At 40.4% G+C, this 144179-nt stretch overlaps 7 protein-coding genes and 2 long non-coding RNA genes across 10 annotated transcripts; 2 read left to right on the forward strand and 7 right to left on the reverse strand.

Annotated features, from left to right (window-relative positions):
- Nucleotides 1-528: 528 nt before the first annotated feature.
- LOC120558259 (mesothelin-like protein) lies at nt 529-11291 on the reverse strand. Its single transcript, XM_039799219.1, has 13 exons — nt 11184-11291; nt 10914-10999; nt 10699-10828; nt 9602-9786; nt 9306-9396; nt 9058-9193; nt 8783-8973; nt 3856-4017; nt 3564-3700; nt 3211-3350; nt 3022-3116; nt 1544-2681; nt 529-651 (listed from the first exon to the last, which is right to left on the reverse strand). The coding sequence occupies exons 2-13, from the start codon at nt 10988-10990 to the stop codon at nt 572-574; spliced, it is 2562 nt and encodes an 853-aa protein (XP_039655153.1). The 5' UTR covers nt 10991-10999; nt 11184-11291; the 3' UTR covers nt 529-571.
- A 163-nt stretch (nt 11292-11454) lies between these two features.
- On the reverse strand, nt 11455-35950 carry LOC120567316. The gene is made up of 51 exons (XM_039814266.1): nt 35886-35950; nt 34911-34929; nt 34706-34742; nt 33647-33769; nt 33141-33340; nt 32618-32721; nt 31524-31636; nt 31015-31374; nt 29952-30026; nt 29599-29840; nt 28914-29007; nt 28601-28744; nt 27986-28191; nt 27727-27824; nt 27133-27245; nt 26869-27045; nt 26749-26774; nt 26358-26458; nt 26033-26055; nt 25884-25905; nt 25742-25769; nt 25562-25640; nt 25291-25437; nt 25009-25118; nt 24908-24964; nt 24328-24428; nt 24094-24212; nt 23786-23959; nt 23673-23704; nt 23461-23558; nt 22630-22652; nt 22402-22529; nt 22117-22198; nt 21241-21387; nt 20948-21159; nt 20760-20860; nt 20251-20369; nt 19964-20119; nt 19507-19721; nt 15922-16007; nt 15298-15434; nt 15072-15197; nt 14800-14993; nt 14615-14703; nt 14189-14316; nt 13919-14046; nt 13617-13734; nt 13289-13507; nt 12989-13159; nt 11617-11766; nt 11455-11523 (listed from the first exon to the last, which is right to left on the reverse strand). Exons 1-51 carry the CDS (start codon nt 35935-35937, stop codon nt 11455-11457), a joined length of 6072 nt encoding a protein of 2023 aa, XP_039670200.1. The 5' UTR covers nt 35938-35950.
- Nucleotides 35951-46375: 10425 nt separating this feature from the next.
- On the forward strand, nt 46376-54567 carry ears2 (glutamyl-tRNA synthetase 2, mitochondrial). Its single transcript, XM_039799583.1, has 10 exons — nt 46376-46728; nt 48398-48553; nt 48907-49096; nt 49235-49385; nt 49664-49985; nt 50185-50293; nt 51492-51645; nt 52131-52261; nt 52348-52483; nt 54286-54567. Exons 1-10 carry the CDS (start codon nt 46584-46586, stop codon nt 54379-54381), a joined length of 1590 nt encoding a protein of 529 aa, XP_039655517.1. The 5' UTR covers nt 46376-46583; the 3' UTR covers nt 54382-54567.
- A 400-nt stretch (nt 54568-54967) lies between these two features.
- Nucleotides 54968-67871, forward strand: LOC120558534 (ADP-ribosylation factor-binding protein GGA2-like). Its single transcript, XM_039799573.1, has 16 exons — nt 54968-55354; nt 56532-56616; nt 57131-57206; nt 57807-57905; nt 58001-58124; nt 58857-58957; nt 59239-59319; nt 59421-59558; nt 60274-60481; nt 60609-60791; nt 60880-60947; nt 61038-61153; nt 61963-62123; nt 62264-62433; nt 63808-63918; nt 66706-67871. The coding sequence occupies exons 1-16, from the start codon at nt 55312-55314 to the stop codon at nt 66814-66816; spliced, it is 1875 nt and encodes a 624-aa protein (XP_039655507.1). The 5' UTR covers nt 54968-55311; the 3' UTR covers nt 66817-67871.
- A 3367-nt stretch (nt 67872-71238) lies between these two features.
- LOC120558548 (cAMP-specific 3',5'-cyclic phosphodiesterase 4C-like) lies at nt 71239-94830 on the reverse strand. The gene is made up of 18 exons (XM_039799596.1): nt 94677-94830; nt 92784-93613; nt 91682-91816; nt 90297-90424; nt 90000-90182; nt 89826-89865; nt 89519-89589; nt 88652-88814; nt 87964-88057; nt 87477-87634; nt 85620-85718; nt 85333-85497; nt 84541-84640; nt 84252-84406; nt 83437-83559; nt 82360-82542; nt 73808-74004; nt 71239-72969 (listed from the first exon to the last, which is right to left on the reverse strand). The coding sequence occupies exons 2-18, from the start codon at nt 92823-92825 to the stop codon at nt 72522-72524; spliced, it is 2484 nt and encodes an 827-aa protein (XP_039655530.1). The 5' UTR covers nt 92826-93613; nt 94677-94830; the 3' UTR covers nt 71239-72521.
- A 1811-nt stretch (nt 94831-96641) lies between these two features.
- Nucleotides 96642-104072, reverse strand: cdc37 (cell division cycle 37 homolog (S. cerevisiae)). 2 transcript variants are annotated; one of them, XM_039799607.1, is made up of 8 exons: nt 103947-104063; nt 101512-101808; nt 100623-100728; nt 100101-100216; nt 99879-100001; nt 99581-99763; nt 97282-97353; nt 96642-97122 (listed from the first exon to the last, which is right to left on the reverse strand). In XM_039799607.1, the coding sequence occupies exons 1-8, from the start codon at nt 104061-104063 to the stop codon at nt 97012-97014; spliced, it is 1125 nt and encodes a 374-aa protein (XP_039655541.1). In that variant the 3' UTR covers nt 96642-97011. The 2 variants fall into 2 exon arrangements, with proteins under 2 accessions (XP_039655541.1, XP_039655548.1); XM_039799614.1 differs by having other exon boundaries at nt 96644-97122; nt 103898-104072.
- Nucleotides 104073-108941: 4869 nt separating this feature from the next.
- Nucleotides 108942-112217, reverse strand: LOC120558573 (cell adhesion molecule 4-like). Its single transcript, XM_039799618.1, has 5 exons — nt 111578-112217; nt 110496-110771; nt 110034-110366; nt 109503-109748; nt 108942-109297 (listed from the first exon to the last, which is right to left on the reverse strand). The coding sequence occupies exons 1-5, from the start codon at nt 111648-111650 to the stop codon at nt 109182-109184; spliced, it is 1044 nt and encodes a 347-aa protein (XP_039655552.1). The 5' UTR covers nt 111651-112217; the 3' UTR covers nt 108942-109181.
- A 10949-nt stretch (nt 112218-123166) lies between these two features.
- LOC120558581 lies at nt 123167-123867 on the reverse strand. The gene is made up of 2 exons (XR_005639154.1): nt 123514-123867; nt 123167-123258 (listed from the first exon to the last, which is right to left on the reverse strand). It is a non-coding gene; the product is annotated as an uncharacterized LOC120558581 (long non-coding RNA).
- Nucleotides 123868-130636: 6769 nt separating this feature from the next.
- LOC120558586 lies at nt 130637-131319 on the reverse strand. The gene is made up of 2 exons (XR_005639155.1): nt 130984-131319; nt 130637-130728 (listed from the first exon to the last, which is right to left on the reverse strand). It is a non-coding gene; the product is annotated as an uncharacterized LOC120558586 (long non-coding RNA).
- Nucleotides 131320-144179: the final 12860 nt, after the last annotated feature.

The following is a 144179-nucleotide window of genomic DNA, read 5'->3' on the forward strand; positions in this document are numbered from 1 at the left end:
ATGGTTTATTTTTCAAATTGTTTTCCCGGGGGGGCATACCCCCGGACCACCCTAGGGAGAACCCCCCCCATATAACTCAATAATATCTCAATTTAACCCCTGGGCACATATTATAATTTCCCATAAACAGGGCTTTCAAAAACGTACTCCGGTCTTTTTCACAATAAAACATCTTTGGTGATACGTCACGTACGTCACGGTAAGTGCTGTTATCTGCCAACAATATAATTGTTTTCTCTAACGTTGCTAACATAACTGTTAACCGAAAACTAAAACTCAGTGCTAATACGGCCCAAATAGCAACGCGGATTTCGGTGCCACTATAATAAAGGGAAAAGCCCCAAAATAGAATCTAAAAAAAAAAAAAAAAAAATGCTGACAGCTAAACGGTGTAAAAGTTTGTCTGTATTTCACTGTAGAGGATTCAAAGATATATATATATATATATATATATATATACTGTATATATATATATATATATATATATTATATATATATAATGTGTCACCTTTTTCAGCCCTTCTGAGGTATATATATATGTATCCACTACAATAATCAGCCATGCGTTTCTTCATACAAGAGAAGCAATGAGGAACGCAAGAACAAGGAAGGAGAAGTCGCCATCTGCTCGGATGCGGGCACCATTGTTACCTGAAACACACACACACAAACTCACTTTAGCGATAACACTGTAATAATATATCCAATTTATATATATATATTTATATATATATATATATATATATATATATATATATATTAATCAAATGTTTAACTAAGATCACAAATTAGTGTCATTGGCGTTTCATGATGATATAAAAGGTGTTCTTCTGAAGCTTCTGCATAAAAGAATTTTATTAAGAAAACTTTTAAAAGTGCCTCCCCTGAATCAGCCATGGATGCATAACGAGAGCCATTAACGCCTGTTAAACATAGAAAAATCGTTGTGTGGTACAGATCCTTGCAAAAAGCACACCATGAAAGGTGCTCTAAATTATTTCATGCGTTTTTTTAGGCTACAACATTGTCACATACAGCAAACATCTCCTCACTATCCGCTAGCTTCCTGTCCCCTGAACACACTGTAAAAAATCGCGGTCTCTGTAGACAGCCCGGAAACAATCAAAACAGTTGTGTCAATCAACTACCGTAAGTGATTAATCGGCTATGATTTCAGCTGTACTTGTAGGCCGTTATATTGTTGGGGAATTTGATTTATAATAAAACATTGTATTTAATAAATGTGTGTTTTGTGCGCAAAAATCTTAATTTGTATAGTAATTAGTAACTAAAGCTGCTAGTGGAGTAGAAAGTATAACATTATGGCATGAAAAGAAAAGACTCAAGTAAAGTACAAGTACCTTAACATTTGTACTTAAGTACACTACTTGAGTAAATGTTGGCTACTTAGTTACATTCCACCACTGATATAATATATAGATATTAAAGCTAACTGGTCCCAGGCAATGTGTCAGCATTTTCTCCAGCTGATGATCCATGTAGAAGACATGGAAATAAATCAAACTTCTTTTTCAATGCTCACCTGTGGTGGTGTTGCTACTGGTGGTTTTAGTAGTGGAGCTGAAGGTTGAGGAGCTGGTTGTCTGAGAGTTGGTGATGGTTGGGGAGCTGGTGGTGGTTGTCTGAGAGTTGGTGGCGGTTGGGGAGCTGGTGGTGGTTGTCTGAGAGTTGGTGGCAGTTGCGGAGCCGGTGGTGGTTGTCTGAGAGTTGGTGGAGGTTGGGGAGCCGGTGGTGGTTGTCTGAGAGTCGGTGGCAGTTGTGGAGCCGGTGGTGGTTGTCTGAGAGTTGGTGATGGTTGGGGAGCCGGTGGTGGTTGTCTGAGAGTTGGTGACGGTTGGGGAGCTGGTGGTGGTTGTCTGAGAGTTGGTGACGGTTGGGGAGCTGGTGGTGGTTGTCTGAGAGTTGTTGATGGTTGGGGAGCTGGTGGTGGTTGTCTGAGAGTTGGTGACGGTTGGGGAGCTGGTGGTGGTTGTCTGAGAGTTGTTGATGGTTGGGGAGCTGGTGGTGGTTGTCTGAGAGTTGGTGGAGGTTGGGGAGCTGGTGGTGGTTGTCTGAGAGTTGGTGGCGGTTGGGGAGCTGGTGGTGGTTGTCTGAGAGTTGGTGGCAGTTGCGGAGCCGGTGGTGGTTGTCTGAGAGTTGGTGGCGGTTGCGGAGCCGGTGGTGGTTGTCTGAGAGTTGGTGATGGTTGCGAGGCCGGTGGTGGTTGTCTGAGAGTTGGTGATGGTTGCGGAGCCGGTGGTGGTTGTCGGAGAGTTGGTGATGGTTGGGGAGCCGGTGGTGGTTGTCTGAGAGTTGGTGATGGTTGGGGAGCTGGTGGTGGTTGTCTGAGAGTTGGTGGCGGTTGCGGAGCCGGTGGTGGTTGTCTGAGAGTTGGTGGCGGTTGCGGAGCCGGTGGTGGTTGTCTGAGAGTTGGTGATGGTTGCGAGGCCGGTGGTGGTTGTCTGAGAGTTGGTGATGGTTGCGGAGCCGGTGGTGGTTGTCGGAGAGATGGTGGTGGCTGTAGAGGCAGCTCTGCCTCCCACAAGCCCCACTCCCAGTGTGTTGAGCTCTGTCTGGGACTGCCTGGTGATCCAGTTCTGTACCAGCGTTTGGTTTTCATAGGACTTTAAATCAGCCACGTTGGAGCCAAGCAGACCTTGGATGTCACTAACAGTCAGGTTCTAGGTACAACAGAGCAGAGAAATGATTTGTTTGTTTTTTAATCCAGCGGAACATTAAAACTAATAAATACCAGTTATGTTGGACACAGCCACAACTAAGAGTCCAGGTAACAGCATTTGTCCAAGTGTAGTCGACCTTCTATGATAGCTTTGACAAGGTGAGTAATAAACACATGAATAAATGCAGAACTTGCAACACTGCTAAAATGGAAAAATTACGGCTGCCAAACACACACACACACACACACACACACACACACACACACACACACACACACACACACACACACACACACACACACACACACACACACACACACACACACACAAAGTAACTGACCAGTACAACGTTTGGATCCAGACTGGTGAAGGTAGCCACATCCATGTTGATGTTGGAGGGCACCAAACTTCGGACATAGTCTAGAGATGCACCCCCTGCAGGCCAGGAAAGAAATAAATAGCGTCAACTGTTTTCAAATCTAGTTTCTCTGCATACAGTATAGATGTGTGTGTGGGTCTGTTTGCCTACCGATGAAAGGTTGTGTGAGCTGGTAGGAGGAAACGGGGACAGTTGAGCGGGTCATTGTGGCAAATGCTTGTGTGGCGATGGTGAACAGTACTTCCTTTTTCTCCGTGGTGCAGTTGGACACCATCAGGGCGTCAGCCTCTCTGCAGACACAAACACACAGAGTAAAAAATGAGTAGGCATTCATCATAATTAGTTATTTGCTGGATTGATATAAAGGCAGGATTTAGCATTTACAAAGTTGCAATTACCTTAACCTCCACTATCAAACAAAAACTTTTTATGAACGTTCAATTAAACTGGGAACTCATTGTAAACACTGTCATGTCATAATAAGCTCACCCCTGATTTCTTACTTAAGGCTTTGTTGGGAAATGTTCTTCAAAACTTCAACGTCCAGGGAGCAAAGGTTGGCTCCTCCGATGGCGTTGAGCTCAGCACTGCCCAGTGTGTTCCCTTCGTTACTCAGATACTTAGAGATGATGGCCTTAGCCTGGACGATGAGAAGAAACATTCATTCATGAGAACACACAAGCACATTGGCGTACACACACACACACACACACACACACACACACACACACACACACACACACACACACACACACACACACACACATAACACACTTGTTTACTTGGTTTGCTCACCATACTTGGGTCCCACGGCCCGTTGGATGGGTCCATCAAACCAGAGAGTGTGTCGATCTGAGTGATAGTCCACAGGTTGATTTCACTAATGGACGCCACACGGGACGCTGGGCCTAGGACCTGAACCTGATCTTCTGGGATAGTGGAGTTGGCAGCGTAAGCCTAAAAATATTTGAGAATCATTATCATGCAGCAGAGAATCAGTCAGTTATTTGTTTAAAGTTCTCTGTGGAGTTTATCTGTAAATATATGGAGTTATATTCCTATCATTTCTCACTGATATTACGTTCAGATTTTGTAATAATTTCCCTCAAAACCTTGCTCTCACACTCAAATAGTCACTGCTCGCGCTTGGATTTGCTCTGCTTGTGCTCAAAGTTTGTGCTTGCGCTTGGATTTGCTCTGCTTGCACTCAAACTTTCTGCTTGGACTCAGATATGTTGTTTGGACAGATTTCCTGCTCTCAGCTTTGAACCTTCTCCTCGCACTCAGGCTGATTCTGCTCACTTGCAAAGTTTCTGCTCTCGGATTTCTCCTGCGCGCTTGGATTTTTTGTGTGTTATAACCCTATCAAAAGTCAACAACCAATAGAATGCCAGCTGTAGTGTTGACCAATGAAATGATCCCAACCCCGTTGAAGGGTGCGTTCACTTTACTTTAGAACGTCTGTTGAGGGCGGCTGCACTGTAACCTGACTGTAACCAAGTTTATATATCCCCGCGCCGTTTATAGCTTTATTATAAGTATATGTCAACAATGTGCACAGAATGGTCGACGCACTTTCACCTGCACCCGTCAGGAAACGGGAGAAAGCTTTGAAGTGGGACGTATGAAGTTATGTCCACAACTACGAGGGTGAGTAACATAACTTAAGCACCTAGCTAGCTAGCTAGCATATGGCGCTAGCATATAGCCTAGCTTGATGTCCAGAAACAAATATATGTTCTTTATTGTATAGCTAGCTAGATTGAACGACATATGACGGACAGTGTGTGTATATGTGATGACCCTACTTTGTATTTTTTCCTCGTTTGGTTAACCATGTTCCTGGGATTTGGCTAATTTCATGTTAGAGCCAGTAGTAAAACATAAACTGTAATATAACTGAAAGAACACAAGAAACTGGATTGTTTGTGTCAGTTTTTGCATCACTGTTGTGTGTTGTTCATCAGAATTTAGTCTTCATTCCTTCATATAACATTAGTTTAAAAATAGATTCATAGCAATCTGTATAAAACGTAATGTTAAGTTCAATGTTATCACTATAATAAAAACAGATCTAGAAATGATATGGTTTCTTATTTGCTCCTTAAATAGCAGTTATTTGTTTAATTAATACAAAGCAAACTGAACTGAAAAAACAAGTATTTTGTTTTACTTTCTTTTCATCCAGGTGGGGCTGAGGGGTTTGACCCCTGTTGATCTGTGTGTCATATCACCAACCCATGATAGCTAGAATTCACCCTGCTACTCCAGATCTACCTGCTGTATGTCTGGCTACAGACTACAACCATCTGCTCCAGATCTACCTACTGTACGGCTGGCTACAGACTACAACGATCTGCTCCTGATCTACCTGCTGTATGGCTGGCTACAGACTACAACCATCTGCTCCAGATCTACCTACTGTATGGCTGGCTACAGACTACAACCATCTGCTCCTGATCTACCTGCTGTATGGCTGGCTACAGACTACAACCATCTGCTCCTGATCTACCTGCTGTATGACTGGCTACAGACTACAACCATCTGCTCCAGATCTACCTACTGTATGACTGGCTACAGACTACAACCATCTGCAAGTTTTGTTTGTAGTGAACATCATCAACAGCTGCACTTAAAGTCTCTTGGGTTCATATGGGACTTGGTTGTTCTCCATACTGCATCAAACACTGTATTATTTTTTTGTGTTATATTAGTACAGACAAGTATCATTACTTAATCACAGTATATATTATTCTGGTGTACACTGTTGACTTGACTCCATGCTATTGACTATACTTTAGCTTGCCACCTCATAACTTTACCTTAATTGCTCTTGTATAGTTAATTTATCTTCTACTAGTTGTACATACCTCCTATTTAATTGAATTATTCTTAATTTGTGTTGCCATACCTGAATCATCCCTCTTGTGAACACTAGGCCTATCTTATCTTTATTCATAACCCTGCTCACAAACTCACCTGAACCTGGGTCATCTGTTTGCCAATATCAATGTTCCTGCTACAGTAAATCCTATAGGCACATTGTACTGCTTCACCGTAGTATGAACCATACACTTTTAAGGTTTCGTGTCAAATATTGTGCAATTTGTTATGAATTACTCATTGTTTTGACAAGGTAAATTAAATCTATTTACCAAGTGTCAGCTCTGGTAAATTTAATTGTACTGTTTTTTTTTTTATAAATGTTATGGAACATGAAAAAACAATTTGCCTTGATCAGGGTTTTAATTTGTTGCAAATGTGAACATCGTTTTAATAATCTTAATCTTATTGCTCTGAAAAACTACAATGATTTAAGAAATAGCAGTGATACTTATCAACATTTATTGAATTGATTGAATATATGGACAGACATTACAGGCACCTATTCATGTCAACAGAGAAAACAATAATTTGTTCTCTCTTTTATCACTTTGATTATACGCTGATGGTGCAGAAAAGGATGAAGTCCTTGTAGATCTCTGGCACTTTGAGGACAGACCGATCCAGGAACTCTCCACTGTTGTCTTTGTATAGTATGCTCCTATTAAAGACAGATTCATAGACATCAACACATAATATATTAGGTGTACATAGCTTGCTTTAACATCATTACTATCTTACCTTACCTTCTCTGATTTGGTTTTGTGGACATCAGTAATTTTCTCTCCCAGGCCTGGTTGTGCACCCTGTGAATTTAAGCAAGAAACATAAGTGTATGTAACATGATTTTACTATTATATTATTATTATTATCAGACTTGCCAACCTTCTTGGTTTGTGCTACTGCTGCCTGTCCTCTGCACACAGGTGAGTGATGTGCTGACTGGCACAGGTCCATGCACATAGTGCAGCTGTGATGCAGCTCAACGGGTACTTAAGTCACACCTGGAAGAAGAGAAACAAACCAACAAAATACTTGTTCTTTCTGCTCAGTTTGCTTTGTATTAATTAAAAAAATTACATTTAAGTTGCAAATAAAGCATATCATCTCTAGATCTGTTTTATTAGTGGTGAAATTGTACTTAACAGACTGGGTCTGTGTACTTTTTCGTTCATTTGATTTTCATTTCATAAACAGGTATTAAAAAACAAATGGTTATTTGATTTTCGTTTTAAATCATGGGGATCAGACCTCTGGTGCTGGGTCTAATATTCTAATATTAGCTGCTGCAGCTAGCTAGCAGCTAGCTACCAGCCCTGTGAGCTTGGTCCCCGCAGTTCGCTCCCCAGTGCTGACTGACTCTGGTCCGTCTGCAGAGCTGCGTTATCCGCTCTAGCTGACCTGGGAATCTACCGCGCTCGTGATTTATTCATATTTTATTTACTTTGCAGTATGCTATGCACTGATGTCAGGCAGGCTTGCTGCTGCTTTTAGTCTGAGCCTGTGAGATAACTAAACTTCCTTTGAATATAACGTGCATATAAATAGACGGAATAAATAAAAGTCCCCGGAAATAAATATAAGTAAAACATATGTATTTAGGCTATTGAACTATAATGACTAATGCCTATATATGTATTGCCTCATTTATGTATTTCATGTTCCATTTCATAGCCATATTTATTATGTAAAGGGGGGAAAAAATGGACGTCAGTCGCCGCCAGGAAGTTATAGACTACAGTTTCCCTCAACAGCAGCCGGAACATTCTAACGCTTAACGGAAAAAAGCTTAACGTGGTAACTTTACGTACCTAAACAATGATCAATCAGATATCAATCAGTTATCAGTCACATAACGTCCATAATAATTGGACTTTGGGTTAGATTCTTTTGACAGTTTTCAGTGGTTATGAGGAGCAATATGAGAGAGAAATTTGGTAATCATTGATCATTGTTTAGGTACATTAAACCACCTCTATTTGTTTCTGGACATCAAGGCTAGCCATATGCTAGCTAGCTAGCTAGGTGCTTAAGTTATGTTACTCACCCTCGTAGTTGTGGACATAACTTCATACGTCCCACTTCAAAGCTTTCTCCGCTTTCCTGACCGGGTGCAGGTGAAAGTGCGTCGACCATTCTGTGCACATTGTTGACATATACTTATAATAAAGCTATAAACGGGCGGGGATATATAAACTTGGTTACAGTCAGGTTACAGTGCAGCCGCCCTCAACAGACGTTCTAAAGTAAAGTGAACGCACCCTCAACGGGGTTGGGATCATTTAATTGGTCAACACTACAGCTGGCATTCTATTGGTTGTTGACTTTTGATAGGGTTATAACACACAAAAAATCCAAGCGCGCAGGAGAAATCCGAGAGCAGAAACTTTGCAAGTGAGCAGAATCAGCCTGAGTGCGAGGAGAAGGTTCAAAGCTGAGAGCAGGAAATCTGTCCAAACAACATATCTGAGTCCAAGCAGAAAGTTTGAGTGCAAGCAGAGCAAATCCAAGCGCAAGCACAAACTTTGAGCACAAGCAGAGCAAATCCAAGCGCGAGCAGTGACTATTTGAGTGTGAGAGCAAGGTTTTGAGGGAAATTATTACAAAATCTGAACGTAATATCAGTGAGAAATGCTCTCAAATTGAAAGAATGCGCTCTTGATTAAAGATAGGAATATAACTCCATATAAATAGACAAAATGACCTGCTGAGTTTAATGTATATTCTTTTTAGGGGGAACTATTAATAAAATTGACTCAACCATCAACAACAAGCCTCAACTTGTTTTGCTCTGTTTAAAAAGCAATTTACAAACCAATCATATCTTCCCATCACCTACCTCTCGCAACTTGCTGAGAACAATCTGGAGGTATTCCACCTGGTCCACCTTCATAGTGATGGCTGCCAAGTTGTCCTTCACAGTCGAGACGCTGAGGCAGCAGTTGAACTGAGTTATGTCGTCATAGTTGAAGGGGAACGTCTCATCGCTGATGGTCACCTGGGTAATCGTTCCAACAGTGCACCCGTTTACTAAAAACACAGGAGGAAAAAAAAAAGTTGTTAAAATAATCAATTCATGAAGACAAAAATACCAGCTCAAGGAAAGAGACTCACCGATAGATCGCTTTGACTTGACTTGTTTTCTATTGGACTTTCTTATTTCTTCCATCATTCTCGCCTTCTTCTGTCTGTCCACTCCGTTGCTCGCGATAACTTTAAGGAAGTACTCCAAGAACATCTGCTTTGTTTTCTGCTCGCGGAAGACAAAAACAAACATCACCGACCTCATTCCAACACCAAACAGGTGACGTAATGGCGCTGACCTTTTCTGCTAAATGCATTTATTCATGTTTGTTACTCACTTTGTCAAAGTTACTGTAGAAGGTTGAGGTCAAGTACAGCGGTAACATCCCGAGGTTCTTCAGAGTCTGGTAGTCCCATGTTGATGGAGCTCTGGTTATTGAAAAACAAAGAGGGTCAAAAGAGTGAATCAAACTGAAATTCACATTTATTTTTTTTGTTTGAATTGTTTTCTGTTTTGATCGATTTTGGAAAGAAACAAAGGAAACTAAGGGGATATTTTAAGAAATCTGCTGATACTACAAGGACATACAATAAAGTTATAATAGACGTATTGCTGCTGTTGACGTACACGTACTGTGTTTTCCCGCTCTGCAGTAGAGCTTCAACAGCAGCCGCCTGAGCGTTGGTGAGGTCCGGGCAGTTCTTGAGTTTTTCCAAGATGGACGGGTCAGAGTTCTCGATGTAGGTACCATCCAGAGTGCAGCACATGTTTCCCAACACCGATATAGTATCTGCAGTCAATGTCGTGTTTGTTATACCCTTGGAAAAGGAAACGAGTAATAACAGAAATTAATAACATATTGATATATTATATTAAAAGAACAGAAGTACTGCACATCTGGATTTGGTTACCTGTAGATTGACATTTAGACTTTTGCTTTTACACTGTGACGTACACTCTGACATTTATTTTTAATAATTTATAATGCTCAGGGTACAATTTAAATCAGGAGTTTAGTCGAACATATTAATAGAATAATAATGTCTTCAAAAGTGGCTTTCTGAAACACATCTTGAATTCTTATCAGTCACTTCTTAACTATGGAGTCCTGGACAATAAGTATTTATTTCTTTAGGCATTTTTCACCTTATTGGACAGACGAAAGTGTAGAAATGGAAATAGAAGAGAGAGAGGTATGACATGTAACAAAGGTCCCACGGCTGGAATCAAACCAGGGTTGTTGCAGTTACGTGGCATGCACTGTAACCATTCAGCTACCCAGGCGCTCCATGTCCTAGACTGATTTAAGAGTAATGGTAGTCCCCGTACGTTAAATTAAAGATCAGATTGGAGCACAAAAAGAAAAAGAAAAAGTTGAAACAGATGGTAAAAGTCATTGGAAAAAATGTCCTTGCCATTTTATAAAAAATTATTAGTTGCTCTTTGGTGGCGCTCTTGTTGCTGCTCTTTAGTCTTCATTCTTATTCTTCAAATAATTCATGTGTTTCGACAGACAGACAGCAACAATCAAAAGTAAATCGGCCTCCTGGGAGTTTTAATTAATTCAAACCTTTATTTAGTCCCAAGCTTCCTTCAATAAATGGGTTCAGTTTATTCAGCACTAGGCGATTTCTGATAAAGCCAGCTTAAAATTAGCTCAATGGGCTCTTTTAGTACCTAACTTGGGAACATTTGAGATGTATGTGTTCTTCTGTCGTTTGGGGACTCACCAGGCAGCTCCTGGCATTAGCAAACAGAGCGGTCAGTTTGTAGCTGAGGACGGAGGAGAAGACGGAGAAGTCTGCTTCTGCCAGCTGTTGAAAATAGAACCTGCAGCTGGCCTGTGGCACCAGGGAGTAACTGTAGAGAGACAGAGAGATATTAAAACTGTTCTGACAGCCATGCTTTTATAACAAACCTGTTTTTAACTTTGGTCTAAACTCACTCATAGTACAGCAGCACGTCAGGAGGATAGAGGTCGAAGCTGGTGGCATCTGAGTCATTTTTTATGTAGTTATACATGCAGGTCAGCTGTTGGTGAGACAAGCAGAAACTTTGAATTGTTTAGTATATATCTCCTTTATTTTTACACTAAGCTGTGATTTGTATGTGAAAAGATGCTGAGGTGAAAAAACAGCATATTTGTTTAAAAAATGAAAAAAAAATTATGTCTACACCACATACAGTATACATACACACTGTCCCGCCCTCTCACCTGAGTCTCGACCAATGGGACCTTCTTCCTGCCTTTCCTCCGGCAGGCTTTAATCAGCTTCTTGATCTGCACCTTTTCAACATTCCTCACCCGGGTGCACGTGAACCCTTGCAGCAAAGAGGATGACAAACACACACACACACACACACACACACACACACACACACACACACACACACACACACACACACACACACACATACACACAGTATGTTAGTTCCATACTGAAATTTTGTGAAAACTCTTGCTTTATAAAAAATTTCTGAAGCACTCACTTGTTTGGACTTCCCAGCACTGCGGTGGCAGATTCCACAGCAATTATTTCAAAGAACAACTCAACCTAAAAAAACAAAAATACATACAGTAGTTTGTAACATCAGCAGAAGTGCTCAGTACAAACATGTGTGTTTCAGTGTAGCGTCCCCCCCCCTACCTGCTGCGGTTTCCATGTCTTCTGGTTGAGTGTGGTGATAACGCTGCCGTTATTTGAGAAGCCCAGCAGCTGAGCACGAGGGATCTGAGTGGCCATTTCATCTGGAACGTTCTGTATGATCGTGTCACTGTTGCTGTTCACTGATACAATCTGAGTGAGGATGTGGGAGGTAAGTTAAATGTTTTCTTTTTTTTTTATCTCAACCAGTTTACCCTTAGTTCATTTGATATTTGATACTTTATTTTTGCCCTAATGTAACAAAAGTGGGGGACTGAAGTGATCCAAGTGCCCTGATAGTGTGTCTTTTGGACTTAAATTAACAATCTGGGTGAGGATGTGGGAGGTAAGTTAAATGTTTTTTTTTTTATCTCAACCAGTTGTAATCTTTACCGATTTACATTGATTTTTAACCGATTCATGATACATTACATCCCTGCTTAATAAGGTACGTTAGCATGTGTCTTTGTCTTTGTTTATCTACATCCAGCCCATTTTATTTAGTCTTTTCGTTACTTTACTATATTGTTTTTTTACGCTAGGAGGGCAAGGTGAACACAATTTCAAATAATTATAATGCTCCTTACATATTAACTTAGTTTATTTGATATTTGAGTAAATAAATAATGAACAAATACAAATCTTAAAGTCAAGTTCATAAAGTAACTTTCTTTGCATTCATTTGATTCCCAATCAAGATACCCTGGTAAGAATTGCTTTCCATTGTTAATATGTACTTAAAAACAGTTCTAAAATGCAAAATAATAGGATTTTAATCACGTGATAAAACATGCGATTAATCACGATTAACTATAGAAATTCAGCGATTAATCGCGATTAAAATAATTTAATCATTTGACAGTCCTAATTTTAATACTTTATTTTTGCCCTAATGTATTGTAGTGGGGGACTGAAGTGATCCAAGTGCCCTGATAGTGTGTCTTTTGGACATAAATTAACCATAACTCTGCAGGTTTTTCATTTTACAGTCTGTGAGTCTTTAATCCATATTCTTTGTTTATGCTTGCAGTTATATTACCACATATCGTCATTCTGTTTCTCCAGGTTGTATTTTTGCAATTGTTAGTTTAGTCTACTCAGTATCTATGACGTATACTGCATGTCTGTCTTTTTAGAAGAGGGATTCCTCCTCTGTTGCTTTCTTTCACCCTTTTATTCTCAATTGACGTTTGTTTTTATTTGTGAAGTTTTTTTCCATTATCTGAATCAAGGGTCTAAGGATAGAGGATGTCAAATATTGTACAAATTGGGTCAAATTTGTGATCTTGGACTATATCAATAAAATTGACTCGACTTGAAAGGCTTTTAATTACTTTATCATACAAATCCTGTCACAGAAGTGAAGCCGTCATACCTGAGTAACAAAGATCTGCTGGACGATCTGTGGAGCGGACAGCATGTATCCCAGGAATGAAGGATTTTTGGATGAAGTAAGCAGCTGGGAGCCACTGATGCTGCCGAAAATTTTCGCAGGAACACCGACAACAAGAGAGCCCAGCATGAACAACGTTGACGAGCTGTTGATCTGGTGGAATGAAAAAAGGATGAAAGACACAGATGAGACAGACTTATTCTGATACAGTGACAGACAGACAGACAGACAGACAGACAGACAGACAGACAGACAGACAGACAGACAGACAGACGCAGCTACCTTCATAAGCCCTGAAGACATCAGAGACAGGATGATGACCCTGGCCTGGCCTTCATTCCAGTCTGTAACACTGCTGAGAGTGAAGAGGGCGGCATATAGATCCTCAGGCTTTATCATGTTGATCTGACCGGTGGACAGGCCGCTGCTTTGGCTGCCGAGGGCAGTAATGGCCGCAGCATTGATGTTGTCACCAAAGTTACCTGCCAAAGCTGCAGCAACCTACAGAGAAAAAAATCAAAAACGTTCTCAGTGGCAATATGTGAAAAATGTATGTCTCAGCAGAAAACTAAACTGCTAATGTACGTGTGTTTTTGTGTGTGTTTATCACCTGTGGGTTCAGGGCTGTACAGAGAGTGGTCAGGTTCTGTAGAACTGTTATACTTTCTTCTGATGTTAGCTGGTTGAATGCTGGACCAGGAGCGACACACCGCCACAACAGAGGAAGTCTGGAGAGAGAGAGAGAGAGAGTGAGAGAGAGAGAGAGAGAGAGAGAGAGAGAGAGAGAGAGAGAGAGAGAGAGAGAGAGAGAGAGAGAGAAAATGTTTGGTTTACACAGGTAAAGGTTTACACACAGATAGTATATCACATATGTATTTGATGTGTGAGGGGTTTGTGGTTGTGTAGACTCACAGTAAGGGGTCGAAGTTGCTGTCCTGTTGATAAATGAGCTGGGTGTAGTAGTTGGTGAGGTTGAGAGGTAAACTGGAGTATTGGAGGAGAGCGATGTTCAGAGGGTTCACCGTGAACACCTGGATAACCTGCAGAGAGGAGAGAGAGGGGGTTTAAACACTAAAAAAGAGGTCTGTACATTATGAATCCATCTATTTTATAATAATTTCAATCCCAAAAGTGAAAAAAAGCTGAGCTGTAGTTTAAGATTTAACAAATAAGGTTCAGTACCTGTGCAGATCCAAACGTCTGAAGATCCTCCAGAGTGAGGAAAGGTATGAAAGGGCCGATGTACTCAACAAACCAGGCTGTGGAGTTTAGTTCTGGATCGCTGGGGTCGTAACACCTTGGCACCGTCGCTACAAGGACAAATTACGAATAATTACTTGGAGGATTTTACTGAGGGAAGACAGGGAGATAAATAAAGAATGAATAAAAATGAAGAAATAAAGTGAGGCTAATTGAACATTTTGTTCTCCTTCTGAAACTAGCAACTTGGCATCAATAAAACATTACCACATTCATTTTGAGATACTGATCTTGGCACTTTTTTGTAAAACAAGTCCCTAAGGGGGTCATTTAAGTCGCCAAATCTAGCAAGAAAGTTGAGTTGGCAACACTGTCAAAGACAAGCTCTGTTTTATTCTGGAGACTGACCTGAGGTGAGGTATGCGCTGATGGTGTTGAACACATCTTGTCTCGTAAAGTCTGCACCAGTGTAGTTGTATTCCCCAAGGACTGACACGCTGAAACCAAAACACAAGATTTAAAAACATCTAAATTGACAAGATATAAAAAACATTTGCAAAATGAGCATAAAGTCTTGTGAAAACCACACATACAGCTTTTGGAAGGCCAGGCAGGAGGAGTTGTGTGTTATATTGGGGCTGATCAGACTCTTGGTGAGGAAGCCCAAATAGCTTTGGAGGCGTTGGTCAAACCAGGCGTTGACCTCTGACTTGTCGGAGCTGCTAAGCGCCATGGGCCAGACGCAAGGCAGGGTGGGCCGCCGCACCCCCTCCGGGAGAGACTCCTGCTGCAAATGTATACAGTAATGTTATCATATCATCAGTGTGTGTTTTAATTTCTTTGTGTTTGTGTGTGTGGTACATACGGTCTCTAGGAACATCGGTGTCTGGACGTAGTTGCTGTAGATCACACAGAGCTCTGCATCGTTGTCGACAACATCAGGGCGACGGAGAAAATCTGCAAGATCTGATGGAGGTATGGAGTTCACCAGCTAGAGGAGCAGCAGACAATAAATAAGTCCTCCTCACATCCTTCAACCCAACCACTGAAACTGTCCTTTTAATCCTCTGTATTATTGTTTGGACACACACCTGATGCACCCTGTCAAGAGGCATGAGGGACAGGAAGGTGGTGACGTTGGGAAACTGGAATCCCATGAATGAGCTCTCCAGGAAACTGTTGAAACTGCGGTTGTAGTTGTCACCGTAGCACTGCAGAGGTATCGGTTCTAGAATGAGGTAGAGTGAAAGAGTTCGGCTGTCAAACTATTTGAAATGTTGAAAATAAAATAAAAAGCACTACAGTATATCAGTTGGCTAAAACTGTTAATGTTTAGATGAGTTACACCCTTCTCTGACATAACAGAGGAGATTGTAATCAAACAAATAAATAATTAAACTATAGACATAACCAGTCCCCACTAGTATGTATAGAGAAATAAAACTTACATAAATCTAAGCCTATCGTTACAATGATTAACAGGTACATTATTCTCCCATTATTCAGTCTACAAAATAATAAACTCCTTAATAGTTCATGAGTGAAATGATTAGCTGTACTGCGACCTAAAACGATTGCACTACTTGGAACTTAGAAGAGGTGCAATTTAAATTATATTTTACAATTTTAAACCACTTTTATGACTTTTGATACAGGAAAAAGTGATGTGATTACAGTAGGCCTATTGCGTGTTACTTTCATTGTGCTTTCTTCACCTGTGAGAGTCTGAACGATGTTGTTGTAGATTTCTTTCTGTGTAACATCACTGAGAGAGGAGATTGTTGAATTCAGGTCTTCAACTCTGAAATAAAAGAAATAAAATAAAATAAAAAATAATGCAATCAATAACGTATTTAAGCTGTTAGGCTAAAATCATTGACATTGTATGGAATCCTATAGAGATGAGGTCTTAAAATGTTTTTCTCATACCAAGAAGGATGCAATTTACTCGAAGCCCCGCCTCCCCCACGTGTCATAGCGCGTCAATTAATGTTTACAACATCCATGACAAAATGAAGCGAAACTATCCTTCTGGTCACAAAAAGAGGGGGGAAAAAAACACCATGAGAGTGAATTGCGGGAACAACAATCAGGTAAACTTGTGTTCTCTCCTTTCCAAGTTTGATGTCAGCAAAGTAAAGTTATGTTTATGTGCATTTCTATTGTGTTTTTTTTTGTCTTGCTAACCTAGCTGGGCAGGCAGGCAGTGCATCTCTTGGTCTGTGTCTAGCTGCTAATGCTAGTCACTTCCAGGGCCGTGTTTTGTGACTTTGTGCCTGACAAAAGTGAGAGTAAAATACAATTATTTATTACGTTTGATAAACGACAAAGTGCAGCGGTGTTTGTTTACTGCAGCTCGGAAAAGATAACCGCGCCAGGTGTGTTATCTTGCGTTAGGTGCGTGCACGAAATGAAACGCACATTTTTCAAGCAGAAATATATGTGAAGACCAGACAGACTGTAGGCTACAATATATGGGCGTGAATGATGGCACTCCTCATCTAAGTACACATTAGACATACTTTTAAGATACTGATTATCTAGTCTCAGAAAATGTGTAGTTAAAAACTCTAAACAACTGCACTAATTATGCAAGATGGAAAGCAATGTATTGACAATTTGACATTGATTTATAGGCTATATTGAATTTAAAATGTTGATTTGCTGGACATACTGGTCAATATGGATGCACATCCCTCAGTAAATAATAACCATAAATCAAGAATTGCTTCAACATGCATAGCCTAATAATAAATAAATAAAAACTTTAACATGCTATGGTAAGCCATTTTAGCTTTTATTCATTCAAAGTTTATACATTTTTGATATCAAGAATTCGATTTTTTTTACTATTTGCAATGTGAATTCTTGATTATTTTTACTAGTAGGGCACCTTAGTTAATTTTACCTACCAATGTATATTTTTTATATCAGGAATTACATGTTCACTTGTACAAAAGTTAATTCTTGATATCACTCACAGGGATTATTGATATCTGCATCACTAGTTCACTATTTAAATATTACAAGAGCCAAGCCATAGTATAAATAGTATTTTATATTTGAAAATGTATAAAAGGAAATAGGGAGCCAGTTTAATTGGGTCTGATGCAGCTTATAAAAAATGAGTTATCTATAATTTGCAGGTGCTATGCTTAAGTTTGTCAGTAGAGGAGATGCTGGATCATCAGCCAGTACAAGCACAGACTCAGTTGTTACACATCCAGCCTCCACAGCAGGGGCGGATCTACAGGGGGGCAAGGGGGGGCAGCTGCCCCCCCACTGTAGGGCCTTGCCCCCCCAGCTGCCCCCCTAACTTTGGCATTCAAAAAACTTTGCTTGTAAAAACAAACTGCCACTATGTGCACAGGCTTCTTAAAACATTTAAACAAACAATTAATTTATATTAATTCATAATAAATAATAATTGTAGATGTAATCTTAGCCCCCTGCCCCTCAAATACTTAGCTACGTCCCTGCATCAAACGTGCAGAGCGCCGTTCGCACATTCAGGCTCGCACACAGCGAAGTCTGCTGGCGTGGGGCCCTGCATCCCGGCAAAGACTGGAGCGAATGAGCTGCCCCCCCCCGAGCCTCTCAAAGTGAAGTCTGTTTCCCCAGGTGAAGTTAAAACACCCGCGTTTCATCTAAAGTTAAATTTGTAATAATTATAATGTCTGCTAAAGGCGAAGTCAGTATCAACAACAGCGCGCGCTGTTAGCCAAAAGTCAAATTGCTCCCTCGTGGGTTGTAAGCGCATTCTGCTGTTTGATTAGTTTGATTTCAGTAAAGACAAGAAGAGCATAATACAGAATATTACAAACTGGCATGTTTGAATTCATAACGTTTACAGAGGGTCGCCGTTTCGGTGGCGTTACGTTACAACACACTACACAGAGCTTGCTGAGACCGATCATTTGTATATGATTAGTTAAGGAGTAGGCTACTATAAAATCCACTTCCTCTCACATATCACGGCAATACGGCTGCACAAATTAAACCAGGCAACATACTTTACTGTCAAACTGGGAAAACAACAAATACAACGGGATTAAGAAGGCTAGTCTAAACATAACTGATGTGTGCATGTAATAAATCTCGTCTGATGTTATGTTTTTTAGGCTACTTATTAGCTACAGGGCCATACAGTGTAATGTAATACAATAATAACAAGAGCTTTTCACATCTTGACTTTTGCAGGCCAGAGTAGCTGGAGATATTAGCTGAAGCCTAAAAGTGGGGATATTGCCAGCCAAGAAAATCCTGAGTAGTGCACAGGAGGAAGAGGAGGAGGGAAATGAAGAAGGAGAAGGCAGTAAACTGGAGAGACCAGGCAGGTCAGAGCAGGAGAAGACCACAGAAGGAGATGCAGAAATGAGTGAAGAGGGAAAGGAAGAATTGACAGTGAGGGATGAAGAGGAGGCTGCAGGTTCAGAGAGAGGGACAGAGGCAGAGAGTGATCAGGAGGATGAAGATGACAGAGAGGAAGAGGAGGCTGCAGTAACCCCTGGACCATATGGTTGGTTTATATTCTCCTTACATATAAATTGCAGTACAGTAACATAGCATGTCCTGTGACATGATGTGTTTTCAGTTTTTGGCTATTTCCATTCTGTTGTATATGTTATAGGGTTAGATATGTAAATATTTACATATACAACAACAGTTCACTCTTCTCAAGACACTTTACAGATAGAGTAGGTCTAGACCACACTCTTTAAGTTACAATGACCCAACAATTCTCCCAAGAGCAAGCATTTGGTGCAACAGAAACATCAGACATATCCAGGGTCTTGGTGGTCGCTGGTTACATACAGATGGATACAGATATAGAGAATTATGATTCATAATAATGGTAATTATAGTAACAAAAAAGATAATGGAACTATGAATAGAAATAATAGTTGTAGCAGTTTAGGGCGTAGCAGTTTAGGGCATAGCAGGGCGTTACGGGGCGTAGTAGGGCATATCAGTTTATGTATGAGGGTTTCCATGTACCGTCTTCCCCTGCCACCCTACCAAGATCTCTTGCTACCCCTTTGCCCCCCCATGTAAAATTTTCTAGATCCGCCACTGCTCCACAGCCAGTACTAGCACAGACCCAGTACAGCCAGCTTCAGCAAAAACAGCACAGCCGTTGTCAGCAAGTACTAGCAACACAGACCCAGGTGAACTGTGTGGCAATGGCAAATGGTTTACATAGCTCACGGCATCACGGTCATATAGAGGGCCCCTTAGCAGAATTTTGCTTAGGGCCCCAGGGAGGTCAGGATCAGCACTGCTCGTGGCTCTAGACTTACCCCTGCTGCTCGATGCTGCAGTTTCTTCCCGCCAGTATTCTGAAGAACGGTGCGACATTCTCCAGTGACAGGTCAACCAGCAGGGGGGGCAGTCGTTTTTGGAGCCACAGCGACACAACTGAGTCACTCACCGCGGGATCTGAGAGGTTTGCCCGATCAAACACAACTTGCAACATGGCTGACCTCACCACAATGGGCAACATGTCTTCATGACCCTGCAGGAAAAAAGAAACGACAAAATATGTCAACCCCAGAGAGAAAGTTTTAAGAGTAAAAATCTGTTTTTCTGCAAAGCAATTTATTTTCACTGTAAGAAGTGTAATTTTGTTGAAGGTGTGGAGCTTCTCCTATGTCAAGTCAACATTCAAATGTATGAGTTGTGATATCTTCTACCTAAGATAGGTAGATATTAACAATATTCACATTAGCATATGTCACTTCATTTATGCACACTCACCAGGATAGCAGGTGAGAAGTCATCAAAGAAGTCAGCGAGGAATTGGCTGGGTATATACTGCATCACCATGGCAACCTGGTCAGGAGAGGTGAGCTGGTTGGGTGTGGCCGACACGTCAGCCAGCTGTCTGATGGTCAGCTGCGGTAAGGCTTCCATCTGTTACACACACACACACACACACACACACACACACACACACACCAGCATAGATGGTCAAACACAGATAAAAATAAATATATAATCACATATAATGACAGCAAGACACAATGTAACCATAAGTAGCCTACCGCTATGAAGTTGGGATAAATCATCTGCAGGTCCTGGAAGGACGCGAAGACAGAGAAACCTCCGAAGTTCTTCTGCAGCCACTCTCCACTGTTGCTAGTGTTTGAGCTGCAGCTGGGGTCTGAACAAAAAAACACACACACACACACACACACACACAAAATTCAGCTTCACTGTATGCTTTGGATTATGGTTCATCCATAGCATCAGGTATTTATTTTTGTCTTGGGTTAGGGGTTAGGTTAGGGTCTGCAACAAAGGTTTCCAGCATGTATCAAACTGTGGATGTTGTGATAACACGATAGGCATCTTAGACCACTAGGCCACCGGGATGCCTGTATTAATGCCATGTATTACAAAGAAAAAGCCATTCAAGTAAGAGTCCTAGTAGTAATTACGAGTGGGAGACACATTTCTGACAGCCACGATGTCTCCCACTTGATGGAAGGCAAGGCAATATACGCATATACTGACTTTGACACGCCATCTTTATGGAAATGTGAGAACATACCTGTGTTATTTGAGGTCAGGTAAGCCTTGATGAAGTGTGTGTAGACAGAAATCTGCCTGGTGAGTGTCATGCGTGGCTGGACACTGCTCAAAATCTGCACGCTGAAATTAAATGAGGGTTCATTTGGTTAATGACAATATCTTAAAAAACGACACCGGTTCATGTTGTAGAGGCTTTCTGCTGCTCACATGTGCTGATAGGCGCTACAGTCCAACCCCTTCGTGCTGAGACATGAGAGGAAATCGGGGGAAACGGCGGGCAGGAATGGGCGAAGCCGCAGATTGAACCACAGCTGGATGAGGGCGGGATCATTGAGGCTGGCCGTGCTGAATGTGTCCAATCGGATTTCAAGTATAGAGTCTAAAATCACTGAAACTGCAGGATTACAGGGGTCCAGAGTCTAAAAGACAAAACAAATCAACATCCAGTGTCTCGATCTTATGAGGAAAAGGGTAAAGTGAGGAGTAGTGCTGATTCATACCGTGTTGGTTAGAAGATCCAGAGCTGCATCCAGCACATTTGAGGCTTTGGAGAGGAGAAGCTTCCAGGCTGGTCTCGAGCCGCTGGAGTTGGAGGAGCGATTACACGCCAACACCGCCGCCAGATCTGCTGCTTGCAGCGTTGACAGCTGTGTGATGTTGAAGCAGAATGACAACAGGTGAACATAAGTTTCAGGAGAGGTGTCGTCCGAGATCCTTTACTTAAGTAAAAGTAGAAATAACACAATCTAAAAATACTCCAACATTAAAAGTCCTGAATTCTAAATGTTACTGAAGTAAAAGTACAGAAGTAGTACTGACAAAATGCACTTAAAGTATTAAAAGTACTTATTATGCAGAACATCTCCATTAAAAGTGTAATATTATTATAGAATATTATATTATTCTGTTTATAGATAGATAGATAGATAGATAGATAGATAGATAGATAGATAGATAGATAGATAGATAGTTAGATACATAGATAGATAGATACTTTATTGATCCCCAAGGGGAAATTCAAGATTGAAGATTGTATCACTAACAAATACATGTAAGAGCATTTAAATGTTTCCGTTTCTCAACATGGAGCAAATTTTAGATATGTTCTATACTACTGGGTAGATTAGGAGTAGCTATGTTACTGCATATCGTATGAACATATATGTTTTTAACTAGTAATATTAAGTTTTAAATAAATGTAGTGGGGTAAAAAGTATATTTCCTTCTGAAATGTAGTGGAGTGGAAGTATGAAGTATCATAAAATGTAAATACTCACGTAAAGCATGAGTACCTTTCAAACTACTGTACTTAAGTACAGTACTTGAGTAAAAGTACTTAGTTACATTACACCCCTGGAGATGTTTAGGTGACTTACTGAGGCACAGGCAAATTCCTCAGCAGCAAAGTCACAGACACGTTCGGTCATCCCTCCGCTGAGGTCGAGCTGCAGCACTGTGCTGTAGTTTCAAAATAACAGGACATTAAAGTATTTATGGACAGTTAATACTGAAAGATTAAAAAGCTCAAAGTAAGAGAGATACAGAGAGAGAGAGAGAGAGAGAGAGAATGTTTGGTTTACACACAGATAGTATGGTATATCACATATGTATTTAAGAGAGAGAGAGGGGGGTTTATAAATCACACCTGTTCACTCCAACACAAATGTCTGTTTCTGTGAAAAATAGCAATAAATGAATTCATGGCCATTATTAACATTAAAATATTGAATCGTGTTGTAGATTTTTTTAAGCTGTGAGACAACTTACCATTTGTCATGGTAACATTGCACTTGAGGGAGAAACAAATTAAGATGGTTATGAGTCTTTTTATTATTAAACAAATAGGAGACTAACAATATAAAAAAAAAGAGAAAATCCTGTTTAATTACCTCTGAAGTGTATATGAGACAACCTATAATAAAAGCAAAGGCAAATTAGTTTACGGTATAGTTTGGAATTTGCATATTGAAATGCTCATTTCAATGATAAGAATACATAATGACGTAATAACATTGAAATAAAGACAGGTTCATGTTGAAGTACTGTATGATAATAAACCTGGATACAAAAATCTTGATTATAGCTGCTTCAAGGAATTGCTGCCTCTTCTATGTGTGTCGACTGGTTTTACCACTACCACTTTTCATGTAGTAATTTTCAATCTCTGTATGGGATTCCTGATCCTCACTACTTGTTGGGAATCCAGAGGAATCAGCTTTCACCTGATTTTATTCTCAGTGCAAATGCTTTTCACCTGGTGGTTTTAATTTGCAGTGCTTTTCCAAAAAAAACTAAATTAGGTGCTCGTTATGCAGCTGCAGACAGGTGATCTATAGGAAATCATAATGTATACTGTACAGTAAGTTACTTTTAATGTACCGACTGTCACAGACAGTTCCAAAATTTGATAAAACCATCATGGAGCTTAATTTTTTTTTCCAACATCAACGTAATGTTTTCATTTTACTCTGTCAGTAAAGCCACTAAGACAATCAGAACCAAGTAAACAATGCTAAATATATCAAGGTGAAATTTGGAGAAATGTGTCTAAAATGATCCTGAATGTTTTCATTTGATTGAATGGTGTATCAAATCGTGGGTATTTATTTTCAGATGATTTTTCCAGCCTTAAAGCTAGTCAATGTAAATTTCTTAAATTATTGTTATAATATCACATCATAAATATTTCTACAAAATTCTACCGACAATGTGCTTCTCACCTGGTGGTGTGTACAAGGATAACTGCATCTTGGTGATCGCGATGTCTGAAGCTGCAGCAAGAGAAACTGTAGGAATGGCCAAGTCCATTCTGGCAAACCTAAAACAGCAACATGTGGAAATAACATCACAATTTTACATTTTATATAATTATGTACAGTTTAAATAATCAATATACAATATATCAAACAACATAAATATATATATAACTCACAGTAGTTTGTATGATGAACAGGGTATTTTTCCCTTCAAATACAGAAAACAAAGATTATTACCTTCATCAAGCAGTGCAAAGTTTACATTTTGAATAAAGGGATATCTTTTTACCTGGAAATGGTAATAGACAAGGTAGCGAAGGAACAAGCGAAAGTTTGTCTCATCAGGAGACTTAGTCAGGTAATCAAAAACCATATTTATGACGACGGATTTCTCTACAGAAGTAGGAAAAGTCAACACCAGCTCTGCATCCTGTACCGGAGTAAGGAGTTGTAGGGCCTCTAGCTACATGGAAGGGAGGAGACAAAAAAAGTTCACCCGACACTGAAAATAACAAGGTAATAATGACAATGCTGGCCTTTTTTTTCTTTTCTTTTTTTTTTTATAAATCCTTGATCTTATCAGAAACTAAATCTTACAGGGTTGAAGTATGGGTTGAGATCAAGCAGCTGTTGAAGGGACAAAAACTCAGAAAATGGACCCAGATTCTGCATTAGCCACTCTGCACTGCCATTGGAAACAGAACCACAGCCTGAACCTGGACAAAGTCATGAGGATAAAGGGATATCTGTAAATGCTAACATATTTTTCAACTTATTACTTTTGAAAATAGTCACAGTATTATGTTCAAGTTCAGATCATGCAGCAAGTACCTGAGTTTGGCTGTGACAGGAAACGGAGGACGAAATCATGGAAGACCCCAAGCCGTTGATTTCCGGTGAAGGTATTAAAATTGCGGATCAGTTCCTGCAGTCTGACAAACAAATCAGGGACATAATGAGAAATATTTCTATCTCTCTGAAGGCAATTTAATAATAAAAAATGTTCGAACAATCATGAGGTTGACTAAAAAATAAATAATTGTTTGATGTTTGAATGTTGCAAATCTCAGACTAAGCTTGTCATGCTCAGATTTACATGATTTTATATTCATCTGTTTCACTTTCATCAGCCTAAGCTGAAGACCGGTTACTGTAATGCTAACATTAGCCTGTTAGCATATGAACTTTAAAAGTCCCATGAAATTATATCATTACTCCCTTAAACATGCAATAATCTTTTTTGCTCAAGCTGTAAACAACACAATTTTTAAGTTTATGTGACCAACATGTTAGCAAACAGTTGCACACATTTAGACATCCAGCAGATACAAAGCAGGTATGGAGATAAAGACAGTTTCAAATGCAGTAACATGCATGTTGTGGATCTGTAAGTCTGTGGAAAATCTCTTACATTTGCTGGTATGAAGCACAGCTGAGGTTTCTGCCGCCAGACAGCGCAGGAAGCTTCCTGATTCAGGTGGCAGGAACTTTCTCAGACGGCCGGAGAACCACTTTGCGATGACACTGCTGTTCATCAGCTGCTCATCAGTCAGCAGTGACACTCTCATCTCCCAAATCACATCCAAAATCTGAGACGCCGATGGACCAACCGTGGCCATGGGCTGTAGGAGAGATCAATTGATTGAATCAATATAGATAATATTATATATGAAGATATATCCATCTCTTTTAAACTGATTTACACGTTTTTAGTTTATTACATTTCACTTTAACAATCCTAAAAAGAAGTAGAGGATGTTCTTTAAAGATTTAAAAAGATAAAAAGATACTGACCATGTTAGCCAGCACGTCCAGAGCTGGGTCCAAGACAAATGATAGCTTCGTCAGCAGCATCTTCCACAGCACTTTGGAGTACTTGCTGTTTCCAGGCAGGTTACACTCTATAAGAGACACCAGCTGATTGGCTGTGAAGTTCTCCAGCTGTATGTGTGAAACAAAAAGTTGTCATTTAGCAATTATGCCTGCATACTGCATGGAAGTTATTATCAGAAATAAAACTTTGTATTTCCAATGTGACTTTGACTCTTTTAAATTAGACAGTCACCTGTGCACATGCATATGTCTCCAAGGCAAAATTGCAGGGAACTTCCATATGTGTGTTTAGGTAAGAGTTCAGGTCAGAGCTGTGAATACATGTCAAAAGGTAAATACATGTCATGTCAACGCAGGGACTATTAAAGCATTTAATTGCAATTTTGGTTACAAATCATAGCAAATATGATACCTGTTAACTCCTCTGCAGACTTCAGAACCTGTCAAACAGCAAAGAAAAGATTATCTCCAATTATTTCAGCTCTAACAGCACTAACAGTAATGTAATGAGTAATAAAATGAAACTTTCAAGTGAGGTGTCAAAGAGCTCTTACCATTGTACTGGGTAATTGGGCACTGTGAATGACAGATTGAATACATTTAAAATGACCAGTAAAATATTTTTTCAGTAAAATTGAGCTACAAAATCAAATCAAATAGATTAATTGGAAATATAAGTTGAGCAGATTTAAAGAAATCTCACCTTGACATTGTCTGGCACGCACGCTGTCAAAATCAAAAACATAAAAAATAATACAATTCAGTCAACTATTGTGTGCACATGATAATGCTTGTAATACACATTACATACAATCTAACGAATAAGAACTTGGCTCCTAGGCAGAAGGTAAAAGGGAGGTAATAGTTAAGTTGTGTTTATGGTCATGCTGTATCTTTTTCTGTGTGTCTGTGTGTGTGTGTGTGTGTGTGTGTGTGTGTGTGTGTGTGTGTGTGTGTGTGTGTGTGTGTGTGTGTGTGTGTGTGTGTGTGTGTGTGTGTGTGTGTGTGTGTGTGTGTAAGAGACTGACCTGGATCTGGTGCCTGGTTTATCAGCATATTTATATTATCCCAGATGACTGGTTCCAAATCTGGTGGCAGAAGTGGTATGGCTCCGTATAATCTCTCAAAGCTGACAGATGGAAGAAAAAAAAACATTAAACATGTGTACCTCAAATGTGTACTTAAATGGATAGTTTGGATCTTTTGAAGTAAGTACGTCATACAACCCCACTTTAAAATCTATCTACCAGCCCTTTAAGAACATTACTTGAGTAAATGTACTAAGTGTAGTTACGTTCCCCCTCTGGTTATAACTGTGTTCGACATATTAAAATGTCCACTGTTAAAAAGGTCTTCTGGGCTAAAAACTAAATAACATTTGGCTGGAATTAAGTTATAAATGCATCTGAAAGTACTCACATGTGTTTGAAGACATCACAGGGTATCTGACAAATTGAATATTTTACAATGATTAATGATGCAGGACAGTTAAAAGTTTTCCAAAAGCATTAAACTTACATATGATTACAAAGCTGTTACCTTATCGATGTGTTGGAGGAGGCTGCTCAGGACCTCTGGAAGTTTCATGTATTCAGGGGACTCCAATAGGAAGTCAAATACTCGGTCAATAACAACGTCTTTCTCAGGTGGAGTAGGAAGAGGTAAAATCAGCAAGTCTGCTATCTGACTTGGAGACAAGAGTGGAAGAACCTCCAGCTGGACAGGAGACAAAAGAAAAGAAATTATTAACAATTATCAAAGAGAGTTACAGCATTTCAGCCTGTCAGTGTTTTCCAGACTTACTCCAGAGAAGTTAGAGTTGAGCTTGTAGAAGTCAGTGATGCGGATGATACTTGAGTAGACACCAAAGTTGTTTAGCAGCCATTCACTTTGATTGGAGGAGAAACACCGGGGTACTGAAACATACATCAATTAATTAACTAATGTAAAGTTATTGAAATTAACTGCATGTATTATAACTTTATCTAGACACTATTTTTTATTCAAGCAAAAACTCAGATACACAGTGGTGGAAAGTAACTAAGTATTGTACCGAGGGACTTTGCATGAGTATTTCATGCTACTGTACTTTGACTTTTACTCCACGACATTTTTTCACAGTTAAAGTTAGTTACTTCAAAAAAAAAATTGTATACAGACCATATTATCAGTTTTTAAAATACAATGCGTTGTTACAGAAAATATCACATAAAATAGTTAAAATTGGCTTCAGCTCGAACAACTAAAACAGTAAAATGTTGCTTACCCAAAACTGATAATCTATTAATATAAAAGACTTAGTTAAAGGAGCCATTTTCCAAAATTCAAAACTTTTACATTTGTTTGTTTAAGTACATTTTGCGGCTAATATTTCCTTTCTGCTAAGGGTTTACTTACCTGGGGATAGGTCATGCAGCAGGAAGGGACGGATGAACAGCTGATAGATTTGATAATTAGGATACACTGAAGGCTCATGTTTGCCAAATTCTGCCACACTGTGCATATTGAAAAAGAAGAGAAAGAAATGACAATTAATACTCCATACAGTGTGTGTGTGTGTGTGTGTGTGTGTGTGTGTGTGTGTGTGTGTGTGTGTGTGTGTGTGTGTGTGTGTGTGTGTGTGTGTGTGTGTGTGTGTGTGTGTGTGAGAACTCACAGGGTTTGGAAAACTGGGCAGGAGAAGTCCTTGGTGCTGAGGCAGGACAGAATGTCTATGGGGACGTAAGGCAGAAGAGGAACCAGTTTGATCTGAAACCAGAGCTTGATGAGCTTGTCTGGGTCATTCAGATGTTCTTGGGTCAGAGACAGAGACTCTGCCTTGCCAAAGATCTGCTGAAAGTCGGACGCCACCTCGTGGAAGTTCTACAGGAGGAAAAGGAAGCACTAATTTTTTACTAAGTTTTTCTTTTCAAAAGTGTAGTAGAATGAGAAGGTAAGAAGTTAGAGTGTGTGTGTGTGTGTGTGTGTGTGTGTGTGTGTGTGTGTGTGTGTGTGTGTGTGTGTGTGTGTGTGTGTGTGTGTGTGTGTGTGTGTGTGTATGTGTGTGTTTGGTTTGGCTTGGTTTGTAACATCTCTCTCATCAACATTACAATTTTGATTGATTGGTTATTTTCAAGTTACTAGCCTGTTTAAAAGATAGGTCGTGATATGCATTTTATGCAAGAATTACCCCACCACCAAAATATCTGGAGCACTAGATTGGGATTTGGCATCATGCCAAATTTACAGTAATACAGCCACTTAACAAACTTTAAAAGGTCTATATACTCACTGTTGTTGACAACTCTTTGATCAGTGAGTTCGGACGTTCTGTCAGCTCTACAATCAATCTCATGACCGTCTCCTCGGATACTGTCAGGTTGCTACGAGCAGCGCAGTGCAAAACATGGGCCACATTTTCCACCGCATCAGTCAGCTGATAGGATGAAAAGAAAAAAATGGGAAGACAAGAAGCTATTTAAGATAACTTTTTAGGTAAACTTTTGACAACAAGGAAATGTTAATCAAAGTTTAAATAAAAAATTCAAGACAAACTTGGTTAACTATTTAAAAAAAAAATATGAAAGAATAGAATGAAGCCTCACCCCGCAAGGATTCTTATCGAGCGTGATGCTACAGACATCCTGCACTTCACTGACAGTTTCAGAGGTGTTGTTGTCCATACTATTATTTAGATAGCTGCACACAAACAAGACATAAACTTACATTTAAAAGTCGTTTTAATACCTCATCTTAAAACACAGAAAGATATCGACTAACCTGAGGTGGATTGGGATAGCTTTTGGCAACTAGTGGGCAGAGGAACTTTACATAATATGTTATTTTCAACAACTTACAATAAGTGCATTTGGCCACGAAGTTACCACCCAAACAATCACCCATCAAAACAAACTGATTCACCTGGATTGGATTTCTTCACTAACTAGTCGCAAACTTGTCTTTGTGCAGTTTGGAGCTTGCCAAGTAGCACATAATGGGTTTATCAGAGCTTTTTTTGCTCCTTGCTGCTGCTGGAGACTTAACAGTAAAAGTCAAACGATGAGCTAAAAGAGCTAAAAAAACTACATAAATGTAAAGTTAGAAGATAGGCGAATTGCTGCATTATTGCCTTGCTCCTGGGACTGAACATTATTTAGATTATAGGAGTTTTAAATGTGTATTTGACTCATCTAATGCTGCAGTTTTCTACTTAGTCCATTCTTTACTGACGCACATGGAAAAAATAAACTCAGGGAATGAATACTAATTTAAAATGTTAGTTTGACATACAATACTTGGTGGAAGGCGAGTATGATGTTTTGATGCATGAGGGCCCTGTCGTTCGGTAGGAAGCTTTGTAACACCGGCATCACGACATACTGGTACCAATCCTCCACATTTGTCACATCAAACGTTGGCGTTTCTGGAACTACAGATGGTTCTTGTTGCTTGTACGTGTCTGCCAGCTCAGCCAGAGTCCAGTTAAGTAGGAACTGGGTCAGAGTGGTGCTTCTTATTTCTGACACGTTCCTCTGGACAAACAAAAACCAGCAGGTCAGGAGTCATTTCACTTGGCAGGTGTACCGTGTGTGCATTTTTCTCCATGTCGATTTATGTTTGTGTGCATGTGTGAGAGCTTGTACCTGTTGTGTGAAGGACACAAAGTTATGAACGAAGCTCCCAATGGGTTTAAAAGCCATCATGAAACCATTCACAACCTGTTAGCGTGACAAAAGAGCAGAGGTGTTCTAAACTGAGATGCAAGACTGGGAATTATAACATCTTGTTTCTGTCCATCTGATGAATATAATTCCAATATTCACTCTCCTTTAAGCTCGTGTTTGTTTTACACCAACTAAATGCACCACTATGTTCACCAATATAGTCACCAACTATTTCAGCTGTTTGGTGCTGAGCAGTTAGAGTGCATTCATCAGAGGCATCAATGTTTTTGTCTTACCCTCAGCAAGGCAGCCAATACGTGTATTTCTGATAATGTCAAACTATTTCTTTCAGGAGAACTGTGAGAGTGAAACAAAACAGTAATATTGCCAGGCAGAAACCCATGAATGAAAACATGTTAAAACGCTCAGTAGAGCTGAGAAGAACTGCGGACTTGGTGATAATGCTCTGTGGGTTCATCACTATGAGCGCCCACTTTGGCATTACACACAGAAGTTTGATGCATTGTGATATATAAAAATATTGGGTAAAGCAGCTTTACATAAAAAAAAAATTCTAAAAGTGTATTAAAGCTGTTTGGAATACAATTTGAAATTTTCAAACCCCAAATATTGTGTTTTGTATGGCTGTACCATTACCTGTAAAATACATGATATGCTAATATGATATATCCCAAAATGCCTGACATATTTGGAAACTTTTGGATTTCCCCTTGAAATTTGAAAAAAATCTAAATCTTGATATGTGATCAATACTGAGATTGCCACCACACGGCTCCCAAAATCCGTTCCCCTTAACGTGAAATATGTCTTTTTACGGCCACAAGCACTAACATGCAAACAAAAGAACAGAAAAGCTCGGATTACAACACAATGGGAGTGTACTTTCATTCTCTGCTCAGGACGCTATTACTCCACTATATCTTTACATAAATATTTGTTTGCTGCTATATTATTCTGAATATCGTGTACAGCCCTGTTAAAGACATGGCAGGATCCATACATCCATGCTACTTTACAGTACCTGTCTGAGGCTGTTCTTTGGGGATGGTGGTGGGTATGGGTCATATGTGGGATATGGAGGATAGGTAGAAGGGTATCCAGGGCTTGTCCAGTTTTGGTCACCACCAGGATAGGTCCAGTTTTGGTCACCACCAGGAAAGGTCCAGTTTTGGTTACCACCAGGATAGGTCAAGTTTTGGTCAGCTCCAGGGCTCGTCCAGTAGGAGGCACCTCCAGGGCTGGGTGTGGGTGGAGGGCCAGAGCCCCCTGTCAACAAACTGTGGAAGACCAGGCTTAGGGTGTCGTTGTCTAAACCTGCAACCTCAGGCATCAGCAGCAGCTCAGCTTTCTGCGCTGGAGACAGCAGGTTCAGAACCTCCAACTGTGGGGGAGAAAAAAAGAAAGGGAGGAAAGAGGCAGAGGATAAGATGTAGAGGTAGAACTTAATGAAAACTTTCCCCACTATGTCTCTATGAGGTTGACTGCTGTTGTAAATCCGATAAATCTTGAAGAAAACACAAGTGGACTCACTCCGCTGAAGACCATGTTAAGTGTTGAAAAATCCTTCATTCGGGCCATGGCTCTGAAGGCACCAAAATTCTTCAGCAACCACTCCTCACTGCTCTCCTGTGGACTCACACAACCTATACAGAGATTACACACACTGGGTCAACACAAATACAGAAGAGATAAGCAATATTGTATGTTAACAAATCTAAAAATATGATTATGTCAGTTAAAGATTGTGTATATTGTACTGAACATAGGCTTCTGGAAGTCAACTAAGGAGGTTTTAGGTTTTTATGGAAACCGAATATTGGGGGTGTCACGATTTCAATGTGTAATCTAAAATCAACAGAAATTACCTGTCAATTTCAGTTATCAAATTCAAAAGCAGTATCGGGATTCTCCTAGTATTTATTTTCTCTCCATCTCTGCCTATTTTCATGTGTCTGAAGAAAACAACAACAGACTGACCTGACCAGAGCTAGCATGCAGCTAAAGACACAGGGTAACATTAGCTTACTTGTAGCCTACAGCTGCACTTGTTGAGACAGCATGGCCACTGCCAGAGTCAGAGATGATAGAGAAACAACAGAACTGGAAAATCCTCCTGCTTCTCTGAATATGACATGAACATTTTGCCTTCCCGTGAGTTATGTAAACAAACAATGAATGGTAAAGCCTGTTGGTGCCACTGGACTTCATGGTACATTCATTGTTATTGTGAGGGTCAGCGCTGAAAAAATATATCTTTAAATTGAAAATTGAATCGAATTGTGACCTTAAAATCAAAACACAAATTGAATCATGACAACACTACCGAATCCTCGCACGAAGATATAGACCCTGATATCCCTGGGCAGGATTAAGCGGTTCATTATTTAGCAACACTTGTAGTATAAAGAACAACTTCATTGTGAGTCGTTATTGTGGGTCATTAATGAGGCCACAAGCCTTGATCGAAACACATCGTCTTCACAATAAAGTTGTTTATACTACAAGTGTTGCTGGAACTATTGCAAAATAAATTAAGTGAAATCTGCAGCTTTAGTGGCAATATGTGCTATAGTAAGTCATTTCTAGTTAATCATAAAGTCAAAGTTAACACACAAAAGCTTTACCAGCTACTCTGTCTCCAGACAGAAAGGGGTACATAAAGAATGTGTAGATCCACTTTTGTCTGACTGGATTCATCTCAGAATAATGGTGGCTGAGCTCCCTCACCCTGCAAGAAGAGATTGGAAGGTGAGATAAATTGTTGTAACAAAGCAGCGGTGTAGTCTAATGTATTGTAGTGGGTATACTGTACTGTATATTGGCCAGAATCTGTCTTTGGGGGAGGGGGGGACATACCATAGTGGGGAGGTCTGGGTGTCCTCCCCCAAGGAAGTTTTGAGCATCAACGACTTCATTTCCTGTATTCTGATACAACTTTATGCACCAATTTACAGTGGAAATACCTTTATTTAGCCTATGTGAAGAAGATAAACACAGATGGCAATTCAAAATATAATGGGCATTTTTAAGTGGGTATATGGAAATCCTGGAGCTTTCTTAGTGGGTATACTGCGTATACCTGCGTATCATGCAGACTACACCACTGTAACAAAGGTAACATGCAGACAGACAGAGACTCAAACGTACACAGTCTGGTAGGTGGAGCAGCTGAAGGTCTTCGTGCTGAGGCAGGACAGGAAGTGTTTGTTGATAGATTTCAGCAGCGGTTTTATCGTGACCTCCATCCACATCTGGACCAGGGCTTCGTTCTGAAGGGGGTCTGCTCCGGGGTCTAATTCCAGGGCCCCCTGCAGGCTGAGAAGTGGCACTCCTGTCATGCTGGACCTCTGTGGTTATGGTGATGGATTGGGAAAAAAAAGGGTGAGATAAAGGAAAGGTTAGGAATATAGTCAGTTGAAATGGGCTTATGTTGTGTTTTACCACAAAAGCTACGTGTAAGTATGCATACACATGTGATATTAAACATTCAGCAACAGTCACCACACTGCTAATCTGTCACAGTCTGCAAAGTAAGAATGCTGCCCATGAGAGAAAGATAAAGCATTACACCAACTGGTCAGACTGGTATCTGTGACGGCATTCCTTCCATTGCGCAACTAAGAAATATTCCTGTCCAGGTGTGAACTCCATACCATGAAGGTGTACACATCCATCGTCGCTTCAAGCATTCCTTTCAGCCTCTGCATGTGATCTCTCCCTGTGTCATTCGAAGGCAATCCCACACACTGGAGGAAGTGAGAGGTCGGATCTGGCACCTTGGAATGAAGGACAAAAAAACTCAACTTGAGCAATGAGGAAACAATTTGATATAATATTAAACAGTAGTGGAAAAAGTATTCACATCTTCTACTTACTATAAGGTAATGTCACAATACCACTGAGTAGAAATACTCTGTTACAAGTAAAAATCCTGCATTTGAAGTCTAACTACTGTTTAACATTCAGGTTCATTGGCATGATTAAATGAACAGAGCCGTCGTTTGTGGTATTACTTACACCTTCTCTGACAAGTAAAAGTACCTGCTGTGAAAATTAAATATATATAATTTCAGTGTCTAGCCTCTTTGTTCCTCTATACTGTAAGTCCAACCATACTGTTCAGAATGTTGGCTGACATTTCTTTACGCTAACACACCCCTAAGTGCCTGATCGTACTGCATGATAATGGTATTCACTGCAGGCTAATCTATTGTTTGGTGTTTCTGTTATGCAGTCCATGCCAGACCAGATGTTTTGATAGACTTTGTTCAGAATTACATTTATCAAGCTCAGTCAGACAATTGTGGATGACAGGAAAACATGTTTTGATCCTGCTGGAATGTGGTTTGGGTGGTTTTGTATATTCAAGTCATTCCAAGAATCCTGAGACAGTACCATATCAACATTGAATCACCCCGCTACTTTTAACTTGGTCAGTTTTCTTATCATTTGTAGTTTAGAAAACAATCTGAGAAATAGTTTTCAAAGAACAGATCAAATCAGAACATGACGATTGTACCTGCAGCTTTGAGAGGGATTTGGTTATGATTGGTTATTATAAATCCAAATGTATCAATATAATCAGAAAAAATAAATGCAGAACTTTTGATTTTGAGCAGTTTTGGGGTTGATTTTCTACCTAGCCTTTAGGTTTTGTGAACAATTAGGTAAACACGTTTTGTATAAGTACAGCATGAGACAGCTTCACTCACCTGGCCACACGTTTCGACAGTAGTGCAGGTTGCATTGCTGTAGATTTCCACAAGTGAAGAACACAAGGCCAGAGTTTAGAGACAAGAGATGACATAGTTCATTACAACTAGAACAGCGAGAACACTTTACAGGTGAAAAAGTTATGTTATGCTCCACTGGCTTAGTAATAAAATGCTGTTTGTTATTTCAATTTTCTGATCTTACCTTTGTGGACTTGCTGCCCCTGTTGGGAGAAGACAAAGTTAATTGTTAGAGCTGATACTAGAATTTAAAGGACTGAAGCTAGTTTTGGACACATTTAGGACATTTTAATGAATTAAGAAAATGTATAAATCTTAAATTTTAAAATGGTGAATCGTAAAAGAGACTCCAAAACTGTTCTTGAACAATTAACAAATATTTCTAAGCTAGTAAATTCAACTGTGTCTGCACCGAAAGTATTCAGATGTCGGTATTTGCCCACATATCAGATCAAAAACTAAATATATACGTAGTTTTACTTTAAAGGTCCCATGGCATGAAAATTTCACTTCATGAGGTTTTATAACATTAATATGAGTTAGCCCAGCCTGCCTATGGTCCCCCAGTGGCTAGAAATGGCGATAGGTGTAAACCGAGCCCTGGGTATCCTGCTCTGCCTTTGAGAAAATGAAAGCTCAGATGCGCCGATCTGGAATCTTCTCCTTATGAGGTCATAAGGAGCAAGGTTACCTCCCCTTTCTCTGCTTTGCCCACACAAAGAATTTGGCCCACCCATGAGAGAGAGACATCATGGCTTTCAAACGAGCTAAGTGGCAGTTGGTCAAGGCCACACCCTCACCCTGCACCCTCCCCTCTCCTCCTCAATAGCTACAGACACATAAATGGCACATCCTAAGGAAAGCTCATTGTGGGACTGGCTCTAGTGGCTGTAATTCTGCACCAAGGCTTTTGGGAAAGAGACTTCAGATACAGTATTAGGGGACCACTAAGGTCTATATAAAAGCATCCAAAGAGCACCATGTCATGGGACCTTTAAAAAAAGACAAAATAATTTCCCAAAACAGCTGAACAGTGTAGTTTTTTAGCAAACATAACTCAAACTGGGAAAGTTTTGTTGGACTAATCTCAGATGCGGATTAGTACACATTTGGTAACCTGACACTTTCTTTATTAGAGAAAAGATAATAAATCTGTTACCAAAGCAGCTCCCCAGTAGGTAAACCAGTAGGAATCGGCTGCATGATCTCATGATGTGACAAGTCTCATGGGGTGAGACGGCTTTGTGGTGAAATTCCCTGGGGAGGGAATCAGACAAAGCAGGTTACACAGTGGGCCACGACACCAACAAGCACCAAAAGACCAAATGCTGGATCAGAAGTCTGAATTATAAATATTTATTGCAAATTAGAATTTTAAAAATCATCTATAGTGATTATAAATCGGTTTTAAATAATGTTATGTAATCAGTATCAAAGAGGCAGCCCACTTTTTGCTACTTTGAAATTGTCAAAGCTTAATATATCACATAAGTAGGCCTATATTTGACATATTTTTAGCCAGAACATTGTTGCAGTTGCTGTCATCGCTTTATGTGTTTAACAGAAATGGACTTGGAAATTCAGAAATGTGGAAATTCAGCTTGGTGGGTTTAGTTGCAGACAGGAATCAGGGAGTGGCTGTCAGATAGTTTGTGCTCAATAGCATAGTAATCTTTAACTTAGCAGTATAAAGTGGAAAGAATGCTGAATCTCTACACCATTCACATCCATCATTGAAAGTAAAGACAACAAGGGCGTGATCCTGGTCTAAAAATATATTCTGTAAAATGTTACAAGAACAAACAATATACCTTGCTACAGTATTCATTGCTACAATATTACCCTTATGGTATTATAATATGGCTGATTTTCTATTGATCTGTCAATAATATCTAAAAGCAGTGTGTGTTTTTTTTGACAAATTATGTCAGAAGAAAAAGTTTTTGGTTCAAAAGTAAACATATTTCATTGTATAGCAATAGTTAAGTGTAGTCTTGTGATTGTGGAGCTGATGAAGTGTGAAGAACAGTAAAGTGCTGCTTAAGAAAGTCTCAGTTATCTTTTATCAGTTAGCAGTCTCCATCCAGCTGTTTCTTCTCTTTAAGAGTGATACCACCAGATATCGAACCCTCACGTTACACTAACTTTAGCTGCTGAGGTTATCTGTGTGTATTGCTAGTTAGCTAATAGTGTTTCTAGTTCTATCAATTTACTGAATCTACATTGTTTACTTTAGATTAATGGTAGACTGCACGGCAATGGACCGTAACGGAAGTAACACAGACCTACACTGAAGGAATGTAGACCAGGTAAAGCCTGATACATTTTCCTACAATCCTGGTTAAAATAACAGCCAGCCTAAATTGTGTCTTTTTACACTGGCTGCAGAATGGGACAGAAACGTGAGTTCTCTTTTCCTCTTGCTGCATCTTTTCACTCCTAAACTAATGGCTTATATGGAGACATTTTTATTTGTGTTTCAGTCTTGCCACAGCCTTGAAGATCACCTCTTGACCACTGAAGGAAACCCCCAGCCATATCTGCTGGCCACAGGGACTTCACTTCGTTTTCAGTGTGAAATATGACCATGCTCTGTCCAGCTTGTACACATTTTTAGCAGACTACTCTGTACAATATTGATATAGGCACAGGTGTGATTTACAATGTTATGTTTGTTTATGTTAACGAAAAGAAAACTTCTGGCTAAAAACATTACGAGAACAGTGCATGACAACATTCTCAGAATGATCTTGGAACAAAAAAATTCTAGCTGGGTTTGTTATGTGTGCAGCGTAGGTGGCTGAGAAACTTTGTCAGGTCATGAGAGATAAACAAGAGGGAGGTTGTTTAGCTCAGCACTCGTCACAAATGTAGTAAATTGATTTTGTAAACATCTGTAATAAATATGTTAACTTTTTGAAATGCCACTAAAGAAGTGTAACCATGTTATACATTTTATAGTCCTGAATTGGTCATATAACATGGAATAATGCACTCTAGCTGCCACCCTTTGGCTGCTGTGTCTGAGGCAAATGTTACCATTGTAACTAACTGGTAATAAGTAAGTTACAATGACACAAACACACACACACACATACACACTTAAATAAAATGAGGTTACACAGTCCCTCAATAGAAGTTGACAGTCAAAACACTTATAATTTAAATGTTGGATTACACATGTATTGATTTAGAAGATTATCATGAATGTTAATTTTCTTGTGATGAACGAAAACAGTTCTTTTCCCTAGATGGTCACTTTTAGTTTACTATAAGAATAACACAAATTTATTACAAACATACATTTATTTCCATGTGGTGACACAATTTGGCAGTAATAACAAAAACTAAGGGAAGTACTATAGCCAAGTACAGTTTTGTGTATACGTTACTCAAATATTTCTTAAACTTCTACTTTACTGCATTTGGCTATCCACTGGTTAAATGCAGAGATATAATTTCACTACATTGTACTGCATGATTTCATGTGATGATTTTTATTTCTAAAACAAAATAAATCACTTGAAACTTGGAAAGCTCAGGTATACCTTGAAAGGATCAGTTAATCAATTTCAAGTATGGCAACCATTCCTGGACTATTATAACAATGGTTATACTTTACGCAATGTCACTTGATGCCTACCTGTGCCTATTCTAATATGGATATCAAACACTGCCTTTTTTTTCTTTCTTTTTTCTTCCATATCATTATTAATATAAGCACGGCATTTTATGCTTTCTTTATATTTATATTTACATGGTGGTACTTTTTTTTCTCTCTGTGCTTGCCAGTGTGTTGTGGATGTTGTGGGATGATTGTTTGTGTTTCTTGTTTGTTCTGAAGAAACCAATAAAAACAATTTGATAATAAATAAAATAAACACGCAACATGCATGGTCATACTAAAAACTATGATGATATGATATGATAATATAGCTCAAATTTACTCCACAATAATATAATTTGTATAATAATTTAGACAGGAGGACCGTAGAGCTGTGCAATTACATCGATATTATATCGATATCGTGATATGAGACTAGATATCGTCTTAGATTTTGGATATCGTAATATCGTAATATGGCATAAGTACTGGTTTTAAAGGCTGCATTACAGTAGAGTGATGTCATTTCAGAATTTACTAGACTGTTGTAACTGTTGTAAATTGTTCTATTATTTGCCTATACCCACTTAGTCATTATATCCACATTACTGATGATTATTTATCACAAATCTCATTGTGTAAATATTTTGTGAAAACACCAATAGTCAACACTACAATATCGTTGCGGTATCGATATTGAGGTATTTGGTCAAAAATATTGTGATATTTGATTTTCTCCATATTGCCCAGCCATAGAGGACACCAAATGCAGAGAGCAGGTGGACGTTTGTTGCTTGAAGATTTATTTCACAAACAAAAACGAAGTACATACCAAAAGAGTCGAGAATGCAACAGGCAAAAACTAATTCCAGAACAACAGAACAGGATCTCAAAAACTGGAACTCAGAGACAAAAGGTAGACTCCATGCATGAACACACTAACAGAAACGCAATGATCTGACAACAGACAAGGGGAACACAGAGACTAAGGGAGTTTCTCAATCTCAAGAATGCAAAGAACGGACTTGTGTTCTTGGGGAGAACGTTCTCGCTGGTTGTTCTTGGAAGAATGAACTCGCGAGTTCACAAGCACAGAAAACTCTGTTAACAGTTTGAGACGATGCGTTCTTGCTGATATTATACAACACCCCCAGCACAGAGGCTACCTGCACTGCTCCAAAATAACAACTAGAAATAAAAACCACAACAATATAACCACTTTGTGTTTGAACAATCTCCGGACAAGAAAATCTCACAATGTTACAGCTATTGCAATAATATTGAAAAATAAAAGTTATTGAGCTTTAATTTGATTGTTTATGGTTTAGCTCAAACACCCCTTACTTATTCAAAAGAGTGGAACGCAATCCCTACTATTATTAGTGTATTAGTTTAAGTCAGTTTAAATAAAAAAAAGAAGTAGGCCTATGCATTGGCGTGTCCTAGGTGTCCCTATTAGCGTTATGTGGAATTATCATTTCTATATTATTGTAGTGCACTTATCATTTCTATATTATTGTAGTGCACTGTATATGCCCAGGGAAAGCAGATGGAAATTAGCAATTAAAATTATAAAGGTTGGTGTCTCCCCTTTAGTCGGGTATCTCTCTCTCCCCCGCCTCTGCCTGCTGTGGTGTGTGTGTGTGTGTGTGTGTGTGTGTGTGTGTGTGTGTGTGTGTGTGTGTGTGTGTGTGTGTGCGTGCGTGTGTGTGTGTGTGTGTGTGTGTGTGTGTGTGTGTGTGCGTGCCACAGGTTCCCGTTAATCTTATAATGGACGTGTTGTGATATTTACAAAAACGATCCGTCAAAGGCGAAATAAAAGCCTCTTATTTACGAGACCAGTCTGAGAGACCTCCAGCTTACGGCCGGGGTCTCCGAGCGTGCCTGTCCGGGTGACGAGCTAGCGGCCCCGGCAGGTGCTAGCTGGCTGTCGGGTCACTTTATGAAGATTCTCAACTCTGAAAACTTTGAAGCAAATTGTCAATTCGGTACCGATTTACCCAGGACTGCCTATATTCAAAATCTAAACAGTTCATTTCTCACCTAAAACGTTCTCAGAAGTGAATATTGTGATGAATAAGATGGTGAAAATTGTTTAAATTGTCCCGTTGTTGGTCTGTCTACGTACCGGAAACCCGACCCTCGTTGAATGCCAAAATAAATGTTGGGATACGGGTACTGCCAAGTTCATACAAGTTACCAACCAATGCATCCTCGATAAAATGGGGGTGTCAAGAACTTTTCCGGGAATCTTAACTGTTCTTGGTGAAATGCGAATTTGTTTATTGGGACAGTACAAGCAACACGAGATGACGTTTCACAGGGACACAAGAACACAAGTCAATAGAAGAACACAGATTGAGAAACGGCCTAAATACACAGAGGTAAATGAGAAAACAAGGAACAGGTGCCAACAGGCTGGGGAACAGGTGAAACACATTAGGGCTGGGAGAACAATCAAAAAAGGCAGGAAAACATAAGGCAGGAAGTAAAACAAGACCAGACAAGACAGAAAAACCAGACTACCAAAATAAAACAGGAAACAAACATACAACAGAAACATACAACCATGACAGATTAAGGTTATCTAGAGGTTAAGGACTATGTTGACATTATGGTGTTGCTACTTCTAAGGTCTGAATGTTACTCCACTTTTTTTCCTCACTGAGAACTTCATTTATTTCATTAATTGCAGTTACAAGCCAAGTCATCAGAATTGATTATTCTTAGGTTATTAAGAAAGTCACATTTTTATGAGACGCATGTGAGAAATAAATATTTTAGATTATAGATTGTAGTTTATGACATTAGTCTGAGGGATTTCAGCTGAGAGACAGAAGATCGAACTGCCCTATCATGAGTCACTCATCAGAGTCATGCTTTCCATACAAATGGACAGGAGACAGTGTCGGGGGGGGCAGTTTCAGTTGGCTCAAATATCTCCTGTCTGAGGACAAAGACTGTTGTCCTTTTGGTGGATTCAAGATTGTACATGAGACAGACACTCTAGATGGACGGCAGAGAAACTGGCTTTCCTCCCGTGTGCACGTAATAAAGTACACTACACTTTTTAAGAGAACAAGAAGGAGAATTACTACTACACACATACAGGTTTTAGCACACCCTAACCCAGTTTAATGAGGCAGAACTTATTATTCCCTCCGCTCAAATCCCCAAACGGTGTGTTGTTGTTGCCAGCACACACTTAAAAAAGGGACCAGATTCTGGTACTTTAAGTGATTAGGTCACTGATTTTAAACCCTGTCTGCATTTTTCTATCATTGTATGACATGCTAGTATACACAATGACTATAGCAAAGCCCTATTGATTAGTCAATAGGGACAGATCCATCTACACTGTAAAAAGGAAAACATGGCTATTGTTCATTTGATTTGTATTTTCTCATTACGGTAGCCTGAAAATATTAGATTTTTTACTTGAATTAAACTTTCTAATTTATGTGTATAATGAACCTATTTAGGCTTAACAACACCATATGTACACACTCAAGGTCTTTTATTGCCCTTCACACTTGTGTAATAAAATCACATTCGCAGCATTTAGAGGCATGACCAATGCAGTGATTTTTTTGGGTCTGACCTAATTTGACTGAGTCGGTCGGGTTATGTTTACGGCAAACAAAAATATGGCCTAATGTTTAAATTTGTCAATGAGGAAATTGGTTTGTGTTAGTTTCTGATGACAATTTCATATTGGACTGGGAATAACTAGGCCTAATTGATTATGTGCTGGTGAATTGGGCCATTTACTACCACATCCTAACAGATTTGAAATTTGAGTTGTGCTCTAATCCGCAAACTAAAGATACCTCTTGCATTTCTGTATCATGTTTCCTCAGTTATCCATTTATGTGGAAATGCAAAGACTGTGCGGACTGTTTTATAAGAAGAAATGAAGTGCTGAAGCACATCAGCACATGGTACATCAGCTGAGCTCTCCCTGAATTCTTGATGAGACTCCACTGGCACTGCTGAAGTGTTATGGATGCCCATGTTGCTTTAATAGCAGCTTTTAGCTCATCTGCATTTTCGTATCTCATGCCTCTCATCTTCCTCTTGACAATACCACATAGATTCCCAATGGGTTTCAGTTCAGGCAAGTCTGCTAGCCAGTCAAGCACAGTAGTTCCATAGTCATGAAACCAGCTATTGGCAATTGGGCAGGTGCCAAGCCCTGGTGGATGAATGACCTCAGTATCTCCATAAAATTTGTTATTAGAGGGAAGCATGCAGATTGCCTTCATGCCACGCCAAACTGATGCAGCACTTCATGCAAAAGGAAGACCAACCATGTAGTTAGTGTATATACCTTTTCTTAAGGCATACATGTCTGTATTACAAATCTTTGTTTTTTATTGGTTCTATGTGATATTCTAATTTTTTGAGATACTGAATAATTACTTGAAATATTTCACTTTTATGTGTAATGAATCTATGCAATATACAAGTTTTCACTTTTTACCTTGAATTAGTGAAATTAATGAACTTTTTGACGATATTCTATAGTTTAGCCCGTAAACACACACACACACACACACACACACAACTTAAGACACACGCATCAGCATGTCAAAGTTGATTCATGACAAGATAAGTCTGAGGTTTTAGGGAGGACATTGGTATTCGGCTACATGCTTGGTTCAGGACAAGCTGCACAAGCAGTAGTCTCTCACACACAAGCAGGCACGCACACAACTGGGGTCTCACACATACACATGCAATGAGCAGGGGTGTCATATACAGTTGAAACCAGATATTTACATACACTTCAGAAAAAGACAAAAACTTTTTTTCTTTACTGTCGAACATTAAATTTGACAGTAAGCTTTTTCTGCTTCAGGTCAGGCCATACTTAGAAATATGTTCACTGCCCTTGGATGCAATTTGATTCATTATGTGTCTCTGTGTTATGTTGTTACAAAGAAATCATGTATTTTGTATAATAAATTACCTTTCAGTTTAGATATACATGACTATGCAACTACATGCCACAAGAGGTAACTTTACTTTACCAAAAGCAAAGACTAATACTGTTAAACGCATGGTCATGTATAGAGCAATGCAAGAATGGAATGTGTTACCTGAACAAATAACACAAGAAAGCAGTAAAAGGAGATTTAAAAGTTTAGTTTAAACATATCTATTGTTTAAAGAAGTTGAGTAGACATAGAAACAAAATTGGTTGAAGTTTAATAATATATGTATGTTTGTGCAATTGTGAGATGTCTCAAGAGAGGATGAAAGACATGTTATAGTACGATAGTATGTGGATACACCTGTCTTAAAAATGTGTTCAACCTAAAAGTAAGGAATGCCCAATGACTGCACTGGTGGAGCTGTCTATGTGTCTGCCCTTGTCTTATGTGTGTGTATTTTGTTATTTTTGTTATGAAATTATAGTGTATGTTTAGTTTTTGTTTTACAATTTTTATTTGTTATTGTTTATGATGTCATGTGTATTTATTATTGCATTGCCACATTTTCAATTGAGTTGTAAGGACCTCAGGAAGAATAGCACCTGCAATGCAGGAGCTAATGAGGATCCTAAATAAACAAACAAACCTTTGAGTTTTTTCAGAAAGTCTTAATGGAACTTCATACAAGAAAGATGACCCCCAAAGTAAGTCGCCTCTGCACTCTGCTGCACAGTCAATGACTGACCTCCATTGATTGTTTCAGTGCTTTGCAGAACACACACACACACAACCACACACACACACACACTCAGGATGGCAGAAAGAGGGCCCACCACTCTGACTTCATCTCACATGAGAAGTTCCTTCACCCCAGTCTCCACTACATCTTTCATATGTAATAGTTCAGTAGTTGTTTGTTGTTCACTGGATGTGGCGATGTTGTAACGGATGTTTCAGTGAGCCTATTGGTTTTAATTGTTATTGCAAACAATATATCTACTTAAACTGTCTGAACAGATTTTACTCAAGACCTATTTAAATACTTGTTAGTAGGTCATTTTTGAAGAGGACTGAACATGTTTTAAATTTCATGTTGAACTCATGTTTTAATGAGCTTATCGGTTTTTATGGTCATTGTGCAAACAATACATGTACATGAACATGTCTTAACAGAATTTACAGTGTCACTTATTTTACACACAAATGTATTTGTCTTGCAAAAAAAAAGTTAATGTCTGTAATCTTTAAAACAGTGCTTTTCATACAGCTTTAAAAATATTTAAAAGAACATTTGGTCTGACTCATTAAAAAAAAATTGTGAAGCCTTTAATATTACTTTAATATTACTTGCAAAAAATACATATTTCAGATTGAAGAAAACTGTTAATTTAGATCAAGTCAGTTAAAAAGCTTTTTTTTTTTTAATTTAAGACAGTTTAAAATATTGATTTACACCAAATTAAGAAAAGAGTTTGTATGAAATGCAGAAAATGTATTTGAACTGAATGGAAAACAGTATAAGTACACATAGAGATAAGATTGATAATGGGATCCTTTAGGTTGCAGCAACAGACTTGGCAAGGGAATAAAAAATCAAAGCCAAATCTCTTACCAAATCGTGTCTGTAGCTGGAGTCCTTCAGGTGCTGTAAAGTGTTTAACTCTTTCTCTCTTTCTGGACACCTGAGACACAGGTGCACCGGTAAACTGTCAGACATCAGATTCTAGACACAAGCTACCCTGAGAACTGTTTTTTTATGTTTACAGTGTACAGACACACACACACACACACACACACACACACACACACACACACGCACACACACACACACACACACACACACACACACACACACACACATGCAATGCACACACACATGCAATGCAATGTGCACACACAAAGAGATCAAGTTAAACTGGTTTGTTGGTCAAAGAAGGTATACAAGTGAAATCAGTATTATTAGATATAGTGATTCATTCAGTTTAAAGGTTAACATTCTTACTTTACAGTGAAATGTGAAAAGATCACCAGGAACTTTAGTCAGAGACCAACTTTATTATAAAATGTTCAGATTGTGTCAGATTCTTACAGCAGATATATTGTATTTGAAAGAATATTGAACAAATGTACACCAACTTATGTGTTTAATCTTTTTTTAAGCTGCACTCAAGTGTCAAATGGTGTGTTTACAGATTGAAGCTAGAAAAAAAGTTAACAGTACTATCTAGTTGTATACCAAAAATCTTTTTTTTGTGTCGAAAGAGCAGAAATACAAGAAATATTTGTCTAACGAAATAAATAAAATCAGTGATTGATGGGGGGTACTATCATTTGACAGTAAATTGACCATGCCTAACAATAAAATCTCAGCAGAACGGTAATGTTTGGGCTATAGAACAATAACTCTTTAGGTTGAACATTGGTTATTTAAGCATGTTTTTCAGTTGTTTCCTCAGTGGCTTCTCAGTTCTCTGCATCATATGACAGCTCCCTCTGCCTCCACTCTGCATCCCCATGATGTTATTCCCTGGCTGCTTGTCATTGCTCCAGAGTCAAAAGACTACTTAAAGTGGTGTCTCCTGCCACCTATTGTCAGATTATGTTTTACTTACCCTGAGTCTTCTGTGGCATGTCAATCTGTTCACCAGTTTTGCTCTTTAGTTGCCAGTCTTTTTCAGCATATATGCTCCTTTAGGTTTATTCTTCATCTTTTACTCACTGCCAAACGTCACCTGCTTCACTTCTTCAATTAAAGCAAAAAAAAAAACATAACGATTTTTCCCCTTGCTTTGTTGTTGTACTACTACTACTACTCTGGTTGCTCGTTTCATTTTGTCATCGGCTAACACTCTGCAGGAATATTAATCGGTCATTATTGAGTCTCCTTTTTCCAAAGACATACCCTAATGGTTGCAGAATGAGTAGCCTATTATACCCTGAGATGTAGTGAAGTAGAAGTATAAAGTAGCATTTAAGGGGAATATTAAAGTAAAGTACAAGTACCTAAATTGTACCAAGTAGTGGACAAAAAAAAACTCGCCTCCGCCGGGTGGCAGTATGCGCTTTGAAGATGCCCAAGTCGTCTTCCGGTACTGTTACGAGGAAGAACAAAATTGGCTCAAATATGGATTGACCCAAAGGAACGCCTTTTATCACGTGTGAGGGACACATTTTTATCGTTTTTTGTTATTGTCTTGCTGCAGTTTTTCGAAAATGCACTTTCAGTAACTGTCGTAGACATTTACGAAGCTAGACTGCTAACGTTAAGTTACACAGCTAACTAATGTTAGCTAGCTAAGCGAATGTAAAACTTAATATGATGCCGTTGACTCAGAGATGTTTTCAGTGTCTGACAGCGGTCAGAAACAGACGGGTTAAACTCCTGCTGAACCCCGCCGTTACAAGATGCTGCTCCACCGTTCAGGGTGACGTGAGGGTCAGGTTTGCACCCAGTCCGACAGGTAAGGTCCTCAACCTAAATGCCTAGAGTGTTAAAATGTCCTGTAAGGTTATCTAGAGGTAAAGCTAGCAACTCTGGACTCTGTCTAACGCTATATATCCCCCTTGCATTGTCCTCTGTTTACAACAGCACCATTTTCCATCAGACATCAATAAAGCACACACACACACCGCTTCAGCATGTCAAAGTTGATTCATGACGATTAAGTCTGAGGTTTTAGGAAGGACATTGGTATTCGGCTACATGCTTGGTTCAGGACAAGCTGCACAAGCAGTAGTCTCTCACACACAAGCAGGCACGCACACAACTGGGGTCTCACACATACACATGCAATGAGCAGGGGTGTCATACACAGTTGAAACCAGATATTTACATACACTTCAGAAAAAGACAAAAACTTTTCACACACACACACAAGATGACACAGGATTTATGGACAGTATATTTCATAATTCTGCCAGAAATCTATGTACCATAACTGTAACTGCATTTACTATGTTTATTATCAAACAGGTAACGTTAGATGTAATACACTTTTGTGTTTGTCCACTTGGTGGCGCTGTGTGTTTATTTTCAGTTCAGAGCAAAAACGGAAACATGGGAGGATTTTTAGGCTGATTATTTACATCTGTTATATATCCCCTGCAGTGTCCTTTATTAACACAGCACCATTTTTCCATCCGAGATCAACAAATCAAACACACTTTATTTTCTTTTTCTTTTTTTTCTGACTAATAATTATAGGGCTAGGATTGAAAATATAGGTTTGGGAGCTTCTCTGACACAGTGCAGCACACAGTGATCCAGTTTATATTTTACTAAGTTATATTTCAAGCAAGATTAGACCAATTGACCATTACCTACATGCTGAATTCATTTGTTGCCAGTTACGGGTTTACAACTGGGCCAACTTCCCCTGTCTTCCCCTGTTTACAACTGGACCAACAGTCCCCTGTCTAAAGTCTGTCTTTGGTTGACCGTTATAAAGCTTTAGTTTGCTCAGCCAACTTCCAGTCAAATTGCTGTGTCCCTTCCTGCTTGCTGAAGTTTGTCCTCTATATCACACACCAGTCCATGTCCATTTAAAAAAAAAAACTTATTTTATTGCAGTTGTTGATTTCTGTAGATTTCTTCAGATTTAATTTAATTTCACACCTTTTGTTTCACAAGCCTTGTGTACAACATGGACTTTATATATTGGCATTATGAATATACAGGAGGATTTAAAAAAATAAGTTTAGTCCACACAAAGAGACCCTTTCAACATGCAGCCTTAAAGTCAGTGCCTGGATTGTAAAGCACATTGAGTTGATGTAGCTGCAGGATTTATAAAACATAGCTTTTTTATGAAAGGCATTTTGACTCGTCACAGGAGGAAAAGCACAGGTATAAACAATCAAGTTCATGATGGCTGAATTCCATTTAGTTGCTTCAGTTTAAGGGTCCTGGTATTGTTCATGCTGGCTCACTGTCACACAGTTGTGACTTACTGTGGTAACACTTGCTTTTCCTAAGACAAGTCAATATGTCTGCTGTGAAAAAGGGGCCTTTTCAGTTCATGTTAAAGTGTTTTTCTTTATTGATATTCTCTGTCCTGCATCTAAGAAACTGTGTCTTTTGATTTTTTTCGTCAGTCTGATGTTCAAATGACATATTATTCTGTGCTGCAGGATTCTTACACCTCGGAGGCCTCCGAACCGCTCTCTACAATTACATCTTTGCCAAGAAGTATGGAGGCTCGTTCGTCCTGCGACTGGAGGACACTGATCAGAGCAGGCTGGTACCAGGAGCTGCAGAGTCCATAGAAGACATGCTGGAGTGGGCTGGTAGGATACACTGTTCATGTTAAAGTCATGTAATCCATCACGGTTATGGACCTTTTTACACAGCCGACATTTTAACTTGTCGTAGTAGGATCATATCAAGTGTCCCAGTAAGCTATTTCAGTGAGTCACCATGCACAATACCAGGGCCTGGTGGACCAAGTGGAATGCGGGCATCATTAATGGTTTTGAATACACCTGTGCTTTTGCTACTATGACATGTCACCATGTCTGCCGTGAAAAAGGTCTGTTGGGTTCATGGATCAATCTTGTCAGCACAAAGTTACTGAATAAAATCTTATGTCCCCATTTACATACATTATTGGAATTGTACCTGTGCGCACTTTCACCTCCAGGTGTACCCCCAGATGAGAGTCCTCGTCGAGGTGGCTCGGTGGGTCCATACTTGCAGTCTCAGAGACTGGACCTCTACAATCAGACAGCCCAGCAGCTTCTCGAGAGTAATCATGCCTACTACTGTTTCTGCAGCTCTCAGAGACTCAGCCTCCTCAAAAAAGAGGCCTTAAGGACCGGACAGACACCGAGGTGAGATAACATGAATGCACACACGATTTACAGTTTCCCCTAATCACATTCTCACAGACTTAGATGGCATACAACCAGACTTCAGGATGTTTTTGGTGGATTCAAGACATAGGCTGTCCTTCTCTCTCTTTCGCCCAGGTATGATAACAGGTGTCGTCACCTTCGGGCCGAGCAGGTCCAGGAGAAACTGGCTCAGGGAGTACCACGTGTGATCAGGTTTCGTCTGGAAGCAGGTGTCGAACCTTTTCAGGATCTGATCTTTGGACGGAATCATCACGAGGTGGCCCAGGTCAGATTTGTGGTGCTTCAGTGGGGTTTACACTAAATGGTCTAGATGATGATGATAGAGTCACACATAGTTTTAGTTGTAAGGACCATCAATTCTCCCCATTCTCAGAGAGCTAAACGTTGTTGTTATGCATTTCTGCTTTAAATGTACTCATTTTATTTCATTTGATTTGGCTGAACAACAAATACTAACTAAAAAAGCTAAAACTCAAATATCTGTGGGGATTGACAGAGTAACTTTTGCACTTTAATTTCATACCCTGTGTTCTCTTTTTATAGGTGGAGGGGGACCCTGTAGTGATAAAAGCGGATGGTTTTCCCACCTATCACCTTGCTAACATAGTAGATGATCATTACATGAGGATCAGCCATGTGCTGCGGGGGTCTGAGTGGCTCATCTCCACCTCCAAACATCTCCTCATGTACCGTGCTCTCGGGTGGCAGCCGCCCACCTTCGGACATCTGCCGCTCCTGATGAACAAAGATGGCAGTAAACTGTCCAAGAGGCAGGGGGATATATTCATTCAGAGCTACAAGAGAGACGGAGTCCTACCGGAGGCTCTGCTGGATATCACAACCAACTGTGGGTCTGGATTCAACAGTAAGTAATGGAGGTGTTATTAGAGAGGGAAGAAAGATTAAAAAAGGAACTGCATTTAATTGCACCCATTAATTGCATTTAAAATTACATCTGGAAACTGATTTTGCAAATAAGAAAAAAAACGTTAAAATCATGTTGCTCAAAAAGGATTAATATAATGATGATTACATGCTTTTAGATTACTTGTGTTGCTTTACAGCCAATCGAATTGGGCGGAGGATAGATGAACTGATCTCTGAGTTTAATCCCTCAAAGATCACAACACATTCTGCTCTGTTAGACCTGGAAAAACTACCAGAGTTCAACAGGTAAGTCCGAGCGCTCCGTGTCTTTGTCTCATTGTCTGTCTCTCTTGTTCTATATTGCCATGCTTCTCATAATAACAGAACACACTGCTCCCCTATTTCTAAGCATTTCAGTGGCTTTGAAAGGATAAATTGGACTTTTCAGCCAACGTAGTTGTGTTGCTCTGGGGGTATGGGGGTGTCTGTCAGTCTGTTGGGCCAGCAGTGAAATATTATGGTCAATGAATTCCAATTAAATATAGACATTCTTCTCATAGGATGAGTTGTTATGATTATTGATCCCCTGGACTCTTCCCATGAATCTCAGCTCTACATTGAACTTAAAGGAACAGTTTGACATTTTGGGGAATAGGCTTATTCACTTTATTGCTGAAAGTTAGATGTAAGGTAAATATGATTCTACAGTCTAGCTTGGCTTTGTCCAAAAGGGACAACATCTGCCTACCAGCAGCTTTTAGAGCTCTCTAACTAACATGTTATGTGTTGTTTGTTTAATCAGTAAAAATTGTAAAAACAACACATTTTGGATGTACAGGGGGTTACTGTATGTGGTGAACCTTTTTTTTTGTTGTTGTTTTTTTTTGGCCAGCAGAGTGACTTCCTGGAGTCTTGTAATCTTCTTGATGTTGTCACCAACAGACTTCAGGAAGTTATTGCGCCAGCCAAGAAATACTCCAGAACAGCACATAACCCCCCACAACCACACATTGTCATTCTTCTTTTTGCTATGGACCCTTTTTGTGAGTCTGAAATAAAGTTAGAATTAAATTAATCAGCTGCTGGCTGTAGCTTTATAATTGCCAAAACAAATAGAAGAGTGGTATCAATTTTCTTATCTAACTCTCTGCAAAAAAGCATATAAGTGAATTTCCCAAGATGTTTCCTTTTAAATAATAATAACGTAATAATGTATACTTTATTAATCCTGCAAGGGGAAATTGCAGTGTTTATCCTTTGTACAGACGATAAACCCTTCAGTATCATTATGGCCTTCCTCTGCTTCCACCCTTGGGCCAAACTTTACATTTCTTACTTGATTGTGGCACTAAACTAAAACAGCAATGTTGTCTCTTCTTTTTTCATCCTTCTTACAATGGTTTATTCTGGTATGTAATGTACAGCCTCATAGGGCTGCTACCATGGCTATTCTTTTCCTTTTTCTTCATAGTTGATATATCAGTAATCTCTCTGGTTGTGGCAGAATTCACCTGCAACACCGTATTGAAGATGAGGAGCAGTGTCATTTGCTTATAAAAGATCTTCAGGCACAGATCCAGCAGGCCTGTACAGCAAAGATCCAGGACGAAGAAGTACTACATGAGGATTATATCAGGCGGGTGCTACATCTTCGTAAGGTAACCATACCAGCATACTTACCAACATGTTACCATGTGTTTGTTCATATTTTCAACATGTTAAATGTTAGATGCTTAAAGTCTGTTGGCAAGTGTTATCTATGTTTATATATTGTCTGTTTATATAAGGGTGTTTATTGTGTAAATGTTTGTTTTATTACTATTATTACTAATAACGAATTCTATTTTTTCTATTTCTTGTACTTTATGTATATATTTTTTTCACATACTTAATGTGTATTTGTGTTATTCTGATGTGTGTAAACATTTTTCTTTTGAGCTGCTATAGCACAGGAATTTCCCCAGTGTTGGATTAATAAAGTCCATCTTATCTTATCTTATTTGGTAACTGTAAGCATTGTGAGCCTAAACTGAAAAGTTGAGCAAAGGCTGTTGCAGAGCCTGTGGCTTCTAGTCTGTATTTCTCAATACTGCTCCTGTGTCTCTCCAGTAATACTGAAACTATTCTCTTCCCCACTCTACAGGGTCACGTATCGTCCCTTACGGAGCTTTTAAGTCCTGCTTACTCTTACCTGTGGGTTCGTCCTTCCGTCTCCAGCCAGCAGGTGGCAGCACTCACTGCAGAGGCCCAGCACATTGCTTCATTAGTACTCAAGTATGTAGTTTTGAGAACTCTCCAACTGCATGTTTCATTTTTCCTTACAATACAGGAATATGAAAATTTTTGTCTGTGCATTGCAGATTAATAGCTGAGCGAGGTGAGGAGCTGGCTGTGGATCAACTCAGTAAAGATCTGAAGACTCTGGCTAAGCAAACTAAAGCCACCAAACACAGGGAAGTGATGAAGCTGCTACGTCTGGCTCTCAGTGGTCTGCAGGTACCTGACGACATACTGTTTCATTGTATTTACTGATATTAATACATATATACTGTTGAACTTAACTTCAAACTAACTTTAACCCAGTGCGTTGAGTCATTCCTCACACATCACCAGCTATGTGCGACTGACTGAGCCATTTGCCTTCAACATTTCCTGGTAAAAAACACTCAAAAGGCTTTTTTTCTACATGCTTTGATAACTTTCAAAATAAACGAATGTGTGATGTGTAAACCTGCTAAGCTACGTCTGACAAATGCTGTTGGCATCTGAGCTTTTGTGAATATTTTAGATGGTCCTAGCAATGGCCTCACTCAAACATAAAATAGCACTTTTGCCTTTTTTCTTTCCCAGGTTTTTATTTTAAGGGGAACTCCAGCATATGTGGAGGAAAAAAAAGTTGTTGTGGCTTCAGAGGGAGCTGCACCAAATCTAATAATTGACCAAGTGATGTCACTTGAGTCAATGTCTGTTGCTAAAGACTGTAAGCAAGCTTGAGTGAGGATTCTGTGCCGGAATAGGGAGTTATGCCTAATGTTTGGTACAGACTATTCATAGCAACAATCATGTAATCTGCTCTGCAATGGGCTTTAGCAATGAAAAGCTACAAGAAAATCTACCTCAACTGTATTTCTATAAAATGCATCCAGTCCCAATATTAATCACAAGAGCTGAAAGTTATGTCCGCATTATCTTCATATGAATGTCAGGATTAAAGAACACGTGTGAAATTAGTCACTCATACTTTTCCAGCATTAGATAGATGGACACTTCAATCCAGAACTACTGTAAGGACCCAAATCAAATCACAATAAAAAAAAATCAAAGACATGTTTGTTTTTCTGAGCCTTATGTTTGCATATACACTAACCTGCCACTTTATTAGGTACACCTCTATAGGTGATGCAATCCAATACAACAGCTCTGCCATGAATTCTATTTTTACAAAGCTTATCATTTTTCAGTTTTTGTTGACAACGTCAGAAAGGTAATTCTACTTTGTTTTTATTATTGAGGTCGTAGTGGGCGGTGTTGAACTGGAGTGTCTAGTGTAATATTCTGCCCCTCTCATGTATGTAAATGGTGTCTCCAAAAAATTAAGAACCACCTCTCAATATAAGGCAGCCCAGTTCAACACCGTTGCAAACTACAACCTCAATAACAAACGTGTAGTTTGATTAATACCTCGCTGACAGCCTCAGTCAAAACTGAACTTTGTAAAGGCAGAATTTATAGCAGAGCTGTTGTTTTGGATCCCAATAGATTGTACAAGTGTGATTAATGAATTGGCCAGTGAGTGTATATTGTTTTTTCTACCGTCAAGAACACCACCTGTATTGTAATATTTTAAGATAATTTTAACTCTCAGAGGAACTGATAACATCCTTAAATCATTTTTTATAGCTTATTTACCATTTTCATTTCTGCAATTGTTTTTTCAAACTCACCCTCAGCAAATCCAATCATTGTGGCTGTAATAATCAAGAAAAAGACTCGGTAATCATTGCTGGACTGTTACAGTTGCATGAGTCCCTTTTTTTTTGTTTTGTTTTTTTTTTAGTCCATGGCATGACTAAGCAAAGCTTTAAAATGGCACATTTAAGATGATAGTAATGACTTAAGCTTCAGCTATCCTACAGTGACTCACTAACCACAGTAACCCTGCAGATATTTAGAGGGAATATGGAAAGAGGAAGTAGATTCTGATTGCGTTCCTCAGAAGTTAGTCTGTCTTCATACTGTGTGATGTGATTGCATTACTTCACTGACCCCTGATCCATTGTTCTCCTCTGAATCTGCAGCAAGGGCCCAGTGTAGCTGAGATGATGGTGTCTTTGGGGCCCGCAGAGATCAGCCATCGATTCCAGAAACTTCTGCTGCTTTCAGAGACTAGTTAAAGACTGGACAGCCTGTAACCTCACAGACACCTGATGATGTGCTGCTGTTAAAGACATGGCCTGTATGTTGAGAGTTGCGTGCAACCACCCAGTGATTCTGCCAAAGCTAACTGGGACACATTTAAAATGAACTGCAACTCACTGATATAAGTTATCTTAATATTTTATAAAATAATGAAAACTGAATTTTCTCACGTTGTCTGTTTTTAGTTTTGTGAGACTTTCATAACCAGGTGACAAGGATGGGAAGTACCGCGGTATTTTTTTATGCAAATGTTGTGCTTTCTCCTGGAATTTTTTTTAACGAACTTCAACAGACAGATGTGTTGTACATTCAGAAGAAGTATTTAATATTACTGGTTGAGAGAAGATAATTAACTGTAGTTAGATTTGTATGTTAAGATTTCCTTGTCAAAGACGGCATGTAATCAAATGTAAACCATTACCTAAATGTATTATTTTTGTCTGCTATTTTTTTACTTTGTTTGATTTCTTCCCCATTCTACAAAATCACCCCACAAATTGATTATAAATTAATCTCTCTTTTTTTATTTTCTTTTTTTTTTGTAAAATCTTAATCTGTAATCTCCAGCTGTCAGATAAATGTAGTAGAGTAAAAGTAGAAAGTAACATAACATTGAAATACTTCAAGAAAGTGAAAGTTGCAAAAATTGCAAATAGCACGTACATTAGTTGAGTAAATGTTCTTAGTTACCTTCCACCACTGTTATCTAGTGTAGTGCTGATATGTGGAGTGAGGGGAGGGGGTGTGTGGTATAATTTGGCTGGTGTGTCAGGAGGAGTGTGACTGACTGGGCGTGTGTGTCACATGCCACCGCAGACAGCAGTTTGACAACTCGGCGCTTCCACAGGAAAGACGCACAAAAACCAGCTATTAAACATCTCTGGACCTGCAGGAGACGGACGGCAATGGCGACCAGTGACAGGCAGGCAACTCTAGAATCGTGGCTTAGTAAGTAAACGGAGATAGAAACGTGCGTTGTGTTGTTTTAGCTGCATACTTTTAGATCCGACGTAACGCTAACGGAGCTAGGTATCTCCTCATCACATGAACCATAGATCTGAACTATAACAGGCGCTGCGTTGTTTGCTAACGTCACATTAACGGTCGGCTCGTACCGTCAGTTGGACTTCATTACACGAATAACGCGTTATATTTGCGTTTAATTTCTGAATGGGTCAAATTATCTTAACTTTAATAAAACGTGTTTGGTATTGTGCAGAAAGTATCAGTTGGTTGGAACAGGAAGTTGATCAGGCCGTGCGCGTGCCTGGCCAGCGGTGTGTTGTGTCTGCGGTCCTGCTGTGCACGCGCGCCGTGGTAGAACATTTTGTATATTTTCTTTAGTTGCTGGATAAAGTTTTCAGATGTTAAAGTAGCAATATTACGATGGAAATACACCGTTAAATTAAAGACCTGCATTTGAACATGTACTGAAAAGTAAACGAGCAGCAAAATGTACCTAAAATATGAAAAGCATTATGAATACTAGTCTGTTTTAGTTTCACCTACCAGTGCTACGGTTATTGACTTTCTTGTGAAGGCCTCATATCCAAATTTCATACTTGTTGGAAGGATGAAAAATCATCAGGCGCTTTGCCTCTATAAATTATGTCAAAATGCTTGTTTTCAAAGTGGCACACCCCACAACAGCAATATTAAATTAGTTTATCATGTTCAATGCAACATCTAAACCTTCAGTAATTAACATAGCAGTAAAAGTATACTGCCTCACTGCTAAAGTGATTGGTTGATTAATCAATTGGTAGATTGACAGAAATGAATCAACAACAATTTTCATAATCCACTATCATTTAAGTTGTTAATTAAGCAAAAATGCAAACATTTCTGGTGTTTTGGACCATTGGCTTGAACAAAACAAGTTAGGATTGGCATTTCCCACATTTTCTTGATTAATCAATTACTCAGAAATACTCCACATATTCCACATCTTGCAAGTATACTCAGTACAACACAGGAAGTGTTTACCTGTTTTTCTGTGTGGGTCTATCTTTTATTTCTACTTCATTAAGTTGTTTAGTTTCTTACATGTATTTGATCCAATTGTGGCACATTATGAAAATATTTTTCGGATGTTTAACGCATTTCTCTGGTGTACTTGTTTCAGACCAGGCCACAGACCCAAACAATCTGGAGGACAGATGGGACTGCATCCAGAACTTCTACCAGCTTGTCAACCAAGAGACTGATGGGTAAACTGAACAGAGCACCTCATCAAAATGTTTCCCTTTTTTTAATCTTCTTTACGTGCCCGCACACAACCCTGCGTGGGGTCTCAGTCAGACTCCGATCGCCCTCAAGCTTTAAACATGAGCTGAAGTTTTTAGGGGAGGCTGCATGCTTCTCGAGGTTATTTTAACGCAATTGTGGTGTTTGAGAAAGAGAGTTGCTTCAGATCCATGTTGTGGTCAGAGCTTCTCCGTTTCACGATCATGCAAGACGGAAGAAGAACTCTGCAGCCCCCTTTCCCTTTTGACCTTTTTCTTCTTTTCAGTATTAACATGTGTTTTAATGTCTAAAACGTAATGTAAATTCAAAGCAAGTATGGATGGGAACGTAAAATTGTTACGTTTTCATCCATTTCTATCAGCTTTACTCGAGCGTGTGTGTGAATAGTACTTCTTTAAATGTTGGCATAACCTGTCCTTTGCTCACGGTCTACTCAGGCATTTTAATGTGACTTAAATCTTAATTTTCTGCTTTCAGCCCACAGGTAGCCATTCGCCTTCTTGCCCATAAAATCCAGTCGCCACAGGAGAAACAGGCTCTGCAGGCTCTCACTGTAAGTATTTAGGGTTTTTCATCTCTACATATAATACAAAGATGACGCACAGTTTATTTTTTATCTGCTGTGAAAAATTTCTTCCTTTTAACAAGTCAGTTGTGAGAAGAAGCAGTATCTCCTTATCTTGGTGTGTGTGCCCGTTTATTTTTATTCATTGCCTTTTCTCATGCATTATACTCCGCATTTATCATAACATGATAACGGTACAGACTATTCATTTAAAAAACTAAAGTCTACATTTTTTAACCCCAGGGGGAGGGCGGCCCTGTGAAGAATATCTGGGACTAACTTTCATCACATGACCCAAGTTACATGAGGGGTTTAATCTTCATTTGACTAACTGTATGTTGTGACAGCACACGGTTTCACACAGTTTCTCGTCCATACGGTTAGGGTTATGTATTTTAGGGAATCTTCTTGAAGGTTCACGTGCCTGATGGCGTGACATTTAAAGCTGGTTAACCTCGAAACATGCAGTGACAAATCTGTTCTCTCTCTCTTTTGGGCTGTGAAAGAACAAAGTACTTTTTTCTTTCATTTTCACTTGTTAAACATTTATTTGTTGATAATCATTTATACTGACTTGGTGCTTTCCAGGTTCTCGAGGCATGTATGAACAACTGTGGAAAGAGTTTCCACAGCGAGGCAGCCAAGTTTCGCTTTCTCAATGAGCTCATCAAACTTTTAACACCAAAGGTAATCAAAGAGACCGGTGTCCTAAGTTCCCTATTTTTGCATGTACCAGTCCCGTTTTATTGCTGTCTTTCTAAAATCTGATCTTTTCTGAGCAGTACTTTGGCGCGTGGACTCCACAGAAAGTTAAGGACCGAGTGACGGAGGTCCTCTACGGCTGGACTCTTTGGCTTAAAGAAGAACCTAAGATTCAGGAAGCTTACTGCATGCTCAAGAAACAAGGTCTGGATGCAGCATACACTCATAAAGTCTTGATACTCGCCTGAGCAACACTTTAATTATTCACGATATATTAGGAGTTTACAGATATATAAAATAGGGGTGTCACGATTCAGTTACTAAACTTTTTTTTTCCAATAGTAATGACAATGCCACAATAAGAGCCACTAAATGCAAGAAGGGTACTTTGCAACAACAGTTTCAGAGTTTATCAGAGTTTACAAGTGCAGTTGAATGCACCATAGTTTAACAAAAGGTGCACATGAATGCACCATGTAGTCCCGTGGGAGCCCACATGCTTTCCCTTCGTTGTTTGTTTACATAACTCACTCTGGGAAGGCACAATGTTGCCACACCAGTGTTTTCAGAGAAGCAGGAGGGTTTTCCAGTGCTGTTGTTTCTCAGTCATCTCCGACTCCGGCAGTGGTCATGGTGTCTGGGAAAGTCAATCTGCAGGTTTCCGCTAATCTAATTTTATCCTGTGTCTTTAGCTCCATGCTACCAGCCGGTAAGCTAAGCTGTGTCTGTTGTTATTTTCTTCTGACGTGCGCAGGTAGGCGTGGATGGAGAGAGATAAAAACACTGGTGGATTCACTGATCCTGCTTTTGTTTTAAAAATCGAAAGCTCATTACGATACATTTTTCGATTTAAAATCAAAACAGTGACACCCCTAATATAAAAGTGTGATTTATATATTGTAATTTGTCCCCTTCCCTTTCTTTTTGTTTTTTTAGGTATTGTGAAGAAAGATCCCAAACTACCAGACACAGTTATAATGGCACCTCCAACGCAAAGAACCACAGAATCTGTTTTTGACCAGGAGGACAAGGCCAAGGTGTGTGTATGTGTGTGTAATTAATATCTGCTATATAACATTTAAACAATACTTGAGGCAATAGTTTCATGGGGTTTTACTGGGGGATGTAGGAAATATGTGTTACTACAATATGTTTTTACCACAGCATGTGTGCAATAGGCCTACTTTTTTGTGTAACGCTAACCGTTAAGGCATTATTTATGTGTGCAGTTTGAGTCCAAAGCAAATTTCCCTAAGGAGACAATAAAGTATAACGTAACATATTTCATCCCGCTAAAGATGCATTTCTGTATCATCAGCTTTTAGCCAGATTATTAAAAAGTGCTCGCCCTGAAGACCTGGAAGCTGCCAACAGACTCATTAAAAGCACCATCAAAGAGGTGAGCAGTGCTGCTGGTGGTGATGGTGGTCATGTTTTCGATGCATGCATTTGTAATTGTGTGAGTTTGATGTTCATTTGTTTATGTTTTTTTGATTTTAGGAGCAGGAGAAGGCAGAGAAAGTGTCAAAGCGCGAATCTACTCTGGAGGAAGTAGAGAGCAGCACCAAACAGCTCCGAGAGCTACTGCGCCAGCACACCATCACTGGAAACTCGTTACAGCCCAGTGATGACATAAAGGTACGTTTTGACATTATTAAAACAATCAAGGACTTTCTCTGGGCCAGTCTATATCGACAATGTTTCATACACGGGGTTGTTCCGGTGCCGCTGGAGGTTCCGCTGGATGTCATTCGAAACTCTGGTCGATTCGGGAAATATCCTCCAAGCTAGAACCGACAATCAAATAAAATGTATCTTCTTTTCTTTCTTTTTTTTGACTAAAATTCTCATCACACACACACACACACACACACACACACACACACACACACACACACACAGCCATTTTAATTCCAGAGCTCGCAAATGTTCCCCCAAAACAAGTTCCTTCCCGAGGCTATTTTGCAGAGACACCGTTGCTGCGTTTGGTGCTTAGCGCCACCCGAGACGAAGAATGTTGTGTGGACTAGCCAGACCTTCCTCCGCAGTGCCGTGGAGATAGGTCTGGCAATGCGAGACTAGTTCAGGGCTGACCACGAAAAGCAAAACGGTGTCGAAGTCCTGGGATTGTTGTCCATCTATTGCCTCTACTGGCTAATTGTTTCACTCACTGTCCAATTTCTCTGTGAAAATGTAGTCAACAAACAGTAATTTGTTGACTTTCAGGTCAAAAAGTGCAGCTGGGACCTGCTTCACATTTAAATATAATAAATGCAGTCATATGTAACCTACATGTTTTAATAAGAAATATAGTATAACTCAACATTTGGTCTTTCCCTCTTCCCTGCTGCAGGCCCTGTACGAGCGCTGTGATCGGCTGAGGCCCAGCTTGTTCCGCCTGGCCAGCGACACGATGGACGACGACGTAGCTCTGACGCAGATCCTGGCGGCTAACGACGAGCTAACGCTTGTAGTAAACGCCTATAAAGACCGAGTGGGGAAGAGAGAGTGTAACGGGGGAAGGGAAAGAAGTAGAAGCAGCGAGGAGAATAAAAATAATGGTAGTCCTCATTTGTTTTAACCTTTTTTTTCCATGAAGTAGCCCCTGTGGAAAACGCCTTGACTTTGCGTTTGACTCTACTCTGTTCTGCTTGTATTTGATCCTGTTTCTTCTTCTTGTTCCTCCAGCTCCAGAGAGTCCCAGAGAGATTAAAAGCTACCACCTCATCGACCTGTCGGCACTGGACTCTCCACAGACGCGCAGAAAAAATGCGGATTCTCCACCATCCTTTGAATCCTTTTCACCCATGTTTTCCTCTCTTCTGGAAAGTACCTTCCACTCAGTGGCTGAGCAGGACTTAAATGAACTGGGTAGGCCCTGCATTTGTGCCTATTTCTAGTTTGTTCTTTCTGAGTGTGATGAGTCATTGTGCGATGATGTTGTTTCCTGTGATTGCAGAGTTAGATAATCTGGTCTCAAAACAGACTCAAGAGACTTCAAGGTCCTACTATGAAGAACTGCTGCAGGTGAGGCTCGGATGTAAAGTTAAAGATTTGAATGCCATTTTTATTTACATTTTGTATCAATATTTTAACACAGTTTATCCTTTCCGTCAGCTTAATGGAGAGGTTCAGACGAAGAAGAATGCTGAGCAGAATGGAGGGAGAGGTGTTGTGTTGAGAGCCCGTGGATGTGGAGGGAGCAGTACTACATCAGATGGGACTAACATCTGGTAAGGACAGAGAAAAGAAAGAAACCACTGTAGAGAATGCTTTGGATGTGGTGCATGTATATGTTTAGTAATAACAAAAAGCACTGGTTTAAAAAGGCTTTTTATATTGGTTATAATGTGTAGAATGTGCCGGTGAATAATCACTATTTCTAATATTTCTAATGATTTTGTTAGAAGGAAGATAAATAGTGATCATCCTCTGGGTGTAAATGCTTACACATACAAAATTTAACATAACATAAATCCTTGACATAGATAAATGTGAAAGGAGAAGAACTCACACCAGTCTTATCGGCCTGCTGATGTGTGTTAGCAGATATATAATTTTTTTTGCAGAGCCGTGAACTGTGACAAAACAAAATTGATACCTTTTTATTCATAAATAATACCCACAATTCACTTTTCATTTAGTTTTGTGTTTATATTGATAGTTATTTTTTTATTTAGTTTTAAATTATGTTTACTGTTCAAAATGTACTTGGACTGTTCTCTAAGATAGTAATGTTTATTGTAGATACTCAGATATATCATTATCAGGTTATTTTTGTTTGTGTCGTTTGTTAATGTTAAAAGAATATATATATATATTTTTCTTTTCCAACTTATCAAGTCATTTTGTCCTTATCAAGTCCAGGGTATGTTGTGGAATTCTGGGAACATGCAAAAGACATTTTTGCAAGATATACAATATATTTTGTGAAAACAAAAATGTTGAAGTAGATTATCACTGTGCGGAGATGTTCGTTGGCTTCATTTACTGTCCTTATTACTTCTAGAAATGACTGTTTGATGACCATTTCTTCTATCAGGTCGCTTCCTTACCATCAACAGTTTACAGAGTCAGGATCAACGTCCCAGTCGCAGAAACAACTCACTGAAGTGTCGGGATCTCCAGTGAAATTAGAGGAGCGCTTGTTTACCCCACAACTCTTGAAAAACATCTCTGTTCCAGTGGAGACCATCAGACCCAGTATGTTTGTATGGAGAAACAGCTGGGTTATCTTTGGTTTTCCTAGTACTGTTTTGCTACAGTCAATCCTCTGTTATGTGTTTATAAACCATCCACTGGATATCCTGTCTAAATGGCTGTTGTTTGCGTGTTCTTGGTAGGTAATCTTGAGCCGATCACTTTGTACGATCAGGGCGGCGTCCGCGTCTCCCTCCATTTTGCCAAAGACTCCCCGCCGGGTTATCCAGGTGTCGCTGTGGTCGTCATCTCCACAGTGAACACGTCTGCCCTCGATGTGAAAGACTTCCTGTTTCAAGCTGCTGTTCCAAAGGTAAAAAGAAAATCCAAAGATATATTCAAAATCTTGTATCAAAATGAAAAAAAAAATGTTTTAAGTGTGAATGAGTATCATTTAAACCAGGCAGCGGGGGAGATTTTGAACGTAGATTTAAACACACCCAAGTGCACACATGTACACTGATGTTCCCGATTCAAAGCCTTGTCAAAATAAGAGACATGGATGGAAGAAAAACACTAAATGCACCAACTCACCAAGGCAGCCATCTGCAGCACCATCTTGGGCTACTGATTAATGTTTAAGTTGAACAACCAAAAAAGTCAAACATCTTCTGGTTCCTGCTTCTTAAATGTGATAATGTGCTGCTTTTCTGCGTTTTATATCATTATTAATTCAATACCTTTTGGCTTTTGAACTGTTGGTCAGACAAAACAAGCAATTTAACATGTAGCAGAATCACAATATCAGTTTTCACATGCAAGTAGAATGGCTCTAAACAGCTCCCCTCCGGAAGTGTCTCTGTGTTAAAGCTTATCACGTAGACATCGGTGTTTCTAGCAGCTGCTCAGATGGGTCGACGTTCCTTTATCCCTGTCTTCCCTCTCTTCCCTCTCTTCCCTCTCTTCCCTATCTCCCTGTCTGTTGTCTTCCCATCGACCATGCAACTTTTGTTTATTTCTGGGTCAAAATTTCATCACTTTTTTCAAAAGATGTCGGCACTTTTGATGCTTTCCTCGATGTTTTTGTCACTTTTTTCCAATTTTTTTTGTCACAAATTTTCACTGTTATTGTTGTTTTTGTTGATTTTTCTGCACTTTTTTTTTGACGTTTTTGTTGTTTTTTCCAACATTTTTTGTCACTTTTATCCAACCTTTATTTTTTTCCAAACACTATAAAATTAAATAACACCCAAATTCAAGAAAGTAATGAAATGATTATTTATTTTACTTGTAAAGAGTAACGGTTGTATGGAACCATCCACATTATGTTTTTTTTGGTTTGGTTTTGGTTGAAAGAAACCCAAATTTCTGATATAGTAACTTTTTGAAAATGGGTCAAATTTGCTCCGAGGACAACATGAAGGGTTAAACAGAGAATGTGAATGAGTACATTCAGAGTATATATATACATACATACATACATACATACATACATACACACATACACACATACACACACACACACACACACACACACACGGCTCTGAGTTGATTGTGTTACCGGCGCCCCCTCCTGGAGCCACTTCAGATTGGTCAGACTCCCTCTGTAAATATTGTATAATATATTTCTTTTTTTGACATTTTATGCCCATTCCCCTTCATCGTTCAGCAGTTTGACCTGTGCCCACCTACTTTCCATTAGGATGATTAGCATGAGTTAATTTTCAGTTTTTTACCTCTCCTTCAGACCATGTTGGTGAAACTTCAGTCTGCCTCAGTGACACACCTACCTCCTTACAACCCTCTCCTGCCCCCGCCCGCTGTCTCCCAGGTCCTCCTATTGGTTAATCCTCACAAGGTGAGTTTGAGGAGCGCTATTGATTTACATTGATCAGTCACGAACACATTTTAAATTCCCAAAAACCCATTACTTATAGTACCTCAAACCAAATAACTTAAGTTCTATATATATATATATATACAGTGCCTTGCGAAAGTATTCGGCCCCCTTGAACGTTTCGACCTTTTGCCACATTTCAGGCCTCAAACATAAAGATATAAAACTGTAATTTTTTGTGAAGAATCAACAACAAGTGGGTCCCAATTATGAAGTGGAACGAAATTCCATTGGCTATTTCAAACTTTTTTAACAAATAAAAAACTGAAAAAGTGGGCGTGCAAAATTATTCAGCCCCTTTACTTTCAGTGCAGCAAACTCTCTCCAGAAGTTCAGTGAGGATCTCTGAATGATCCAATGTTGACCTAAATGACTAATGATGATAAATAGAATCCAGCTGTTGTGTAATCAAGTCTGTATAAATGCACCTGCTCTGTGATAGTCTCAGAGGTCCGTGTAAAGCGCAGAGAGCATCATGAAGAACAAGGAACACACCAGGCTGGTCCGAGATACTGTTGTGGAGAAGTTTAAAGCCGGATTTGGATACAAAAAGATTTCCCAAGCTTTAAACATCCCAAGGAGCACTGTGCAAGCGATAATATTGAAATGGAAGGAGTATCAGACCACTACAAATCTACGAAGACCCGGCCGTCCCTCTAAACTTTCAGCTCATACAATGAGAAGACTGATCAGAGATACAGCCAAGAGGCCCATGATCACTCTGGATGAACTGCAGAGATCTACAGCTGAGGTGGGAGACTCTGTCCATAGGACAACAATCAGTCGTATACTGCACAAATCTGGCCTTTATGGAAGAGTGGCAAGAAGAAAGCCATTTCTTAAAGATATCCATAAAAAGTGTCGTTTAAAGTTTGCCAAAAGCCACCTGGGAGACACACCAAACATGTGGAAGAAGGTGCTGTGGTCAGATGAAACCAAAATCGAACGTTTTGGCAACAATGCAAAACGTTATGTTTGGCGTAAAAGCAACACAGCTCATCACCCTGAACACACCATCCCCACTGTCAAACATGGTGGTGGCAGCATCATGGTTTGGGCCTGCTTTTCTTCAGCAGGGACAGGGAAGATGGTTAAAATTGATGGGAAGATGGATGGAGCCAAATACAGGACCATTCTGGAAGAAAACCTGATGGAGTCTGCAAAAGACCTGAGACTGGGACGGAGATTTGTCTTCCAACAAGACAATGATCCAAAACATAAAGCAAAATCTACAATGGAATGGTTCACAAATAAACATATCCAGGTGTTAGAATGGCCAAGTCAAAGTCCAGACCTGAATCCAATCGAGAATCTGTGGAAAGAACTGAAAACTGCTGTTCACAAACGCTCTCCATCCAACCTCACTGAACTCGAGCTGTTTTGCAAGGAGGAATGGGCAAAAATGTCAGTCTCTCGATGTGCAAAACTGATAGAGACATACCCCAAGCGACTTACAGCTGTAATCGCAGCAAAAGGTGGCGCCACAAAGTATTAACTTAAGGGGGCTGAATAATTTTGCAGCCCAATATTTCAGTTTTTATTTGTTTAAAAGGTTTGAAATATCCAATAAATTTCGTTCCACTTCATGATTGTGTCCCACTTGTTGTTGATTCTTCACAAAAAATTACAGTTTTATATCTTTATGTTTGAGGCCTGAAATGTGGCAAAAGTGTCCGAAAAGTTCAAGGGGCCGAATACTTTCGCAAGGCACTGTATATATATATATATATATATATATATATATATATATATATATATATATATATATATATATATATATATATATAATGATAATAATGTAAATATAATAACAATCATTACATTTCAGTGTGTTTGTGTTTATAATTATTATTTCAGTTTGATTTAGCGTGTTGCAGTGTTGTTTTACTCTGCTGCTTCGTATCAGTGGTGGAAAAAGTACTCCGATCTTTGACTTGTAACAGAGTATTAGTGTGGTACAGTGTGGTATTGCTACTTTTTAATATTAAAATGTTGATGCATTATTGTGTTCATCACTTTAATGTTGCAGCTGATACAGGTGGGGCTAATTTTATGTAACATAATGGACAATTCCACTTCCAACCTGTAGGGGGACCGAAGCTGGAAAAGTTACATAGTGTTGCTTTAACTGGTAATAAGACATAATAATGTGTTTTCTGTAACTTAAATCTAAATCTGTAATGTTATTAAATAGATGTAGTGGAAGAAAAAACAATACATTCCTCTGAAATGTAGCAGAGCGGAAAGTAAAGTACTTCAAAATTGTACTTAGGTACAGTGCTTGAGTAAATGTACTTAGTTACTTTCCACTACTGCTTAGTATACAGTCGCCTGTGCAAACAGTCTTATCCTGATGTAAAACCTGAATATATGACACTGTAACTTGGGTATTTTTAATATAAAGTATTACATTCTTTTCCTGGTTTTGACACATTGATTCCAATCATTCCCATTATTTATTGGGTATTAAAATGTAACGTAAATGTTATATAGACAAGAGATTTCCTATGAATGATAGATAAACAGCTTATTAAATACTGTCCAAAATAAAGTTAACTGTGAGTTAGTGGATGTCAACCTTTGCATAAAATAAAAAGACCGTTGAGATGAATTACTGGGATAAAACCAGAGTTATTGATAAATTGGATAACCCAGAGCACTGAAGTATTCATTTGCATTTCCATTATTCATTCATTTGCTTTCTCCATCTTTGTACATCTGACATATTTCCTTCCTTTCTTTCTCTAGCGAAAGGTGCGTCTACGCTACAAGTTGACACTGACACATGGAGACCAAAAGCTGAACGAGACCGGAGAGATTGATAACTTTCCTGACTGGACCGCTTTGATCTGCCACTAAAAAACTTCTGAAACTTTGAATAAAAAACAAACAAACTCTGGACCTAAGATATAGAGAGAATAAAATAAACCCAGTGAGAAAGGAAAAACTCAACAAAAAGGTGGGAAACTTGTGACAAGTGACGAGGTAAACGAGGAAACATCAATATCAAAAAGTCTGTATTTTCAGAAATATAAGATTTTGAGTTTCCCGTTCCTGTATTATAACATCGCAAGTGTGATACAATAATGATGAAACAATCTCAGAAAGATGTAGATTACTCTGAAAAAGGTGAGTAAACTCTATTTCACTCATGAAAGTGTTAACAGTTCCGGTGGGTTCGGTACATCCCAGATTGTACCTGATTCAGGTTTTTTAATATTCTGCTGTTTGTGCGACTGCGGCCTCCTGCCTGTTGTTAAAGCGCAGTTTGATAATACAGTTCATCGCAGTACCCATATATGCTGACACGTAGCTGGTTACAACACAATTGGTATTTATTTGATTTTGTGCATTTGTGACATTCAAAATACCAAAAGTGCCTTAAGATGGAAGATGGGTTTTAAAATGTATTTCTTTTAAGAAATCAGGTTGTCTTAAGGAATAAAAGTGTTAGAAACCTTCAAAGATTTGTATTTGCAGGTCATTTTCTGTACTTGACTGCAACGTCCATTAAAAACATGATACTATAGTTTTGACGTTGCATTTTATGCAAGTTGTGTTTTAAGAACTGTAACTTCAAACACAAGCAAATTAAGGAAAGATCTTCATTGAGACAAAACATAGGCAGCATTGGTCCTAACCTGACCACATGTGGCACAAAGAAACGGTCGACAAATGCAGAAATAAAACAAACTCACAAATGCTGCAATTTCAGCACTTGATTGTCAACGTTAATTTCCTCGGGACAGTAGAAACGGATGGATTACATCGACTTCTCAGTAATGTTCAAAAACTGGTCGCGTTCTATTCAGTTGGCCATAAAACGTCCTGTGAGTTTACTTGTTATGCATTGGGAAGAAGTGGGGAGCTCTTATTGTAAAAAAACAAAAAGGGATTGCTGTTGCTGGCATAAAGCGTGTTGTGAACATGGCCGTCACCGTTGTCGAATAACTTTTTAAAAGGTTATCTTGTTGATAGTCTCCCTTTTGACAGAACCTCCTCCAAAGCTTTCTGAATGAGGGTCTGTCTACTCCACATAGCATTCGGGGATGGGAGGAAAACATGCTCTGATTTAATGGCATTTCTTTAAACCAATCAGAATCGTCATGGGCGGTGCTAAGCTCCGCACAGAGCCACTGCAAAATAATCGTGGGAGAGAAAACTCAGAATGGACAGATAGTCTAGCTAGCTGTCTCAATTTACCCTGCAGAGATCTGAGGAGCAGTCAACAATAGTCCTCATAAATAAACCGAATTTAAAATTCCAACACAAAGAAAGCGGAAGGGAAACAGAAAATGCATCCGGCGGAATCTCCTGCAGCACCGGAAGCAATCCCGGAAGTGGAACGCGAAGGATATAGACCATCTTGTTGAATAACATTTTCTTTTCACAATAAAAGCCCTCACTTCCTCAAATACAGGTTATTTTACCAACTGAATATAATGCAACCAGAAAGAAAACATTATAAGCACATTAACATTAATTTGCTTGTGAATAGGATTTCTGTTTTGTCAAAAGTGGTGAAGATCATTTCTTAATCTGTTTTCTGAAGTTTCAGGGTGTTCAGCTCTCTTAGCCACCGGAGATTAGAGACTGATGTTTACTCTTTCTAAGTCACCGTTAATGTAATAAGATCTGTGTTACCTGATATACTGTGAAACTTTATACTGTCGAGCCCAGAGCAACACCTTCAGTGCCACTGAACCTGCTTAGTCATCTATTACTGTCAGATTTACAAAAGCTCAAAACGTAGTTTGTCAGACGATTTTTGGACGGCTTAAAGCCAATGTGAATGCTTCTTTGAATGCTTGTCTGCCTATTGTCTGTCAGTCCAACAGTGTGTTGCTCTACCATGTGGTATCAATAAATACAATGTAAACAGTGCACCACAAAGCTCAAATTCTCTGTCTCACCAAATAGTTCGTTATATCAAGTTCAATCTGAAGGAACTCTGTTACAGTCTCTGACAGAGAGAAACCCTTCAGATTACAACAAAGTCTTGAGATCTACATTTTATTTATTTTATATACATGTTTTAGATGCTGGCATTCGGAGAAATTTGCAGACAAAATACTTTATGATTAAGACAACTATGGCTTTACGGTATAATCCATTGATTTTCTCCATTAATTGATGAACGTTGTCCAAAAATATTATCATATATATATACAGTGCCTTGCGAAAGTATTCGGCCCCCTTGAACTTTTCGACCTTTTGCCACATTTCAGGCCTCAAACATAAAGATATAAAACTGTAATTTTTTGTGAAGAATCAACAAGTGGGACACAATCATGAAGTGGAACGAAATTTATTGGATATTTCAAACCTTTTAAACAAATAAAAAACTGAAATATTGGGCGTGCAAAATTATTCAGCCCCCTTAAGTTAATACTTTGTAGCGCCACCTTTTGCTGCGATTACAGCTGTAAGTGGCTTGGGGTATGTCTCTATCAGTTTTGCACATCGAGAGACTGACATTTTTGCCCATTCCTCCTTGCAAAACAGCTCGAGCTCAGTGAGGTTGGATGGAGAGCGTTTGTGAACAGCAGTTTTCAGTTCTTTCCACAGATTCTCGATTGGATTCAGGTCTGGACTTTGACTTGGCCATTCTAACACCTGGATATGTTTATTTGTGAACCATTCCATTGTAGATTTTGCTTTATGTTTTGGATCATTGTCTTGTTGGAAGACAAATCTCCGTCCCAGTCTCAGGTCTTTTGCAGACTCCATCAGGTTTTCTTCCAGAATGGTCCTGTATTTGGCTCCATCCATCTTCCCATCAATTTTAACCATCTTCCCTGTCCCTGCTGAAGAAAGCAGGCCCAAACCATGATGCTGCCACCACCATGTTTGACAGTGGGGATGGTGTGTTCAGGGTGATGAGCTGTGTTGCTTTTACGCCAAACATAACGTTTTGCATTGTTGCCAAAAAGTTCGATTTTGGTTTCATCTGACCACAGCACCTTCTTCCACATGTTTGGTGTGTCTCCCAGGTGGCTTTTGGCAAACTTTAAACGACACTTTTTATGGATATCTTTAAGAAATGGCTTTCTTCTTGCCACTCTTCCATAAAGGCCAGATTTGTGCAGTATACGACTGATTGTTGTCCTATGGACAGAGTCTCCCACCTCAGCTGTAGATCTCTGCAGTTCATCCAGAGTGATCATGGGCCTCTTGGCTGCATCTCTGATCAGTCTTCTCATTTCGTTCCACTTCATAACTGGGACCCACTTGTTGTTGATTCTTCACAAAAAATTACAGTTTTATATCTTTATGTTTGAGGCCTGAAATGTGGCAAAAGGTCGAAACGTTCAAGGGGGCCGAATACTTTCGCAAGGCACTGTATATCCTAAAGCCCAAGTTGACTAAATTTAAATAGCTTGTTTAATCAGTCAGTTTTACCATCAAGAAAAACAGCAGATGTCCACATGAACTATTGCCAATTCATTTTCTGTTGATCAACTAATCTGCAACATACTCCTTTTTATTGTATTGCATTCCTATTTATTGATGTGTGTATGTTATGTGTTAGATAAATAGTGCTGTAGATGTCTGGTTCAATCTTTGTGTTGTGGATTATGTGTCAATATGCCTGTAATGTACAACAAATTGCCTCTCGGGGACTAAATCTAAACAATTAATTGACTCATTGTTTCAGCTCTGAGGAAAACACATTTGGTAACAATGACCTCACCGCGGTGATCAGCTGACTAAGTGAATGAGGGAGTAAAACAAGCTTCAGCTAGTTTTCTAGTCAGCCCACGGACTTCTATTTAAAAAGTAGATGACCGTTAGTCATACTTCAATGACAAAAAGTGAAGCACTATATTGAGTACAAAGTTACAAATTTATTTTCAGTAGCACATGAAACAATTATTTTTTTTAATTATCAATATTTTTTTTTAATACTGTAAATCCATCCAGTCTATAAAATGATTTTTTTTTTTTTAAATATTTAATTCAAAGAAGTTTAATTTAAAACTATAAAAGACAAAAACCTAGACTTTGATTTGAGAGTATAACTGAAAATTCTCCGTTTGAGAAGCTGGCACTTCTGCTCAAACGACAAAATTGCTGCCAATCTTCTGTCGTTTGATTAGTCAACTATTTCCGCTCTACTTAAAAAACAAACCCGAAATGATTTGGAAATTAGGGACCCATAAAATAAAGCGTTATCAAATGTTTTACTTATCTCGGTGGATAAATCCTTTTCCAGCATTTTTTTTCAGGAGAGAAAGGAGAAAGATGTCAAGAGACCTGCAACTAAAAGACAACAATCAATCAACTTTATTGATCATATTTATTATGACATCAGCAGATTAAAATACATGTTTATTATGTACATATATGTAACAGGGGTGTTAGATAAAGTGCCAAATACCATTTTTACAAAAACAAAACAAAGAAAAAAGGGATTTGTGGAAGACCGTCACACCCGTTAACCTGGTCCCACAGTTCATTGCTTCATGGACAAGTAGCCATCTTGTTTGAAGGAAGGCTTAATTGCTCAGTGCTGGTCGTGGGTCAGTTTGGCACGATTCACCCGGGAATCAAACTCACAGTCTGGGAGTGGTGAAACTGTCGTGAAGGGATGAATACTGGGTGTTTTTTTTTTCTTTTAAACATGAACTGACATCGACACGTACAACAGGTCAGCCTTTTGAGCCGGACTGCGAAAGTTTCTACTTTGACACAACGGTCCGGATATTATTCAGAAATCCAGCATTTTGTTGCTTTAAGGTTAGTATGTGAGGAGGTTAAACTGTTCCTAGACCAGAGCCCAAATCTGTTCTCAGCATCCTGTTCACAAGTGGAAAGATGTAGTAAATATAAGACGACAGACACTTTCCAGACTTATTTTTTTTTTTCTCTTTTCTGACAAAAGAAGAGGAAGTTGACATTCTTTGAACAGTTGTTGGTCTGTGTGTGTGTGTGTGTGTGTGTGTGTGTGTGTGTGTGTGTTATGTGTGTGTGGTGGGTATCTTCCTCATAAACGAGACAGTGACAGAGAGATGATGGGTAGTATAGTCCATGAGATCGGGAGAACGGACGCGCACTTATTTGCATGTGCGCATTTCATTTTCATTTTAATTTCAGGAGCTACAAAAAAGGAAGGTAGAACAGGTTTCACCCCCTTTTGACGTCCCCCCGTTTGTATTCCCTACGGCAGTGATGGATGTACAGACACTGGGTGACGAAGACGTGAAGTCTTTCTCGCACTACCAGTCGATCAAGACGCCGCAACGATCTGGCTGTTCGGGAAGGCTTGTGCTCCGGCGGAGGTTTGGGATTTGTGTCCGGTGCTCTTGCTGTCCGCCTGTGAGCTGGGACGTTTTTGTTGAAGACGTCTGTAGTCGAGCCTTCAGCTGATCAAGTGGTCGGAGCACGTTATCTGGAAAGAAGTGCATCTTCAGCTCTTCGTCGTCCTCCCTGACAGTCTCAATGCCATGTGTCGAAGCCCTTTTTCCGGCTCCATTTCCGTTCTTTTTTTTTTTTTTTTTTTTTTTTTAATCTCTCGTTAACCTTTCTTCGCTGAGCCTGTTAATTTATGTTTTTGCACCCAACTAACTTTCGTCTTCATCTTCTTCCTCTTTTCCAGCTCCATCCTCAACTGGCGCCTCCTCCTCTTCTGCTTCTTCCAGCTCTCCTTTCTCCTCTTCCTCTTCGACATCTGCTGTTTCTCCGACCTCAACTTTGTCCTCCGTTTCTGCCGCCTCCTCTTCTTTCTCCTCTGTCTCGCCCTCTTCTTCTACATTTCCCTCCAGCTCTGCTGCCTCCTCTTCTTCTTTCTCCTCCATCTCTCCCTCCTCTTTTTCCTCCACTTCACCCTCCTCGTTTTCCTTTTCCTCTTCCCCCTCACTTTCTTTTTCCCTCTCTTCATTTTCTTCCTCTAACTCCCCTTCTATGTCTTCATTTTCTGCACCATTCTCACCTTCCCCTTCGTCTTCCTCCTCTTCTCCTTCCTGATGTTGCTCATTCTCTTCCTCCTCTTCTTTAGTCTCCTCCTCCTCCACCACCGCATCATTCCCTTCATCGGTCTGCCCTCCGTCTTCTTCTACTTGGTCCTCTCCATGCTCCCCCTCTTCCTCTCCATTCTCCTTCGCCTCCTCCTCTTCTTCTCCATCTCTTTCTCCAGTCTCCTCCCCCTCTCCCTCTCCGTTCTCCTTCGCCTCCTCCTCTTCTTCTTCCTCTCTTTCTCCAGTCTCCTCCCCCTCTTCCTCTCCGTTCTCCTTCGCCTCCTCCTCTTCTTCTCCCTCTCTTTCTCCAGTCTCCTCCCCCTCTTCCTCTCCATTCTCTTTCACCTCCTCCTCTTCTTCTCCCTCTCTTTCTCCAGTCTCCTCCCCCTCTTCCTCTCCATTCTCTTTCACCTCCTCCTCTTCTTCTCCCTCTCTTTTCTCCAGTCCTCCTCCCCTCTTCCTCTCCATTTGCTCTCTTCCTCTTCTCCACTCTCTTTCTCCTCCCCCTCTTCTTCTCCATTCTCTTTCCTCCTCTTCTTCTCCCTCTCTTTCCCTATCTCCCTCCCTCTTCCTCTCCGTTCTCCTTCGCATCCTCCTCTTCTTCTCCCTCTCTTTCTCCATTCTCCTCCCCCTCTTCCTCTCCGTTCTCCTTCGCCTCCTCCTCTTCTTCTCCCTCTCTTTCTCCAGTCTCCTCCCCCTCTTCCTCTCCGTTCTCCTTCGCCTCCTCCTCATCTTCACCCTGGACTCCGTTGTGCTTGCTGTTGTGATTCTGCTCGTCTTCTTTCTCCGTTTCTACGCCGCCGTGCGTTCGGTCCGAGTCGCCGATGTCATCGCAGATGTCTCTCCCGCCGTTGCTCCTCAGGTGTACGTGGTTGTGGTTGTTGTGCTCCAGGTCCTCCAGGGTGAGTTCGAACTGGAAGCGGTCGTGCTGTAGGTGTCTGTCCGGGGGAGGCGAGGGAGACTGGGGCATGGTGCTCACATACCACTCCCTGTTCTCCTCCAGCGTGTCCAGCAGCTCCTGGGCGTCCGGGTGCACCAAGTCAGCCCACGTCTCCCACAGCGGGTGGACGATGTAGTCGATGAAACCCACCTGGAAAAGAAAAAGAATCACACCTGAGTCCATGATAGAAAGTGGAATTAAAGAAATAACTAGACATTTTGGTAAATATGCATGTATGCTTTCTTGCCAAAAGTTGGCAATCACTCGGATATCACTCTCAGACGTGGGAATGGTGTCAATCTTTTCATCTCGGCAAGAAAGCGAATAAGCATCTTTTCTGAATAAAGTATAGAGAAATCTCTAGGGTGAATGGTTACGGTAGGACAACAGTAAATGCACTGAATGTAAATCTAAATCTGAATGTAACATATTGTGTATATTAAAATATATCTTAAGTTAAAGTTGTCCTCCGAAAAGGGGGGTGGTGGTGGGCCAAAAAAAGAGAAAAAAAAAAAGTATAGAGAAATCAAAAAAAAAAAAAAAACTACTCAGTACAGAATCAGTGACCAGAAATTTGATACAGAATGAACAAATGTCACTGTTTAACATTATGGATATCAAAAGAAGCATATGACTGAAGCTGCTGCTGCCAGCTGGACGTTGACACAGAAATACATTTGTCATCTAAAATAAAATAACAAACAATGTAATCATAGCCAGAGTTTAAGTTATTCCAGGCTTCATTACTCTGCCAGTTTTATGAAAAGAAAAGTTTTTTTCATGTGGGGGGGACAAAGGAATAACTGCACAACTAGTTTGTCTCTTCCTGCCAAAATGCAAAACTAAATAAAATGAAACATGGATTTTTAGCCATGATAGCAACGAGGCTCTATGGATGGCAATGTCGGATTTTGTCACCTTTTTGGTACAGACTAAAATATCTCAACAATGATTCCATTGATTGTCATAAAATTTAGTATGGATATTCCCATCCTCCTTGGATTGATGTTAAATTATTTTGGTGATCCTTTGACCTATATTCTAGCGCCATCATCAGGTAAAAAAAAAAGTGTCCAATCTTTTGGTTTATGACCATCAGCCTCAGCTGTACTTGTAAATGTAAAAGCATGCTAACATGCTAAACTATGATGGTGAGCATGGTAAACATTATACCTGCTAAACATCAGCATTGTCAGTGTGAGCATGATAGCATGCCAATGTTAGCATTTAGCTTCACAGAGCCGTAAGCATTGCTGTCCACTCTGTCGCTGTCTTGTTAACTTACAAATTGCTTTGTTTAGGGCCCAATCAATCAATGACCATATAAAATAAAAGTACAATTATGAGTGTTACTAGTGTGTTTACAAAGATTAGTTATGTAAAGATTAAGAAACGATTTTGGAAGAATCATATATTATAATAGTTTCTACAGTCTACAGTCTTGAGATCAATTTGTGAGTGATAAAAACAATTTTAGTGATATTCAACATGTTTTTATTAGCTGCTAGGGGTGTTGATTAAACTTAAATTATAATTTTTATAGATGCAGTTTGTGTCATCTTCAGCAAATATCTCAGTGTGTATCTCTAAGTTACTGTTGGAGAGGATCTATATGTGACCACTGTTCCTCTTGCCAATGCAGTCTTCCTGTGTGTTGTCATTTTATCACTATAAAATCTGCTTTTTTCCACCCCACGCGTAGCTTCTGTACATTACGAAACTTTGTTTGTGAATGACACCAACAATGGCCTCAAAAATTACCCTTTGCATTTCTGATAGTCTCATCATAAGCTAAAGAATTTAAGCTGCAAACAGTTTCCAATTCATCATTTGGATTAACAATGACACATTTAACCCTCATGTTATCCTTGGGTCACATTTGACCCGTTTTCAAAGTTTCTGCTTCAGAAATTTAGGTTTCTTTCAAGCAAATTGCCCAAAAATAACATGGATGTCTCATGCAGTGCTCTTCGCAAATACAATTAAGGATTAGATCACTACCATCATTGAAATTTTGATTACATTTCATAGCATTTGAACAAAAAAAATGAAATGGTTCCTAAACAGTATCCTGACTAAACTTCGACAGTCTGTGGTTATTCACTCACAATTGTAACTATTTGTGGAAATAATTCATAATTGCAGCTTTTTTTTTTTAAAGTGACTATATGTAACTTTTTAATGTTTCTGAAGCTCTGTCATTTTTTTATACAATGGTCTTAATGACCTGTAACAGCAAACGAGACTAACAGTGAAAAGAACGCTATTTTACTATAGTTTTTAGTAAGGCCTCTGCCCGGGTTTGTTTTTTTCCCGCGAAGTCACAGAATGATTCACAGCAGGTAGATGGCGCTACAGTAACACATTCTGATGGGTCACAGATTTCTTTGTAACACCAGAAAAGCCTGTGTTAGCGTATGCCAGCGGAGCCAGGTAAAAAGGAAGCAGGAGATTTCTTTATATAGGCATAATGTTATTTTAGAAGTTATCTGTTGTAGTTATGGCTGATACTGGAGCTGGACCATCACAGAAAAGAAGGAAATTAAACGAAGAACAACTAAAAGCTAAAAGGGAAAGTGAAAAACAACGGGCAATAACGTGAGTCAACTTCAGTCGGCCTTTTAACAGATGGAGACAATTACGGGATTGTAAATTATTCAAAAACGACCCTGAATTGGCCCTCAGGTATGTAATATGTCTATTTCATTCATAAAATAAATTTACAATGCACGATGTGGTTGTATGTCAGTAGCCGACATTAAATTACGTCCTCATTCCATTTAGCTTGCCCCGCGACGCGACCAGCTCACCGGCTGTCGTCGCGGGAGGAGACTGCTGCACGGCCGGATCGCTGGGTGTCGTCGTGGGAGGGGACCGCTGCACGGCAGGCTCGCCGACTGTCATCGCGGGAAGGGACTGCTGCCACGCATCGGGGATTTCTGCGGGATGCGGGTGAGAAATCTTCTTTTACTTGTCCATCTGAGGCCGTTGCTGACTGCTGTCTTCCTGATGCTGGCCATCTATACTCCCCCATTCCTCATCCTCTCTTCCTCCCAACCACAGTAATTATTGGTGACTCCATCACCCGGGGTTTACGGTTTTTCAATGCCGTCACACATTGTTTTCCAGGAGCCAAGTTTCTAGACATCCTCGCAAAAGTTAAGGCCCTGTTACCCGAGCTACATTAAAAAAAATCGTGGTCCATTGTGGACATAATGACATGTCCAATCAGGAGAGTGAACAAACAAAGCTGGACTTCAACCTTCTTATCGACACTTTAAAGAGCACTGGGAAGTTGGTTTTTATTTTGGGCCCACTTCCATCTCTAGGTTGCGGAGCATGCCTTTTTAGCAGACTATTCTACCTTAACACCTGGCTCCAGTTTACATGCAGCATTCACGAGATAGGTTTTATGGACAATTTTAATCTATTTTGGGAACATAGCACTCTGTTTATCAGGGATGGTATTCATCCAAATAGAGGAGGCAGCAAAATGCTCTGTGGAAATTTGCAGCACGCCCTGCAGACTCAGCTATGATTGACTGTTTGCATTCCGTAAACACATGCACATGCCACTTCACAGTCACACTCTCCCATAAGCTCTTCATCCTCTAGAAATAACTGTTAGCCCACAGACCAGCTATTAGATCCCAGTTAGAATCAATAATAGACCACACAAAGTGGTGAATCCGCAAAACAATAAGAAGCACTCGACTGCAAACATAGTCAATTTAACACCCATTCCTCATCAGCCACAGTCTGTCCCAACAAATGAGGCAGATAATTCCACTAACACACCAACAATAGCCCTACTGAACGTCAGGTCTTTAGCAAGGAAATCATTTTTAATCAATGATTTTATTATCAAACACAATCTTGATTTTATGTTTTTAACTGAAACCTGGTTAGACCAGAATAACAGTGCTGCTGTTCTCATCGAGTCAGCTCCCCCTAACTTCAGCTTTATGAGCGAGAATAGAGTGAATAAGAAAGGAGGTGGAGTCGCCATTTTGTTCAAAGACTCATTCCAATGTACACAAATATCTTATGGAAATTTTGCTTCTTTTGAATATGTGGTTCTTCAGCTAAGGTCCTCCCCTCGAGCTATATTTCTAAATATCCACAGACTACCTAGATACTGTGCAGCTTTCTTCGATGACTTTACTGAACTGCTGTCTATGATCTGTATTGACTTTGACTGTGTAATTATTGCTGGTGATTTCAACACTCATGTTGACAACCCTCAGGATAGAGGAACCAAGGAACTGTTGTGTTTTTGACTATGGACTGACTCAGGATGTGACAGAGCCCACACACAATAAGGGGCACTGATTATCTCTAAAGGTCTGAACATTTCCAAGGTTGTGGTGACAGATGTTGCTCTCTCTGATCATTCCTGATCATTAATGGCTTTATCTCTGTGCACAAAAGTGTTCAAACAAAGATAATAAGAAAACGATACATCACTAAAAACACCAGTGAATCATTCAGTCAGCTTTTCTCCTCCACACCCGCCATTTCTGGGGCCTCAGTCACTGAGCTTGTAGATAATTTCAATTGTAAAATTACAAATGTTACTGATGCCATTGCTCCCACTAGGGTGAAAGCTGTCTCTAGTAAGAAAAGATCTCCATGGAGAAATGTCACACTTGTAAGATCTGAAAAAAGAGTGTGTCAAAAAGCTGACCGAAGGTGGCGAAAAACTAATCTCCAGGTGCATTATGACGCCTATGAAGAGAGACTTCGCATTAATAAGGAATGCAAGGCGGTCCTTCTTCTCCGACATTATTGCTAAAAACAATAATAATTCACGTGCTTTGTTTGCTACTGTCGATAGGTTAACAAACCCTCCCGTACCAGTAGCATCAGAACTTTTATCCACCAAGGCCTGCAATGACTTTGCCATCTTCTTCAGTGAAAAAATTCAGAAAATCAGACAAACAGTCAGTGCCTCCATAACAGGTACAGGGTATGCGTTGTCACAGTGTTCAAGCAAAACAAATTCCAATATGACACAATTTCAAACGATTAACCAGAATAACCTAGAGGACATTATACAACATCTGAAAACCTCCTCCTGTTGCCTTGATATTTTACCAACCGGCTTTTTCAAAAATGTTTCAAATTGTTTGGCTTTAGATCTTTTACAGATTGTAAACACGTCTCTTCGCTCAGGTATCTTCCCACAGGCACTGAAAACTGCAGTCATCAAGCCACTCTTAAAAAAGAAAAATCTACATACGTCACTAATGGACAACTATAGGCCAATATCAAACCTTCCATTTTTAAGTAAAATCATTGAACAAGCGTTTTTTCTAAAACTCAACCTTCTTTTGTCACTAAACAATATTTTTGATGCCTTCCAGTCGGGTTTTCAACCACACCACAGCACTGAGAAGGCTCTTGTTAAAGTATTTAATGACTATAGTGTCTATAGCAGGGCTGCCCAATTTGGGGCCCCAACAATCTAACTCTGGTGCGCACCAAAAGCGGACCAAACAAGCGTACCGAGACCTGCTTGAAGAGGTGGTCTCGGTACGCTTTCAATCGAACTCTGAAGCGGTTCGTTTGTGGTGAGAACGTGATCCGTACTCGAACCGCACCAACTATACATACTCCGCAAGTCTGAGCTAATGTCTCCTGTAGTCAGGTGCGTTTAGCATTCTGCGATGAAGCAGAGCAGCAAACTGTAGCAGCAATGTTTCTATTAGACAAACAGACTGCGGTCAAGCTGCCGTCCGTCACTCATATCTCCATGGTCAAACCAGTTGCCGGTAAAGTTGGAGACAGACGCCGGCAGAGCAGAGCGAAGTCTCTGTGACCAGAGCAGACGTAACGTCTCTCGCGAAACAATGTCTGATAATTTAAATGAAATGTGCTGGTTTGATCATGAAGATGCAAGATATATACATTAGTCCAGAGCACAGGACCTTCTTTCTGTTTAATTTCTTGCTTCCGCCCCCAGACACATCCAACCAATAAGAGGAGTTGACGTTCTTGCGTGATTTGTTATGGTGCATTTTGGTACGCTTGGATTTTTCCAGGTGTGAAACCAAACCAAACCGACCGAGGGCAAATCGCTCCGAGTTTACTATCCCCAACTGATCCGGACCAAAACAAACGAACTACAGGTGTGAAAACGCTCACCTCCATGACATTCTCACTCGGTCAGTAAGTTGGCTGGAACCTGATATTGAGCGACTTTTGAAAAGCAAAGACAGGCTTCATTTCTCCCACTGATATTCCAACTGATAAACAGTTGTAATGTATGTCGAGGGGCATGTTCTGCCCTGAATTGTTGTAATGATTAATCAAATCTATTTGTATTAATAAATAGTGTTTATTTATAACTTATGAATATGTATTTTGTTATTCCTTAATATGTGTTCAACTTTATGATTCATGATATGCAAATATGCAAAACATTTCAATTTAAAGGCCCATGACTTGAACGTTTAGTTTTGGCCCGCGGCCCTCCAGCCCGATTCATTTTTGGCCCTTGAAGGGGAAGAATTTGGGCACCCCTGGTCTATTGGTAATTATGCATCTGAGCACACAAATATGACGTGTGGAGTTCCCCAAGGCTCTCTCCCAGGGCCTCTTCTGTTTAATATCTACATGCTTCCACTGGCTCAGATTATGGAAAACAACAACATACATTATCATAGTTATGCAGACGACACACAAATTTACATAAACTTGTTGCCCAGGGACTACAGTCCAATACAAAAACTGGCTAGGTGCATTGAACAAACTAACGACTGGATTTGCCAGAACTTTCTTAAATTAAATGAACAAAAAACTGAGGTGATTATTTCTGGAGCAAAAGAGGAACGATTAAAACTCAGCACTCAGCTTCAAACGACAATGTTAAAAACAATAAAGCCAAAAATCTTGGTGTAATTATGGACTCCAACCTGAATTTTAACAGCCACATTAAGACAATAACAAAGTCTGCCTATTACCACCTTAAGAATATATCAAGGGTTAAAGGACTTATGTGTCAACAGGATTTGGAAAAACTTGTCCATGCTTTTATCTACTGTAATGGTGTCTTTACAGGTCTCCCTAAAAGATCAATCAGACAGTTGCAGCTGATTCAAAATGCCGCTGCTTGAGTCCTCACTAACACCAAGAAAATGAATCATATCACTCCAGTTCTTATGTCTTTACACTGGTTTCCTGTGCCTTAAAGAATAGATTTCAAAATACTTCTGCTGATTTATAAATACACGGTTTAGGGCCAAAATATATTTCAGATCTGCTTGTAAACTATGAACCACCCAGACCTCTCAGATCATCTGGGACATCATCTGTTTTTAATTTTGTATTCATTTCTAACTGCTTTTAATGTTTTATGTAAAGCACTTTGAATTGCACTGTTGCTGAGATGTGCTATATAAATAAAATTGCCTTGCCTTGCGCAGACGTTTTATTCCTTTTAGTCGATTGCGTTGGCTTACTATTTTCTTTTCCCTTGGAGCACAGATAGACGGGCAGGACAGCGGAGCTGGAGCCGGAGGACAGCTGTGGATGTTTGGCGGATCGCGTTGGCGCCGGGAAAAGCAGAGTGGACGTTGCGTGCTGCTGGCCCTCTTCCTCCCTCCCTCAAACAGAAAAGGGTAAAGACTGTAGTCCCTTTCTCTATAGACTGGTTGAAATCAGATTTTCTATTTTTGCCCAAATCGCACTCGCACAACGCCAATGCGCCGATCCGCCAAACATCCACAGCTGTCCTCCGGCTCCGCTGTCCTGCCCGTCTATCTGTGCTCTGTCCTGCAATCCTGTAGCATCCCCAACGTTTCTTTTTCGCTCTCTATCCGCTCCTCTTTCCTCCTTGTGTCTCAGCCATTCATTATCAAAATGCGCTCCCGGTGTGTTGTATGGAAAGCGCGTTCCGTGTTGCTCCAGCATCTCTCCTGATGAGATCTGCCTCAGGTGCGCTGGGAGGAGTCTTCCGTTCTGTGCCAGGCAAACCACAACACCACACTATATACAACATAAGAAAACTCTGTCTGCCTGGCTCCACTTTGTGACATATATACATGTAAAAAGTATAAATATAGGCTATAAAATATGAAGAAGAATTATCTCGAGGCCTCGAGATACGATCTCGTGGCCACGAGATAGTTATAATTAATTTTTTTTGACAAAGTGGGACCAGGGGGGCTCCTTAAGTCGGCAATACAGCACCGTAAAGAAAAGACCTTTACAACAGCAGGTGTGGTAAAAACACTACCGCTTTTGTCCAAAGCGGCCGCTAGAATTGACACAAACTGAAAGTTATATATAGCCACTTTAACAAAAAAATTAGGTAGGCTAAAATTTTATATAAATAAGGTTTGTTAGTGGTGAATCCGGTGGTAGTGGAAAAAAAGCACAGAAAAAAGCATCTTAAAAAAGGGTTCGTTTTTGAATTTTCACCCAGGAGAACAACAAGTTGCATGGTCGACAGGAAGACAACACAAGAGTTAAAATGGATGGGAGAGAGAGATCGAGCTTTACCTGACTCTTCTCCACGATGGCGGTGTGTTTGTCACACATGGCGCTGATCTCCATCCCTCTCTCTCGCTCCTTGTCACCCTGTCGGAAGAACTCCTCCATGATCCTCTCCGTCCACTGTCTGTATAACGGCAACGCCTTGGTGGGGTTGCTCAGGTCAGCACAGTGCACCATGTTCCTCAGCACCTAAACACATACACATCGTACAGTATGTTGTTACGAGAGGTCTTTTGAGTGGTTACCTGTGGCAAGTGCTGACGTGATATGAGGGGGTGTGTTTGTGTGACGCTGATTATTCCATTCCGAAGAGGTACGCTGACGGCTGCAACCCACACGTTTTTCCACACAGAGAACACTTTTGACAAAGACACTGAAAGACTATTCTTGTTTTCCAACAACACAACTTTTGTAAATACACCTTTTAAAACCTGAACTACAACAACAAGGAAGAGCGGGGCTGGCCCGGCGAAGATGCTGACAGAGCACGCGGAGCGACGGTGTGGTCACCGAAGCAAGCAGCCATCTTCAGACACAAAACCATGCAGCGTCTGGGTGAGTCAGTTTAACACAGCACAACCCCTCTGGACGTAAGAAAGACATACACTCATCAAGGCAAGTTTAGTCTCACTCTCATGTTAAACGCGACACGCAGGGAAAAACAGACAGGGGGATTAAGGTTACGAGCTAAGTTAGCTTAGCTTTGTAAGTGTAACAGAACTCTCAGCTGCATCATGTACACCATCTTCCAGGTATACAAAAGGAGTGTGAATGTGTGTTTTTCTGTAGGATCACTTTCACCTGAAGTGTCTGTTGGGTTTGCTGACATACATGGTGTGTGTGTGTGTGTGTGTGTGTGTGTGTGTGTGTGTGTGTGTGTGTGTGTGTGTGTGTGTGTGTGTGTGTGTGTGTGTGTGTGTGTGTGTATGTGAGAGAAGTTGTGGCTCCTGTCCTCCCTCCTCAGGAGCGAGAGCTGGTGAAGACGTTTCGTATCCCACTAAATTCACACAGTACAGTAGACCTTCAGATTTCATACAACATTATTGCACTAGTGACCATGGTCTGTGTGAACAGACAAGTTACCTGGGTCCGTTCTGTGTAGTGGTCCAGGAGCAGCACACCAGAGCTGGTCACCTTCTTGGTCTCCACCATGGTCTTCAGATCAGCCAGTAGGGTCATGTGTTTGGACATGTCTGTGGCCAACACCTGCAGACAGAGACAGGAAGACAAAACTAGAAAAGAAGCACAAAGATTCAACCTAATCTCTGTACTTTATTTGCCAAATAAAAAACTAAAACCAAAGATGAGTGATGTAAGAGATTGGAATCAGGGCTGAGGACAGATAACTTTTAGTTTTAAACAGGTTTAAACAGGTACTGCCTGACAAAGATCTCTTTTTAAAAGACTGGATATTGCAATCAAAGTATTCTATATTGCCCTTTTGGAAGAAATCCAGTTCTTAAACTGAGGAAGCCAGAAGCTGGGAGTTTTGGCTGTTAAATTGAAAAAGCTGCTAACCAGTTTAGATTAGATTGATTGGATAAAAAAGAAAAAAAAAAAGAGTGCACTGGTCAAGTTAGGCAGAAATAACGAGTTATAGACAGACAGCATAAAAAAGATGATAAAATATTCCAAAGGATCAGAACTAAACAAAATTAATTTGTATTGTCTTAAATAAATAAAATTGCCAATAACAGGCATATACACAGTGAGAGCTGTCTATAATCACCAATAGGAAATAAATAAGACAAATCTAAAACTATCAAATGATAAATAATGAGATTAAAGCTAAAAAAGAAGGAGAAAAATAACTAAAACTAAGTAAGCAAAGCTGAAGGAGAAGTTATTAAGTTGTTTTAACTGGTACGGTGTGAGGTGTGGTAAAAAAATGTCCTGACCATATCAATAACGAGCTTGCGGAGGCTCTGTCGCTGTCGCTTGGTGAGGTTTTGGAAGATGTCACAGTTTTCCTGGTGCAGAAGCTTGAAGCCCACAGCGAGGTGGTGGTTCTCCAAAACGGACTCATCGTTATACATGAGGGCCAGCTCCGAGTCTGAGCAAAGGGGAAGACATATTTTACCATTTGTCTGTGTGTGTGTGTGTGTGTGTGTGTGTGTGTGTGTGTGTGTGTGTGTGTGTGTGTGTGTGTGTGTGTGTGTGTGTGTGTGTGTGTGTGTGTGTATTTACTGGTGTTGATGAGGAACTGATTGGAAACTCCGGGGTGGTCTACATCATGGATAGCTGCAGCGAACAGAGCGGCGAGGATCTCCAGGTCAGTGAAGACGGCCTGAAAGAAACAAGAAGGGCAGAGAAAATTAAATTTTTCCACCCATAATTTTAATATAACATAAGTTTTTATGCAACAAAAAAAACTGTGAATTTGTCTGGTTTTTTTTAGAATATTAGGAATATGGTTAAAACGTGATTTTATAATAAAATAATATATCATGAATAAATATAATTTGCAATACAATCACTGTAGTTGAATCATGTTTTTACTTTCTTAGAGGGACTTTGATGAAGAATTAGCAGCTTGTGTTTCTTTTCACTTTTTATTATTACGAGCTGTTCTTTATGTATTTCTGTTATGTGTCTTCATTTTATTACAAGAGGAAATTATGTCGGACAGCTTTACTTTTCACTTTAAACAACAACTTTTGGGTCCATGTTGACCTTGAATCCAGGTGAAAAACACGATCAAACAACCAATCTAATTTTTTTGGAAAACATATGTAAAAATGAACAGCCCTAAAAAAAAAAAAAAAGGCATAAGAAAGAGATAGAACTGCAATTGAAGGTGTGTGCAAAGGCTGGTCTAACACTTATGTCTCATGATCATGGAATAAAATGTCAGTTTTTATGAATGTTATCGTTTAATGTCATTCAGTTAATTATTACACTTTGAATGCAAGCCAATACTGCTCTAAAGCTGAAGGGGACATAACATAATGAAATGGAAAGTTTTATATAATAACATACATCAAGAGCAGGTGTGGACAGGAGGACATGTGTGGACTGGGTGACATCTGCAGCATGGAGGCTGTTGTGGTACGCTACGTTTCCATGGTAATGGTCCTCTAGGGTCATCACATAAGTGACAAAGGTGTCGACTGGGATACGAAACGTCTTTAACAGCTCTCGCTCCTGAGGAGGGAGGACAGGAGCCACAACTTCACACACACATGGTGTAAATCAGCAAACCCAACAGACACTTCAGGTGAGAACGATCCAACAGAAAAACACACATTCACACTCCTTTTGTTTACCTGGAAGATGGTGTACATGATGCAGCTGAGAGGTCTGTTGTTGGAGAACTCTGCTACTCTGAATATGTTAAAACCCCACTTGTCCATATCCTCCAACTCCTGGTTACACACACACACACACACACACACACACACACACACACATTATATGAATTTTTTTATCAGAAATGTGTCAACATTTTAAAACATCACAAGCAGAGCTGATCAGGGTGCTCAGAAGGTGTCAAGAGACCATTTAAATGTGCAGCAGAATTTAACAATTCACCAAAGTTATCAAGTTTCCAACATTATGGATCACTCACTGCCAATTTCATAAATTGTCCAAATCCCATATGATTAATCTGAGAAAAGCAACAACAACCAATCACATCTATCCAGAAATGGAATCAGACAATCAGTAATTACTTAAAAGATATCTAATTGACAGAAAAGAAATATTAAAATAAAATCACTGGTTCCAGCTCTTGCAATCATGAATATTTACTGGGCTTCTTAGTCTTCTGTGATAGTAAACTGAATGCCTTTGGGATTCAGACTGTTTTAGGACAAAGCAATCAGTTCTCTCTCACTTTGGGATTAAGTAAACTGGTATGGGCATTTTTCAATATTTTTTGACATTTTTTACACCAAACGATTAATCAATTAATCGGAAAATAATCAGAGAATTCAATAATGAACATAATTGTGAGTCACGCCTCCAAATTACTGATAAAGTTCAACTTTATGGTTATAAAAAATGTAGGTCATATCGTCCATCCCTAGTTTAACAGACACTTGAACAATGATCACTCAGCAGACATCCCTCTCATGTCACTCAGAATAACCCTGATCCTTGAGTCTATTTGTCCAGAGTTGTACTGGGAATATCTACGACCTCTTTGACAGACAGACTGACTGACTGACTGACTGACTGGTACAGCTGTTATTAATGATGACAGGCCACAAAACATTGTAAGCCATGCTAAAGGAGTGGCTGTATGGATGGAGATGTCAGTGGATTTGCAATGGAATTTGGTACAGACATTCATGTTCCCCTCAGGATCAATGATCATTGTGGTGATTCCTTAACTGTTCATTTAGCCCCACAATGAGGTCATTTAATTTGCCTGTGGATGTTATGTAGCATTAAGCCTACAGCCTTGCAGAACTGGTAGTGTGGCTGCAAACTCTTTGTCTTGTTATTTATATGTAGCATAGTTACATCTGATTTATGTTCTGCTAAATACAGATGCAAAACCAGGGACAGTTTCCATCCTACTGCGGGGTTTTCCAAACATTTGGTGCTACAGATCATTGAATTAAACAATGAGGCGCCAAGCACAAAAAAACAAACAAAAGGAATAACAAGAGATTCCATCTTTATGTGACACAGACATGGAGCGAAAACGCTGTACAACAATGCAATACTATGAGCCCATCAGCCTGGAAGTGGTTTGGTGTTTGGTAGAAAAAGACTTGAAGTCTTAAAAAAAAACTTAATTCTTTTCCTGTAATGACCTAGTATAATATTATATTTCATTATGTTTTTTTATCAAATGCATGTCCCACAGGAAACCTCCCACTTCAGTCTTAACCCTGAAAGAGCCTCAGCAGTAAATCACTAAAAGAAGAAAAGTGCAGGGAACACACTCTTTCTCCGTACTACTAGAAGGGTCAAATAAGCCAAGATTGAAATAAAACTATGTACAAGAAAAGACTAAAAAACTACGGAGCACCTGAAGTCCTGAATGATGATTTTTTTTTTGTGCGCACAAAATAAAGAAATATTATCAGTGTTCACAGTCCAAGTCTGAACAGGGATTGATTCGTGCAGCTTGTTTTGAAGTGAGTCAGAGAAAAAAAGACAGACAACGAGACCTTGGCAAGCTCATCCTCGTGGTCTGTGTTGACACCGAAGCGAGGCATTGAAGAACTGGAGAGGCTGGAGCTGTGAGACAGCTTCCTCACTCCGCTGATGTGACTCATAGGTTTGTCTTTCAGAGTAGGAGACGGGGGTTCCACCTCGTTCTGTTTGTCTGCAGATTGATGGACAACACACAAAAAAAACACACATAGATTTATTGTCTTTATTTGACAAAGGTGATGAATGTGATGTGGACAGAAATCCGATTCTGGTCTCACAGCTGTGGCTCAGGTGGTTGAGCGGTCGCCTACCAATAGGAAGGTTGGTGGTTCGATCCCTGGCCCTGCAATCCTGTGTCGAAGTGTCCTTGGACAAGACACTGAACCCCGAATTGTGTAAATGTGTGGGAAAATGCTTCCTGTACTATGTGAAAGTGCTTTGAGTAGTCAATAAGACTAGAAAAGCGCTATATAAATACAGCCCATTTACATTCTCACTCACCCATGAAGGTGCTGGAGATGTATTCAGACACCTGGTTACCAGAGCGACTCATCTCTGACAGGTGGGACAGCTCTCTGTTCAGCATCCTCTTGAACTTTAGCAGAATGAGAGCAAAAAAAGAGATATGAGTTCAATGATGTGCTGGTTCTCTAGGTTTTGGGGATGACTAAGAGGTACTTTCAGTACAGTACTCTTTTCGGATTTGGGGTTGTAATTAAGTCCCAAGTGTTAAGGTTGCAGTGAAGGCAAAGTTGTTACATTTCCCTGTTCAACATGCATTAGTTTTTATTTACAGTATTTGAGCATAAAATATCTGACAACTGAAGATCAGCCAATCATTACAAAACGGATATTTTTGGCAATGACACCTTAGATGTTGTTATTCAAATGTTGTGACAAAGAAATGTTCTGTGGAAGGATATTTTACAGTTAAACTATGAATTTTATTATTTTGTAAATTACATTAACAATAAACATAAGATGACAATAAATCATTATAAATAATAACTATGAATAAATACAAAAATACAGCAACATATTTTAAACTTATTTAAAGAGAAAAAGGGGCAAAATGTATTAAAAAAAAAAAGAATTTCTATTTGCAACATAAACTGTGCGCTGATAGTGATATATTTATTAGCCTGCTGATATGTTGGTTGGACTGGTTGGTTCAGTGATGTTTGCATACCTTGTTGGAGGCCATTTCGCTGACAGAGCGGTGTGTCTGGATGGTCTCCAGCTGGTCCAAGCACCAGTCCAGCTCCTCCAGTGTGTCCAGGGCGAGCTGCTGGTACTGCTGGTCTGATAGTAACGCCCTGGGACTGACACACACTCCGCCCAGCGGAGACCTTCTGAGGACACAACAGTTAGTTAAACCTACTCGAGAACGCAAGTTAGCAACAAGTTAGCAATGGCCCCCTCACCGTGTGCATCTTTTTTCTTTTTTTTTAAAGATATTCATAGTTATTTATTAAGCTAATTCCCTTTGATTGTTTTTAGTGTTGTGATTAACTGTGTTGTTCTTTTTTTTTTTCCTTTCTACTGTGTGTGTATCTGTTGATCCAGCTCACAAGCTGCTGCATACAATTGCTCTTAAAGGGATAAATGCAGCTGTAATGAATTGAACATTAGGAGTATAGAAGATACAACATAAAAGTGTCTCTCTCTCTCTCTTTCTATTAAGAAATATAATTTCTTTTTGCTTCATCCGATATGACATGTAACAAAGTTTGAAAAGGGAAAATAATCTGCATTTCAGTTCAAAGTCTGCCATTCTGCAGCTGCAGAGAACTGACGATTGCAGGCATTGCTTTGGGTTTGGTGCTAAAAACGTTAAGAAACAGTACTCAAGTACTGTGTGACTACTGTACCAGATCATACGAGTTACCAAATGTGTGTATGAGTAGGAGATGAGCTAGTATTTCAAGTTCTTATACACTGTAGAAAAATAGATTGCTGTTAATTTGATTTGTGAAGTCTGAACTAACTCTTTGTCTGGTTACAAGATCATAATGTGCACAATTGGTACATTTCAGGACAATGAGTTGGTACTGACTTGACTGGTGGTGTGGAGAGGTTGGCAAGAATGGTGAAGTTGCTCCGTACTGATCGCAGACTGGCCAATACCTAAATAATCACACAGTATCAGAGGATGTATACAGAATAACCTTAGAGAAATATACATTTAGAAGTTTTAGAAAGGGGATAAAGTGTAGGGGAAGAATGCACACACTGCTTTAAATTCTTCAACATGCTAATTTAAATGTTTTTCTAGAGGTCAAAATTATGTAAAATGGCTGATAAAAACTATTTCGGGGAACAGGAGGCATTATGACTCATTTTACCTATTAAGTGAGACTCACTTGAGCAAAAGGTGTGACAATGAAATCCTCTCCTGTGTGCCTGAGAAAGGTTGGGACAGAGGGAGTTGACAATTAGAGAGCAAGCAGAGATCATTTCTCCTTAAAAAAAAATACACACATACATGCTCTCTCCCCCTCTCACTCATTCATTTTGTCTTTCTTCCTGAGTCTCACCCTTCACTGGCGAGGGAGGAGTTACGTGAGACCGTCTTGGGCGACATGTCGTAGTCCGAGTCTGAACGGTAGAGGAAGGACTCTCTTCTCTGGCCGTGGGGAAAGGGGGTGTGCAGGGTGAGGCCTGGACTCTGCGAACCCAGAGGTGTGTGACCTGGTGACACGCCATTTTCTGCTTCGTAACTGCAGCACGAGGAAGAGGGAAAGTTTGATGATTAGAGAGGACAGAAATACATCTACATCTAGAAAAGCTTCCTGCAAGGTGAAGATAAGAATGTGTTTAAATTGTGTATAAACCCGTCAGTGTCTGCTTGTGTGATGGAGATGCGTGGCGGGATGCGGAGGGGAAGAGTTGTTGGACGTGTCACGTTGCTCAGGACCTCAGGTGAACGAGTGCGGTCTCGAGGGCGGAGCCAGCAGGGTACCTGCAGAGTTAGAAGGAAGGCTTTGTAGATGATACTAGTCGCCAGTTGCTTTGCAGGTGTACAGCACAAGTTATACATTCCATCTCTCTTATGTTAAAGGCTGGGGAAACTGCCTAATGGTCCAAGACACACAGGAGCCCCAAAATCCCCAGATTCACCATCAGCTGGTCTCAGGTCATTTGATTAATTGCAAATTTGTGCATGAAGGGTTTCTACAAATCATTCAATACTTTTCAGGGCAGTCAATACTTTACAATTTTGCTGACCAATTTCAAATGTATGCAATGGAGTATTTTATTGGTATGTATGTTTCCTGTCATCCCAGGCAGCTGTAGGGTTTCCATTCATTTAAGTGCAGTATGAAATTCAATTACCTTAGTTATTCAGATTTTTTTGGTCATTTGGGGTAGCAGAAACAAACTGTAAACATCTCATATCACATTTTAAGTTGATGTGGCAAACTTGTTAGCAAATAGTTGCCCATTCACACATCCAGCAGACACAAAGGAACATTTATTTGGGGTTATGTTGTGTCCACCTGGTGAATGCAAGTCCAACAATTACTTGTTTAGCTCTGTTTTGCTCTTCAACATCTCCTGAGAAAAAAATAAATGACTATTTAGTTGCTAAATGTTCCACTATGATCAACAGCCAGTTGCTAACTTTCTCTGTTTGCCATTTGGTACTTGGCAGTCAGTTTACAGTGTATTTATTATCAGTATTTCTCTTAAAACAGCTGCCTGCTGCTGCTTAAACAAAGCAAAACAGTAAAGTTGCAGTCCGTAAAACCAAAACAATGAGCTGAAGAATTGGGAGATAATTTCTTTGTGGCTTGACAAGAGACCCCTTTCACATTACGCATAGTCATACAATCTATTGTTCATGTAAAAATATTGATTATTGCAGCTTTAATCTATCACAGTGAACAATAGTAGTGAAAATGCATAAAATGTTCTCAGTATGATTGTTGGATGGCAATGCATTTTAAGCACAGATTGATTTGGAAAGTGTGCACTGCATTCAAGCAAGTCTTCATATTGTATCGCAATTAATGGAAGCCAGAAAAACGCAGCATTGTGGTTTGTAAAATGGCTAGCTTGTGTATATAATTTGTCGTAAAACGAGCCAAAACATGCTAAATCAAACGGTCCTTTAATGTTATGTTCACATGATGGAGGGGGGGTTAATGGGGACCCATAGCTCCTTTTTACCCAAAGACCCCATGCAGGTTAATGCACCCATGCTTCCTTTCAATACCTGGAGACTAGACGAGAGTCTTCTGCTCCTCCCTCTGCGTAGCTCAGCCCCCAATGTGGCCCCAGACGTATAAGATCGGCTGTATCGAGATGACTCCGCCTTCTCCCCAGAACCTGTTATATCTGTGTCATTACCCTGTGGACAGGCATGTGAGGGAAACAGTTACATGGGGCAAGAAAGAAATTTTTTCTTTGTGCAGTAAATAAAAACCATGCAGTTGTCATTTTGGCACATTTACTAAGCCATGTGCCATAAGAAACTACACAAACTATAAATTATTACTGTATGTGTGTGTGTGTGTGTGTGTGTGTGTGTGTGTGTGTGTGTGTGTGTGTGTGTGTGTGTGTGTGTGTGTGTCTGGGATAAGGCCTCTACAGACTGAGCTCTTAGAGGCTGATCTGCACTGCAGTACCGTAGCAACAAAACACTGGGGGAATGGTAGCAGTTGCTAGGCAACAGTGCCGTGTTGCTTCCATGCTGCGTTTGATGTTGTCCAGACCCAGATGTGGAAAGATGCCCACATCCACACACACACACACACACACACACACACACACACACACACACACACACACACAAACATACACAAATGTATGAGCACCCGCTCCTCAGCAAAATCAATAAAAGAGCGCTTGAATAACGCATGGTACTGTATTATGTCCTTCAGCCAAGACGTTGCCTGTAATGAAAATAGCTCATTTACATAGAGCACTCATTTAGCTGGGGCTCATTTACATTTTGGACTATGACTAACTGAGTGGTTCACACTGTGTGAGTGGCTGGAGAGGACAAACTGTCCACTCTGACTTCTGAGTGCGTCCACAGACCTTAACAACAAGAACAAAGGGAGCCTTGGATGTGTGAAAGTCACAAGGTTTGTGTATCATCGTAATCATGCAACACACACACGCACACGCACACGCACGCGCACGCACGCACGCACGCACGCGCACACACACACACACACACACACACACACACAGACACACACACACACACACCACAGTCCAGTGTCTACTCTGCCTTATATCTACTCTCATGGAAACAAGTGACAAAGTGAGTTGATTTTCTCGAGAATAATCCTGGTTGTTTATATTCTCACCTCTTCTCCAGTCACAGACAGCACGCTGCGGCTCTTCTTCATCCTGATTGGCTCGTTCTGGGCCCCAGGGCGGAGCGTTCCGGAACCCAGGCAGCAGAGCAGGTGGAGAGCCAGGACCGGAGAGGTCAAAGGTCACTGCAAGGTCAAACCGGGGTCAGACCGGGTCACAACCGGCCCCCATCAGAGCTGACTCAGCCAGCCAACCGCCTCACTCGCCCTCTGTCCACAACACAGTCTTCAGATAGCTGACACAGGGCGCCCAACCTGCCGTTAAATGCTAAAGGTGCATTTAAGTGCCCCTTTGAGGCTCCAGGTTCAGTCTGAGTTGGATGCCTTTGTTTTGATCTGTTGTTTTTTTTTAAACAAGCCAAAGGTGGAACAAAAGAAAATTCTCACTCCATTTTAGTGTAAGCTATGAGTTTCTGGGAAAAAATAAGTCTGCTTGTATGTTGTCTTGCTTTGGACAGACGAGCCAATGGTATATCCCGGTCAGAGTTCATGATGTTACTGCTGATGAAAACATTTTCCCAAGTTTTCTAAAATGTTTATCCAACTTGAAGTATTGTTCGCATGACATTTCCCAGTTGTAAACCTGATCCCACATGAATGCAACAACCACTAATCCAGATCCAGCTCGTGGGAGACTTTACACCAAGTCTCAGATCAGTTTTCCATAGTCTGATTGGTTAGTCGGGTCCAAATTCTGCATAGGGAGAAGTGTTGAAAATGATCGGCTCATCTAAGAAGTCCAGATGTCAAAATTCCAGGTTTGATATGCCACGATCCATCCACGAATCTGTGTCAGTGTGTCCTCTTCGGTGTAGATTCCCCTGTGAAAAAACAGAAATGAAGAGTTAGCACGACCAAACTAATTTTCTCTTGAGTCATTGTTTCTTCTTTCAGAACTCTCTGTCCTGCTTTCATTTAACAAATTAATCTGATGCATCATCAAACATGACAAAATCATTGTCCTACATATAACATACTCTTTTAGGAAGGTGGAGATATATTGGGGAACATACGACTATTGTTTTCCACAATACAAGGCTCACGCATGAAAACACTATGTAATGCTAATAAAAATCCCCATTTGTTGACTAATATCCAAACAAACAGTTGGTCGACTAGAAATATTTTGGCTATTGTGGCATTGCAAGACCTGTACCTACAGTGTGGCTAATTGTGAGCAGATACTGCAACACCAAAGCTCTCTGACGTTATATAATTACTCTGAGCAGTCCGAGATGACCTAATTCCATTGGATAGGACGGATTCAGCATATCGGAGTCTGAGTTTCTAATCGAGCTGGTACACAGACAGAAAGTGGTGGAGACGACTTTTGCCAGGGGTCATCAAGAAAACACCCACTCAAATGAAAGCACTCTCACACCAGAGTCTGCACAGATTCAGAGTGAAAAAGAAGGCTCTGTGTGGAGAAATCAACAAATGCATAGTGACACAGTGACATATATATGCACAGACAAAGAGAAATCTGAGCACATACACTCACACACCATACCACCTTCAATACAGATAAAGCAGCTTATAAAACCAAGCAGCAATGCATCAATATGCAGCTCAACCACCAACCAGCTCTTCTGTAACAAAAGACCCATATATATATATATATATATATATATATATATATATATATATATATATATATAAATATTTAAAAAACACATTGAAGCCATGCATGCATGAGGACAGCCCTGTCATCATGCACACTGCAAGAGATATGTGTCAGACAAACACACATGCACCCTTACATTCTCTCTCTCTCTCTCACACTCACACACACACACACACACACACACACACACACACACACACACACACACACACACACACACACAGTCAGACCGTAGCATGTAAGAATAAAAACACACTCACCTTGATCGCCTCAAGATCAATGGCAAGATGGGCTGGGCCTCGTCTTGCTTTCACTCGTCTCCTTCCCCTTGTCTCATCCCCGCTCCCTCCGTCTCTCTGCAGACTAGCAGTGTGTCACCACGGCGAGAGAGAGAAAAAAAAACACTTGGCGTCTTCATGAATATCCGTAGCTTCACCAGCCTCCCTCCCTCCCTGCCTCTCCTCTCCCTCTCCCCTGCCACAGTGGTCTCCCCCAGCCCCCCCACCACCACCACAGCCTCCGTGGAGAAGCCCATCTCCCCTCCCCTCCCTCTTCCAGCACAGTGTGTCCATTAATCCCATACAACAGCCTCCGCTCCTCCTCTCTTCATTGGTACCCCTGCCTTTTTTTTTCTATATTATCCTTTTTTTCCCCCCCCCCCCCCCCCCCACACCCACACACACACACACACACACACACACCCATTTTTAATTCATGTTTTCCGGTCCATCCCTTTCCTTCCTCCCATGTCATTTTACAGTCATTGTAAGACATGCAGTACATTTATTCATTGTAAACCTTAAAACAGGAATCATGCTTCTCTTTTTTATTTTATCTTAAACCATTTGGAATAAATGTGTACATGGACAGTGAGCCTACCAAAGCTGGAAAGCAACAAGCGTTTTGTGTTTAGGCAACACTTTAATGAATTTACTTACTATTTATTAGAAACAAGACAGCAAGGCCAGAACTAATGGTTATTTGCATTATTGTTTACCAGCTGATTATTTTCTCATTTAAGTGATTCCTTGTTTGGTCTATAACGTGTCACAAAGTAGGGAAGAATGCCCACTATAAGTTCCCACAGTAAGAGAATGGCTTGTTTTGTCTGACAAACAGCCACAACCCCAAAGATACTCAGTTTACTGTAATGTAAGCCAACCAAAGGCAGCACATTCTCACATTTGAGAAGCTGGAACCAGAGAACATTTCACATTTTTGCTTTAAAGGGAACTAAAACGATAAATCAATCAATCATTATAGTGATAATAATAGTTGCGGATTACTTTTCTGTCCATCGACTGAGCTTGTAAGTGTTTCTCTACAGAAGCTGTGATACACAAAATGTCACTAAAACAGCCTCTGATGATCCCAGTTAACATTCAGAAACTACTGCTAACGTTTACCTGTTCAATGCTTTTTCAAAATTATTAGAACATTCACATATCGAGAGGACCAGACTGTGACAATAACCACACATTTATATAACCATACAAAGAAACACACCCAAACAGTTCTGCAGGAAGCTGCTATTGTTTCCCTCCAATCAGCTTTTATAGGCATTATTTAGATTTGATTTAGGCCCCAGGCCTGCACTGATTGTTTTCTATTTACAAAAGTGACTGCCCAAAGAAGCTTTGCTTCAAAAAAATCCTGTACAGACCACTAAATCAAATCTACCAATTAATTATGAAGGAAAGATAGGGAGAGGGAGAGAGAGACCGACAGCAATTAATTATGCAAGTGAGAGAGATGGAGAGAGAAGTATGGCAGAAAATGAGTCAGGATTCATTTAGTTCATTCAATTAGTGGAAAAGTTGATAAAATAAACGCAAACCATGTGTGAACAACAAAATGCCTGGTTTATTGTATAAGTTTTAGAACAACTTAAAAACAGTCTCACAACTTCAAACATAAATACTAAATAAAACAGTGCTTGTAAAAAACCTTGACAAGTACACACTAACACTACAACATATTGTAACAACTCTTACATTACAAAGCAGCAACGATAACATAGATACAAACTAAACTACTTGGACTCGCACTCAGTTAGACGGACTCATCAATTTCAGAGTTGAGACGATTCCTCCACTAACTGATCAGTTGGACCAATCTGTGTGAGTGTGACACCAACAACCATGCCACACTCAAAGTTGCTTAGATCACCTTTCTTTCCCATTCTGACATTCAGTTTGGAGTTCAGGAGATTGTCTAGACCTGGACCACACCCCTAAATGCATTAAAGCAGCTGCCATGTGATTGGTTGATTAGATAATTGCATTAACGAGAAATCTTACAGGTGTCCCTAATAATCCTTTAGGTGAGTGTATATACACAGGCTTCTAGATGTAGTTTATGGGCTGTCTGTCCCCAAACAGACTTGAGATGGCGCTGTTCACCGCAGTAGGGCAACCGATGTAGGCAGATTGTTTGGTCTGTAAATGGCAGGTGCCTGTAATGGCATGCTGAAAAAGAAAATTCAAAGAAGAATGTACTTGTACATTATGTTTGATATGTACAGTATAACATTACTTGCACACTGTTGCACAAAAATTCATTGTTAAACATCGGAATGTTCTCCGTTCTCTTATTCTAATCTTCTTCCTCATCCTCTTCATTGTCTTCCTTTTCATCGTCACGCTCTCCTGATTCAGGGACCCACAGGCCAGAGGCAATACATCTCCTGAGGTGGTATTTTCCTTCCTGTAGAGAGAAACACAGTGACACCAGTTCAAGACACAGAATGAATAAGATGAACAAACATATGTTGTGCCAATCAAAGACACCCTCGGGCCTTTTTTAAGTTTTTTATTGACTGGAAGTTAGCATTTTAGGCCGAGGCTCAGTTACAAACACACTCACCTCCAGGTCCAGTTTGCGGATAGCTTCCTGCAGCATCTGAATGTTCTTCTCATCAAAGCTCTTCTGCATGTCCTATAATACAAAAGAAAATGTGTCTAGCATGGCCCAATAAACATACTGTACTGAACTGACCACTGCCAATTGATGTCTCAGCACTAAAATTGAGTGCGTTTAGTAGAGAAAATACTTTCATAGTCAAGTTTAAAAATGGATTACTCTTGCGTACACCCTGCATTCATAACTTTTCAATTCAGTAAATTTTTTCTACAATTGTATTGACTTTGGAACTAATTTACCTTTATTAAAATCCTAATGTCACAAAGAAGGAGCTGAAAAATGACGTTATGTTTAATCTCAAGGAAAGTAGATAATGCTATTTAACTTGCACACAGAGAGCTCATGCCTGACTGCTGGAGTCCATTCTGCTCAGCTGTGTATTGACTTCTCTGATTATCCAAATGGCTACACGGTTCATATCAATAGACTGCGCAAACACTACAAACAGGTTTTAAAATCTGTGGAAAAAAATGCAGTCTTCGCACCCGACTACACTGCTGTCAAAGTAAAAAGATCTTTATAAATAGCTCATGTCAGAAGCCATTAACAGGATGTGAACTCTATGTGGAGGGAAAGCACATTTTTTTCAAAAACAGAATATAAAACAAAAATGTTAACAAATGTAGAAAAAAGATATGATGAATGTCAATATCTTCCTTCTCAAAGAACTACATACTTTTACATTACGCACACTATTAAACAATACTGTAAACAAAGTCAACTTTATAAACTCAGCAAAAAAAGAAACGTCCCTTTTTCAGGACGCTGTATTTTAAAGATACTTTTGTAAAAATCTAAATAACCTTAGAGATCTTCATTGTAAAACGGTTTAAACAATGTTTTCCATGTCAAAAAGACAATCACAGCTTGCAGGCGGTAGGCAATTAAGGTCACAGTTATAAGAAAATTAGGAAAGTAAAGAGACCTTTCTACTGACTCTGAAAAAGACCAAAAGAAAGACGCCCAGGGTCCCTGCTAATCTGCGTGAGCGTGCCTTATGCATGGGTCAAGGAGGCATGAGGACAGCAGATGTGGCCAGGGCAATACACTGCAATGTCCCTACTGTGAGACGCCTAAGACAACGCTACAGGGAGACAGGAAGAACAGCTGATTGTCCCTCGCAGTGGCAGACCATGTTTAACAACACCTGCATAGGATCGGTATATCCGAATATCACACCTGCGGGACAGGTACAGGATGGCAAAAACAACCGCAAGAACTGGCCAGTCTGGTGCAGTACATGAGGAGGAGATGCACTGCAGTACTTAAAGCAGCTGGTGGTCACACCAGAAACTGAGGGCTACTTATGATTTTGACCCCTCCTTTGTTCAGGGACACATCATTCAATTTCTGATAATAACATGAAAACATGAAAATTGTTCAGTTTATGTCTTAGTTGTTAAATCTTTTAATGTTCATTCATAAAAATGTTAAGTTTGCTTAAAATATAAAAAGCAGTTGAAAGTGACAGGACTTTTTTTTTTTTTTTCTGAGTATATGTTTCTCCCTTATACTCAAGAATTTAAAAAACGAACAATGCAATAAGGCTAATGCCTGTAGGATTGACTTTTCTGGCTTGTAGCCTCACCCGCTACAGCAAACCAAGTTGGAAATTGATGTGGTGTGTAAACTGGAGAGACACTCTAACAAGCCTGATATTTTCCAATGTAACCCCAGGAGATGACAACCACTTTTTAGTTGCAGTGTAAGGTTATATCAAATATCGCTGACGTATATTTATAGTGAACATGAGTACGGAAACCTCCGATTTGCTAAACAGACTTATTTGGAACTTACCAACCAGGATTTATTGTTTGTCCCATCATGTTACCTACTTTTTCAATTATTTATTTTACATTTTACTTTATAGTTCCACATGTAAACAGTGCTGACCACTGTGACTAACTTCTCAGCACTTCCTGTATGAATGTGTGTGTGAAGCATTATTATGGAACCCACGCAACTTATAAGCAAGACCCGCCCTTCAATAGCATTCACACGCTACTATTGGCCAGGCGTCCATGCTTACGCAAGGTAACGGAACCCGATTTGTTCAGGTCCTATCCCCTGACTAGTCGGCTATCCTAACCTTAACTACTCGAGGTCAATGACTAACCCCAACCAATCAGGATGCTTTGTAGGGCGGGACTTGCCTAGAAGTTGCGTGGAATCCATAATAACGCATTTGTGAATGGTTATTGTAATTTCCCCTTGCGGGATTAATAAAGTATACATTATTTACCTTTGGCAGTGATTCGTAGACCTCTACAGGGTCTAAACCACCTGGGCCCAGTCTCTTCTGCCTCTCTTCTTCCTCTAGCTCCTCCACAGCGCTCGCCATACGCATCTGCGCACAGCTGCGGATCCGCTCCTTCAGCCGCTCCAGCTCACGGTCAAACTCGTCTAGGTACGGCTTGTCTGCAGTCTTACACGGACACAAACACACTTAAATGGCCAAATTCCCACAAATACTACAACAAAAAATAACTTTCCCCGTGGAAAGTGACCACACAGGAGAGCACATTTTGGTAACTACAGACCTGGATCTTTGAAAAGAATTGTCTGAAGCATCCTCTTGCGTCGACCTTAAGAGTCTGAGCCAAATCCAGGATGAACTGCATGACGATGGTCTGGTGGGCCACCTGCTCCATTAGTGCATGTTTCTACAAGTACATGGAGAATTAACAAGGCTCTACCTGGCTGATTTAGGTGTTGCTTTTTTTACCCAGAACATGCACACAAACTTTTCTCACAGCACTCACCTCATCTATCTCAAAGTCAATACAGATGACAACAAGGCAATTCGCCGTCTCTTCACAGACCAGATGTGGGTTGTCTGACAGATACTTCTGACTGTCACCCCAGCGCCGCAACATACCTGGCGCAAACACAAACACGTCCATCATAATTCAAATCGAGCTCCAGAGGTTGTGTTTTCGACACAGGAAGTCAAATGTGTTCTGCGTTGTTTGGTGACTAACCGTGAAATGGACATGCCGTGTACCCTGCTCAACAACGGTCATTTTTTGGTGATAATTGACGATCCAAGTCAGGATATGTGTTCTGCTGCTTTGATTTTGACCTTTTCTAATCTCTTTTGAGCCCCCCCCCCCAACATTATGAAAATGTGAATGAGTGAAATTATTTTGCAAACAGCCCATGAGCAGTTTGGTGTCTTTGAAAATCTTGTGACTAGAGATCAAAATAGAGAGATTTATACAACAACATCAAGGATACATTTTAAAGAAAGACAGAGATGCTGTGAAAAATACAACAAAGCATACCAAAGTGTCTGATTTCTTCTTTATACTTCTCAGCAAAGGTCTTGTGCTTCTCCACCTTTTCCTCCTCTGTTTCCTCCTTAGTTACAGGCTTGATGTTGAGTACACTCTGGAAAATAAGAGAAAGAAAAACGATGAACCCCAAGGGGATGATAGACCCTTATAAGAGGAGATGAGTCTCTTTGTTTTACAGTCTGATACAGAACATTAAAAAAGATTACCTGGACCTGAATAGAAGCAGCATGGGAAAGGGATTTAGGTGTGGAACTCTCTGAGGATAAGTGGCAGGACAGTTTGGAATGTATACACGCCTCCTCACTACACGGTTTTGACGACAAATATTTGAGGTCTTAGTTTTCTTATTTGTCATAGTTCCTTGTGTACTTGCATACATACAGAACATGAAGACTGTTCTCCACCAGCCACTTGCAGTGCAACAGGAAAAAACACCAATCATACAGACGTACGTAAGAATTCATACATAGACTTAAATATATAAAGGAGGTTGTATCATTCCTGCCCCTTGAAAAAATAAAATACAAAATGTATAAAGCTCAACTTTGTCTTGTAGTCCTTTTATTGATTTCACTGAAACATTTGCATTTCAATGATAGCACTGTATTGATATTATAATTAAGTGTGTTGTCCCTGTCCAATCCTGTTTTTATTTTCATATTCTGTGCTTATGTTGTTGTTTTTTAGAGCCTTGTGGGAGGAAGGGGGGCATATGTACACTTTTTTCCTCTTATATAGCCGTCTTTGTATTATTATTTTTTCGTAACCTAAAAAAATGCAAAATAAAGTTTGAAAAAAATAAAACCGAGGAGGAACCCGGAAACGGACAAGTCACAGTAAATCTCGCAAATCTTGTGCCCTTGCTGCCATGCCCTACCTTGCTGAAACCTTCTTTGCTGATAGTGTCAACATCCCAGGGCAGCTTCTTTTCTTCTCTCCGGTATTCTTCGATCATTTTCTCAAAAGACTTTTCATCCTTCTTCAGTTTTCTGACCTCGCCCTGGACTTTCTTGATCTCAGCCTCTCTCTCCTCATCCTCCTCTCCTTGGTTCCTTCCTTCTTCCAGTTCTTTAAGTCGTCCCTGGGCTTCTTCCAGTAGCTTCTTGCATTCTAATAAGTTATTCTCCAGATCTTCCCCTCTCTGCTGAAACTCAGCCATTCTCTCCAGCCGGGTCTGTTGTGGCAGGCCACAGTGGATGAGAGTAAAGAGATAAGTGGAGAAAAAAAAAATCATAAAAAGGCACTGGCACAGATGGTGGGAGTTGAGGAGAGGGTGAAGAAGATTGGTTAGGGAGAAGATGCTAAAAAGTCAAATTAGAAGAAAACTAGAAGACACATATTCAAAACAAACGTGTGCACGACCGAAAGAAAGAAGAAGTCTGCACATGACAGAGAACTAATTACCTAGAGAAGCCATCTTTTATTTAAAACAAATGAATCAGAGCCTGATGTGGGAAAAAGATCTCAAATATCTTGGGAAATATTAGTTGGAACTATTGTTGCTGGGCAATGGAATATGTTAAGGCGCATGAATCGCAATGCCTTGTTCTGGCTCATTTGGTTATCTAACCAATAACATGGCCAAATTTGACGTTCAGTATACCAGCTCATAACATTTCAAACATATCAGCCAGCGGTTTTGTAACTTTCCCAAATCTCAGCGAGCTCTGATTCTCCGGTATCAGATAAGAAGGAATGTCCCAGAAGAAATCCTGAAAAGAAAATAGACAAGGGAAACCAGATAGGGTGCTGGAGACTACAAGCCGCTCTCAACCTTTCACTTAACTAGTCATGTGACTGCTTGGCACCAGCTAAGCCTATTATCGACACAGAACCAGAGCCATACAAACTGAGCTTGACCAATGCAGGTAGCAACCATACTACGGTAGTTCCATAATTATTTTTTTTAATTTTGAGTATCTTTTTAACAGATTTTACACCTCACAATTTGATAACAGTTAGGTTGGGATCACCTAAGGGGTCGCAAGATTAATCTGTGGGGCTTTGGGACAACTAACAGTAGGACAAAAGAAAGAAAATGTATATGTAACTGTTGACAATAGTTCAGGTAGACATTCAAAGGGGTCACACACCAAGAGGGTTGGAAATGAGGATCCAGGGTAATGTAAATGCAGTTGGTTAAAGTTATTTCTAGAGCCTGACTGATTTGACACAGATATATCACATTTCTAATTTTTAACTAAAATATAGCTAGAACTACAACATAAACATTTTTATAAGAATCCTTTAAGTTGTGTTGATTTGGTTGTTGAACCTATGTACTTTACTGACAGAAAGATTTTACAGCTGCAAAATAAACTTGTCAGTGCTGTCTAATTGAAATTGTAGTTAAACTCTGATGGCAACACCGTATCTAAATTACCTCAAACTATTTGGCAAAATAATCTTAACTAAAGGTCTACTTATTAGCTTTTTCCAGAACTTTTGACAGCATCTCATGGCATTCATCAGTGAACGGAGACAGATAATGACGTCCATGAGATGCAGTGGAAAGCTCCGGGAAATGCTTCACTTATTTCATTAAATTATTATTTCCGAGATATTTGCTTTACGCTATACCTCAAAATATAACTTTGGCCTTTCTGCGCTACATTTTTTATTACTGATCAGCCGACATGAGTGCCATAACAAAATAGCTGTGATCATTTAAAATCAAGATGGATTACCATAGAGTCTAGACTGTAAAAATAATGTCACCCATCACTGCTACCAATGTGGATTTTGGGCAGTTTACATTATACATTTGTCCTGGTTACTATTTTGTTAGCTGCTCCCAAAAAGGGAGCTTACATAATGTTTAGATTGGGTCACAAATGTTAATAGCTATTACCACAAACATTGTATTGATAGTTAGATATGGTGAACAAAAAAATGTATAGCTGTGGCAGCAAACTGGTAGTCACTAGAGCACTTAACTGTTACGGTCAACCCAGTCTTTTCCAGTGTTTTCTTTGACTTTCTCTTAATTTTACATCTTTTAAGTTGTGGGTAGCACATTTTAATTCTACCTATTTTCAGATTATGTTTTCTTTGCCTCTTCCATCTCCCTCTTTTTACATTTCTTATGCCTGTAAAGCTTTTGTATACGTGCTTGCTTGCCAATTATTTAGCTAGCAGATCCTTTAGCGTCAGAGAATCTGACGGGTCACATATTTTTGTGTAACACCTGTTGGTCATTCTCTTTGTATAGACTCCTCTGGTTGTCGGTTACTAGTTAAATCACTTCTACTGGTAAAACTAACCAGGTATAAGAATCCAAACGTCACGGCTACTACAAGTTTCACTGCTGACCCGGTGTCTCATTCTGAACAAGCTCGGCGTGTCGACATACGGATTGGTCACATCTTCATCGTCGGACACGTAGATGTGATCCCAGACGCTGTAGTCGATGCCCGCTCCGGTGCTCATCTTTATGGCTCTTTCTGCCCTCTCCTCTGCGGGTTTTCAGTGTCAGTTACAGAAGAGGGAGGCTGCAGCGATGTAGACCTACAGCTGGGACAAAACACCGATAAGGAGGCAGCAAACAGGACAGAAATTGATAGTTTCCCAATCCTCTTAGCGAGGCAGACAGCCACACAAGCCGTTGCCGATATGTAATGCAGCTCAGCGCAAGCCTGTAATCCAATCAATATACGTCATCAAGAGGCGCGGTTCGGGTCGATCATTTATCATAGGTGTGGCTATAATAAAAAGTAATTTTGTTTGCTTGTTTGTTTATGTTTTTAGCATTAATCATTTGATTTTGCTGACTTATTACAATAAAATGTAGCTTATCATTTTGTTAAAATGCCTTAATGATATTTTGTAGCAGTATCTTAGTAAAGGAAATTATTAGGTATCTTGAGAACCTGAACGGATACTGGATAGGATGTGGACGGATTTTCAATTTTTAATGGATGCTTAATTTGGCCCACTGTTTCACTTTCTACTTGCTCCCGGGAGATTTTTTTAATTATTATTATTGCGATACACAAAGGGCAACAATGAAGAATCAAATGTTTCCAGACTTCTGCCATTTTCAAGCATGGACTTTTGCCATCATAAACGTGGATGCACGTACTGGGCAAAGGTTCCAGGCCAGGATGCAAAGGTGTTTGCTTAAGAAGTATTTATTTTTTTGGGCAAGCGATCACACTGTAAATGTAGTGAAAGCTTGCAAAAATGTAGTGTTGAGTTAAATAAAGTTGTAACAATGCTGATTTTAATAACCATGTATGTTTTATGTTTTAAATAACTAGTGCTGTGCCCGTTGAAAACGGGCTGATTACTTGGCCTGTGGTGTTGTTGCTTGTAGAATTTATCAAAACCAAAGTGTACCCCAAAATGACTTACAGAAGGACCCTGAAGCACTTATATGCAACTCCACTGTATCCTACTATCTATTGACTTAGTGTAGGCTACGTCTACATCAGAGGAAGACATAGGCGCCAATACCGTGGGTGCTGCGTAGTTCGAGCACCCACGGAAAATACCAGCACCCACTGAGCACCCACGTGTGCCAGACTGCGCTACATTTATTTAAAATTGCAATTGGTGCTAAGTGGAGCGTCTGTCATAATGTGAATGGTTATGTCGCTGCCATATCCTATCCACCAATCACAGCGTCTCTTGGATGAAAACGCCTCTGCTCAGTGCGTGCATGTGCGTTAGGTAATCCGAATGAGAATTAAATGGACAGATTTGTTATTAAAAAGCAAAGCTAATGATGCAAGTGCATCGACGACATCCACCACCAGTGCAGAGAGTTCTTAATTTCCCACGAAGCTGATCACGGTGGATAGGCTACCCCAGAGCCCGGGCCGGACCCTTGATCAAGCAATTTGTTTTTTTTTGTTTGTTTTTTTAAAGCCTAATTGGGTGGGGATAAAGCTATGCCATAATCAGAAATATTATAAATATATATATAAAAGTAACAAATGTGTACAAAAGTTAGGCTGCAGTTACAAAATGCAACACGTGTCATGCGCGGAGTCTCCTCTCGCACGCATCAACGGGCCTGCTGGGCTGAACAAACAGCAGTTTACATGCTTCGTCCTTTTTACATTATTCTAAACAGATTTCTGTAGTTCAAACAACTCGGAATTGTAGTTGAGAACGTCAGTTATAACGGCCCACGTGTTAAAAAAGTGTCGGTTTAAATCGGGCTCATAATTACAGTTAACGTGTCGTGGTCGGGCTCGGAAACAACGTGTTCGGGCTCGGGCTGGGTCGGGCTTGACTTTTTGGGCCGATCTAATCTCTAGTGGTCAGTTAAACTTCTCATCTCCAATCCTATTTGTGAGAAGTGGCGCTGTCCTGAGTTGAAACTTTACGGCTTTATTATTGAGTTAATAGTGTGTTTGTATCGGCTGCTGTCCGTTTCCTAAGGTTCTGAAATGCAATTTTTTGACTACTTGCGCGTGCGCGCGTGAGCACCCACGGAGGAAAACATATATCGGCGCCTATGGAGGAAGACATTGTGCTTATATATTTACCTGACAGAGAACATTGCAGAATCAGAATGTAATCACAGAATATCACAATTAAAATGTGGAGTAATCAGACATAGCGTCATGGACTCATACCCACCCTGCCCGTTATGAGAGCTAATCAGCACATATGCGCTCATCAACCACCAGAACCGGAGTGTGTGTGTGTGTGTGTGTGTGTGTGTGTGTGTGTGTGTGTGTGTGTGTGTGTGTGTGTGTGTGTGTGTGTGTGGCCGCGCGCAGAGAGAGAGAGAGAAATACACACTGTACAGATACTTCTGGCTTTATAAGATAGATAGCCTGCCTATAAGTGACATCACGCTCTGTCTGCACTTGTTGTAGCTGGTTGTGCCTTGCATGTGTGGGATTCTGAAACGTCGTTAACATCGGGAATTGTCGTTTGCTTATTCGAATCAAAAGTCAAAGACAGTCCAAAGTAGTGCTACTTTGCACACATTTTAGCTGCCAAAGCTCTGCTGCTCTCTCTCTCTCTCTCTGCTCCTGCTCACTGCTCACTCATTGAGCAGAGGGGGAGGGGCCAGCGGCTAGAGCGGCAAAAGCTAATGTGTGCTTCTTTTACCTGTATATTTAAGGATAACTTTTGCATTTCTTATCCAAACACTGCACTTACTCGTGCCCATAGCAAGACACCTGTCAAGTTTGAAATCCATCGGACTAACGGTTCGAGAGATATGCGCTTAACACCCAGACAGACACACACACAGACAGAAAGACGTTCCTGGAATTATAGATAGATAAAGTGTATGCTGCAGTCAGGGTATGAAAATAAGAATTTAATCTAGAATGACTACTAAGGTAAAAACAGCTGGTTATTTATCTCCCCCTCTCTTCCTGTTTCTTGCAGCTAGATTAGGTTAAAACCAACTATTAGCCTAACATATGAAGAGAAACGTCTCTTTGAGTCTCCAACCTCCTGCTGCCTAGTCTGGGTTAGAACAAAGGAAATGCATCTCTGTAAACTTGAATAGAATCGGCACTACCATGATAAACAACCTTTGTCTGTGACCTGAAATTCAGAGGTGTGTCCTTATCCTGAGAGACAGGAATATAATTCGGATCCTGAGATGATCCCAGGACTGCTAACTATAACCCGACAGGGGATGTTGGTAGTCCGCTGTTTACAGTGTACCCTATTGTTTTGTCATGTCAACAGCACTGCAGACTGTGACCCCACAAGGGAAGCATGTCTTGCAGTCCACTGCTGGCAGTGTTTCATGTTTTATGTTTGATTGTTTTTGTCATGTCGTTTTCATCGTGTTGTTCATTAAACCTTTTGCTTAACTTTCAATTCGACCCAGGCCTCTCCTTCCTCCTCAGAAATCAAACGAACACGTCTTTTAGGATTTCTTAACAGTAGCCTAATCTGCATTTACTCACTCCATCCTGAAAAGAATCTCTGCAGTGGAGTTTCCTGGAAAAGCCTCAGAGATCCAAAAAGCCTTAAGAGTTTGGAGTCAAGCTAGTTTAGTGATAAAGAATCTCATTAATAGGAAATCTATAATTAAGTCTTCTAGCTCCATCAGTACTTTGGGGGTTTACTGTACTTGCCATCTTTCACATATTATGAGGCAAGTACTGATTCTTACACTGGATAACTGTAAATAAACTAAGGCCAGTCTGTGACTTAAATGCTTTAATTTAACACAATTATGAAATAAAAAGCCGATAACATCGTATTTTTTTTAACATGTATTGATATTGTGGTGTTTAGACACTGTCTCCATTAAATTACTATTAATTGACAGTACCTTGTTCCATGTATTTGCAAGTACTTTAAATGCCATAAAATATCAATGACACTTGGATGCATCTCATTGAGCATGAACAAAGTGTCATTTATTCAAAAAACAAAATAATAAACGTGATAAAACCTCAAATTTCCTTATTAAAGAGCAGTTCATTATTATACAGTTGCTTGTATACATTCTTCTTTTTCACTAACATCAATACAGCGCACACACATACACACAAATGTACAAAACAAATACATGCACATTCACACGGAAACAGGAAACTGTTGCTCTGTCTGTGGGTTGAAATGAAGTCAGGCACACACTTTCAGTGGGTTAACACACAACTGTGAAGTTCAATGTGAGCAATTTCACATACTACTCTTAAGCTTTATATATTCAACACATCTCTAAATGAAGTTATGAAGTTCTTTGCAGTAACACAACTGAAATACAACAGAGAGAAACAGTAAAACAGCCACACTGGATGTTTCAGCCAAAATTGGTCAAACAAGCACCACATAATATTGACTTGTTGACATGAATCTAGTTTCCCATTTCCCTTAGCAAACTGTTTATTGTTTTGTTTTGTTTTTACATCTTCTGCCTCATTATGACCCACCCAGACATTTTTGGTCATTGGGTCATGCTTTCTGTCCCCAGAGTGAGAAATAAACATGGAGAAGCAGCGCTCAGTTTTTACATAGTTTTACAAGTGCATTGTGCTACACTCCTCAGTTCTTTTAAATCAAGGCTGAAGACTTTTCTCTTTTGCCTTTTATTAAATTAAGTTATTGTTCATTTCATACACTGCACCGTATCTTTTATTTTATTCCCGTCATGCTCTATTTTAACTTTTTGATTTTCTATTCCCTTTAATACTTGTTTTAACTGTCCTGAGCTGTATATATATATATATATATATATATATATATATATATATATATATATATATATATATATATATATATATATATATATATATATATATATAGATATATATATATATATATATATATATATATATATATATATAGATATATATATATCCTTAATAAGTGTAACACTGTGCTCAGAGAGCTAGTGACTTGTTCCATTCAGTTTAGTTGAAGTTGAAGTTGAAACTTGACTTAAACTCCTTTTTTATGATTTGTGGCATTTTATGTCATTAGATAGCGTCAGTACAGACATGACAGGAAATGAGGGAGAGCTAGATGCAACCAGCCCATACATATTTCATGCCGTACTGCAGGCTTACTCTACAGAATGCACGGCAGAGTGTCTTGTGTGCAAACAGAAAACGTCCTTCAGATTGTCCTGATCCGACTGGATTTGTAGAAAAATGAGTATCCACTTATTACACAGATGACAACCAGAACAGCAACTGCTGCAATCACACCTATAATGAGTCCCAAGTAGCTTACTGCAGAGAGTGGGGTGAGGGGGATGGGGTAAGAAAAAAAAAGGAACAGAGAATATGATACGTCAGACAAATACCAAAACAGTCACAATGAACTTCCTTCCTCACGTGTCAGAATCAATCCTCAACTGCTGTGAGAAACCAATTCCACACACTTTCCAGTAACAGTCATCATAACTCTGAAGACCCGACAACACTTCAAACTCACCTTTGACATCCACATTAAACGTCACAGTGACAGTCCCCATGCGGTTGCTGACAGAACAGGTGTACTGCCCTTTATCCTCAGACGTTACAGAGTCGATAGTGAGAACGCTGCCATTGGGGTAGGAACGGATAGGTGATGTCCACGTGTACATGGGGCTGGGGTTTCCCACAGTCGAGCAGTTCAGTTGTAGAGAGTTTCCTTCTGCGACGGTGATATTTGAATGTGATGACTTTAGTTGAGGCTTATCTTTGTGTGGATTAAGTGGAGAAGAGATACAACATGTCATTACAGTAACATGGGAACAATTTTGAAATTGAATCAGATTTTTCATTGATGTAGATTGATGTAGAATACATTGTACAAGCTAACTCCTTCACATACCAGCAGTCACGCCCATTGCTAATTTAGCCTAAAAATATTGATTAGAGCGGCTTTACATAGCAGATCAAAATGCTTCTCCCATCACTGTAAATGTGGCCAACATGACAATGAAGGGTGTCAAAGTGTGTTCCTTTTTCTTGTCAGACTCACAGTACACAGTGGCAGTGATGTTTTCTGACATCACCACTGGAGGGCGCTGTGGTCCATCAGGTCCCAGTTCTAGCTTTGCTTCACACCAGTACTGGCCTCCATCATCATCTTTACTGGGTGTGATGTTTAAAGAGAAGCTCTCAGTCACTGGTTTCTTCTCTATGTTGTTGTTGGACTGAGGTTGACCCAGCGCTGTCTGTCCTCTGTAGAACATCACAACGAGCTTTTCAACAGGAGCAACGTCCTTTACTGTACACTGCAGAGTGTACTGATGACCCTCAGACATCGGCACAGTGTGATTTACAAAGCTGATGGACACACTGTCTGGAGGCTCTGTAGAGACAAACAGAGAGACATGCAGGCACACATTAAGCAACAACAGGAAAGAATATAAACTACATGTACCCATTTGCTTTATTACTCATTAAATCATCACTAACAACAGTTATTTTGTTTACTTACGGTACACAGTTACAGGCAGGATGCTACAACACTGGTAACCAGTATTGCTGGTATAATAGCACATGGGAGATGTTTGCCATTCAGTCAGTCTGTCAATCGTCCATGAAATTGTGGTTCCGTTTTTTGCTGAGTTTCCAACAGGGCTCTCCACATTATAAATGGTGCCGTCGCCGAGGCAAGCATGCTGACATACAGAGCAGCTGGCAGAGGTTGGGTCACCATACTTCACTACCAGACTGGTTGGAGTGAACTCAGGTTTATCTGTACAGTTGGGATCTATAACACAGAAACGGTTGTGATTTTAAACAGTTCATTGTAAAACTAGCAATCGGATACATACATTATTTATTTAATGTATTAATATTTTTCTTAAATAGAATGGCTATCTCTACTTTATTACTGGTATGGTATGTTGCCAGGCAACCTAAAATGGTCTGACAACACAATATCAGCCATTGTCCAGCTTTAATGTTATCTCATAATTTTGTAAGTAGCCTAGTTATGCTTTTTTAATCATTAGATTTGCATTTCTACATTTTTGTCAATCACAGAATATATCTAGTAGCCTTGTCCATTGTCCAATATTTTCCTGTGATTTTAACAGTCCAAACCGTTTTTTAAGATGACTGTAGTCTAGCAGTGTGTGGGTAAATTTAGCCTAATACTGTGAATGCTTTGTTAATGAAAGCTAGGCTACTCCAAGTTTAATTTGGCATGGCCATACAGTAATTATGACAGTAGCCTACTGCCACGGCGTATTGTACGTTTGTTAGTATAATATTCAGAATGTGAGAAACGAGAGATAAATGGTTTGTACATTTCTAGCTATATGAACTAACACCATACGACCATATGGCTACTGCCTAAACAACAGGGAAAGAAAACAAGTTATTGAAAAAAAGAATATAGGCTATTAGCCTATATCTAGGCCTACATGATTATTAATTGAAGCAATAACACGATAAAGTTTTTCAACACTAAGCTGTATTTAATGGCACGTCTATGTTTAATCGCCTCATAATGATAAAACGTAGGGAGGCAGATAACCCGCTTTCAGACTGCAACGGATACGGAGAGCTTACCACAACTGGACACATGGAAGTCCCGCAGAAAGGTCAGCAAAGAAACAACCAAAAATATGTCGGAGAAAAACATTATTTTCAGTAGCCTGGGTCTTGTAGCAAACAAGATGTTTCTCTTCTGCCAGTGGAGGATGACTGATACTCATGACCCTGATAAACTCAAACTGATTCAGCCTGAAAGCCAGCCCCCTGACCAATTGAACTAAAGACACCAATGTATAGGCTAGCCTACACATAAACACACATATCTATAGTATAGGTATAAGCCACACAGTTTAGGTAGGCCCTCTTTTTTTGGTAAAGGAATGTTAGTGGTCCGGAAGCAGACTTCTCTTATCTCCTTCCTGAAAGCCCTCTCCCTTAAAAGTCATGCTCGGGAACCTCTACCCTCTCCTCCACATACACATCTCCGCTTCATACTCCAGATTTGACTTTTTTTCTCATTTTTACACGCAGATGCGCGCACACACACATACACACACACACACAGTTATTTCTAGTCTGTTCATATCCTGCCTGTCTTCTGCCCCCTCCCCCACTACTTGTAACCAGAGGAAGGCAGGACTCCATATCAGAGAGGCATTGGTGTTAGAATAAAAACAGAGTCACACAACTTGAACAGAAGGCAATCATGGAAGTGGGGGTAGACAGCATGTGTCACGCCCGGTGGCAGTGGTTTTATTTCTTCAGTTTGTATGTGTTAGGTTGTAAAAAGTTAAACCATTGGTGATGTCTGATAAAAAATATACTTTTAGTTAAATGAACACTGTAGCTAGAAAAAAACACTGAATCAATACCGATTTCATCACACCACACTTAATTAGCATTTGTCTGGTTCACTCTAGCTTCTAAAGAATTAATTAGGTCATGTCTGTTATTTAGCATGAAGGTAGAAGCTCTAGAAGACTTATTGTTTAAACAACTTTGAGAGCCATCCCCTGTTGAGCCAGACTTGATTAAGACAAAGAATGAGTATTCCTGTAGTTTGGAAACAATTGACACCGCCTTGGTAGGATCCTGTGACCGGGTGTGGCCTCAAGACACATGGATTGGTTATTTACACCTTTTCTTTTGAGAGACATCTGACTAATAGGGAAAGATTTACCCCCAGGTGTAGGGAATAAATGTGTGATCCTGAGAATGATTCAGGACTGTTTTGATGTGACTCCACAAGGAGAAGCATGATTTCAGTCCGCTGTCAGCTGCAGTGTAACATTTGTTTTTGTCATGTCGTTTTCATCGTGTTGTTCATTAAACCTTTTGCTTCTTTCATTTGGACCAAGCCTCTCCTTCCTCCTCAGAACTCAAACGAAAACGTCTTTTAGATTTTCTTAACATATGCTTGCAGTGTGGTTGTTGTGTTTTGTTTGTCACCCTGACTCTCCACAGTATGCGGACACGCCCTTCCTGCTGTTCTCTCCCCGCACCTGACACCAGTTACTCATCAGCGCACCTGGAATTCATCAGCTCCTCAACCACCTATAAAAACCAAGGTCAGATTAGTACCCCCATGGGCCCCCTCCACCTCATAACACCCACGCCCTCCAAAGGAGGCGATAAAAAAATCTATTGACAAACATACACACACACACAATACTAACCGTGCAATCATGGACATCAGAAAAACGTTTTTCCGAGTGAAAACGTCACCATTCGCGTAACATCCTGTGGGAATCGGAGGTGGGAAACTCGGGCTGGATTTTGTTAACCGAGTTCCCCCGTTGGTGAAGTGTTGTTGACAACTGACGTTTAATGGAGGCGACTTTGGTTCACTGAACATATTTCAATTATAATAAACTGTTTATTATGGACAAATGCCTCTGCCAAGAAACATAAATAAAATTATTCATAAATAGGCCCATGTATAAAAAACAACACATTATCCGTGTCTTTTCCCGTTCATTGTCCTGCAGATAACTGTTGAGTAAAATAAAGTTGTAACAGTGCTGATTTTAATAACCATGTATGTTTTATGTTTTAAGTTATAAATTGTATGCTGCAACTGGGTTATGAAAATAGGAATGAATCTATTTGACTGCTAATGTCAAGACTAACCTGGTTATCATAATCCTCACCTTTTGTCTAGGTAAAGACAGACCTTTTTCTCTCCCCCTCTCTTCCTGTTTCTTGCAGTTAGATAAGGTTAAAACCAACTATTATCATATAAAGAGAAACCTTCTCCTACACAGCAGGAAATAACTTTCTGCTTCTTTCAGTCTCCAACCTCCTGGTGCCTTAGTCTGGGTTAGGACAATAGAATGTTAATTCCTGTAAACTTGTAAAGACTTGACATCTGCATAGAGCCTATTGATCTGTGGGTGCAAATGACCCCTAGGGGGCAAAGTTTAGGGCATGTCCTTCCTAATTGGACAGCGAAGAAACCAACAAGATGCGTCCAACCTGTTTCCATGCCAACGAAGAGCCTATGAGGAAGGCTCTTACTCATGAAGGAGAAAAGTAACCGCCCCTGGGATTGGAGGAATAAAGCAGGGGGGGGCGACAGGGGTTCGGGGCGAAATAGATGTGGGAACTTTAGGGTTAAGCAACTATTTTCAAGGCCAGATGCAGCGTAATTCTCTGTATTTTGACTTATCATTTTTATTAATAAATCTTTGTGTTAACCCTTCATTTGGACCCCAGCCTCTCCTTCTTCAGAGATTCTGAAACACGTAAATTCTCTACATAACACAAGCAAACACCTGTCCATGTGCTGTATGGATGCTCGCATAAGAAAACAGCAGAGAATCTTCTGTTATTGTGGCCTCCATGTTTTCACACACCTGATGCTCTAGGCTACGGCCAACCGTTGGTGGCAGTCATGCAAAAAGTTGTTATGCCAAACGCCAATATAACAGAAGAGGAAGAACACGCATCCCGACCATGTGAATGCTGCCAGTCGGAAAAACAACGTAACCATGGGGGGCGGTGCCTGTTATTCTGAGGTGGCATGAACGCAGCATAAGGCCCAGCAGGTGTGTGATTTGATTTCATGCCAAATCACTATTGGTCAAGAGATGAATGACTAGTCCAGCTGAGCAGGCATCAAGTATGCCTTTCCAGTTCAATAAACCAAGTACTGCCATCTGACTCACACATCACAAGACAATGTACAATGAATTAAATCACACCAAAGCAATGTATGGCTCAAGACTATAGCGATATAGTATTCACTAAAAATCACCCAAGCAGAAAGTGATTTGAAACGTGATTGACTGAAGATACAACAATGCCATCACACAACACAAAGACCAGCCTGACTTTCCTCTCCCTGCTGGATGGTTAGCTTACCACAGTATGCGTTACCTCCAGCCGTCATTCAGTATTTCCAGTCTTGTTGTTATCGTGTTTCTAACCTGTCTGTTCAGTGTTCCCAGAAATACTCACCTTCGGAATCTTCTGCCAGTTCAGTCTTACCTCGGACCCAGCATCTCCTCTGCCAACCCAGCTATCTCCAGAACCAGCACCTCCACTGTCTGCTCTGCCATCACTGGACTCACCACCACTACTGCCATCCCCAGCCTGCTTCAGACCCAGAATCTCACACTACCCATTGACTTTCACTATTCAATAAACAGATTTTTTTATATTGTCCCCAACCGTGACAGCATTTCAGTGACAAACCCTTACCAGACCCACTTTCTAACTAACCACTCTTTATAAAGGGTCAATACATCATTTACTTAGGCTTTTTAGGTCAGTTATAAACTAAGAACAGCTAATGACGTTATTTCCCAAAATGTTGAACTGTTCCTCCACAGTTGGAGCACTTATTTCTAACAGTCCTATGATGTTAAAAAAAAACACATTAGTGCACAAACACAAATACGACAGAAATAGCTATAGCACCAAAGATTTTTTTTAAATAGAACTTAAATAACGTGACTTTACTTCATGTTGTAAATAGGGCTGTGAATCGATAAAAAAATGTAATCGAATTAATTACATACTCTGTGATTAATTAATCGAAATTAATCGCATACATAATTAACGGTGCCTGAACCGATACTTTTTAAGAAAGTAAAAAAAGAAAAGAAAAAAGAAGGGTACTAAACAACAGTCGGTGACATTAAAGAAGGGCTTGTTTATTGCTAAGGCCATATGGTCAAAATTAAATGATTTGATAATAATCTATAACAATAACAATAACTAATTTCACTAGTAAATTGCTGTTGAACGACAAAAACAACCACCAGATGGGAAAAGGACATTTACAATAAATTCAAATGCACCACGAGGCTGTAGTTTACCAGTTTCATTGAACGCACCGTCTGTGTTGTTTTTCCGACGGCAGCTGCAGATTGTTAGCCTAGAAATCTAGACGCACCCTAGTGGCAGCTGGCTTGTCAGGCTAGCAGATTGTTACATACCGGTGTTGAGTCCTCTACAGTAAAACACATTCAAACTTTACACCGTTTAGCGTTAGCTGTCAGCATTTTAACAGTGTTTAATCCAGCTACTAGCTAGCGGTAGGCTAACGTTAGCTGCTGTCGAGTATAGTGTTAACTAGCGTCACGTGCAGCGATGTTTGTGTTGCCTGTATCGTCCGTTTCAGAGCATCAGAGAGAAGAGCAGACATATCAGTGGCACCAGATTTCGGTAGCCAGGGTTGGCAGGAAGAAGTAACAAGTAGCTAAATGTTCCAATCAATGATCCAGGCAGCACATTCTCGTCTCCCTCCTTCATTTTACAGTCGAATAGTGGCTAGAATGGCTCCGGGTAAACGTCAATATGGAATGGATTAATCCGCGTTATTTTTTGTCAGATTAATTAATCGAAATTAACGCGTTATTTTCACAGCCCTAGTTGTAAATGATCTGTGATCTGAATAAAGTGGCAGACTGTACCTCAGCTGTTTATCAGGTTCAACAGGCAGTTGCTATACAAAACTCAATGATTAACCTCAGTCTGTTGTTTTTCGTAACTCTTTGACCTTATAAGCATGTCTCTGCATGTTCTTTAAGAACATGTTCTTAAAGAATATGTTCTTTGGATAAAGGGTGTGTTCCAGTTAACAGTAATGACATAGTTGGAGCAGCAGGAGACGGCCTGCAATTAACATTTTGACACTTACATATAAACAGAGACAGGGTGAACCAGGACCTGATTCATGTGAATTACCACTTTCTGTTTAACGTCAGTGCTAAATTTACTTTATGAAACATTTGTTCTTATCTTTACATATTTCATACATTGGCAGAGTAGCCTTTCCGTTTAATCTTTATTGAAATTAAAGTCAAGGCTTCAATGTAATTGACTTTCAATTTAGGCCTCAGGTCAAAATAAGTATTTATAGATGTCTTTAGATATAAATTACACTCAGCAATGAGTGAGCTTTTTGTCCACACCACGCCATTCACCTATTGTAAAATGTACTGTTTTTATTCTACGTATTTTTAGAATACGTTTTCCAGTTCTGTAAAGTGAAGTGAAACACAGAAGTAAATGTAGATAAGCTGAGGTTTATAAAGAGGAAGTTGACCTTGGGTTACATTTAAGTCCTAAAGGGCTTACTAAAACTTTTGATTTAAAAAGCCTGAGCTGAAACGTCATCATAATATGCATTTTTTAATCGGGGGTATTTTTTATTAATTTAAAAATAAATAATATAATATGTGTTCTAAATTAACATTCAAATTCATTTTTTAATTTTGTATATTTTTTAAAAAAGGTATGATGTGGTGGAAATGACTGGGTGTTGTGTAAATGACAATGAATGGACGTCCATGTAGAAAAACAGAAGACATTTATTTGAAACCTTCTGAAACAGACAATTCCATTTAACAAATCATTAGTCTTATTAGTCTGTTTGGTTCCATAACCAGATGAACAGTTACAGTCTTATTGTAAACAACTTCAACCACAAATAGTCACATGAAAAATGTAAATTACGCATTAAATTGTGATTGTAAAATTGTAACATTCTAATTGGTTAGATGAACACTGTTTTGAACTTTGGAATACTTAAAAAAACACCTAAACTTTAGTCAGGTCGATGCATTGTAACATGAACTATAGAGCATCTTGAGCATACACACGCTGTGTGTGAGTGAGTTTGGTATTGTAAAATTCTAATCGGTCTCTTAGATGAACACTGTTCTGAAGAGAACATTTAAAAGACACATTAAACTATATCATATCAATTATCATATAACATGAACTGTAAAGCATCTTGAACACAAGGGCTGTGCGTGCATGAGAGAGAGAGAGAGAGAGAGAGAGAGAGAGAGAAGAGAGAGAAGTAAGCATGGAGGTTTGTCCAGAGGGCATTTAGGGTGACCAGACGGTATGTGTGTGAGAGATAATTTACAGTATGCATGCATGAAAGTGAGGTAGTGTGTGTGAGAGAGAGAGACAGTTTATGAGAGAGGGAGTGTGTGTGTGTGTGTGTGTGTGTGTGTGTGTGTGTGTGTGTGTGTGTGTGTGTGAGAGAGAGAGAGAGAGACAAAGAGAGAGAGAGAGAGAGAGAGAGAGAAAGAGGCAATGTGATTCAAGGCCAAATCTTGAAGATTTCTTTCCAAACTTCCGTTTTAATCTCCTTGTGCCGTTTTGTCACTGGCACAGGCTCAGGGGATGAGGCCTATTATATCCATGGGTTGGTACCAGATGACATCATCTCTCAGTGGCAAATAAAAGCGATTGATCCCAATAGCGGTCATTGTTTTCACTTGAGCAACACTGTATAACTCAACATCGGTACACATCTCCATCATACACCACTGCACACCACTGACAGTCCAAAATTGGTTGCAGACCTCCATCTTGGGATGTGACAGGAAGTGTACTTGGTTGTGGGGGTAGCTTCGTCCCATGGCTGAAACCTGACCGTTTCTGGTGTGAAACTGTTGCAATCGTTGGGTGCAGAGCAAAAACAACTAAGAATCCTCCATGACATCTGGCTTGGAGAATGAGAGGTCATCTTCAAGGAGATTAAAAAAACTGAGCATTCAATTAGTCATAACTTGTGTTAAGAAACAACAGCAAGACCAAAAAATGTATAAAGAAGCAACAGCGAGACCATACCTGATGAATTTTCATCATGCCACGAATTGTCTGTAATTCAGATGGAACGTGAACATCCATTGCCTCAACAGCCTCTGGCTCAATATAGAACAGCTGGGTGGCAGACTTTTTCTGTTTAAGCTCCTCAAGCAGTACTCGTGCGTCTGGAATGTCCCTCCCTCTTGCAATAAGATCATCCACTCTTCTCCTTCACCACCGCTCCAATCCCATCAGCTGGGCCTTTGCCGTGGCCAGCCTCTAAGAAATTCCTTTTCCAACCCATTTGGTAAGGAAACATTTTTTGAGCGGAATTGCGTCGTTGGTCCGTCACTGACCACATGAAGTGTGGTGGCAGCGGGCTGTTGCTCTCTCAAGTAAGTTAGCGCTTGGGTTAGATGTGCCCATATCGCTGAGGGATCGTGCCGAAAAGAAAAGCTGATTGAGCATAATGACTTTACATCCTTCCAGGTGTAGGCCACACCAGTATGGAGTGAGACCTGGTGATGCGAATCTCCAAAATGTACCACCTGGACTTCACTGTTGTACTTGCACTGGAAGTTCTCTGCAAAATCAATATGCAGAATGACCTCGTCCTCTCTCAAGTTTTCCTTTAGGCCACGGAGAGCTGAATACTGATACCCTGATGTTATACACATGCTTTCCATGTTTTTGTCTTAGATCTGTTGAAAAGTCTTCTAGTCAAGTATGCAGTGTGCCCTCTATTTTCTCCTTAACAGTGAGATGAACTGTGATGTTCTCTTTAGTTCCATTATAATGGCAAATTTACATTTAAGCATGATTCTTTTACGTTTTATGTTTTATTTCTGTTTTAGTTTTTTTTATCACAATACTGAAAGGGAGTTTATCTTTTTTCCTACATGTTGATTCTGATTCTGCTAAACTAGGGAGCCATCAAGTCTGGAGACGAATGCGTACAGCCTTTGTTTGAACCAATAAAGGTACAAGGTCACAGTAAACTATCTTTCTCTGCCTATTCAGTCATCCCTTGCGAGTTGAGATGTACGGGTGAAAGTAGGGCAGAGGGGAAAGAACGAAGTGGCTCCACTCTTCAGCTTTAGCATTATCTTTATCGTCTAAAGTTGACTGTAAGAAATGCAAAGTCATGTTTATAAACACAATTGTAGTAGTATAAAGGATTGGAAAGTTTGTAAGTACACCAGAAGTTTATGTAAATAACACTTGCCTGCTGGCTTCTGCTCTCTGCTGTTGTTGTTGCTGCTGTAAAACGAGTGCTTAGGGCCGTCTACAAATTACAACACCGAAAAGAGATGCAACAAAAATATTTTTTTATTTACCTTTTTTTAAAGTAAGTGCTGTAGTATAACTAGCAGGAGACAAGTAATAATTGAGGTAAGTTTGGAGACATTACCTTATTTAATCATTAAATTAATAAATATTTTTGTTGTTGTATCTCTTTTCGGTGCAGTAATTTGTAGACGGCCCTAAGCACTCGTCTAACTGCAGGTAGCAGCAGCAGCAACAGCAGCAACAGAGAGCAGAAGAGAGCAGGCAAGTGTTCATAAACTTCTGGTGTACTTACAAACTTTCCAATCCATCGTTTTATGAGTACATAACCTATTTTTACTAGTGTAGACATTTGGTATGATTTCGGGCATTATTAGTGGGGTCATTTACGAGATACAAACGTGGGTCCATTAGCCCCTGCACTAAGCTATTCAGCTGATAACGCTACTCTACGCTAACTCTCCCAATGTTAGACCCAGGTGAAAAAAGCTTCTGGGGGGGTGTTTGGCTCGAGGTCATGGTGCAAAGGACCCTAGGGTGAAATTACTCCGAACCATCACTTTAATTGGTCATACCATTTGCGGTACCTCTCGGCCTCCTTTTTCCTTCCCCTTTGTTTTTGACTTAAAGGTTGGGCAGAGGGTGATGGTGAGGTGGATCGACATCATGTTCTGGCTGCACAGAGTTTGGTGGTGTAGTGGTAGAAAGGTAGGCCTGTACCTTAATAGCTTTGTTCATCTTCTTCCGATAATTTTTTTGATTGGTTCTCCATTGTCTCCTTCTTTTCGTTGTTCTCGCTTTGACAAATCTGCAATTGGCTTTACAACCCCTCTTTCTTTTTTCCCTGTCTCTCTTCAGTCGCTCTTCCTATTTGACAGGGTCCTCTTTTAGTCTGTCCCTATAGGACTGAGACCTTTCTGCAGTTGACTTCCGTGGCATCTTAAAAAAAAAGATGAAAAGGCATTTCAACAAATATACATTTGAATAAATAAATTCAATAAATAAAATACACATATGTGTTGTTGTTTTGGACTTTTCTGTTATTGTTATTTCTGTATGTTTCCTGTTTTTATTGTATCCTGTGGTCTGTGTATATTTTGTTGTGTGTAGTTCTGTTCTCTGTTTTTTATTATGTCCTGTTTCCTGTTTTATTGTGAAAGTCTGGTTTTCTGTCTTGTCTTGTCTGGTTCTACTTCCTGTGTTTTCCCAGCCATTTTGATTACTCTGTCAGTCCTAATGTGTTTCACCTAATGGTACCACCTGTTCCTTGTTTGCTCCCTACCTCATGTATTTAGCCTCATGTATTTAGCCTCTGTGTTTCTGAGCATTACTGCACAGCCTCCAACTGAGAGAGATGATGTAAATGTGACGTGAGCAACCTGTCTGTAAGTTGTAAGTTTTTTGGTGTGCTGATTCCGAATTTTAAAGCAATGTATTTCAATGGGAAGCATATTTCGTGATCACAGAACGATGACGGTAGCGAGTAGTATTGATAAGGCGAAAGTCCACGCAGGGAGTGTGGTTGGGGTGGTGGATGGGTCAAACAACACAGAACTTTCACCCCGGAGACCGGGGATCGCGTGTTGCAGTTCCTTTCCTCGTTATTCTCTTCCTAACCACAACCGTCCCGCTGTTGTGGCGTTTCATTTCCCCGTTGTTGTGTGCTCCTGTGCCCGGGAATGCGCCCGGGGATCGCATCCCACATGTGGCGGTCTGTCCTATTGTTGTGGCCGGCATGTGGTCGCCCCTGCGCCCAGGGATTGTGTCCCGCGAGTGGCGGCCCGTCCCATTGTTGTATTGTGGCCGGCGTGTGGCGTTTTGTTTCCCCATTGCTAAATTTGTCTCTTTCGCCTGACTGTCGTTGAACAATCTCAGATTTGATTGTAGTTTTTGCAAGTTCAACATGGATTATAGGTCAAAAGTTGAATGAACGAGTACTCATGTCCTTTCGATTTCTTACTGGTTGAGTCGTTGTTGCCCATAATACGCTAGCATTCTCCTAATGAATGCTGATTGGTCAGTGAAGGACTGATTACGACCAGAGATCCCGCTTGACGGCATCCGAAGCAGAACCAGAATGTCAGAGTGAATATTTCAGCGTGGTCTTTAAAACATCAGCAAACCTCTTTCTAGCACGTGTATTAACAGGGAGAGCCTTACCTGTTAGCTGTGTTGTCGATGCCTCGAGAGAACAAAGGAAGCGACTCTGAGCTTGCCGTAAAGCAGTATCTCTGGCTGTATATTTGTATGACGTCAATGACATTTTAAATGGCTTTTTAGATCAAAAAAGCCACTTTAAAAAAATCTTACACCCAGCAGTGTGTATTTTCTTAGCATCCCCTTTCGAGTGCAACATTCAAATTACTAGACATGTTGTTACGCCATGTTTGGAAATTACATACAATAAAAATATTTTCATTTCAAGCTATATTTACCTTGAGTTTTCTTCTCCAACTTGGTGAAGAAATTCAAAATATCCTCCATGTCAGACATGTGCTGTGATGTCACTGTTCATCTCCATAGAAACTACCCAAACAATCTTTCATAAAAACTTTTTAGAGGGACATTACAGTGTTGGTGGTGGAAATGATGGCAATACCGTGGGACAACTACATTTTGTATATAAAATCACATTAATAGTTGTCTGACCTTAAATACCACAATTATGTTTTGATTATTTTACTGATACTTTATTCAGTCATATAAAAAAAAAAAATGGATAAATCATTTTTGACACTTCTTTTTCATTATTGAAGATCAGAAGTCTGGGTGGTGTGGGAAAAGCACAAAACAGTAGCGATGGCGAACTGAAGCTTTCTGAACCAGTGAAGCTTTCAATCCAATTGTATCGAAAAAAGGTTCAGTACTCGAAGCTTCAGAACTCTATGAGGACATCTGCTAGTGAAAGTTAAGGATAGCATTGTGTCACAAACCGTTTCACAGATATTATCCATGATTGTCATTTTGAGTATGAATTCATGGATAAATAAATAATGACATAAATAACTTAGCCTATTTGGGACCTTGCATAAATAAAAATGTAATTGCCTTCTCCACAAACAATAAAGTTAGGATTTTGGTTGTGAACTTGTCTTGTGTTTGTAAACAAATACATCAATTTGGGAGTGAAATGAATGAAGAACACATTGCACACACATTCCTGTGATTTATATTGAGGATGTAGCCTAGAGCAACATTGTCTCCTCAGCCAAATAGGTGAGATATGCAGTGCAGAAGGCATACACTGTAAGAGCAATCTAACAGTCTGACATGTAGTCAACTGCCAGTGTAGCAAACCCCCAGCCAGACAATGGTGAAGCGTACTGATGTTTCCAGAAGCTTTTATTTACGTTCAGCCGTCAGCCTTGTTCTGAACACAAATATACCTTCCGTTTCTTCATGAAACACCGTAAGAGCTACAGGACAGATAAATAACATAAAATTAGCTCTTACAAATATAAACATTACCCGAAGGCCACATTAACCGTACCTTATGACCATTCATAAAACATTTCCGTGACGTTACCTCTGTCAGTATTCACAGTGCCGAAAAGCTAATGTTAGCATCACTTCGTATAACAAAAAGATAACTTATTTAAACACTTCACAGTGGAATAGATTAAACTCCATATTACCGCACATGAACATTTAACAAATCAAACACACAATACCTTGTTCCCGTTCCAGCTAGGTGCTTAATTATCCCGTTTATAGAGCCTCTTAATTTCAGAGCTACGTGTGTTTTCCTCCTTACTTCCGTGCGTGTGTCTCACAAAACTAGTCCCCCCCTCTCCCTTTAGATGCAAGATTAACGTTCCGCTAGGAGGCGCTAGAATAAAAGGACTTATAATATGAAGAGAGGAAAATAATAAAATAAAGCTCTGAAGTTGTTACCTTATTAATACACCTTCCTTAGAGTCAGTTACACTCCCACCAATCATGAGTGAATAATATAATGGTACACAGTCTGTATTAGGCACGAATGATTTTAACTGAAAATTACCTTCCCTAAGCCTGTATAAGAGTACAAACAACTTATGCCAAAGTTAAAAAAAAAAAAAAAAAAAAAAACTTTATGACTATGTAATATGCGCTATGGGGAAGGAGCAGATTTAGCTAGTCTCCAGCAACAGGACAAGCTTCTGGACAGGGCGCTCAACTTCTGACACCTTGTGGAGACGCTCTCCTTTCTTGCCAAGCTTTCTGTCTCCAAGTCGGATCTTAACTCTCCGTACAAGTCCGTCTTTGTCGGTAGTGGCTTCTGCAACTCTACCCAATCTCCACTCGTTCCTATGCACGTCATCTCCTTTCATGATTACAATATCTCCAACTTGTAGGTTTCTTCTTGGAGTGTGCCAGCGTTGTCTGAGAGCAATGTTGGCAAGGTATTCCTTTCGCCAGCGACTCCAAAACTGTTCTGCGAGGTATTGAACATGTCTCCACCTTTTCTTACCGTACACATCTTCTCTGACGAATTTACCTGGGGGAGGTAAGGCCTGGACAGATTTCATTGTCAGAAGATGATTAGGGGTGAGTGGTTCAAGGCTATGGGGGTCACTGAGGTTGTCAACAGTCAGAGGACGACTGTTGACTATAGCCATAGCTTCATAGAAGAAGGCCCGTAGCGAAGCATCATTTAGTCTACCAGAAGAAAGGGCAAGCGTAGACCTTAGAATGCATCTCGCTGTCCTAATTTGTCTTTCCCACACCCCTCCTGCGTGGCTGGAATGGGGTGCGTTCATGCTGAAGTCGCACTGCTTCTCGGCAAGAAATACAGCCAGACGGTCTGCATCCACTTCCTTTAGAGCTTCTCTGAGTTCGTTTTTAGCTCCGACAAAATTGCTTCCTTGATCAGACTTGATCTGACGAACGGCACCACGTATGGCGATGAAACATCGAAGGCCATTGATGAGGGCATTTGTCGACATGTCTTCGAGCATCTCAATATGAATGGCACAGGAGCTAAGACAAGTGAAAAGAAGGCCGTATCTCTTGTTCTCCTTTCTTCCTTGTTTTGTAAGGAATGGCCCGAAACAGTCCATGCCACAGAAGGTGAAGGGGGGTGAAGGTTCCAACCGTTCAGGGGGTAGGTCGGCCATCTTTTGCTCTTCCATAGGTTTGCGTTGCCGTCTACAGGTGACGCATTGATGAATGTAGGATGCTACGGTCCGGTTAATTCCTGGGATCCAATAGCCGTTGCGCCTGATTTCATTAATGGTAAGACCCTTACCTTGATGTTTCATCCTTTCGTGGTGATAAGCAATAATCATCTTTGTGATGTGATGATCTTTGGGGATGACTGCAGGGTGCTTGATGAAGTTGGGAAGAGAGGAGTTGCACAGCCTCCCTCCCACCCTGTGGACTCCGTCGTCGTGGAGAAAAGCGTCAAGAGTATGTAATGGATTGTGAGGTGGTAGGGGGATCCCTTTGCTCAGCAGCTTTAACTCTTCTTGATACACATTTTTCTGCAGATCTTTGATTAGGCAATGTTCTGCCTCTTCTCGTTCTGTTACAGTGGTGAGACTGTTTGATCTGTTCTTGCTTATGCGCCTGAGAAGGCGTGCAACCGCACGCGTAGCCAGTGACCAAGACGAGAACTTTGACAAGCGATCAACGAGGCTCACACGTTCTGTGGTTTTTGTATTGAGTGCTAGAACACTCCTGACCTCTGGATCTCCGACTGTTAACTCTGGTACTTCATCTGATGCCAGCCTTATTTCCTGGTCCCATAAGAACTTGGGCCCAGTGAGCCAGGTAGAAGACAAAAGCTCACTGGCAGTCAAGCCCCGAGAAGCGTGGTCAGCAGGATTCTCATTGGTTGGGACATATCGCCACTGTTGTGGGGCTGAGCTGAGCTGAATCTTCTGAACGCGGTTAGCCACAAACGTGTGGAATCGTCGTGCTTCGTTTCTTATATATCCCAAGACAACTTTAGAGTCGGTCCAGAAGAACTCCTCGGCGTCAATACATCCCAATTCCTCCTTGAGCATGTTGCTTATCTTTACAGAAATAACTGCAGCTGTCATTTCTAATCTTGGGATGGTTGTCACCTTGGTTGGGGAGACACGTGATTTTCCTACAACTAAGGCACAGTGGATGTCTCCCTCCTCGTTTTGGAGTCGCAGGTATGAACACTGACCGTAACCCTTCATACTGGCATCAGAGAAGTGATGCAGCTCTGTCTTTGAGACCCTTCCAAATCCAGCAGGTGAGTAAGTACGGGATATAGTGACATTATCTAAATGGGCTAGATCACTTCTCCACTGTTCCCATTTTGGGTGAAGCTCGTCAGGGAGAGGTTCGTCCCAGCCTGTGCCCCGTCTGCACATCTCCTGAAGAATGATCTTCGCTTTGAGGACGACTGGCGCTACAAACCCAAGAGGATCGTACAGAGAAGCCACTGTAGATAATATGCCGCGTCGTGTTGCAGGCTGTTCCTTGAGGCTGACGTTGAGCCTGAAGCGGTCAGACTCCACATCCCATTGAATGCCGAGAGCTCTCTCAAGTGGCAAATCATCAAACACGAGGTCCATATCCTTCACGTTGGTTGCTCGTTCGGAGGGTGGTATACTCTCTAGTACATCTCTGTCATTAGACACAAACTTATGTAGTCGAAGACCACCCATGGCGCAGAGTTCGCGAGCTTCCCTAGCTAGCTGAATAGCATCTTCAGTGGTCTCAACACTTATGAGCCCGTCGTCTACATAAAAGTCCCTCATAACAAATCGTGAGCCTTGAGTGTAGATGTCGCGTTTCTCCTTAGCTAGATGTTTCAGCCCATAGTTTGCACATCCTGGAGAGGAAGCTGCACCGAACAGATGCACTTTCATACGAAACTCGCTGGGCGGCGAGTTCAAGTCTCCTTTCTTCCACCAAAGAAAGCGCAGGTAGTCGCGATCAGCTTCGTCCACATGAAACTGATGGAACATCTTTTGAATGTCGCACATCAAAGCAACGGGGTGTTGTCGGAAACGGATGAGAACTCCGCTTAAGTTGTTCAACATGTCAGGCCCAGAGAGGAGGTGATCATTCAAGCTGGTTCCTTTGTATCTGGCTGAGCAATCAAACACTACACAAAGTTTATCCGGCTTCTTCGCATGATGCACGCCATGATGGGGAATGTACCATTTCTCACCTTCACTCCCACCATCCTTGACCTGCTCAGCATCTCCCGTTCCAATGACCTCCTCCATGAAATCAACATAATGCTCCTTATACTTTTCATCCCGTTGCAATTTCCTTTTAAGGTGATGGAGACGTGTCATGGCTGAGTCTTTGTTGTTAGGCAAGCTGGGTCTGGTTTTGAAGGGCAGAGGCATTTCATAATGGCCATGTATATTTTTCCTTATGCCCTCATCCAGTATGTTGAGGAATGTGATGTCATCTTGTGACACAGTTTTGCTGTCGTCACTGCCATCTTTGAAGTCAGACTCTAAAATGCGGATGACATCTGTAGGAGTTACTGGAGGTAGCTCTTTAACTGTGATTCTGTGACACAGATGTGTGCTCAACTCAACATGGGTTTGTAACGAGCGCCCCACAATACTCCATCCTAAATCCGTCCTTATGGCATAGGGTTCCTCATCTCCTCCTAGAAGGACTTGCCTTGGTGCCATAGCTCTTGAGCAGTTGTAGCCGATCAAAAGGCCTACTACACAGTCCTTCAGTGGTTGGATTTCTTCCGCTATTTGTGCTAGATGACTCCATTGTTTAGCCGTCTCACAAGTGGGAATGTGAGAGCGGTTAACAGGTATACAGTCTTTTGTGTAGGCGACCGGAAGGTTGACTTGAATTGCAGAACTGTATCCTCTAACACGAAGGCCAGAAACACTCTCACTTGTGAGAACTGTATCCTTACCACTCATAGTCGTCAGCTTCAGTTTCACAGGATACTTGTCAGCATTAAGACCGTCACTCACTTCCTGGTCAATGAATGTAGTATCGCTTTGGGTGTCGAGTAGCGCATAGACAAGCTTCTCAGCAGTTGGATCATTTTTAGATGAAACCCAGACTAGTATCACCATAGATGTGTTGGATGAGCCTTCGCCTGCTACACTGAGCGACGTTGCAGCAGCACCTTGATTTGTTTCTGGTTCTGATGTAGACCTTTCCCTTTTATAGTTGTCATCATGGAGGGCTGTAGGATGCTTTCCCTTACAGTGGTCACAGAAGTGACGATGACGGCATTCTCTCACGCTGTGGCCGGGTTTCAGGCATCCGTAGCAGAGTTTTTTCTCCTTTATGTAGTTACGTCGCTCAACCAACACCATCTCGGTGAACTTGGAGCATGCGTGAAGCTGGTGTCTATTATCTTGACAAAGGATACATTGAGTCTTAACCTTCCTCAGTTCAGACTTGTGGTTGTCATTGTCAGTGACTGTTTGAGTGGTGAGAACACTGGCCTTGTTTTTCTTCATGTCTCTGAGGTTTCTCTTCTCAGTGCTAGTGTCTAGTGGACGAAGAGCATGAAAGGACGTAATGGATTGCAGGCAATCTCAGCTTCAGTTGACGTGAATCTAGCAAACTCCTTGAAACTTGGGAATTCTTGGTTTTCGTTTAGGCTTTGTGTGACTTGTCGGTTCCAGCGTAAAGCTGCCCAGTCTGGTAGTTTGTGAACGAGCTTCTGATTCTCTTCACAGTCATTTAATATGTCGAGACCCTTAACATGGGGCATGGCATCTTGACAGGCATTCAGAAAATCTGAGAAGCGTCTGAGTCCTTCAGCATCCTTTGATGAAATTCTTGGCCAGTTGATGAGCTTCTCTCTGAAGGCTCTCTGGATGGCGAATGGCTGGCCAAAGCGACGATCTAGCTTGTTCCAGGCGTCTTGGTAGGCTTCATTGTCATTTCGGTAGAAGGTGCCATCTAAAACCTGGCGTGCTGGGCCACCAACATATTTTTTCAGGTAATATAGTTTTTCGGCTGGTGTGATTACCCTTTGGTCAATGAGTGAGGTAAATGCTGCCTTCCATTCAATGAATTGTATGGGATCGCCATTGAAGACAAACGGCTCAGGTACAGGAAGCCTATTTAAGGCTATGTTGTCTTGAAAGATCTGAGCGAGAGAAGGAATGTCTGTATGACAGGGTGATGCAATTTGAGAGAGGGGCACTGCAGTTACAGGCACATTCTTTGCTTCCATGTTCCTTTCCCTTTTGACATCATTAGCATCTTTGCGTTCTGTCTCCTTAGCATAGATCTTCAACTTGGCTTGAGCTGCCCGTATCTCTTTCTCTGCCTGCAATCGCTCCAACTCACGCTTTTGTGCCTCTAGAGCCTTACGTTGCTGTTCCTCTAACTCTCTTATCAATTCCTTTTGCCTTTCCTCCTCTAGCAGCATCTGATAATTTGCTTCTTTCACTGCTAGTTCAGCTGCTGCATCTGCACGTTTTGCTGTCATGGCCGAAGATATGGAGTAGTGGTCGGACTGGCTGTGGCTAATCAAAGAAGCAGCGGATCCATAGACAGACTTTGCATGGTCATGGCGCAGCAGCTCGTGAAGGCGATGTCTTTCCTTCTGCTCATTAAACTCGCCTTCATCGTCTATAGCTCTGCCGTAGGCAATATTGGTGATTTCTGTGGTCACCGATTCACACGTATCAACTCTTCTTCTTATGTCGGTGGAGGGTGTGGTGAGATTTCGAATTTCATAATAGATATTCATTATGTCTTCTTTATCTTTCTTAAGTTCTTCGATAAGAGACCAGAGCTGGCTCTCTGGCATATAAGTCTTTAGTTGATCTCTCGCCTTGCGAGTGTGGAGCTTCCACTGCTCGTACGTGGCGAGCAGCCTTTTCTCTTTTTTCTTGACCTCATCATATTGAAGTGCGCGCATTTTCTCTGTAGGATTGCGTGTGCGTTCAGAGCGTCTAAGACCTTCAGGAGCGTTATCATCCTTGTTAAGCCTGCCTTGGAGATCAGTTAGACTTTGTTGCTTAGCTTCATTAGTTTCCTTCAGACATTGTCTCTCTAATGGGTCTTCCACCATGAGGGCCTCACTCTGTACGTCTTGGACTTCATACTGATAACCAGCCATCTGCTCCTTTCCCTCCCTCTCATTACCTGACTCTGACATTATTAAGTAAAATGTTTAAAACTCTAAAGTCAGAAGAAGACCCCTTAGAAAATATGATCAAACCCTTGTAATGAACAGTATAAACATAAAATATCAGAGCATCAGTTCAAAATAGCTAGCACATATGAATTTGCATAAAGACAATCAAATAACTGTAAATGTCAATGTAGATTCCACAATAAACACAATTATCAAAATTCTTAAATCTCAAGTGTAAGAAATATCAATGAAAATACCTCAATGAACACAGTTAACAAAATGGAAGAGTGCAAAGTCCAAACAAAATGTCCATGTGTCCTTAATTAGAAAGAGTCCATGTGGATGCATGCAGGCATGAGTGTAAATGCAACAAGCAGTTTATTTGTTGCTCTCCTAGCTGAGCAGGCGAATATTAAATGTTCAGTCCAAGAAGCCATTCATCCCTTGCTCGCCTTGTTGCTGTACTATAGACTGTAATAGGTTAATACTCACAGTCATGCATTAATGTCCTTGAGTGTAACTGTACTTGACCATTGCACCGTGTGACCGTTGTCAAAAGTAGGTCAGGCGCGAGGCGCAGCTCGATGAGTCCACGCTGACACGTTATGGCGACGTAGCAGCGGCTGTAGCCGGCGCCGTGAAGACCCTCCGTGGCCCGTCGTAGACAACAAGTCGTCGGTATCGATGCGGGTCAAGCTCTTACTGTAGCAAACCCCCAGCCAGACAATGGTGAAGCGTACTGATGTTTCCAGAAGCTTTTATTTACGTTCAGCCGTCAGCCTTGTTCTGAACACAAATATACCTTCCGTTTCTTCATGAAACACCGTAAGAGCTACAGGACAGATAAATAACATAAAATTAGCTCTTACAAATATAAACATTACCCGAAGGCCACATTAACCGTACCTTATGACCATTCATAAAACATTTCCGTGACGTTACCTCTGTCAGTATTCACAGTGCCGAAAAGCTAATGTTAGCATCACTTCGTATAACAAAAAGATAACTTATTTAAACACTTCACAGTGGAATAGATTAAACTCCATATTACCGCACATGAACATTTAACAAATCAAACACACAATACCTTGTTCCCGTTCCAGCTAGGTGCTTAATTATCCCGTTTATAGAGCCTCTTAATTTCAGAGCTACGTGTGTTTTCCTCCTTACTTCCGTGCGTGTGTCTCACAAAACTAGTCCCCCCCTCTCCCTTTAGATGCAAGATTAACGTTCCGCTAGGAGGCGCTAGAATAAAAGGACTTATAATATGAAGAGAGGAAAATAATAAAATAAAGCTCTGAAGTTGTTACCTTATTAATACACCTTCCTTAGAGTCAGTTACAGCCAGTGTGGTGTTTATAGAAATTGTATGAGTCAATTGATTGGGGCAGTGCTTTGACAGTGGCAAGGACATACTTTGGGACAGTGAACGTGTTTGTGACAGTTGAAGTGATGGTTCGGAGTAATTTCACCTTAGGGTCCTTTGCACCATGACCTCGAGCCAAACAACCCTCCAGAAGCTTTTTTCAGCTGGGTCTAACATTGGACGAGTTAGCGTGATCAGCTGAATAGCTTAGTGCAGGCGCTAATGGATCCACGTTTGTATCTTGTAAATGACCCCACTAATAATGCCCAAAATGATACCAAACTTCTACACTAGTACAAATAGGTTATGCACTCATAAAACGATGGATTGGAAAGTTTTAAGTACACCAGAAGTTTATGTAAATAACACTTGCCTGCTGGCTTCTGCTCTCTGCTGCAGCTGCTGCTGCTGCTACCGGGAAGTAAGAGTGCTTACTGTACGTACACACCGCCGCCGACTTGAGCTACAAAGAAGCTCTGGCCGCCCTGTCGAGGACGCTTGTCGAAAAGTACTGGGAAGCTGTTGGCCGCTCTGTGGCATCATATGATCAATCAATGGAGAAGAGAAGTGTCACAACATAAAATGCAAACAGAAAACAAGCACACAAGGCATCCAGAAAACACACGATTGAAGAAAAAGCACAAGCAGCCACTGCACAGCCAATACATTGACACTAGAAACCTTTATTATTTAGTTATAATTTTTTATAACCGTTTTGGTCACATTTGGTCGGGGGGAAAAAAATAATTAGCCGTTTTGTAGTACAGAATAGCCAGTCCTGTTATTCGTTTGTGTGTGGCCTGTATTACAATAACTGGCGTTGATTGAAGTTAAATGCATTGTGCAAGTTATAATTATTATTATTTGCATCTAGTGCAATTGATCAAATCGGTGTTAGCCTACTGTGAGCAAATGAATTGCATTCCTGCTTAAAACGAACGTTCGTAAATATTAAAAGTTGCGCTCATCCTCAAATGTGTATCACTGGATCATTATGGATCATCACGAAGTTGTTGTGTTTGGTGCTGCTGTACTGTATTTGCGGAGAAGACATCGGAAACGGAGATTTTGGGTTCATGACACCCTCCAGGACCGTTACCAATTCGGAGCAGGCACGGCGTTATGGGTGGGCCTGACGGGCCTAGGCCCACCCACTTTTCAACAGGCCCACCCAAAACATTTCCTCAAAAAACATGAATTAATTAATATATTATAATTTGGTGAAGAATTATTAAAAATCGGCAAATAATTTGTGCTAAAATTGTCTAAATGTTTAGTTTTCAAAAACAATTTAAAAAAACTGGTCATGTCTATTTTTATGTTTCTGCGCAAGTTCAGCAGACAGTGAGGTTCGGATCGGATGTAGCTTGTCGGTATGCTAGACTAGCTCCCAGTGATCTCAGAGTGTGAAAATCATTTCCAGAAAAGGACAAGGTTGTAACAGTCGTTGTTTAGGTACCTTAAACGTGCACGAACGGTCTCAGAGTCATCGCTGCAACCAGGAGATGAAGGAGAGCTGAGATCCACAACGCCTAGCACATCTTTGTCTCGGACACCGCAGGATGCTAATGCGGCTAGCGCGGCCAGCGCGGCTAGCGCGGCCAGCGCGACCAGCGCCGGTGCTATAGCCTTTGCCTCTGCCTCGCGAGTGGATGATATAGCCCCTATGGATATAGCCCTGTGGATCGGTCTTCCGTGGATAAGCCCGCAACTCAACCAGTGCTAAAGTATCCGGTCACTTCTTCTGCTGAGTTTAATTGTGTAGGACCGCCAGAGGATAACAGTAAGGTATGTGGCTACTCTGCCTGTATTGTATTATGTCGTTATATGAGATGTATGGATTAAAATAATCAATTCATAACCCGCTACAGAAGCTGCAGGTGCAGTTCTATTTCTATAACAGCTTGTTACTGTTGTCAAGTTGTTGTTCCCTCATGGTTTTCTCTTGTTGTGGCCAATAATGCTTTAGGGCTATTAATGCGTTTTCTTTATTTTTGTTAAACATGTTTATAACATGAATCATCACACTAAAGTAAGGAAATAACTTGAGTCTTGTTTTACATGACAGATGACGTTGTCAATGAACACGTTCTGTGACCGAGTATTGATTGGTTGAGAATTGATTGATTGAAACTGTCGGGCAGTGTTGTTGATCTGTATTGTTGAAAACTTAAAACAGTTGAAAAGAATTGTGAAATATTCGGCCTCATGTTATACGAGCAGAACTAAACTATGTTTTGGGGAAATATTAGATTCCTGACCACTTTTACAGTCTATAGGCCTTAGGTTAGGACAGATGCGCTATAGCACAGCCAGGTATGGTGCGTAATGGAGATTCCAAAGCGCTCTTCTTTTGGGCAGAACCAAGGAGAGCGATCGCGTATAGGTCCGTCCTTTGCACCGAAACTTTTTACAATGCAACAACATATAAATAGCATCAAGCTATTACAATCTTTATTATGTAAGCACATATAATATATATAATATAACAGTAGCCTATATTAGCCAGTCATTTGTATTAGGTTAAACAGGGATTTGATAACGTTTTTAATTTAAGGCCCACCCACAATTGGTTGACGAGAGGTTCCAGCGGCACTTCAGGCTGGACACGGAGCAGTTTGACAGCGTGCTGCCAAAGGTGGGGCCGCTCATCATGATGACTAGCATCAATTACCGCCGTGCAATATGTCCTGCTGAGCGTCTGGCTATTTGCCTGCGGTTCTTGTCCACAGGGGATTCCTATCGCACTATTGCTGCAAGCTATCACATGGGAGTGAGCACTGTGGCCAACATTGTCCCCCAGGTCTGCAGGGCCATTTGGGACTCCATGGTGGAGGAGTACATGCCAGTGCCCACCACTGAGGATTGGCTGAGTATCGCAAAGGGATTTTACCAGCGGTGGGCTTTCCCCAACTGCCTTGGATCCATTGATGGGAAACATGTTGTGATTAAGTCTCCTGACAATTCAGGGTCCATGTATTTTAATTACAAGGGGACTTATTCAGTTGTGCTTCTGGCAGTGGTAGATGCCCAATACTGCTTTCGGGTAGTGGATGTGGACAGCTACGGGAGGACGAGTGACGGCGGTGTCCTGGCCAACTTCACCTTCGGCCGGGCACTACTGGACGGGACTCTTGGCCTGCCCCAGGATCCTCTGCTGCCGGGAGCTGAGCATCTAGGACCACAGCCACACGTCTTTGTTGCTGATGAGGCCTTCCCACTGCGCCCTAACCTCATGCGGCCTTTTCCTGGCTCCAACCACTCTGGCAGGCGCAGAGTATTCAACTTCAGGCTGTCACATGCTAGGCTGATTGTTGAGAATACCTTTGGTGCCTGTGGGCAACTGCAAGACGTGCGGGACCACCACCAGCTGCAGACAGGGAAGTTGCTGGCTACAAGCAATAACCTGAGTGGGCAGCAACAACTCCGCACGGGAGGCCATCCGTGTCCGGGAGACATATACCTCCTATTTCTCCACCGAGGGAGCTGTCCACTGGCAACCAGGAGTATAATCCTTGTAATTACACTGGTCCAATTAAATAGGGCCATGCACTACAAAAAAAATAAACACATAAAATACAATGAGTCAAATATACTTCTTTCAGTCATTTTACAATCTCTTAACCTTGGAACAAAAAAAACTTGGAAAACGCAAAAACAAACAAGAAAAAGGCGTCAAAAACGTCGAACAAAACATAACTATACGGGCCCAACAATGTTAGCGTCACTACAGTACAGTGCATTGAAAAGTGCAATTGCGAATTTTTGTTTTATATCAGAAAATAGGGGACGTCGAAGTAAGCGCTGAAATTGTGTAGAAGAAAAAATTAACAATTTAAAACGTTGGAAAAAGCAAAAACAAAATGTGAAAAAAGGGCGTCAAAAACATCAAAAAAATTGACTAGCCTTTAACTAGACAGGCCCCACAATGTTAGCGTCACTACAGTACAGAAAGTGCATTGAATGCAAAGAAATTACAACAAATATAATAACACAAAATATGACAAGGCTGAAATACCAAAGCACAATTACCGTGTTTGGCTCTTGGACCCTGCAAAATCTTTGTTTGAGGCCATACATTTTGCCTCTGCAGTCACGTTGGCTCTCTCTGTATTCCTTTTTACCCACAATGCAACAGTTGTTAACATGGATTTAAAAATACTATGAAACACACAACCATGAATGTTGAAAATATATATATATATATATATATTTGTATTTTACAATATTTATAATAACTTTAAAACCCCTTTTTGTCTCTGCCGCTGTCAGTTGTCATTTCAGAATGAACAGATGCAAATAATAATAATAATAATAATAATAATAATAACAAATTTAAATGTGACTAAAACATTTGCTTTTGAGTGAACTAACAAAACTTGGTCCCAACAGGGCCTTAACGTCAACGTTACGTTAGCATGCGAGGGAGAGAGAACAAGGGGCAGCCTCACTGCACTTCCTGTGTGAATGATACTGTGTGTGTGCATGTGTGCATGTGAGGGAGAGAGAACAGGGTGCAGCTGACAGCACTGCGAGGATAACAAGCTTACTAACACCCCTCACAGTGTTGTCAGCTGCACCCCGTACCTCACTGCACTTCCTGTGTTAATGATACTGTGTGTGCATGTGAGGGAGAGAGAAAAGGGTGCAGCTGACAGCACTGCGAGAGTAACAAGCTTATTAACACCCCTCAGTGTTGTCAGCTGCACCCCGTTAGTGTTAATTTCGTCACCTATTTTTAATTTAGTCTTAGTCTTGTGCCAAAAAATTTTGTTAGTAAAGTTTTAGTTGACTAAAAGTCTCGTCGTTTTAGTCAAAAGAGAACTCAAGGTATCTTAGTCAAGTTTTAGTCGACTAAAAGTCTTGCCATTTTAGTCTAGTTTAATCAAAACATTTTAGTCTTTTTTTTTTTTTAAATAAATTATTTCTGATAAACATTTCAGTCAAATAGTTATAAAAATAAATAAATTATATAAAGTTATATAAATATTGAGCCTCTTCCTTATTTCAATTTTACACTAAAATAAATGCAGCACGAAACTGGCGCGTATTTCAAGTGAACGCAACATATGTGTAGTTTTTCAGACAACGGCAGCTGCAGACTGTCGTAAGTCTCGTGTTGGAATCCTACACAGTGAAATAGAGACAAACTTTTACACCGTTTAGCTGTCAGCATTGTAACCGTGTTTACTCCAACTGCTAGCTAACGGTATGCTAACGTTACCTGCTGCCAAGTGTAGTGTTAAAGGAATATTTCACCGCTGGAAAGCTGAATATATCTTTAAATTGCGTCACTTATGTAGTAGAAATGTGAAAAAAAATTGAAATTGGTGCCTTCTAGGCCGAGAAAAGCCAGAAAATGTGTTTTGGTCTTATATGGATGAAAAACACCAAATCCCAGAATGCACCTGCTTCGTTGCTTTGAGTCCACTCCCAAGCCACGCCTACCGCTTGACAGACCGACAGAGGCATTCAACTCAACTCAAGCGTGTTTTATTGTCATTTCAACCATATACACGAACAAAAACACGGCAGTCTCTGAACTCACGTTGGGAGTGTCGTTGAAGTTGGATGTAGTCCACTTTGTGGTCTAAATGAGCAGACACTTGCAAGCAGGATCCGTAAAGTTCAGCTAACGCATACTAGCATTGGTGTAGCTAAACACAGAGTATAAACACAGGCGTGAATTAGCGTGGAATGTCGAATGGTCGGCATTTAACAGTCACAAGCTCCACCAGCAGTTAGCAGTAGCTAGTTGGATTTTATTTCTACACCAGTCCACCTCCACGGGCCGGCGAGAGCAGCCTGGTAGCTGGATAGTCCCGGTTCCGGTACACTGTTGTTCAGGCATGTTTCCACAACAACAAAAACACAGCAGTCACTGAACTCACGTTGGGAGTTTCGTTGAAGGAGGATGTAGTCCAGCTTGTTGTTTAATGAGCAGACACTTGCAAGCAGGATGGATGGGACAGGTGGACAGCTAGCGTTAGCTTTCCACCTAGCCGATGAGGATGTCCCCTAGCCGGCTAGCGGCATTGAGCGACACCGCTGGTCTCCGTGCAGGCGAAGCTCACGTAGTGTGCCGAGTATTCCGTCTGTAATAACGTTTCCTCCATATTCTCCGATCTGTACCAATGTATCCTGGTGGTACACACGTCCGGTAGTTTGAATGCAGATAATTGTTGTAAATGTTTTCTGCTGAAAACCGAGAGCCTGTTTAGCGAAGATTCAAGATGGCTGACAGTCATTTTCATTCGGAATACCTCGGCCAGACTCGGCAGTCCAACCCCCTGTGGGCGTGTTGAAAACATACGGAAGTAGATCCTACTACTGGCTGTAGTCCTTTGCCTCTGGCCCAAAAATCTTCCAATGACGCAAAAATCGTCCTTTCGTCATCGGAAGATTTTTTCCAGGCCCCAAATGCAGAAATCTCTCGTCTCAGGGGGACATGAGGGAGGGAGGCACGGTCATTCAGAAATACTATCGGGTTTCTACTGATACAAAGCTGAATGCTAAATCGGTGAAGTATCCCTTTAACTAGCGCCCGGTGGAGCGACGTTTTGGTTGACTCTAACGTCCGTTTAGGAGCATCAGAGAGAAGCGCAGGCATTTAAGTGGCACCAAAATCTGCGTTGCTATTCGGTCCGGTAGATAACGGTCGTTAGGGCACCTGTCGGTGCCGTAGCACCGGGCCTCGGTAACAGCTGAATATTCTATCTCATGATGAAAAAGTAGAGACGATTGTAGACGAAAATGAAGAGAGATTTTATCTTAGTTTTTATTTTATGCAAAACATTTTAGTCTCATCTTTTTTCGTCAACAATAATGCATGTTAATTTAGTCTTAGTCAGCGTTTTTGGACATTGGCGCACTCTCGTCATCGTCTCGTCTTAGTCATGGAAAAAAAGGTTGTTGACGAACATATTTTGTCTCGTCTCGTCTGACGAAATTAACACTACACCCCGTTCCTCTCAGCCCAAGGGTCAACCTCACTCCACTTTGCCTCATGCACCAGGCGGTGCATCTCAAACTTGAGATCCTGCCTTGTTCTTAAAGACAGGGTTTTGAGGTCTTCCTGCAGGCTTTTAAAAAAATAGCTATCAATTTCCTCAGGAGAAGGCAGAGGAGGAGGAGGAGGAGGAGGAGGAGGAGGAGGAGGGCTGGGGACAGGTCCCGGTCTGTTGCTCACAGCCTCCAATGCTGTGAGCAGTCTCTCCTCAAAGTCAGAGGTGTGGGGCCTCTTCCTTCTCGGGGCGGGCTGGCTTGCTCTCTGCACTGGTGTGTTTTCTGCTGCCTGAAGCTCTGGTGCCTGCTCTTGTGCCTGAAGCTCTGGTGTCTGCTGTGCCTGACTGTGCCCGGCCATGGCATTTTCACTGTCCTCTAGCCATTGTCCGCTGTCATCTAGGGCTTCCCCTCCCCCATATTACTGGACGTTGGTCGGTCCTCCATGAAAGGGTTGAGGAAGCCCATGACAGCACTGTACCGCCATGGCCGGGCACTGCTTGCACCTGCGCCACTCCTTTGCCTATCTTTTTCCTTCTTTCTTTCCTTCCTGAACATGTCCCTCAAGCTCTTCAATTTCTTTTTGCAATCCTCAGCTAGTGAACAGACAACAGAAAAAAAACCATAAGCAGTGTGACTATTTAACATCACATAACAGAGCAGCTTCTTTACATGAAGACCTATGTTTCTCTCTTGTAAGCTTAACTTTATCAGAGTTGCTATACTATGCTTTGAGGCTGGCATTATCACAGTCCACTGTCATCTAGGGTGACGATATTTGTTATCCATCAATCAAGGAAATGGCATGATTAACGTTATTTATCTTTCAAAATTACTTACAGAAAATTAAAAATCCATAGCAATCACTGCACTATATCGCTATATATCAAGTTTTTAATCATATGAGGCTGGTATGCATTTGGGGGGAGAGAAAGTTTATATTGCTGGCAAGACAGAAACAAATTTGAGTATCTGTCAGAAACAGTTTAAACCTAAAATGGACAGCGGAATGTATGACAAACACCGAAAAAATTAATGAAACTGGCGGTAACTTTATGGCGGGCGGGACAGATGTTGTAGCCGTAAACCGTTTGACACAACTCATTAATGTAAGTGCATTGCACTAAAATGCTTCTTCTACTTTTAATTACTTTTGCGCATTTAATAAGGGTAAAATGATCTGCAAACAGATCGTACCATTCACATCAAGCAAGGAAGACTAGCATGCTACGGTGCACTGCTCATTATTGTGCAATTATTTCCCTCCTAGTTAAAAATAATATATCATCAGGACGCACAACTCACCGGAGACACCAACTTTCCCAGCTATTTTATCCCATGCCTCGTTCTTTTGTAACTGGTCCCTATATGCAAACAACGTCATATCATAAATGATAGGGAACCCAGCAACGGCGATGATTAGTTTCTCCTCCATTTTCTCGGAACTAATGTTTTGGTAGGAACGAAAGTTTACATTGTATGTTTTTTCGGAATCAGCCAGCGCGAAGGACGTCTATATTCCGATTGGTTGCTGCCGTTTTGCCGCTGCTTGCCGCTGAACCGCGTCATAGCTCATTACCATAAAGTTGACCAAAGTTCAACTTTCGGATTGACGCTCTGGTCGCTCAAAACACGACGCCGACAGATTTGACGCTCCTTGCAGCTGAGAGAAGCCAGCTTCCATTGAAAATGAATGACTTCCGGTGTCTTTAGAAGCTCAAGTTGGCGGCGGTGTGTACATACAGTCAGGGATGTCTACAAATTACAACACCGAAAAGAGATACAACAAAAATATTGATTAATTTAATGATTAAATAAGGTAATGTCTCCAAACTTACATCAATTATAACTTGTCTCCTGCTAGTTATACTACAGCACTTACTTTAAAAAAAAAGTTAAATTAATAAATATTGTATGTATCTCTTTTCGGTGTTGTAATTTGTAGACATCCCTAAGCACTCTTACTGCCCGGTAGCAGCAGAGAGCAGAGAGGAGAAGCCAACAGGCAAGTGTTATTTACATAAACTTCTGGTGTACTTCCAAACTTTCTAATCCATCGTTTTATGAGTAGGGTTGGGTATCGTTTGGTTTTTTTTCGATTCCGGTGCTAAATCGATACTTTTAAAACGGTGACGGTGCCTAAACGGTGCCTGAACCGGTACTTTTCAATAAAGTAAAAAAAAAAGAAGAAGAAAAAAAATAAGGGTAGTAAACAACAGTCAGTGACTTGTTTATTGCTAAGGCCATGGTCAAAATTAAAGATTTAATAATAATGTAATAACTATAACAATAACAATAACTTATTTCACCAGTAAATTGCTGTTGAACCCCAGATGGGAAAAGGGTATTTTACAATTACTGTGAATGCACCACGAGGCAACCTGTTTTAAGTGAATGCACCGTCTGTGTTGTTTAATTCCGACAACGGCAGCTGCAAGTGAATGCACCGTCTGTGTTGTTTAATTCCGACCATATAAACATACTGTATATCTATGAATTGCGACAACGGCAGCTGCTGCTGCGCTGCAGAGCAGACTGTTACATCCCGCTGTTGAAGTCCTCCACAGTGAAATACAGTCACACTTTACACTGTTTAACGTTAGCTGTCAGCATTTTACCGGTGTTTAATCCAGCTGCTAGCTAAAGGTAGGCTAACGTTACATGCTGTCAGGTGTAGTGTAAAGTCAAGCACCGAAATGAGGCACCGAAACTTTCGTTCTTATTCGGTCTCGTTACTACCGTTTACGTCGGCACCGAGTTTTGGTACCCAACCCTATTTATGAGTGCATATCCTATTTGTACTAGTGTAGAAGTTGGGTATCATTTCGGGCATTATTAGTGGGGTCATTTACCAGATACAAAAGTGGATCCATTAGCGCCTGCACTAAGCTACTCAGCAGATAACGCTAAGTCTCCCAATGTTCGGCCCAGGTGAAAAAAGCTTCTGGGGGGTTGTTTGGCTCGATGTCATGGTGCAAAGGACCCTAGGGTGAAATTACTCCGAACCATCACTTTAACACCAGCACTCTTTAACGTGTACATGGATGAGTTATCCAACCAATTGACAAGATGTAAAACGGGCTGTATGATTGGTAACGCTTTGGTAAATCATCTCATGTATGCGGATGATTTGGCCATTTTCTCTCCCAGCAGTGCTGGTTTTCAGTTGCTACTGAATATCTGCTCTGAATATGGGGTGAAATATGATGTGTTGTATAATGGTAAAAAGAGTGCTGTCTTGATATGTAGGACAACAATGGACAAAGACTTTTATCTATCAGGACAAGTGCTGAGTGTCTGTAATAAATTAAATATCTGGGTCACTACATTACAGATAGTTATCTGATGAGGATATACTCAGGCAGCATCGCATATTATATGCCCAAGCTAACATGTTGGTAAGAAAATTCCACATGTGCACGGATGAGGTTAAAATGAGTCTGTTTAAAGCTTATTGTACTCCTCTGTCTACTGCTCCCTTATGGACTAAGTTCAAAAAGGCAAGCATGCAGAAGCTCAAGGTTGCTTATAATGACTGTATGAGGATACTGCTCAAAAGACATAGGTGCTCTAGTGCAAGTGAGCTGTTCTGTAATGCGAGGGTTAGCACCTTCCAGGCATTGTTGAGGAGTCTCATCTACAAATTCATTTGTCGCCTGAACGTCTCCCAAATAGCATTGTTATGCTATTAGTAAATCCTAGGTTTAGTGCCATACGATACCAATCATCACTATGGAAACACTGGTATAAGTGTCTTTTATAGAAATGTAGTATTGTTGTTTCTTCTGGCTTTTATTTCTTTGTATATGTTTTTAAGGTATGTTGTATGTCATGTCTGTGTCTCTTGAATGGACCTTGAGTCTGGAATAAAAACGTTGATTGATTGATTTAACAGTCATGGTGCTTATGGATAATAACAGTGCTTGTGGACCGGTCAGCGGGATATTATTGTGCTTGCTGATAAATGTTTGTGGGAATAGACATCAAATGTCACTTTTATTCAGAAACTGATTTTTTTTCCACTGTTCCAGGGCTGAGCCTATTTCTTTTCTTACTGACCACTTCACCAGCTTTAGAAAAAATCCGCTCACATGGCACAGAGGAGGCAGGTGTATGCCTAGCAGGTTTAGATAGAGATGTAGCATAGATCAACACTGTTGGATAACCATATTGAGGGAGGGGTTTCATCAGTTATGACAGGGCTACTTTATCAGTACTTTTTTCATGTAAGTTTTTTCATTTCCTCCTCATTCCTCTCCTGATCTCCTCCAAGTTTCTTCCTTGTAGGAAAGGAGAGGTGGGAGGGGAAGAAAATAGTAGGAGTGAAACATTTCTGGGATGCATTTACTCACCCTTCACCCTGAAAAAGAATCTCTGCAGTGGAGTTTCCTGGAAAAGCCTCAGAGATCCAAAAAGCCTTAAGAGTTTGGAGTCAAGCTAGTTTAGTGATAAAGAATCTCATAAAACAGGAAATCTATAATTAAGTCTTCTAGCTCCATCAATACTTTGGGGGTTTACTGTACTTGCCATCTTTCACATATTATGAGGCAAGTACTGATTCTTACACTGGATAACTGTAAATAAACTAAGGCCAGTCTGTGACTTAAATGCTTTAATTTAACACAATTATGAAATAAAATGCCGATAATGTCGTTTTTTTTTTTTTTAACATGCATTGATATTGTGGTGTTTAGACACTGTCTCTATTAAATTACTGTTAATTGACAGTACCTTGTTCCATGTATTTGCAAGTACTTTAAATGCAATAAAATATCAATGACACTTGGATGCATCTCATTGTATGAACAAAGTATCATTTATTTAAAAAAAATAACGTGACAAACTTATATTTCCTTATTAAAGTTCCAGTGAGCAGTTCATTATTATACAGTTGCTTGTATAAATTCTTCTTTTTCACTAACATCAATACAGCACACACACACACAAATGTACAAAACAAATTGACACATTCACACGGAAATGTTGCTCTGTCTGTGGGTTGAAATGAAGTCAGGCACACATTTTCAGTGGGTTAACACCATGTCTATGCTTTCTCATAGACTTCTACAGAAAACGACCTCCTTTTGCAACCGCACGTGTCGCCACTTGCTGGAATTCAGATAGAATGCAGGTTTAAGGCACTTCCGCATTTGCAGCACTTTGCCGAACCGGATGCGCTGTCCACTAATAATATACAGTCTATGGTTAACACACAACTGTGAAGTTCAATGTGAGCAATTTCACATACTACTCTTAAGCTTTATATATACAACACCTCTCTAAATGAAGGTGTGAAGTTCTTTGCAGTAACACAACTGAAATACAACAGAGAGAAACAGTAAAACAGCCACACTGGATGTTTCAGCCAAAATTGGACGAATTAGCACCACATAATATTGACTTGTTGACATGAATCTAGTTTCCCATTTCCCTTAGCAAACTGTTTATTGTTTTGTTTTGTTTTTACATCTTCTGCCTCATTATGATCCACCCAGACATTTTCGATCATTGGGTCATGCTTTCTGTCCCCAGAGTGAGAAATAAACATGGAGAAGCAGCGTTCAGTTTTATCAGATAAAGTTCCCTTGGCCTTTGGAATTAAAATAGCCCCCCCACATCATCACATACCCTTCACCATACCCCCACATCATCACATACCCTTCACCATACCTAGAGATTGGCATGGGGTACTTTCCATAAAATCATCTCTCAATGCAAATGAAACCATCTATTAGACTAACTGAAATAAAACCACGCCAATCTCTAGGTATGGTGAAGGGTATGTGATGATGTGAGGCTATTTTAATTCCAAAGACCAAGGGAACTTTATCAGGATGCATAGTATCCTGGATCCATGAAATAACTGGCCTTTAAAATAAACATCTGCCTGCCTCTATGGAAATTTAACATAGGGG

This window comes from Perca fluviatilis, chromosome 1, assembly GCF_010015445.1.
Source record: "Perca fluviatilis chromosome 1, GENO_Pfluv_1.0, whole genome shotgun sequence".
NCBI classification, from domain to species: domain Eukaryota; kingdom Metazoa; phylum Chordata; class Actinopteri; order Perciformes; family Percidae; genus Perca; species Perca fluviatilis.

Bases quoted from the DNA above. Each gene is read 5' to 3' on its own strand.
- LOC120558573 (XM_039799618.1), bottom strand. From the start codon at position 111,650: ATGTTTTTCTCCGACATATTTTTGGTTGTTTCTTTGCTGACCTTTCTG. The intron at 110,367-110,495 runs GTAAGTAAACAA...TTGTCTCTACAG, and splicing joins CCTGCCTGTAACTGTGTACC to AGCCTCCAGACAGTGTGTCC. The intron at 109,298-109,502 runs GTGAGTTTGAAG...CACTCTCTGCAG, and splicing joins GTTTAATGTGGATGTCAAAG to TAAGCTACTTGGGACTCATT.
- LOC120558259 (XM_039799219.1), bottom strand. From the start codon at position 10,990: ATGTATAACTACATAAAAAATGACTCAGATGCCACCAGCTTCGACCTC. The intron at 9,397-9,601 runs GTACGTGTACGT...TTCAATAACCAG, and splicing joins CTGCAGAGCGGGAAAACACA to AGCTCCATCAACATGGGACT. The intron at 9,194-9,305 runs GTGAGTAACAAA...TTCCGCGAGCAG, and splicing joins TCTACAGTAACTTTGACAAA to AAAACAAAGCAGATGTTCTT.
- ears2 (XM_039799583.1), top strand. From the start codon at position 46,584: ATGATGCCGTTGACTCAGAGATGTTTTCAGTGTCTGACAGCGGTCAGA. The intron at 46,729-48,397 runs GTAAGGTCCTCA...TCTGTGCTGCAG, and splicing joins GTTTGCACCCAGTCCGACAG to GATTCTTACACCTCGGAGGC. The intron at 52,262-52,347 runs GTATGTAGTTTT...TGTGCATTGCAG, and splicing joins ATTGCTTCATTAGTACTCAA to ATTAATAGCTGAGCGAGGTG.
- LOC120558548 (XM_039799596.1), bottom strand. From the start codon at position 92,825: ATGAAGAAGAGCCGCAGCGTGCTGTCTGTGACTGGAGAAGAG. The intron at 88,815-89,518 runs GTCAGTACCAAC...TTGTGTCCTCAG, and splicing joins CTCTCCACACCACCAGTCAA to AAGGTCTCCGCTGGGCGGAG. The intron at 85,719-87,476 runs GTCTCGTTGTCT...GTGTGTAACCAG, and splicing joins ACGAGGATGAGCTTGCCAAG to GAGTTGGAGGATATGGACAA.
- cdc37 (XM_039799607.1), bottom strand. From the start codon at position 104,063: ATGAGCACCGGAGCGGGCATCGACTACAGCGTCTGGGATCACATCTAC. The intron at 100,217-100,622 runs GTATGCTTTGTT...TGTTTGCGCCAG, and splicing joins AGAAGAAATCAGACACTTTG to GTATGTTGCGGCGCTGGGGT. The intron at 97,354-99,580 runs GTAAATAATGTA...TTTGTATTATAG, and splicing joins TCTACGAATCACTGCCAAAG to GACATGCAGAAGAGCTTTGA.
- LOC120567316 (XM_039814266.1), bottom strand. From the start codon at position 35,937: ATGAGATCATGCAGCCGATTCCTACTGGTTTACCTACTGGGGAGCTGC. The intron at 26,775-26,868 runs GTAACAGCTTTG...TCAATTTGTCAG, and splicing joins TCCTCCAACACATCGATAAG to ATACCCTGTGATGTCTTCAA. The intron at 14,704-14,799 runs GTATGTGTGGTT...TTTTGGTTTCAG, and splicing joins TGCCTGGCCTTCCAAAAGCT to CGTGTCAGTCCTTGGGGAAT.
- LOC120558534 (XM_039799573.1), top strand. From the start codon at position 55,312: ATGGCGACCAGTGACAGGCAGGCAACTCTAGAATCGTGGCTTA. The intron at 60,482-60,608 runs GTAGTCCTCATT...TTGTTCCTCCAG, and splicing joins CGAGGAGAATAAAAATAATG to CTCCAGAGAGTCCCAGAGAG. The intron at 60,792-60,879 runs GTAGGCCCTGCA...CTGTGATTGCAG, and splicing joins GCAGGACTTAAATGAACTGG to AGTTAGATAATCTGGTCTCA.